Source organism: Mesoplodon bidens (genome assembly GCF_964165515.1).
Source record: "Mesoplodon bidens genome assembly, chromosome: 8".
NCBI lineage: Eukaryota > Metazoa > Chordata > Mammalia > Artiodactyla > Ziphiidae > Mesoplodon > Mesoplodon bidens.
Window position 1 is genome coordinate 87,206,871 of NC_138165.1, and position 144,179 is coordinate 87,351,049.

At 38.7% G+C, this 144,179-nt stretch overlaps 1 protein-coding gene across 3 annotated transcripts; it reads right to left on the reverse strand.

Moving 5' to 3' along the window:
* Positions 1–40,556: 40,556 nt before the first annotated feature.
* Positions 40,557–84,718, reverse strand: LANCL1 (LanC like glutathione S-transferase 1). Of its 3 annotated transcripts, none has more exons than XM_081242012.1 (10): positions 84,669–84,718; positions 84,260–84,356; positions 80,507–80,624; positions 59,788–59,995; positions 50,678–50,813; positions 49,982–50,128; positions 47,521–47,703; positions 45,440–45,616; positions 44,270–44,342; positions 40,557–43,659 (listed from the first exon to the last, which is right to left on the reverse strand). In XM_081242012.1, the coding sequence occupies exons 2-10, from the start codon at positions 84,338–84,340 to the stop codon at positions 43,583–43,585; spliced, it is 1,200 nt and encodes a 399-aa protein (XP_081098138.1). In that variant the 5' UTR covers positions 84,341–84,356; positions 84,669–84,718; the 3' UTR covers positions 40,557–43,582. The 3 variants fall into 3 exon arrangements, with proteins under 3 accessions (XP_081098138.1, XP_081098139.1, XP_081098140.1); XM_081242013.1 differs by lacking the exon at positions 84,669–84,718 and adding an exon at positions 84,591–84,655; XM_081242014.1 differs by lacking the exon at positions 84,669–84,718 and adding an exon at positions 84,626–84,647.
* Between the last annotated feature and the right edge of the window lie 59,461 nt (positions 84,719–144,179).

The window sequence follows — 144,179 nt, forward strand, 5'->3', positions numbered from 1 at the left end:
GTGGGATTGCTGGGTCATATGGTAGTTCTATTTGTAGTTTTGTAAGGAACCTTCATACTGTTCTCCACAGTGGCTGGACCAAATCACATTCCCACCAGCAGTGCAAGAGTGTTCCCTTTTCTCCACACCCTCTCCAGCATTTACTTTTTCTAGATTTTTTGATGATGGCCATTCTGACCGGTGTGTGATGATATCTCTTTGTAGTTTTGATTTGCATTTCTCTAATGATTAATGATGTTGAGCATTCTTTCATGTGTTTGTTGGCAATCTGTATACCTTCTTTGGAGAAATGTCTATTTAGGTCATATGCCCATTTTTGGATTGGGTTGTTTGTTTCTTTGTTATTGAGCTGCATGAGCTGCTTGTAAATTTTGGAGATTAATCCTTTGTCAGTTGCTTCATTTGCAAATATTTTCTCCCATTCTGAGGGTTGTCTTTTGGTCTTGTTTATGGTTTCCTTTGCTGTGCAAAAGCTTTGAAGTTTCATTAGGTCCCATTTATTTTTGTATTTCTGTTTTTATTTCCATTTCTCTAGGAGGTGGGTCAAAAAGGAACTTGCTGTGATTTATGTCATAGAGTGTTCTGCCTATGTTTTCCTCTAAGAGTTTGATAGTTTCTGGCCTTACATTTAGGTCTTTAATCCATTTTGAGCTTATTTTTGTGTATGGTGTTAGGGAGTGTTCTAATCTCATACTTTTACATGTAGCTGTCCAGTTTTCCCAGCACCACTTATTGAAGAGGCTGTCCTTTCTCCATTGTACATTCCTGTCGCCTTTATCAAAACTAAGGTGACCATATGTGCGTGGGTTTACACCTGGGCTTTCTATCCTGTTCCATTGATCTATATTTCTGTTTTCGTGCCAGTACCATACTGTCTTGATTACTGTAGCTGTGTAGTATAGTCTGAAGTCAGGGAGCCTTATTCCTCCAGCTCCGTTTTTTGTTCTCAAGATTGCTTTGGCTATTTGGGGCCTTTTGTGTTTCCATACAAATTGTGAAATTTTTTGTTCTAGTTCTGTGAAAAATGCCAGTGGTAGTTTGATAGGGATTGCATTGAATCTGTAGATTGCTTTGGGTAGTGTAGTCATTTTCACAATGTTGATTCTTCCAATCCAAGAACATGGTATATCTCTCCATCTATTTGTATCATCTTTAATTTCTTTCATCAGTGTCTTATAGTTTTCTGCATACAGGTCTTTTGTCTCCTTAAGTAGGTTTATTCCTAGATATTTTATTCCATTTGTTGCAATGGTAAATGGGAGTGTTTTCTTATTTTCACTTTCAGATTTTTCATTATTAGTGTATAGGAATGCCAGAGATTTCTGTGCATTAATTTTGTATCCTGCCACATTACCAAATTCATTGATTAGCTCTAGTAGTTTTCTAGTAGTTTTCTGGTAGCATCTTTAGGATTCTCTATGTATAGTATCATGTCATCTGCAAATAGTGACAGCTTTACTTCTTCTTTTCCGATTTGGATTCCTTTTATTTCCTTTTCTTCTCTGATTGCTGTGGCTAAAACTTCCAAAACTAGGTTGAATAAGAGTGGTGAGAGTGGGCAACCTTGTCTTGTTCCTGATCTTAGTGGAAATGGTTTACGTTTTTCACCATTGAGGACGATGTTGGCTGTGGATATGTCATATATGGCCTTTATTATGTTGAGGAAAGTTCCCTCTATGCCTACTTTCTGCAGGGTTTTTATCATAAATGGGTGTTGAATTTTGTCAAAAGCTTTCTCTCCATCTACTGAGATGATCATATGGTTTTTCTCCTTCAATTTGTTAATATGGTGTATCACGTTGACTGATTTGCATATATTGAAGAATCCTTGCATTCCTGGAATAAACCCCACTTGATCATGGTGTATGATCCTTTTAATGTGCTGTTGGATTCTGTTTGCTAGTATTTTGTTGAGGATATTTGCATGTGTGTTCATCAGTGATATTGGCCTGTATTTTTCTTTCTTGTGACATCTTTGGTTTTGGTATCAAGGTGATGGTGGCCTCGTAGAATGAGTTTGAGAGTGTTCCTCCCTCTGCTATATTTTGGAAGAGTTTGAGAAGTATAGGTGTTAGGTCTTCTCTAAATGTTTGATAGAATTTGCCTGTGAAGCCATCTCGTCCTGGGCTTTTGTTTGTTGGAAGATTTTTAATCACAGTTTCAATTTCAGTGCTTGTGATTGGTCTATTCATATTTTCTATTTCTTCCTGATTCAGTCTTTGCAGGTTGTGCATGTCTAAGAATTTGTCCATTTCTTCCAGGTTGTCCATTTTATTGGCATAGAGTTGCTTGTAGTAATCTTTCATGATCTTTTGTATTACTGCAGTGTAAGTTGTTACTTCTCCTTTTTCATTTCTAATTCTATTGATTTGAGTCTTCTCCCTTATTTTCTTTCTTTTTATTTTGGGGGGTGTATGTGGGCCTCTCACTGTTGTGGCCTCTCCCATTATGGAGCACAGGCTCCGGATGCACAGGCTCAGCGGCCATGGCTCACGGGCGCAGCCACTCCACGGCATGTGGGATCGTTCCGGACCGGGGCACGAACCCATGTCCCCTGCATCGGCAGGCGGACTGTCAACCACCGCGCCACCAGTGAAGCCCTCCCTTTTTTTCTTGATGAGTGTGGCTAATGGTTTATCAATTTTGTTTATCTTCTCAAAGAACCAGCTTTTAGTTTTATTGATCTTTGCTATCATTACCTTCATTTCTTTTACATTTATTTCTGATCTGATCTTTATGATTTCTTTCCTTCTGCTAACTTTCGGGAGTTTTTGTTCTTCTTTCTCTAATTGCTTTAGGTGTAAAGTTAGGTTGTTTATTCGAGATGTTTCCTGTTTCTTAAGGTAGGATTGTATTGCTATAAACTTCCATCTTAAAACTGCTTTTGTTGCATCCTATAGGTTTTGGGTCATCGTGTCTCCATTGTCATTTGATTCTAGGCATTTTTTGATTTCCTCTTTGATTTCTTCAGTGATCACTTCGTTATTAAGTAGTGTATTGTTTAGCCTCCATGTGTTTGTATTTTTTATAGATCTTTTCCTGTAATTGATATCTAGTCTCATAGTGTTGTGGTTGGAAAAGATACTTGATACAATTTCAATTTTCTTAAATTTACCAAGGCTTGATTTGTGACCCAAGATATGATCTATCCTGGAGAATGTTCCATGAGCACTTGAGAAAAATGTGTATTCTGTTGTTTTTGGATGGAATGTCCTATAAATATCAATTAAGTCCATCTTGTTTAATGTATCATTTAAAGCTTGTGTTTCCTTATTTATTTTCATTTTGGATGATCTGTCCATTTGTGACAGTGGGTTGTTAAAGTCCCCTACTATGAATGTGTTACTGTCGATTTCCCCTTTTATGTTTGTCAGTATTTGCCTAATGTATTGAGGTGCTCCTATGTTGGGTGCATAAATATTTACAATTGTTATATCTTCTTCTTGGATCGATCCCTTGATCATTATGTAGTGTCCTTCTTTGTCTCTTCTAATAGTCTTTATTTTAAAGTCTATTTTGTCTGATATGAGAATTGCTACTCCAGCTTTCTTTTGGTTTCCATTTGCATGGAATATCTTTTTCCATCCCCTCCCTTTCAGTCTGTATGTGTCCCTAGGTCTGAAGTGGGTCTCTTGTAGAGAGCATATATATGTGTCTTGTTTTTGTATCCATTCAGCCAGTCTGTGTCTTTTGGTGGGAGCACTTAATCCATTTACATTTAAGGTAATTATCGATATGTATGTTCCTATTCCCATTTTCTTAATTGTTTTGGGTTTGTTACTGTAGGTGTTTTCCTTCTCTTGTGTTTCTTGCCTAGAGAAGTTCCTTTAGCATTTGTTGTAAAGATGGTTTGGTGGTGCTGAACTCTCTCAGCTTTTGCTTGTCTGTAAAGGTTTTAATTTCTCCATCAAATCTGAATGAGATCCTTGATGGGTAGAGTAATCTTGGTTGTAGACTTTTCTCCTTCATCACTTGAAATATGTCCTGCCAGTCCATTCTGGCTTGCAGAGTTTCTGCTGAAAGATCAGCTGTTAACCTTATGGGGATTCCCTTGTGTGTTATTTGTTGTTTTTCCCTTGCTGTTTTTAATATGTTTTCTTTGTATGTAATCTTTGACAGTTTGATTAATATGTGTCTTGGTGTGTTTCTCCTTGGATTTATCCTGTATGGGACTCTCTGTGCTTCCTGGACTTGATTAACTATTTCCTTTCCTATATTAGGGAAGTTTTCAACTATAATCTCTTCAAATATTTTCTCAGTCCCTTTCTTTTTCTCTTCTTCTTCTGGGACCCCTATAATTCGAATGTTGGTGCGTTTAATGTTGTCCCAGAGGTCTCTGAGACTGTCCTCAGTTCTTTTCATTCTTTTTTCTTTATACTGCTCTGCCGTAGTTATTTCCACTCTTTTATCTTCTAGGTCACTTATCCTCAGTTATTCTGCTATTGATCCCTTCTAGAGTATTTTTATTTTCATTTATTGTGTTGTTCATCATTGCTTGTTTCCTCTTTAGTTCTTCTAGGTCCTTGTTAAATGTTTCTTGCGATTTGTCTATTCTATTTCCAAGATTTTGGATCATCTTTACTATCATTATTCTGAATTTTTTTTCAGGTAGACTGCCTATTTCCTCTTCATTTGTTAGGTCTGGTGGGTTTTTATCTTGCTTCTTCAGCTGCTGTGTGTTTTTCTGTCTTCTCATTTTGCTTATCTTACTGTGTTTGGGGTCTCCTTTTTGCAGGCTGCAGGTTCGTTGTTCCCATTTTTTTTTGGTGTCTGTCCCCAGTGGCTAAATTTGGTTCAGTGAGTTGTGTAGGCTTCCTGGTGGAGGGAACTGGTACCTGTGTTCTGGTGGATGAGGCTGGATCTTGTCTTTCTGGTGGGCAAGTCCACATCTGGTTGTGTGTTTTGGGATGTCTGTGGCTTTATTATGATTTTAAGCAGCCTCTCTGCTATTGGGTGCGGTTGTTTTCCTGTCTTGTTAGTTGTTTGGCATAGGGTGGCCAGCACTGTAGCTTGCTCTTCGTTGAGTGAAGCTGGGTGCTGGTGTTGAGATGGAGATCTCTGGGAGATTTTCGCCATTTGATATTATGTGGAGCTGGAAGGTCTCTTGTGGACCAGTGTCCTGAAGATGGCTCTCCCACATCAGAGGCACAGCACTGACTCCTGGCTGCAGCACCAAGAGCCTTTCATCCACACGGCTCAGAATAAAAGGGAGAAAAAGTAGAAAGAAAGAAGGAAAGAGGATAAGATAAAATAAAGTAAGATAAAATGAAATAAAGTTATTAAAAATAACTATTAAGAAAAAAATTTTTTGTAAGTAAAAAAAAAAAAAACAAACAAACAAAAAAAATGGACGGACAGAACCCTAGGACAAATGGTGAAAGCAAACCTATACAGACAAAATCTCACACAGAATCATACACATACACACTCAGAAAAAGAGGAAAAGTGGAACAAATAATATATCTTGCTCTCAAAGTCCACCTCCTCAATTTGGGATGATTCGTTGCCTATTCAGGTATTCCACCGATGCAGGGTACATCAAGTTGATTGTGGAGATTTAATCCACTGCTCCTGAGGCTGCTGGGAGAGATTTCCCTTTCTCTTCTTTGTTTGCACAGCTCCCAGGTTTCAGCTTTGGATTTGGCCCCGCCTCTGCATGTAGGTCGCTGGAGGGCAGGGCGTGTGTTCTTCGCTCAGACAGGACAGGGTTAAAGGATCCGCTGATTCGGGGGCTCTGGCTCACTCACGCCAGGGGAGGGAGGGGTACGGATGCGGGGCGAGCCTGCAGCTGCAGAGGCCGGCGGGACGTTGCACCAGCCTGAGGCTTGCCGTGTGTTCTCCTGGGAAAGTTGTCCCTTGATCACGGGACCCTGGCAGTGGCGGGCTGCACAGACTCCCGGGAGGGGAGGTGTAGATAGTGACCTGTGCTTGCGCACAGGCTTCTTGGTGGTGGCAGCAGCGGCCTTAGCGTCTCATGCCCGTCTCTGGGGTCCGCGCTGATAGCCGCGGCTCGCGCCTGTCTCTGGAGCTCCTTTAAGCAGCGCTCTGAATCCCCTCTCCTCGCGCACCAGGAAACAAAGAGGCAAGAAAAAGACTCTTGCCTCTTCGGCAGTTCCTTACCTTTTCCCGGACTCCCTCCCGGCTAGTCGTGGCGCACTAGCCCCTTCAGGCTGTGTTCACGCCGCCAGTCCTCTCCCTGCGATCCAACTGAAGCCTGAGCCTCAGCTCCCAGCCCCCGCCCGCCCCAGCGGGTGAGCAGACAAGCCTCTTGGGCTGGTGAGCGCTGGTCGGAACTTATCCTCCGTGCGGGAATCTCTCCACTTTGCCCTCCACAACCCTGTTGCTGTGCTCTCCTCTGTAGCTCTGAAGCTTCCCCCGTCCGCCACCCACAGTCTCCACCCACGAAGGGGCTTCCTAGTGTGTGGAAACCTTTCCTCCTTCATGGCTCCCTCCCACTGGTGCAGGTCCCGTTCCTATTCTTTGTCTCTGTTTATTCTTTTTTCTTTTGCCCTACCCAGGTACGTGGGGAGTTTCTTGCCTTTTGGGAGGTCTGAGGTCTTCTGCCAGTGTTCTGTAGGAGCTGTTCCACATGTAGATGTATTTCTGATGTATCTGTGGGGAAGAAGGTGATCTCCGCGTCTTACTCTTCCGCCATCTTCCCCCTCTCTCCACTTGTCAGAATCTTTTCCATGAAATCCTCGATGAAACCCTTTTATAGGAACATTTTTGCGAAAGCATCAGAGTGCACCCAGAACTGTCTGTAAATGACAAAAGACTTAAAAATGACCACGGTTAAAGATTTGATGAAAGTTCATAATAATGAAATTGACAAGGAAATTTAGTTATTTCTAAGATATACATTTTAAAGTAATAAGTAGAATTATGACTTATAACATTATACCAGAACATATAAAATTTTTAGAAATTTCATGTAATGTCTGAAACATTTATATTAACATATTTCCATACAAATAACTCAAAGAAAGTTTAGTATTAGTTGTTTTGTTTGTTTGTTTGTTTGTTTATACTGCAGGTTCTTGTTAGTCATCAGTTTTATACACATCACTGTGTACATGTCAATCCCAATCGCCCTCAGCACACCACCATGCCCACCCCACCGTGGTTTTCCCCCCTTGGTGTCCATATGTTTGTTCTTTACATCTGTGTCTCAACTTCTGCCCTGCAAACTGGCTCCTCTGTACCACTTTTCTAGGTTCCACATACATGCGTTAATATACGATATTTGTTTTTCTCTTTCTGACTTACTTCACTCTGTATGACAGTCTCTAGATCCGTCCACGTTTCAACAAATGACTCAGTTTCATTCCTTTTTATGGCTGAGTAATATTCCATTGTATATATGTACCACTCTTCTTTATCCATTCATCTGTCAATGGGCATTTAGTTTGCTTCCATGACCTGGCTTTTGTAAATAGTGCTACAATGAACATTGGGGGGTGCATGTGTCTTTTTGAATTATGTTTTTTTCTGGGTATATGCCCAGTAGTGGGATTGCTGGATCAGATGGTAATTCTATTCTTAGTTTTTTAAGGAACCTCCATACTGTTCTCCAAAATGGCTATATCAATTTACATTCCCACCAATAGTGCAAGAGGGTTCCCTTTTTTCTGCACCCTCTCCAGAATTTGTTGTTTGTAGATTTTCTGATGATGCCCATTCTAACTGGTGTGAGGTGGTACCTCATTGTAGTTTTGATTTGCATTTCTCTAATAATTAGTGATGTTGAGCAGGTTTTCATGTGCTTCTTGGCCATCTGTATGTCTTCTTTGCAGAAATGTCTATTTAGGCCTTCTGCCCATTTTTGGATTGGGTTGGTTGTTTCTTTAATATTGAGCTGCATGAGATATTTATATATTTTGAAGATTAATCCTTCCTCTGTTGATTCATTTGCAAGTATTTTCTCCCATTCAGAGGGTTGTCTTTTCGTCTTGTTTATGATTTCCTTTGCTGTGCCAAAACTTTGAAGTTTCATTAGGTCCCATTTGTTTATTTTTGTTTTTATTTCCATTACTCTAGGAGGTGGATCAAAAAAAGATCTTGCTGTCATTTATGTCAAAGAGTTTTTTTCCTATGTTTTCCTCTAAGAGTTTTGTAGTGTCCAGTCTTACATTTAGGTCTCGAATCCGTTTTGAGTTTATTTTTGTTTATGGTGTTAGGGAGTGTTCTAATTTCATTCTTTTATATGTAGCTGTCCACTTTTCCCAGCACCACTTATTGAAGAGACTGTCTTTTCTCCATTGTATATCTTTGCCTCCTTTGTCATAGATTAGTTGACTATAGGTGCATGGGTTTATCTCTGGGCTTTCTATCTTGTTCCATTGATCTATGTTTCTGTTTTTGTGCCAGTACCATATTGTCTTGATTACTGTGGCTTTGTAGCATTGTCTGCAGTCAGGGAGTCTGATTCCTCCAGCTCCGTTTTTTTCCCTCAAGACTGCTTTGGCTATTCGCGGTCTTTCATGCCTCCATGCAAATTTTAAGATGATTTCTTCTAGTTCTGTAAAAAATGCCATTGGTAATTTGATAGGGATTGCATTGAATCTCTAGATTGCTTTGGGTAGTATAGTCATTTTTGTAATATTCATTTTTCCAATCCAAGAACATGGTATATCTCTCCATGTGTTGGTATCATGTTTAATTTCTTTCATCAGTGTCTTATAGTTTTCTGCATACGGGTCTTTTGTCTCCTTAGGTAGGTTTATCCCTAGGTATTTTATTCTTTTTGTTGCAATGGTAAATGGGAGTGTTTCCATAACTTCTCTTTCAGATTTTTCATCATTAGTGTATAGGAATGCAAGAGATTTCTGTGCATTAATTTTGTATCCTGCAACTTTACCACATTCATTGATTAGCTCTAGTAGTTTTCTGGTGGCATCTTTAGGATTCTCTATGTATAGTATAATGTCATCTGCAAACAGTGACAGTTTTACTTCTTGTTTTCCAATTTGCATACCTTTTATTTCTTTTTCTTCTCTGATTGCCGTGGCTAGGACTTCCAAAAGTATGTTGAATAATAGTGGTGAGAGTGGACATCCTTGTCTCGTTCTTGATCTTAGAGGAAATGCATTTAATTTTTCACCATTGAGAATGATGTTTGCTGTGGGTTTGTCATATATGGCCTTTATTATGTGGAGGTAGTTTCCCTCTATGCCCACTTTCTGGAGAGGTTTTTGTCATAAATGGGTGTTGAATTTTGTCCAAAGCTTTTTCTGCATCTATTGAGATGATCATATGGTTTTTTTTTTTTTTTTTTTTTTTTTTTGCCGTTTGCGGGCCTCTCCCTGTTGTGGCCTCTCCCGTTGCAGAGCACAGGCTCTGGACGTGCAGGCTAGCAGCCATGGCTCATGGGCCTAGCCGCTGTGTGGCATGTGGGATCTTCCCAGACCAGGGCACGAGCCTGTGTTCCCTGCATCGGCAGGCGGGCTCTCAACCACTGTGCCACCAGGGAAGCCCAATCATATGGCTTTTATTCTTTAATTTGTTAATATGGGGTATCACATTGATTGATTTGCATATACTGAAGAATCCTTGCATCCCTGGGACAAATCCCACTTGATCTTTGTGTATGATCCTTTTAATGTGTTGTTGGATTCTGTTTGCTAGTATTTTGTTGAGGATTTTTGCATCTATATTAATCAGTGATATTGGTCTGTAATTTTCTTTTTTTGTAGTATCTTTGTCTGGTTTTGGTATCAGGGTGATGGTGGCCTCATAGAATGGGTTTGGGAGTGTATCTTCCTCTGCAGTTTCTTGGAAGAGTTTGAGAAGGATGGGTGTTAGCTCTTCTCTAAATGTTTGATAGAATTCACCCATGAAGCCATGTGGTCCTAGACTTTTGTTTGTTGGAAGATTTTTAATCACAGTTTCAAATTCATTACTTGTGATTGGTCTGTTCATATTTTTTGTTTCTTCTTGGTTCAGTCTTAGAAGGTTATAGTTTTCTAAGAATTTGTCCATGTCTTCCAGGTTGTCCGTTTTATTGGCATAGAGTTGCTTGTAGTAGTCTCTTAGGATGCTTTGTACTTCTGCAGTGTCTGTTGTAACTTCTCCTTTTTCATTTCTAATTTTATTGATTTGAGTCCTCTCCCTCTTTTTCTTGATGAGTCTGTCTAATGGTTTATCAATTTTGTTTATCTTCCCAAAGAACCAGCTTTTAGTTTTATTGATCTTTGCTATTGTTTTCTTTGTTTCTATTTCTTTTATTTCTGCTCTGATCTTTATGATTTCTTTCCTTCTGCTAACTTTGGGTTTATTTGTTCTTCTTTCTCTAGTTCCTTTAGGTGTAAGGTTAGATTGTTTACTTGAGATTTCTCTTGTTTCTTGAGGTAGGCTTTTATAGCTATAAACTTCCCTCTTAGAACTGCTTTTGCTGCATCCCATAGTTTTGGATCATCGTGTTTTCATTGTCATTTGTCTCTAGGTATGTTTTGATTTCCTCTTTGATATCTTCAGTGCTCTCTTGGTTATTTAGTAACGTATTGTTTAGCCTCCATGTGTTTGTGTTTTTTACGTTTTTTTCACTGTAATTCATTTCTAACCTCATAGCGTTGTGGTCAGAAAAGATGCTTGATATGATTTCAATTTTCTTAAATTTACTGAGGTTTGATTTGTGACCCAAGATGTGATCTATCCTGGAGAATGTTCCATGCACACTTGAGAAGAATGTGTAATCTGCTGTTTTTGGATGGACTGTCCTATAAATATCAATTAAATCTATCTGGTCAGTTGTGTCATTTAAAGCTTCTGTTTCCTTATTTATTTTCATTTTGGATGATCTGTCCATTGGTGTAAGTGAGGTTTTAATGTCCCCTACTATTATTATGTTACTGTCGATTTCCTCTTTAATAGCTGTTAGCAGTTGCCTTATGTATTGAGGTGCTCCTATGTTTGGTGTATATATATTTATAATTGTTATATCTTCTTCTTGGATTGATCCCTTGATCATTATGTAGTGTCCTTCCTTACCTCTTGTAACATTCTTTTTTTTAAAGTCTATTTTATCTGATATGAGTATAGCTACTCCAGCTGTCTTTTGATTTCCATCTGCATGGAATATCTTTTTCCATCCCCTCACTTTCAGTCTGTATGTGTCCCTAGGTCTGAAGTGGGTCTCTTGTAGACAGCAGATATATGGGTCTTGTTTTTGTATCCATTCAGTAAGCCTGTGTCTTTTGGTTGGAGCATTTAATCCTTTCACATTTAAGGTAATTATCAATATGTATGTTCCTATGTTCATTCTCCCAATTGTTTTGGGTTTGTTTTTGTAGGTCCTTTTCTTCTCTTGTGTTTCCCACTTAGAGAAGTTCCTTTAGCATTTGTTGTAAAGCTGGTTTGGTGGTGCTGAATTCTCTTGGCTTTTGCTTGTCTGTAAAGCTTTTGATTTCTCCATCGAATTCTGAATGAGATCCTTGCTGGGTAGAGTAATCTTGGTTGTAGTTTCTTCCCTTTCATCACTTTAAATATATCATGCCACTCCCTTCTGGCTTGTAATGTTTCTGCTGAGAAATCAGTTGTTAACCTTATGGGAGTTCCCTTGTATGTTATTTGTCATTTTTCCCTTTCTGCTTTCAATAATTTTTATTTGTCTTTAATTTTTGCCAATTTGATTACTATGTATCTCTGCATGCTTCTCCTTGGGTTTATCATGTATGGGACTCGCTGCGCTTCCAGGACTTGGGTGGCTATTTCCTTTCCCATGTTAGGGACATTTTCAACTATAATCTCTTCAAATATTTTCTCGGGTCCGTTCTCTCTCTTCTCCTTCTGGGACCCCTATAATGCTAATGTTTTTGCGTTTAATGTCCCAGAGGTCTCTTAGGCCGTCTTCATTTCTTTTCATTATTTTTTCTTTAGTCCGTTCTGCAACAGTGAATTCCACCATTCTGTCTTCCAGGTCACTTATCCGTTCTTCTGCCTCAGTTATTCTGCTATTGATTTCTTCTAGTGTAGTTTTCACTTCAGTTATTGTATTGTTCATCTCTGTTTGTTTGTTCTTTAATTCCTTTAGGTCTTTGTTAAACATTTCTTGCATATTCTCAATCTTTGCCTGCATTCTTTTTCTGAGGTCCTGGATCATCTTCACTATCATTATTCTGAATTCTTTTTCTAGAAGGTTGCCTATCTCCACTTCATTTAGTTGTTTTTCTGGGATTTTGTCTTGTTCCTTCATCTGGTATATAGTCCTCTGCCTTTTCATCTTGTCTGCCTTTCAGTGAATGTGGTTTTTGTTTCAGAGGTTGCAGGATTGTAGTTCTTCTTGCTTCTGCTGTTTGCCCTCTGGTGGATGAGGCTATCTAAGAGGCTTGATGGGAGGTACTGGTGGTGGGTAGAGCTGACTGTTGCTCTAGTGTTCAGAGCTCAGTAAAACTTTAATCCACTTGACTGTTGATGGGTGGGGCTGGGTTCCCTCCCTGTTGGTTGTTTGGCATGAGGCAACCCAACACTGGAGTCTACCTGGGCTCTTTGGTGGGGCTAATGACAGACTGTGGGAGGGCTCACGCCAAGGAGTACTTCCCAGATCTTCTGCTGCCAGTGTCCTTGTCCCCACAGTGAGCCATAGACCCCACCCCCCACCTCTACAGGAGACCCTCCAACACTAGCAGGTAGGTCTGGTTCAGTCTCCCCTGGGGTCACTGCTCCTTCCCCCTGAGTCCTGACTCGCACACTACTTTATGTGTGCCCTACAAGAGTGGAGTCTCTGTTTCCCCCAGTCCTGTCGAAGTCCTGCAATCAATTCCCACTAGGCTTCAAAGTCTGATTCTCTAGGAATTTCTCCTCCCATTGCCAGACCCCCAGGTTGGGAAGCCTGACTTGGGGCACAGAACCTTCACTCCAGTGGGTGGACTTCTGTGGTATAAGTGTTCTCCAGTCTGTGAGTCACCCACCCACTAGTTATGGAATTTGATTTTACTCTGATTGTACCCCTCCTACCATCTCATTGTGGCTTCCTCTTTGCCTTTGGATGTGGGGTATCTGTTTTGGTGAGTTCCAGTGTCTTCCTGTCGATGATTGTCCAGCAGCTAGTTGTGATTCTGGTGTTCTCACAAGAGGGAGTGGGAGCACGTCCTTCTACTCTGCCATCTTGGTTCCTTTCTCAGTATTTGTTGAATAAATAAATGAATAAACTCATTTTAGGTGATACAGTTTTCTTTTTACTGTACAGGGTTTTCCTGAGACAAGTGTCTTAGATGTTTTTCTCTCTTAGAGAGTATTAAAGTCCTTTAAATAGAAAAAGTAAAGAGAAACATTTATTACAGTTTTGGAGAAAGGAAGAAAGAGAGTTGGTCTTATTTTCTCTTTCCAACCCTGTGCTAGTCATCTATTGCTGCATCACAAACTACCCCAAAATGTAACAGCCTAAAGCAACAATAAACATTTATCTAGCATAGTTTCCATGGATCAGGAACTCAGGGCCAGGTGAAATGAGTGATCTGGCTCAGAGACTCTCATGAGGTTGTAATTAAGATGTCATTCAGGGCTGCAGTCATCTGCAAAGGGGCTGGTGGTCCATGCAGGTGGCTAGCTGGTAGGGGCTGGATGTTGACAGGAGGACTCAGTTCCCTGGTATGTAGGTTTTTCTGTATGGCTGAATGAGTGTTTTTCACAAAATGACTGCTGGCTTTCGGCAGAGCAAGTGATCCAAGACAGCAAACTGAAGTTGCAATGTCTTTCATGGCTTAGCCTCAGGTGTCACACACTTTTATTCTCAATATATTATTTGTTACTCATGTTAGTCTATTATTATTTGATATGGGAGGGGACTACATAAAGTGTGAATACCAGAAGGCAAGAATCACTGGAGGCCATTTTGGATGCTGTCTTCCTCAGATCCCTATGCGGTTGTGTTCTTGGGTTTCTGGGGTTTTTCATCCTATTTTTCTCCCTCAGTCAGCTAATAGCAACGTCGACCCTCTAATAAGGAGATACCTCAGGGCACAGAGATAACATAATAGACATCTGTATGCAAGAAAATAACATTGTTTGTGCTTACTAAAATCAATTTCTGTATGCACAGAGATCTCACTGTGCCTGCAGAAAGAAAAAATACATAGAAGGTTCTCCACTAATATAATTCTTTTGAATGAGAGACTGAAAAAACAAAGGGATCTGTTTTTTTCGCTCATGAACCTGAGGTCTGGTTTTGTGCTGTGACTTACATACACAGTTTCCAGCCTTCAGAAATACCATAAATTTTAATCAAAAAGAATTAAACCTGCTTTTAAACTTTTAATTTTCAGAGTCTGGGTAGATGCCCATCTGACTTGAAACCCATTCAACACAAACCAGACAATTTCACTTTCACTCATGAGCAGTTTTATCCTGTTCTTCTCTGGTTTTAAAAAAAAATTGCATTTTGTGGAGTTTTTCTGACCATTAAATGTAATGACTAATACACAGAATGCGTATTTTTAATCCTTTACCTACTTGCCTTAGTTATAATCAATCACCAAAACTCTTCTGTAAATGTTACCCCTATGGACCCGACTACTGTCTTTAAATTTACATCCTACTTATTTATAAAATGTTTTGGGGATTAAAAAAAATATCTACATTCCAATAATACCTACCCAAGTTATTTTTCCTTAGAAGGCTCAGAGACTATAAGATCCTTCTTTAGCAATGGAGCATCAAGTGACATTTTATATCATAAGAATACCATTTATTATGATTCTCATTTAAGTGATTTGGTGGCTAGGCTTTGCTAAAGATAATTTTAGAGCACTGCCAGAAAATTAAATTAGGAACTCTCATCCAGTGCTTGTGGGAGTATATATTTATGGGATAACTACTTGTAGATCAATTTAACAATATCTAGTGGAGTTGAAATTATATATTTTCTATGGACCAGTAATTCCAGTCCTGAGTATATACATTAGTAACACTCAACCACATAAGCGTGAAAATGTGCATGGCAACATTGTTAGAGTGAAAATTTGGAAAGTGTAAAAGGTAAAAGCACAAATGGATGACAACAGAAACCATTACAAATATGAAATATTGATATAATTCATACAACAAAATATACTACAGAAGCAAAAATCAATAAAATAGTACACACATCAACTTAAGTGAATCTCAGAAACATTACACTGAAAGATAAAAAGCAGGTTGTACAAGCATACATAGAATATGATTCCATTTATACAGCCTAAAACATGTAAACCAATATTATATTATTTATGGTCTAAACAGACAATAAAAATACAATAGTATTAATGAAAATTACAAACCTCAAATTTAATATAGAAATTTTCCTTCTAAGAAGGAGGGGAGGGTAAATAGGATCTGGGGTGGGTAGATAGAGGGATTTAATTGTAGTTGTAATGTTTTATTTCTTGAGCTAGATGGTAGGTGAATGAATTTTTGTTTTATTATTTGTATTTTGCAAAATAATTTATAATTTAAAATATTCAAGAAGTGCTGAAATATTCTGAGAACCATAAGCTTGGTTGATTAATGGTGAAAATTGAGATAGAGTTATAACAATGGTCAACATGTGTGCAAACAATATTTTATGTGATTTTTTGCATTGGAATTTCCATATTTTTATATATACCTCTGCTGCTGCCAATGTTGATTTCTCCTTTTGTCCAACTGATTACTTTTTGTAAAATCAAATATACCTCTTTCTCACTTTCATCTGTAAAAGTGTGTTGGTTGCATTAAGTTATTTTTGGCCTAATGTATAGTTCGGCTGTAATGCTTGGTTTAAGTATAAAAATTTGAGTATTAAAAATAAAGACCTTAAGAAATAAATCTACGTTCGTAAAAGGGAGAATTAGCCTCTTAAAATTTTTTAAACTGTTTGCCCCACATATTCTAAATAATCTTTAAAATATAAACATTTAACAATTATTTGTGCTTCTGCTCTTTCTGTTTGCCTTTCTAGGGTTGCAAGAGGGCTCAGGAAAAAAAGGGAGGAAACAATGAAGGAAGGGACACTCCAAAGGTGGCTAGCTTTTTTTTCTGTATGTGGTAGAGTTGCACTTCTGTCACCTGGCAAGTGCTCAGACTTTCAGGTTAACTTTCTGCAAGTGCTTTGGAAATTCCCTCATACAGTCTCTGAGCATTCTACCCTTAGTTGGAGAAATATGGGTTTTGACACGTGGCATTGGCTATCCTGGAATGGCTGTACTATTCTAAGTTCTAATAATCATATTTAAATCTCTATGATCTTAAAAAAAACAGCACCTCAGTATCACGAACTGAAATTTCCAGCATCCTAGCTGTCAGCAATATGGCAAACAAACAATCAAAACAAAAACCAAAACCCCACAAATGAAAAACCTAGGGAATAAGGAAAAACCTAGGGAATAAGGAAAAATAAATCCTGGAATGCAAAGACATAGTTGTCCCAAGTTTCATTAAACAGTTGGTTTTCAACCTTGACTGCACATTGGAATTACTTGGGGAGTTGTAAAAAAAACCACTGATGCTTGGTCTCTTTCCCAGAGATTATGATTTATGTAGTATGGATGCAGCCTGGGCAACAGGATTTTAAAGAACCTTCCAAGTGGTTCTAATGTAAAGTTTATGAACTACTGCATTAAATTAAATTTTTTTTCTCTATGAGAGGGCCTGAAAGTGTGATTCAAAACTTATTGACTCTCAATTCACATATATTACTAACCACCACTTAATCAGTTTATGCAAATTAAAGGTAACTTATTAAATGAATGCTATTAAGAGCCAGGCCCAATGCACACAGAAATTAGAGCTGGCAGCCAGGATGCACGTAAGGAGAAGTAATGTCCATTTTTCCCTCTTATGTGAGTGGAAGCAGAAACTTATTATTAGAGTCCCTGGGTGTTAAGCACCTGTGAAATGGTATCATGAGTACTTAGCAATGCTTTAGACATAGTGAGCATTGAATACGTATTCATTGAATAAACGGATGAATACATGAATAAAAGAAGGGAACTTTAAATACAAGGAATACTCAGTGAAGGCATCACGCTGGTGAGAACTAAAATTACCTAGCGATTCTATAACATTTCTGAAACAAAGTTGAAAGTCCCACATCTCTATTCTGTTTATTCCCTTGGCATTTGTTGAAAGGAACTGTATCTTTGTAATGTTGATTCTCTCTAATCCTAAACAGGATGGAGATTGCTGCTCATCTCAGTTCTGGTTTGAGTTCACCTATCATTCAGTTCTCTCCCAGGACACTAGAAAAGGGAAACTCTTCACAGCTGTCCCAAGATCAAGAGGCTCCCAAAATAAAATTAAACACTGAACATTCAAGGACATTTCCCGATGAGATATGCCTCTTTTTTTACTTTCTTAGCAGTACCTTAAGTATTGAAAAGAACATTTGATGAATGATCGTTCTGGGGCTTTTTAATTTCCTTACCAGCTCAAGAAGCCTGTTAGGCTTCCCACTCCCCCAGGCTTGTGCCTCTGCCCTCTGCACCAAACTGCTGTAAACTGGTTCATAGAAGATGGACTTTCGCTTTGAGACAGCGGCTAGCTCCCTTCCATCAATTCTGTTAAAGGGGCTTCATCTCAGGATATTTACACCACTTCAGGTTGAATTTAGTTCTCCTTAACCTTCCCAAAGGAGGCAGGAAAATACTGAAGTGCTTCCCTTAACCCTCTGCTAAATCAGTACTGCACTTGACTGGTTTCCACTTGACTCATTATGTTAGTATGAGAGAAAAAAAAATTTTCAACTAACATCGAAGAGGATTAGACCAAAAAGAAGTACCTAAGTTTGTCAGACTAATAAGGACAGAAAAAACAAACAAACCAGGAAATAATTTTGGTTGACTATTTTTGCCTTTTATATATGAGTCCTAATGTCCTGATTCCAGGTTGCTGTTTTCTTGGGGACTCCAATACAAAAGAGAAGAAAGGCATGGGAAGTGTTTGGGTTTATTTACTTTAACAATAGATTTGCTGCCAGTCATTTACCTTCGGGAAAGTCTTATTTTTTATGCTAAGCAAAAGTAAAAATTTTAACATGAAAACAATAGTGGGCAAAAGACTCCATAACTCAAGACTCTTTGGGTTGGTTAATGTAGGTTAATAAAAATTTTATCGCTTTTCTGTTTGTAAAACTAATACCTGCTCATTGTAAACCATTTAAATACTGCAGAAGTCCATAATTTAGAAAAGATAAATTTTCCATAATTCCACTCTAAGCAATAATGGTTTAGTATATATTTTTCGCATTTTTTCTATATATAGCCTAACATTAATAATAACATTTTTTTTATAAAAACAAGATTATATTTTACATATTGTTGTGCAACTTTTTTTGTTTTGTTTCACAATATATCCTAGTTATCTTTTCATCTGGGCTATGTTGTATTGCCAATTTTGGGTCACTTAATTCAAAAAATATGTGTCAAGTTTTCATGTCTCAACTGGATTCAAAACCTTATCCTCAGGCACATGCCTGAGAAGGGATTTTGTCATCATGATTGTTTATTTGCATTATAGAAATAATAGCCTAGCTCCATTTGGAAAGGTAGTACAAGCATTTACTGAACATGTACCGTATGTTATGTGTAGGGGTGATGCAAATGAATAAACTGTGTTCCCGTCTACTGCAGGTGACAGACGGGTAATTATTGTTTAAAGCCACTGAGTTTAGTTTCCCTAACAGTGGTCTAAGTAAGCTTTCTTGGTAGAATAGAGGAGGGAGAAACTAATTCTGACTGAGGGGAATGGTGAAAATTTGGGAAGGAAGTTTATTTTGCATTAGACCTCAAAGGTTGTATTGGATTTTGGAGAGTGGATAAGGAAAAGGCCTGGCGGGAACAGTGTGACCTAAAGCATTTAATCCTGAAGGACATGACTGAAGTGCTTCCCTTAACCCTCTGCTAAACAGTACTGCACTTGACTGGTTTTCACTTGACTCATTGTGTTAGTATGAGAGAAAAAATTGTTTTCAACTAACATCGAAGAGGATTAGACCAAAAAGAAGTACCTAAGTTTCAAGGAAATGTGAGAATAAAGTACATATGCAGAGGGAGGGGTAAAATATAAAGCTACAAAGACATCTCCAGACTAGATCATGGAGGTCCTTAAATGGAAGGCTAAGGCATCTGGCATTTGACAGAAAAGGAATTGTAGGTCCGCTGATGATCTCTGATCAGGTGGTTGACTACATCTTTCACACACAGCTCAGTTACAGAACTTTCCAGGTTGTGCTGTGATTGTTTGCTTATATGGTTTGTCACTATCTTCTACACACAAAAAATGAGCCCTTCTGGAACAAGAGATCATTTTTTATTCACCTTTATAGCCCCAATACCTGGTAAAGGGACTGTTGTATTAAGCATTCATAATTGTTAAATTGTTTTCTTAAAAAAATATTTATTTATTTATTTATTTGGCTGCACTGGGTCTTAGTTGTAGCACCCGGGCTCTTACTTGTGTCATGTGGGATCTGGTTCCCATGCTCAGAGTGAATTTCTGAGTTATGAGAGTGCCTTTATGTTAGAATATACTTATACTAGAAAATTATTTGTTGTTTATCTGAAATTCAGTCTTAACTAAGCACCCAGTATTTTTATTTGCTAAATCTTGTAACCCTACTCACATATAGCTAGCCTTCTCCAGTTAGTCCAGCTGATTATCTTCTTTTCCTTTCTTTTGCTTTTTCTTTAACACTTCTAGATGCAGCCTCTAACAGTTTAGATGTGCCAGGAGATACTGAGATTCACTGTGCAAATTTAAAGGGATGTTACTGAGACTTCTGCATTACTTGCCTGCCTTTAATGTTGTCAAACTCTAACCTTTTTTTTTTTTTAATGGATAACCACGTGTAAATATAAATGCCCTCTCAAGAAATTTTGGTTAACATAAGACCCATTGTGGACTTTGAGTTAACCCTATGCCTAATATAGCTGCCATGGGGCACACTGAAAAGGGATACCAATTGTCTGTTTACTGGTACTCATAATGAAAGTCTTTATTCTGTTTCCTTGCCTATAAAAATTATAAAGTATTTAATCCATATAAAAGTATAGGGACTTAAATTATACATATACTTCTGTATTTCACTTCATACATTCAAAATAGTTTTTGAGATTTATCCATACTGATACTTGTTGCTCTAATCAGTCGTTTTTCATGACTGTATAATATTTCACTGTACAAATACAACATAATTTATTTATCCATTCTCCTGTTGGTGCCATTTGAGCATTCTTGTATGTATGTCTTTGTGTACCTGCAAGAGTTTCTTTAAGGTATATAGAATGGACTTGCTAGTCCATAGGATACAGGTATTAACTTTGCTACATATTATTGGATTGATCTCCAAAGACAGAACTTAATTGTACATTCCTATCATATTTGAGAGTTCCTGGTGCTACAAGTTCTCACTAAAACTTGAAAAAAAATTAGGCTTTAAAAATATATGTTAATCTGAATGGAATAAATTAATATCCTTACTTTAATTAGCATTTTAATTATTAATGAGGTTGAGCATTGCTACTGATATGCTTATTGGCCATTTAGAGTTACCTGTTGTGAACTGCCTGTATATAACCTTTGCCCATTTTATGACTAGGTTTTTTGTCTTTTTCTTATTCATTTGAATGAGCTCTTTATTCTGAATACAAATAATTTTTATATGGTTTGTAAATATGCTCTCTCTCTCTCTCTAATATATCTGTTTATTTATATATTGTTATATACAGGTTTTAAATTTTAAAGTTGTCAATTTTATTAATCTTTTCTTTTAGGGCTTGTGCTTTTTGTTTAAGAAATCATTCTAAAGAAATTTTTTCCTAATCCAAGTTCTTTAAGGTATTTTCCCATATTGTCTTCCATATTTCTGTGCTTTTGAGTATGACGTAAAATAGTGACTTTTTTTAAACATAGGAATAATAAAATGTCTCAAGGCTATGTATTGAACAGTTCTTCTTTCCCCCTACTGGTTTGTAACACTTCCTATAAACAACATGTCCATATACCTGATAATCTGTTTCTGGAGTTTCTACTGTGCCCTTTTGGTCTATTTCTCTATGCCTGTGCTAAAATCTCAAGGGACAATCACTATAGTTGCACAATAACCATGCAATACAGAAGGATGATTTTCCCACTGAGTCCATTTTGGAGAAATATCATATTCAAGTATGTTGATGGTTATGTTTAAATTAAAATACATTTAGTGCTAATTGTATGATCAATAGAAGAAACCAAGCACCTCCTTATTTTCTCCAGTTCTCTCATTTTTATATTGTAAAGAACAAATTAGACTCTCAGCTATAAGATCTCTTTCTCTAAATTCAAGCTTTGCAAAGAGTTCTTAGCATGCTTGAAGTTCACTGTTGATGAACAGCTTGGAATCAGGCTATTAATATTCACAGAACAGGCCTGTGCTAAGTGACATGATTGTAAAATATTCTGGAAGCCAACCCTGTAGTGCTTTCTGGTGGCATTAAGTGTTTGCAATAAAATCCCATTAAAGAAGGGAAATTAGTGTCACTAGTATCAACTTTGTATATTTCATCTTCTCACTATAATTTTATTTAAAAATGAATCCAGTGTACATAAACCTTTCTGTCTTTAAAAGTTGATCACATTTTCTTTATTTAATTTTTTGCCTTTTTTTTTTACTACTTAGGAGTTTTACACCCACTGTTGGATAACTTTACATTAAAGATACTTACAAATATACTTCACTATGAATTTTAGCAATTAAGCAGTTTCTACTAGCTTCCCCCTAAGAAAGATGAACATTTAAGTATGCATTTACCTTCTCATTTCCTAGAATTTGTTGATGTAATCTGGAATTGTAGACTCAGAGTATTATTTTTTTGATTATGAATCTTCTTCAAAAACACTTTGATATTAACAATAATTATTTGCCTAATTCTAAAACTCATTTAAAATTTTGTCTTCCTCTTACTCAAATTATTTTTCATTATTGATCTATTTTAGTTTACTTTTTAAAACAGCTTTAACAGGCTTAACTGGTATACAAGAGACTGAATGTGTTTAAAGTGTACAATTTGTTTATATGGATATATCTACCTATATCTGTATCTGTGACACCATCACCTCAATCAATTTAATAAACATATCCATCACACCTAAGTTTCTTCATGCCCCCTCAAATCTTTATTAGGATTTGAATGGCTCATGTCCTTGAATGAAAATTTCAAAACAAGATTTCTAGCAATTTTACGTAACCATACAGCTTTAACATGTGGGTTATAGAAAGTTCATGGATCCCCATTCAAGGTAGACTCCAGTAACAACCTGGAGATTCAGGCAAGATCAGGATTCTTCCCACAGTTACTGCTCACTCTGCTTCTTTTCATTCCATTTCATCTTCTGATTGAGGGAATTTTAATGAAAACGTCAGGGACAGGAAAAAATTCAATTTTTTCTTCTGGTTGGCTTCCTCCATGACTGTGATAAATAGTGACCAGTGTTGCTTACCCACAGTTGCTATATTTCCCATGGAATTTACTCAGAATGTCATGTTTTTGGTGGGACTTCCCTCAGAGGTCATAAGTGTCACTCATATAGTAAAGAAATGCCTCAGATGTTTCCAGGTTTGGGTAAAGCTGTTGTCAAACTGGATTATGGGTGTCAGAACTTGGATAGACCTGGCAGAAATGTTTAATGAATACTTTTTGAATAAATAATACATGAGTTCCAATTAGAGGAGGGGAAGAGGGCTAAACCACATCCTAGGGTTTCCTACACTGAGAAAATGCCATCTCATGAGAAGTCCTCAATTCACCTTTGCTGCTTTCCTTGTTGATGGGTTTCTGATTTTAGTGTTTTCTTAATTAATTTCATAATGGTTTTATAGTCAACAGTTGCAGGGTTTTTCTTTAATTAAAATATAAATATCAGTTTATTTAGTAAATGTTGCAAATCAAATAAGTAACTCATAATAAGAATTAATATGTACCCAGAATGGTTTAAATGTTTTTAAAATTTAGTGCTCTTAGTAACTAAATTTAATGACAAACGTTTCTAAAAGTCTGAGGGTCTCTTTGAAATCATTAATACTTAACATTTTGCATGGAATTCTCTGGACGCGCATGTTTTCTTTTCAATTGGAGCTTTTGAGGCAGTGCAAAGTTCTCTTTGAAATTCAGAACGGTTGCATTTAATTGAGGCTATTGTAGAATATAATGGGGCTTAAGCTGGTATTTGTGTAATTAGTCCTGAAACACATCTTGTTGATTGTGTGAAGGATTCAAAGGGAAAGGGACAAAGCTTCAGCTATGGTATTAAAATGAACACCAGCAGAATATTTCTGAACTCTCTTCTCTTAGTCTTTTTATTCTCCATTCCCAGAGATTATGTGAACAATATTCTTTTCTCCTAAGCAGCTCAGAATAAAATGAATGGGGAAAAAGTCCAAGAAAATGATGCTGGGAAATGTTCATAGCAATAAGACATCTGGAACCAGGAAGGCTTTCCAACTAGAAATCTAGATGGCTCAAAAATATAATGTTTTATCTTAAGCACTCTTCAGTATGGAGGCTATTAAGTACCTGATCTCAGTGGAATATCTTTTGAAAGCTGATGTCACCTATTTTTTCATTGTTTTAACAAATGTAATGGTAATATAATTGTAGAATTTGTAACATTTTGTACTTGCCCTGGCAAGTTTGAGTATGAGTTTTATCAGCAGATATACCAGTTTATTTTTTTTTCTCTCTTCTTTCTTGTAACTCTTGCTCAGACAGATTTTAAACAGCAGAAACTATAAATATTTGACAGGAATGAGTGTCTAGGGTTTGTGTGGCACAGCTCTAGGCTGCAGATGCAAACTTGGGTCTTGATGATACTGCATGGCCACTCTTGCTAGAATACTGAGAAATGCTCCAAGCATACATACAACTTATTAGTCTCTAGGGATTTGATTCTGACTCCCTCTGAATCCCCGTGGTCTTTTACTTTGTCAGATCAGTGTGAGTTTTACTCAAGTAAAAAAAAGTACTCCTTTTACTCTTTTAAGATTTGATGCACGTGTAAAGGACCTGCTTCTATTTTCCTTTTGCCTAGGTCTTTATGAGGCTTTGTAGCTTACCTTTAATTGCTAGAGAAGGAGGTAAGGAAACATACAGAAAAACCAGAGCAATATCCTTAACTCCCCAAACAGAACTGGCCTGAACCTTAAGTTTTCCTTCATCTGGTTCTACCAGGCCTTGTCTGACATCCAAAGTGGGATGGGGGACACTTCCAGGCCCCATTTACCATACCAGTCGGCTGCAAGGGAGAGAGGGGAGAGATAGAAAGAACACCGTATAAAGGAGAATTCCAGGAGGAACACAGGTCTACTACAAAGTGTTTGCTCTAGTGCCTTTCCACTAAATCTTTATGATTTACGGGTTCATGTATATGTGTTTTATGACTCCATTTTGCCCAAGGCTTATATCTAAGCTTCTGCTCCTGGGGAGAAGGGTGGAGGAGGGGAGAATGGGATGTCAGTGTTGATCCTTGGAGGGTAACTTTTATTGCTGTTTCAACAGTCCAGGCTGTGTACTTGAATGTGTAATGCAGAACGCATATCAAGCATATTGTCTGTAATTTAATTTTAAATACTTTAAAACAGAGAATATGATATATATGTATATAGTTTATTTTAATATGTTCCCTAGGAGCAGGAATGCTCCTTACATCAGTGATTCGTTAGCATTCGAAACTCCAAAGAGTGTGGACTCCAAAGACAATAAGTCCTTCAAATGTTGCTCTCTGAATCCACATTAGAGAGTTCATTAACTTGCACGTGGGGAGTTAGAGATGCGTTTTCAGTGGTGAATTGAGTGGTGTTAAAGATATGTGGTTTGGGGCTTCCCTGGTGGCGCAGTGGTTGAGAGTCTGCCTGCCGATGCAGGGAACACAGGTTCGTGCCCCGGTCCGGGAAGATCCCACATGCCGCGGAGCGGCTGGGCCCGTGAGCCATGGCCGCTGAGCCTGCTCTTCCGGAGCCTGTGCTCCACGACGAGAGAGGCCACAACAGTGAGAGGCCCACGTACCAAAAAAAAAAAAAAGATATGTGGTTTGGCTGGAAATATAGAACAGGCATCTCTAGATTTATAAATATGGAAACATCAACAATTCCACACCCTTTGGAAGGTGCTCTACTCCAAGGACTGATTTTTTGCTGGTTCCTACAACTTAACCAGGAATTCAGTTGACGGCCCTGATCACCAAGTTGATGATCCTCTAGAGCATCACTGTATCTGCCTTGGGACACCGTTTTGTGCAAGGTGCTCATTTGTGTGTCTAAAGTCCAGTGAGCTGGACTTCACAAAGCTTCCCAGAACAGGCTGTATGCCTGTATGGATGTCTTTGTGACTGCTGATCAATTGATGCATGTATGAATGACAGAATTCTGTCTGAGATTTGCTTCTTAGATAATATTCCAACCTAGTAGCCAGGTTACCAGGAGATTTGGCTCTCACCTCTCTCTTTCACTGTTAGACTGATATCTACCGAAAGGACCAACCAATTGTGAAGCTTAAATTGGCTTTTGTTTTCCTAATTTTCTTTTTTATTGAGGAGCAATTTACTTAAAGTGCACAATAAATTTTTACTACCACCTAGATCACGTTATAGAATACTCTCAACATCCCAGAAGGCCTCCTTATGCCTCCTTGGAAAGCCATTTTGAATGATTTTCAGGTAAAGCTGATTTTCAAGATTTGTTGTCAAGTTTTCTATCTGGTCTCAAATCCTTTGAATTCAAAGGCTCATGAAACTGCTATAGAAGCAGGGATTGGTAATTTCTTGCCGTTACTCCAAGGAAGGTAGAAAAGAAGCAGAATGTGAAAGGCACAAACAGAAAGATAGTGGGATAAACATAGAAGAATAAGCACTGCTCAGCTTTTCTTTCTCCTCACTCCTTCCAGAAAGGATAAACAGCTGTCTGTCTGTTCCTTTAACATCATGCTCTAAAAGGAAGGAAGAAAGAAAGGAAGGAAGGAAGGAAGGAAGGAAGGAGGGAAGGGAGGAGGGAAGGAAGGAAGAAAGGAAGGAAGGAAGGAAGGAGGGAAGGGAGGAGGGAAGGAAGGAAAGAAGGAAGGAAGGAAGAAAAAAAGAAAGAAAATTCACGGAGTGCTCACCAGGAGCCTGGGGGCCAGGCATCATACATTATCTTGTGGAACACTTACAACTGCCCTATAAAATGGAAATCCATGTCATTGTCCCCATTTTGCGTTTGGGGAATCTGAAGTCCCAGAAATGTTAAGCAGTTTGTCCCAAATCACACAACTTGTAAGTATTGGAACCAGGACTGAAATCTTTTCTGCCATTATACCAATCTTCTGCTAGAAATGTAAATGCTATTCCAATGCCAATAGTTCATCTCTAAAATAAAAGATAGACTTATCATTGGTGAAATGACTTGACTGGCATAAAACTTTCTATAGTCAATAGCATGGGTTCACAGTTTATAGCTAACTAGGCAGATAGGAAGAGGGAGAAAACAAAACTAATGGCAATTAGTATTGTTTTCTTTTATTCCATATTCACCTGCTTGTATTTTATTTATTTATTTATTTATTTATTTATTTATTTATTTATTTATTTATTTAGGCTGTGTTGGGTCTTCATTGCTGCGCGCAGGCTTTCTCTAGTTGTGGCAAGCAGGGGCCACTCTTCGTTGCGGTGCGTGGGCTTCTCATTGCGGTGGCTTCTCTTGTTGCGGAGCACAGGTTCTAGGCACGTGAGCTTCAGTAGTTGCAACATGTGGGCTCAGTAGTTGTGGCACATGGGTTCAGTAGTTGTGGTTCCCAGGCTCTAGAGCGCAGGCTCAGTAGTTGTAGCGCAGGGGCCCACTTGCTCCGCGGCATGTGGGATCTTCTTGGACCAGAGCTTGAACCCATGTTCCCTGCATTGGCGGGCGGATTCTTAACCACTGTGCCACCAGGGAAGTCCCTATTTTCTTTATATATATTTGAGGGCAATATATGAACTTACAAAGAGAAGCTGTTTCATGTCAGCACTGAATCAACTATAACTATAGAAGAAGGTTCCTAGTAACCCCAGAACAATGTCATTTGCAGTTTTTTGTGATTTGGGGATTTTTCCTGCTATTAGGAATTCCAAGAGGTATCTACACAGGGAAGTAAAAGGAGAGAGCTGAACCAATTATCTGAAGATACAAATACATATTTATGTGGACTATATAAAATTGTAGTTTTTTGTAGGTCCAAACCAGTAGTTATCGTCAAAGTAATGTGATTCATCTGAATATTACTGCAGTGGAGGAAAAACTGTGATTTGTGTAGTAACTCTCTTCAAAGATGAAATTAGGTATTACTCTTAAACTCTAACCTTATACTCTCTCTATAAACAGAGCCAGAGTCAATTTGCCCAAACTTTACATCACAATCTTGAGAAACACCCTTTAACTCTAAAAATGCACCCAGTGTTCTCTCTCAAGAAGACTTCACAGTTTATTTTTGAAGGGTGATGATTTTAAGCATGTCCAAACAATGAGATGGCCTCTGTCATCTTGCAGAACAGCTGCACAATTGGTTTGCTGGACCCTGGATGTCCCTCAGGATGAGTATGGCATGTGGTGCTTCTACTTAAGGAAGCTTCTCTCAGTGATAAGGCAGTATGGGCTTCGCCAGTGAGAAAGTGCCAGGCCTTAAAATGGGAGCAAGGGGACTTAGGGACTAAAATAAAACTAAACCAAATGGTGGAAACACGCTCAACTCCTTAATTTATCTGATTAGAGCCAACAGGCGCCGCCGTGTAGAACATTTGCTCCCATCCCAAATGCCATTAAAGCAGCAGTGGAACTATTTCTAGGCTTGGCTTCAGATTGATGGGGGATGAACTAACAGTGGATTTGGTTTCAGCCTGGAGTCACTGTGAAATGGCGACAGACTGCAGTCACTGCAAAAGTCTGTGGGCATCAAGTGTTCCCTGGAGCACATACCTGCCTGGAGGAGATTCCGCAGCCCCTAAGGAACATTCCTCTTAACTCTAATCTCAACCCAACTCCAACTCCTACCCTATATTACTCTGCTTTATTCTCTTAATACAGCTGCATGGTTGCTTAGAGTTTTGCAAAGAGTTTGGTTACTAGGCTAGTTTGGTATACTAGGCTAGCTTAATATTTAATTGTCCTTTAAAATTGCACTATGTTGTGTAAAGGGTACAAAAAGGGGCAAAGCTATCTTTTACTATTCTGGGATAATAGTTACCAGTAAGAGGAAAAAGTAGAAGACTTTGTTCTAGGAAATGTATAGAAATCCTGACAACCCTCCTCTAACCTTCAAAGTACTAAAATCAGTACTTTGTACACCTCCACCCCCAATCAATCTGCCACTAGCTGTGTGTCCTTGAGTTGCCTAACCTCTTTGGGACTGACTGTTCACACATTTGCAAAAGGAAATGTTCAAAAATCTCTAAGGATTTTAAAAGTGCTAACATGCTATGAGTGTAAACGTAAAAGTACCTTTAAAGATTAAAGGTTTTGTATAGTGAATTGTTATTGTATAAAAATCTTTCCCAAATTAGTCCTTTCCAAGTCTGCTGTTAGGTGACTAATCACTATCATCAACTCCATTTTACAGAAGTGGGGGTTATTTTTCTAATAATTTAATTGAAATGTTTATTGAGCACCTGTGCTAGGTACAGAAGCTTATCCAGGTTTGTTGGAACTGGATTTTCTATAATTTGGGGGACCCACTTTACAAAAAGGCAATTATAAATACAAACTTAGGTGTGAAAGTGAATATTTATTTCGAGTGAGAAAAGAAATCATAACAAGTTACTGAAGCTTAGAGATTTAAGCCCCTTTCTTCTGAGCTCTCTATAGGCAATTTACCAGAACTGCTTACACAGAAATGCTTCTGAATGAAACCTGGCTTTCCCCCTGACCTAGATAGAACATTCAACAGCTCCCAGCCACTCTTAGTGCTCAATGGGGCCTGTGCCAGTGAGCAACTCTGAAGTTTAATCTTCATGAAGCTTCAAAATAAATCTGCCTCTAGTTCTTTAGGGAATGAAGAAACAAAGGGTAGAGTTCCCAGCCTCAAGATAATTGCAGTGGGTTGTAGCCATTAGACCTTCCAAGAAAAGAGCTATCTAGTGTTATTTGTCTAACTGGATCAGTTCCGCAGGTCAGTGAGAGGATTCAAATGATGGCAGTTATTTATTTTATTTAAAAATTTGATTTTGGGGCTTCCCTGGTGGCGCAGTGGTTGAGAGTCCGCCTGCCGATGCAGGGGACACGGGTTCATGTCCCGGTCCGGGAAGATCCCACATGCTGCGGAGCGGCTGGGCCCGTGAGCCATGGCCGCTGAGCCTGCGTGTCCGGAGCCTGTGCTCCACAATGGGAGAGGCCACAACAGTGAGAGGCCCACGTACCACAAAAAAAAAAAAAAAAAAAAAAAAAAAAAAAATTTGATTTTGAAATAAATTTAGACTTTTAGGAAGATTGTAAAAATAGTATGTAGAGCCCCCCATCTAGCCTTCATCCACCTTACCTTAATATTGAACCTTACAATATACAGTTATTAACACCAGGAAATTAACACTCTTACAATACTATTAACTAAAGTACAGACTTTCCTTAAAATTTACCTATTTTTCACCAAATTTTCACCGCTAGTCTGTTTCTGTTTTAGGATGCAGTTCAGGATCCCACACATTTAGTTGTCCTGTCCCTTTAGTCTCTTCCTATTTGTGACAGTCCCTCAGTCTCTCCTTTACTTTCATGACCTTGACACTTTTGAAGAGTACTGCTCAGGTATTTTGTAGAATGTTCTCAATTTGTGTTGTCTGATGTTTTCTCATAATAAGATTGAGGTTATATATATACTTTTGGCAAGAATACTACAAAAGTGATGTGCTTCTGGGTCATCATCCAATACAGGCATACCTCATTTTATTGTGCTTTCGCTTTATTGTGATTTGCAGATATCGAATTTTTTACAAATTGAAGGTTTGTGTCAACCCTGCATCAAGTCTATTGGTGCCATTTTTCCAACAGCATTTGCTCACTTCTATTGGTAATCCTCATAATATTTCACACTTTTAAGTTTTATTATTATCATTGTTATGGTGATCTGTGGTCAGTGAACTTTGATGTTACTACTATGACTTGCTGAAGGCTCAGATGGTGGTTAGCATTTTTCAGCAATAAAGTGTTTTTTAATTAAGGTACGTACATTGTTTTTTTAGACACAATGCTACTGCACTTAATAGACTAGAGTATGGTGTAAACATAACTTTTATATGCACTGGAACACCAAAAAAGTCGTGTGATTTGCTTTATTGTGATATTCGCCTTATTGCAGTGGCCTGGAACCAAACCCAAAATATCTCCGAGTTATACCTGTACTATTATTTTCTTGCTAAATTGTTTCAGCATGTGGCCCTTAGGAGCTGCGGCTCCTGTCATGTCAACATTCCTCAACCTTTTTTCAAGCGTTTCTTGCTTTGTGGCACCAAAAGACGTTCCAGGCTCCTCTTGTATTTCCCCTCCCCCGACCCTGGAATCAGTCACTTCCACAAGAAGCCCAATATCAGGTTTTTTTGATTAGTATGTTCTTCTTTTTGTTCTTAAAGTCCTGGGTCTTGGATAGGCTGTTTCCTAAAGCAGCGCAAATATATGCATTATCAATCACTAAGAGTGGGCCTATGTATTCCTTTTCTAAGCTGTAATTGTAAAAGAACCTGGAATGTGACTTCTGACCACACTATCAAAAGCCAGTGTGCTAGTCTCCACAGGGACTTCCTAACAAGACTCTTAAGGCAGTTACTAAAAAAAAATAGGTCATCCTTTACATTTTCCTTCCCTCATCTCCCATGTCCAGCTGGCTGCCACCCATCATTCTCACAAGTCCATCCCTTCTGCTCCACCTCACTGCTGCTTCTTGGGTCCTGGTCCTTCCCTGGGGCTTTCCTGGGAGCCTCCTCATGACCTTCCTGCCTCCAGCCTTTCCTTTCTACCACTCATCTTCCATGTGGAGCATAAAGCATCTTTCCATTGGCAAATCCAGCCTTTTCTTTCACTATGCTGAAGATAAAAGAGGATGGTTTTTCTGAAACTTTCACTGGTGATATGGCCCCCTAATATTGATGGCAGTGGTTTTCAAACTTTAGTGTAAATCAGAATCAGCTGGAGGGCTTGTTAAACTACAGATTGATAGGTTCCACTCCCTAGATTTCAGAGTTAGTCGGCCTGTGATGGGGTCCGAGAATGTGCACTTCCAACAGATTCCCAGGTGATGCTGGTGATGCCGGTTCAGATAACCACTGGCCAACAAAATAATATCCAAGCTGCGAACAAGAAACCCAAGACCCTTTCACAGTTACATCCTTGGACTTACCTCCCACCTCACCCTTTCCTTAAACATGCCGTTCCTTTTCACATCTTTGCATGGCCCCTGAAGATCCTAATCCCCCTGCCTGGTGTGCCCATGCTTCCTTGTCTTCCATAATTCTCCACATTTTGCGACAACTATCCTGGCTTCCCTTTCTGCAGTTGTCTTTATTCCTCCAGCCTCAGAAGGACTGTCTCTCTTCTGCAGTCTGATGGTACTTGATAATATTTACTGTGAGAATTACAACTTAGTGTTGGATTTGGTTGTTTACTCATTTTTTTTTTTTTGCAGTACGCGGGCCTCTCACTTTTGTGGCCTCTCCCGTTGCGGAGCACAGGCTCCGGACGCGCAGGCTCAGCGGCCATGGCTCATGGGCCCAGCCGCTCCGTGGCACGTGGGATCTTCCCGGACCGGGGCACGAGCCTGTGTCCCCTGCATCGGCAGGCAGACTCTCAACCACTGTGCCACCAGGGCAGCCCTGTTTACTCATTTGATTCTCCCAGTAGTTTATGAGTTCTCTAAAGGCAGGACAGTGCCAAAGTCAGCTCTTACTCTCTAGCACTCAGCTCTCACAGCATTAGCATAGACTAGGCAGTGAATAAATGTTGTTGAATGAAACACGACCTTTTCGAGGATGGTATTATGCTGTTTACAATAAAGAAGGTGATAAAGAGTTTATAAGAACACTTCAAGATTTATTGCTGCTACATTACAGGTGAAAAGGGTATTGTAAATAAGAGAGTACCCTAAGATATAGAATTAGCTAAATGACTTAGGCTCTGATCAGTTCTTTAAAACAGGTAATGAGAATCAGTCTAGGCTGGGCTACATGGCACGGAGTGAAACAGAGATTTGGCAGTTCTTCTGTGATCAAGACGGGTAATTTAGCCTTCATATCTGACCATGCTGTTAATTAGCTAAGAAATTGCCAATCCCGCTTTGCGTCCTGTTTTTGCTGTCAACACGTGCCAGTGAGCACCCCTTAGTCCTCTTAACTGCATCATAACCCATCTACTTAACTATAGAAACAGAGTTCTTAACCAACCCTTGGTGGTCGTTAAATAGATTTGGTGGTCTAAAAACATGGATGGAAAACAATCACATATTAATTTTCACTAAGTTCTAGGTGAAATTACGCATTTCCCTCAGTTGTTAATGTAGGCAACAAACACAGTTGTGTTTGCACTACCTGAGGCTTTATCATTGATAGTAATCACCCGTATTTTTATATGACATGATAGCAGCTATTTCTATTCATCAGTGCTTTAATATTACATTAGTTTTTAGATGAATCACCAGATTTTGTTATTAGATGTCCTAATAAAGAAGCACATGTACTACATCCCATTTAAAATGACTTTGTTATCTGTATTTCAATGTAGTTGATTTCCTTTGTAATCCTACATATCAAAATATTATTTACATATTTAAAACAAAACACCTATGTATTTTATTTTGTATATTTAAAATGTTATTCTGAGAAGGAATCCATAGCTTTCAACAGACTGTGAAAGGTGTCCATGACACCAGAAAGGTTAATGCCCCCATTGTAGAAGGTAAGGTTAGGATTGAATTCTGTTGACATTTACTTTGCAGCATCAATTTGGTAGGAGAATTTTTAAAGAGCAGCAAAAAAATATTCAAGTACACTCTGGATGCTCACGTTTCCATTCAAGGGCTTCATAAAAGAATAGAACGGTTAATGAGTTGTAGCGGAACGTTTTCTTCTATTAGTGTGTACAAACTGCAAGTGAAACATTCTTTGATTTCTTGGGCCAATTGCTCACAGTGCAGTAACAGTTAGATTAATTTCTAATATGTCTCATCTCATTATAGACTTGTGTTATCGTCTCTTTCAATTTAAATTGAGCTTCAGGGAAGATTAAATGCTTAGGTATTTATTCCAGTTTGTGTAAATTTTCTGGACCCATACAAATTAAACTTCCTCTGTCTAAATGACCCTAATCATTCTAATTTAACTAGATAGAGCTTATTTCCTTTTGACAGAGCTTGTCATGTTGAATCTTATCCATGGAGATGAACGGCATGCCAAATAGGTAATAAGTATTCCAGATGTTGCCTTGTCACTTTCCAGCAAAGTTATTAACAAAAGTCAGTTGCTTCCTGCCTTTCTTTATCCTCTAATATTGCTGAGAATATAAACTTCCTTTCTCCCCATTAAGATATGGTAATTTAAAAGTACAGTAACTAGGCTGCTGCAGAGGAAGTTGATTTTTATAAAATTACCTATCTGTCGTGCATGGTACATTAGGGACTCTTAGGGCAATTTGAGGCTTGGTGGGACTGTGGGTGGGAGAGACTAAAGGGGGTTATGAAGAAAATCGTGACAGAGCTCTGAGTTTGACTGTGTGTGTGTGTGTGTGTGTGTGTGTGTATGCGTATTGGAGGGGACTGAGCATCAAGAAATCCATTTCATTTACTTCTGGCTGAGAATAAGCCAATAAAATAGGAATAGCTACCATAACATCCAGTGGATTAGAATGGACCTGTCCTAGTTAAAGTGAGGCAGGCTGCCTGAAGGACTCTCGCTCCACCTTCTCCTAATACCTCTGCCCCATCCCTGTGGCAGCCCTGACAGACATCTAAGTAATGACCACCAAAGAAGTCCTTCGTCAGGATTTCATGTATCTGCCCTCAAGGCACTGAAAGGAAGGTGTGGTTGGAGCGGGGAGAGAAGAACACTAGAGGCTGGAAGGGGATAGGAGCCTGGAAAGAGAGAGGCCAAAAGATAGAAGGCCTGATTCCCAGCCACAATGCTAGTTAGAGATAGGCCTTCTAAGGCTCACTCGAAAGATCTTTCTTAGGTATAAACAAATACAAATGATAATTATAATAATTTTTCAGTGTCATGGCTTCATCAGTCTCTTTTGGGTTTGATGAATTTTAAGTGAATTTTCCTTCAATTAAAAAAACTACAATACTTCTGGCTCCCTTTTACCTTGCCCTCTCTCCTTTTAAGTAAAGTCATGGAAAGACCTTTATATTTCTTAAAGTATAAGAGTATGGCTTAATATTGCTCTCAAGAAAGAAGAGTGATCCACATAACTAGTGAAGTGAAATAAAGTCTGACCTTTAGAGTCTCAACCAGCACCATAACCCACATTTATATAATCTTAAATATAGAGCCTTGCACTCTCTTCGTGTCTCATGATTTTGGCTCTGGTTAACAATAACTTAGGGGCTTCCCTGGTGGCGCAGTGGTTGAGAGTCCACCTGCCGATGCAGGGGACACGGGTTCGTGCCCTGGTCTGGGAAGATCCCACATGCCTCGGAGCGGCTGGGCCCGTGAGCCATGGCCGCTGAGCCTGTGCGTCCGGAGCCTGTGCTCCGCAGCAGGAGAGGCCACAACAGTGAGAGGCGCGCGTACCTCAAAACAAACAAACAAAAAAAACCCACAAAAAAACCCAATAACTTAATGTCCAATTTAAACTGCTTTGAACTTTGAAGTAGAAGAAATTTACCATTAAGGCCATGTTTGTTTTAAAGTTAATACTTGCAGCATTTCCAAGATGCCTGAAATACTGTGTGGATTTTTTGACGTAGACACCATTTCCTCAAATGTCAACAAAAAAAATCCTATTCTGGCTGCAAGTATTTTCTCCCTCCCATCATCTCCATTAATTTTTTTTTTTTTTTTTTTTTTTTTTTTTTTTTTGTGGTAGGCGGGCCTCTCACTGTTGTGGCCTCTCCCCTTGCAGAGCACAGGCTCCGGATGCGCAGGCTCAGCAGCCATGGCTCACGGGCCTAGCCGCTCTGCGGCATGTGGGATCTTCCCAGACCGGGGCACGAACCCGTGTCCCCTGCATCGGCAGGCGGACTCTCAACCACTGCGCCACCAGGGAAGCCCCTCCATTAATTTTTTAAGTTCATTAACAGTTGAAATTATTAAACTGAGCTCTACTGACATCTGCTGGACAAAATCTTGTTTTTCATTATATTACAGCTCATTAATACTCAGGTTTTACTAACTAGACTGTTAACTATTAAATCAATCTAGCAAAGCTGTACTAAACAAAACAGAAAACAGAACTAAGTTAAACATAAGATCATTAATCAGCATGTAATAAACCTAAGAAAAGGCTTCTAAGTCCATTTCTCCTGCTGGTCGAGCCATATTCAGTTTGATAAACACGCACTTTCTGAGTGCCCTCTATGTGTCACCTTCTTTATATGCACAGTGGGTTCAGTACTTGGACAGGGCCCTTTGGAAGGAGTGGAGGGTCTGGTGGGGGAAGACATATATCTAAACAGGTTATTTCAGAAAGTATTCTATCCAGAGTGCTTCCTTTCTCAGCAGCAAGACAATCATGGGGTACCCATTGTTCCAAGAACATCTTTGTGGAGGGAATCAACCAGAGCAGTATCATTTTGCCCATTAGGTAATAACACAGTGCCTTGGGCCTAGGTATTTTTCATGGGCCTACAGTAGTTGTGTGTGTTCTAAAATACAAGAAAATAGAAAATTGAAACCACTAATTTTTTTTTAACATCTTTATTGGAGTATAATTGCTTTACAATGGTGTGTTAGTTTCTGCTTTATAACAAAGTGAATCAGTTATACATATGTTCCCATATCTCTTACCTCTTGCATCTCCCTCCCTTCAACCCTCCGTATCCCACCCCTCTAGGTGGTCACAAAGCACCAAAACCACTAAATTTTAAATTAAATGTCTACAGTATAATGTTAACCTCATTATTTTTAAATTTAATTTTTCTCAAACTTGACTGTGATTACAATCACCTGGGGTTGTTAAAGCAGATTGCTTTCTATACCAGCACATCTGACTTAGTTGGTCTTTGCTGGGTCCTAGAATTTGCATTTCTAACAAGTTCCAGGTAATGCTATTTAACATTGCTGGGCCAGAGACTGCACTTTGGAAACCAACAGTCTGAGAATGTTAATTCACGTTTTTTGACTTGAGCACCCTGGTAGTTAGTAACATCATTAACTGAATTAGGGAACTCAGCAGAAGGGTCAACTTGAAGAAATGACAGGTAGAAAGATGATAAATTTGGCTTTTTCAAGGAAACGGAAGAAAAGACCATCAAAGCCAGACCTACAGAGGTTCTTTTAACACATTTCAATAATGTGTGAATGAAACTAATTTTTAACTGGGCAGGTGAGAACTGGTGAAAGATAAAACATGCTGTCCAGTCACTGAAATAAGTGGTAGAAAATGCATTGGTTATGTGAGTCATCTAATCTTGGATCAATTCCTAGTAAAGAACATGCAGGGAATACGATTATGTGAACAAGAGTATCTGACCAGGCTCACTTGTATAAGCCTTTCAGTTTAGGAGTTGAGGATTAATGGGTTTTTCCTATTTCTAATGATGTTTCTAAGCTTCCTGGTTGAGCCCTGTTCTTATGCACTGAAGTATCCCCGTATAGATGACCTCTGCGGCACCACAGACCCATCACTTTATGAAATTCTCATTTAGGAAACATGGCAAATGACAGATGATGGCAAGTAAGGGTAAATGACACCTCTGGTGTACATTTACTACTCAGAACATGCTAAGAAAAAGAATTGGAGAAAGGAATGTGATTGATCTGCTTTTGTATTCAAACACCTTTAACAATTGGCTGGCTAATCATGGCTCCTTCTAAATTCTAAAAAGGGCCGAAGGGTCTAATTTTCCTCATACAAGCATTGATTCCAGATGACTCAAAGTAATTATTTAGTCCAGATTATCTTCCACATGATTCTCATATCACCAGAAGCTTATGACTCTTTGGATTGAAAGATTCCAAATCCTTGGCAATTTTTCCATTAAAATTATAAACACATACTTGTTCCAAGTCCATTTCTTTCACTTGCTACAGTCACCATCACAGAATATTGATCACCTCAAGACCGTACTCTTTGCCTTGACATTATTTGGAATCATGTCACATCAGAAATCAGACTCCAGTCATTCCAGCTCTTTCATGCTCTTGCTACCAGTGCATGTGCTGTTTTGATCACAAACGTCCATTCTCTCAACTCATCAGCCAACTCCTGAATTTACTTCCTTCTTCTCTACTGAGTCGGGATTTCATGATGCATTATCTAGTCCCGTGGCACTCAGAGGCTCTATGGCCAGCAGCATGGGCATCGTCTGGGAGCTTGTTAGAAATGCAGACTCCTAGGCCCCATCACACTGTCATTTTAGAATCATTTTAACAAGATTCCCAATGATTTGTATGCATAGATGGTGGTGAAGCCCTGACCGCAGTGTTTCTTTAAACAAGTTTACGTGACTCTCACACACTATCTTCCCCCTTTGATTACTCACTAAAAGCCAGTCCTGATGAGGTTCGAATCTCACTGAAATCACTTGTTTATATTTATCTCCCGATTTCAGCAGTCTTTTGTTTGAGTCTTTTGTTGAAAGCATGCATCACCTTATCTTCCTAATCCTTAGCTAAATGACAGTACCTATCATATTCTGGCAGTACAACTAACATTGTTTGGATTAAAGTTCTTCAAGTTAATTGCTACGTAGGTCATGAACCATTTACTAAGGTGCTATCGCAGATGGATGAACTATCTCTTCAAAAATATTTGCATTTTACGTTTGGTAGTGTATATATGTCCATGCCTCTCTCTCGCTTTGTCAGCAGCTGCATAGCACAGGGAGATCAGCTCAGTGCTTTGTGACCACCTAGAGGGGTGGGATAGGGAGGGTGGGAGGGAGGGAGATGCAAGAGGGAAGAGATATGGGAACATATGTATATGTATAACTGATTCACTTTGTTATAAAGCAGAAACTAACACACCATTGTAAAGCAATTATACTCCAGTAAAGATGTTAAAAAAAAAACTACAAAAAAAATAATAAAAATAAAGTGATTTCCAAGAGGGTGGTAAATAAGACAGCTACGTTTATGCTCCAAAATTAGCAATAAAGCATAATACAATTGTAAAAAAAAAATTGCATCTTTACAGGGTTCCTAAAGGAAAGCGATTTAACCTAAATCATTAACTAACCTAATGCTGGGAGTTTTTGAGAAGTCGTTCAACTAAGCACAAGTAATTTTGGGGGCAGGTGACTTTTTGTTCTCACATTTCCCTCCACCTTGCTCATCACCAAGGTGGTCCACATGAAAGAACTCCTGAGTGCTTCTGCACTGCCTGAGTGGCTTTTAAGTGTCTTCTCTCTGAAGGAGTACTGAACTCCAGTATCTACAAATACAGCCAGAAAACATGGGTCACAGGAGAGACTTGGATGTACTTGAAGTTTGTGGAACAAGGGAAAGACTAGCTGGGGAGTTAACAGGAATATTAGAAAACATTTCCTTGTAATTGCTTGTCTCTTTACCTGTCTTCTTCACCAGACTCTGAGCTGTATCTTACGCACACAGAATCCCCTGCCAGGCGTCTTGCATGCAACATACACGTTCATTGAATTTGGGGGATAAAATGGTTTTAAAGCATTGCTCATGGCATTATTAAACAAAATGGCATGTCTGCAGCATATAAACAGTGCCAGCAGTTTGGATTATAATACCAGCAAGGGGGTGATGTTAATTCCTGAATGCCAAATCCTCAGAGAACAATCAATATTAACCACCAACTTTCACCGTGAGCCGTATCAGGGTTTTTCTGGTTACAAATACCTTTCTTAATATCCCAGCTCCATTAGAGAAGAGACATTAGGTAACTGTGACACTACTTTATCAACTGATTTATCAAGAGTCCTGCCTTTCCCTGCATAATGACTAAGTGCCCCACAGAACGTTAGCTGCAGATTTAAGGTCACCATGGTTGTAATTGGCATGTGGAGGAAGAGTTAACATAATGTAGAAATGTGAAATTAAACTGGTTGACTATCAGCGGCAGTCCTGCTACCATCCATTCATCTGTCCTCGTTATTGCACCTCTTGGCTTATTGTGTTTGCTGCTTGCTTCCATTACTCACAGAACCGTCAGGTAAGTCCCAGAGGATGCGCTAGCACACGGCTTCTAGAAAATAGTGTTTGGAAAGCTTACATAATGGGACCAGTGAAGCCAACATGCTCTCCACTGTAAAAAAGCCCAGTGTTCTCTTGCTTGTTAGTTGACCCTCAGCTTCAGAAGTAAGAGGGCAAATTTGAATGGGAAACACAATGCGAAAGCAAATTATCAGGGGACTGACTTGTAGATTTTTCTCACTTTGATGCTTATGAGAGTAGAGCATACATGAGTCTTTTAATGACACTGAATCCACAGTGGGAACTGTCTTGGGAAAGAAGAAATGACACAACAATTATTATTCTATTCAGAGAGTATGAGAAGCAGGGAGGCAAAGGCCTTTTCTAATGCAAAGTTTAGGAAAAACTAAATTACTATAGGTGAGTCGCAGGAGATGAATTACTTCTTCAAGTTTTGTTTGCTCATGAGGTTACAACTGTGGTGCAACTTAAAGTGCCTGTCATTATTTTTCTTCTGGTAGGAAGATGAGCCAGGGAATGGTAAACCTGAGAACAGAGCTAGCTGTCCTTACCAATTGAAATGTAATCTTGTGGAGAGTTAGGGGGAATGCTGCAAGCATCACTTTGGAGTGTCTGGGTGGCCTCTACAGAGCACTGTCCTCTCCACACCCCCTTGCCCACATCTAAAGATGTGATGCCATCATCTATACCTTTACTCAAAGGAGCAAAATAACTGTGCATTTATCCTTAGTACTGTGAGTCATTCAAACAATAGACAAGGGGAATGAAAGGCATTTTAATCATATGTACCAGGGGACAAAATGTAATATGGGGATGGAAACAAGTATTTTATAATTCGGCGAATTTTGGTGTGCTAAGTGACACTAAATAGCTGTGTCATGAAAAGAAGTAGTACAGTCATGCCAGGTGATTCAGCAGAACTCATTTCCAACATCTGCACATACACTTTATAATTATGCCCCATTTAATCTCCCCCTCTAGTCAAAGTTCCTTTCAGAACTGGTCAGCAGGGAAATCGATTTCTAGAATGAGACCTTTAGTTACTAACCTCAGAGTGGATTCTCATATGTATGAGCTGGTTGATATACTGCTTTGCTTGAAGCCTAGTAGATTCTTCCTAATTCTATAATGATCAGATTTTTAAATATTTTCCTCTAATAAATTTTTACCTTCATGAAGTACTTCAAACCTTGTTTGACCCAACAATGAAGAAAAAGTCAGGGACAAACCCTAGGGAATGAGTGCATAAAGAAAAAGCCATTGAAGAAATATGTTTCTTAAGTTTAAACCAAAGCAAACAAGAAGCACATGACAATATATAATAGTCCTAATAAAATTTTATTGAGAACCAGTTAAGTCAAATCCTTTACGGAACACAGAAATACATACAATTCCAGCCCTTTCCAATAAATGGCAACATAACATTGGCGTAGGATCCCTGAATATCCCACTTTGTTTTGTACCTGTAGGAGAGAAACAGTTCTTCTACAGCTTAACAATACAGAAGTAGGGTGCTCTGACCTATTTAGGGGGAGCAGCGGTGAAGTCAGAATTGAGTATGGATAACAAAAGATTATAGATGAGTTCAAGTAGCCAAAGGAGTAGATGAATTAATGTTTACTCTTCACGTTTTGTATTTCAAACTCAGTCAAGAGGAGGCAGGGCATTATAAGATTAGACACCAATTAACCTGAGGACTTATGAGCAAAGTATACCTCTCAAGTTATGCGGGAAAGTTGTAATAAGAGAGAAAATGGCCGCTTTTACCTAAAACTCTACCTACCGTGAAGGCTTTTGATGCCAAATAATTGGAAGTGACATCAAAGATGAAAGAGGGTCAAATGACTCTAAGGATTAAAGACTGATTTCTTGATGGGACCAACAGGATTGATGTAAATAACTGATCGTGACAGTTCACAGAAACACACGACAGGATAAATGAATACTGCTTGACAAGGTTTTAAGGTTTCACTACCTAGTCTTTACATGGAGATAAAAGATACTTCTGAGTTTTCTGGGAAGCAGTTTTGCGCAGTTTTTCTTCTTGTTTTGTTTTCTAACAAAAAGAAAAATATCTGAGGGAAAAATGATGTAACAGAAATAGAACTGAAATGATGCCTCTTCCTTTCAAAACTAAGAAACTAGTGTAAAAGTTTCAGTTTCTACAATGGTGTTAGGGTATTAGTCTGAGTTTTATAGCCTTTGCCTGAGTTTAAAATCCTATCAAACGTTCTGAGCTCTTAAACATAAATAAAACAAACAATGGCACAAATATAAAATCCTGCCAGTTTAATAACTTAAAAAGCTAAAGAAAAAAATGAAAACTGAATTGTGTTTGCACTGATAAATTTGTTAAGGGATGGCAGTAGCTAAACAGCAATCCAAATAGGAATAAGAATCTTATTCAAAATGTTCTTCTCCCTGCCTTGATGTCTTCCTGGGGTTAAATTAATTAAGCTGTTTGTTTGTGAAGCACTGTGATCAGTCTCCTCTGGTTAAGAGAAAGTGTTTTGTTCTTTTTCCCTTGGTTAGTAACTACAGTAGCTAAAAGTGCAGGTACAGTTTAGTAAGACATTTAACTAAACCAAACGGGGTCTATTCTTTCAAGCTGGACACCCATCCAAAGGCAGATTAGCTTTCCTGTGGACGCTGACACTGTTCATGTGAAATGTTCACGAGAAAGGCACGGCTTGCACACAGCTTGCCAGCAGCACTTCAAAATCTGAGAGGCACAGGGTTGTCCCTGACTAGCATGAATCACAGAGGAATAAGCTAATCCTGGGAACTGAGCAGCGGGCTGTGTTTTAGATCCTACTGTCAGTAGCCTTTAAAGGTCAGGCAATTGCCAATAATATTAGCTATTTTGGTGCTAAATGGAAAATAATAGGGGATTGCTATCCACAGGAACCAACATATACTCAGTGGGGATATGGTTCAAAGTTCCAATAAAAATAGCATGTTTTTGTGACCGAGAAAGCTGTGAAATAGGCACATTAAAAATTCTTAGAGCCTGTTTTCTTAAAAGCTGCAAAATGTTTCAAAATCAGTCAAAATACATAGAAAAGACAAAACAAGCCTGGGAAAGTCAGCAATGGAAGGAGGAGGAATGGGAGCTGATGAGTCAAAACAATTTGTACAGAATTTGAAGCACCAGGGATCCTTCACCTACCATATCAGTACCCGATCCTGAGGGCTCAGAAATGGATGAGTGTTAAAGCCTAGGCTATGCAAAGAGACAAAAGCCATTTGTTCTAAGAATAGTCACTGGACAATACCTTCTCAGGAACCAGCATTTCTATGGAAAGCTTAGCGATTTTGCAATATAGCAGCCCTCTCCCCCTTTTTAAACAAGTAGAATGCTCTACTATTTAGTGAAAAGATCAACATCTAGTTAGATAGGAAGGAAAATACCTTATGGCTTGTACCAAGCAGCCAACGCTTTATAAAGCATAGTCATTGCAAAGTAAGTAAAACACAAATCAAAATTTAGAAGGTCAGTCAGAAAGGGTGGACTCAAATCCTAGGTCATAATATACTTACACACAGAAATCTCATTTCCCGATCTTACACTAATTCCAAAGAAGAAACAAATATACATAAGTAGTTCCAAAACATACTAGCTTATTTGGAGAAAACAAACTTTTTGTTAGCTTATCTTGAAATAACTTTCAAATCAGAATTTTCATATAACAACTATCATATTTCAGAAGTTTTCGATAAAGATGTTGGATTATAGAGCCTGGATGCTCTACTAACAAAAAGAGGCAAATTTGAAAGTATGTTTATCTCTAGCTTAAATAAGCATTGTGAATTTGAAAAAGGGTGTTTAGGTCCCTAGCCCAGTTGGCAACTCTTGCAATTTCTGTCCTGGAATCATATAGTTATATTTTTGTCCCCTTTCATAATCAACCACTTACAGAAAAGTAAAGTCATAAAACTGTCATAAAAAAATACTAAAGAGAAGAGGTGGAGGTCAATATCCAGCTATAAGCATGTATTTATCTACATTTAGTTTTTTTTAAACATTTTTAGAACTGTAACAGATGGTTATATTCATAAACTTTAGTAAGAATACGACTGCCTCCAAGTTCTGAAATATATGCATATATGCCCTCAAAATACTGTACATATCACCTGTCCTCCCTTTAGGATAAACTGAAGTTAATTTATATTTCCCTGGGTATTTTAAAATAAAAGTAAATAATAAAAAGGAACTGAATTAAAGACATATTCTGAAAAAAAAATCAGCTGAATCAGGTACACAGTTTGACTCTATTGTTGCTTTAGCCCAGGTATGACACACAGAAAGGCTCATGCAGTGAGTTGCACTGGGGGGACTTTGCTCTTACAGTTCAAATGCAGGAAACCTGGCTTTCGTGGGCACTAGGAGGTCAGCCAAGAAATAAATCGTTCCAGCCATTCCTGAAGGAAAAGAAAGGGGCACAAGTTATTACACCAAATGACGATGTATTATAGACTGGCTTCATTTTGTAGCATAAACAACATTATGATATTAATTTAAATGATTTAAATGAAGTGGGCACCTGTTGATGTATGTTGCAGCTCATTAGACAAGATCACGAGTGAGAGGCTCAGCCTCTTCACCCAGGTGGAAGCCAGGAGGGAGAGCGGAGCCAGACAAGTTCAAGGCACGGCCCTGCCATTTACCGTATGTGAGCTCCTTCACTGTGGCCCCATTTACCTGTCTGAGCCTCAGGAACCTCATCTGTGATACGAGGAAAATAATGTATATTTTTGCTGCGATGATTCATGATAACATCTGCAAAATGCCCAGCATGTGCCTGGCTCCATAAACAGTAGTCACCATAATAACTACTACTATTGGGTCCATGGTGGTCTGTGTGCTAACTGATTTTTAATACTGAGTTATTGTATTAGGAAATAAAGAAGCAGTTTAAGAAATAACTATGAAATTAATTTGTTGACAAAACTCAAATTAAGAAACATTAATTACCAAGCAGAGAAGCAGATGCTGATATTATAAGGCAAATAAGTAACATGTGAACAATACCTTCAAAGAGGGAGAAGGGGGTGTCTGGTGTTCTGCATCCGTGTTCTCCATAATCCAAGCACCATTCAGCAAACTGAAAATGAGACCAAGTTAAATTACTGAACTGATTTCTAGAGACCCCTAAAAGTTGACAGAGATTGTCTCTAACATTTACTCTGAAAAGTCAAAAACTATCTTCAAGGCAGAGAAAGGGGCTGATGCAGAGAAATGGATGGTCTAAAAGAGAGTACGAATGAAGCATGGGAGGAATTTAATGAGCTGTCTGAGCCTCATCTCCAAGGTTATCAAAGAAGAAAGAAAGGAACAAAACCACCTTACATCTCCCAGCACTCTCCCAACCCCACCACAAATGCTGCTGAGTAGATTTATGTCCTTTAAAAAAAAAAAAAAAAGCTAATTCAACTGAATAGCTTTTTAAATTTTTATTTTATTTTTTAATTAAAACATTTTTTCTTCCACAGCAAAACATTTAATGACACATGGGTAGTCCAAAGTTCTAAATAACTAACTAAGGCAGTCCTGTTTATAGAACTGCCCCACCAATGCCCTCTTCTCTCATTTTCTTTTCTTTTCCTTTTTTAAAAAAATTTATTGGAGTATGGTTGCTTTACAATGTCGTGTTAGCCTCCACTGCACAACGAAATGTATCAGCCATACACATACAGACATTCCCTCCCTTTTGGACTTCCCTCCGATTTAGGTTACTACAGTGCATTAGGTGAGTTCCCTGTGCTATACAGCATGTTCCCATCAGTTGTCTATTTTATGCATAGTATCAATAATGTATATGTGTCAATCCCAGTCTCCCAATTCCTCCCACCCCACCCCTTCCCCCCTTGGTACCCATACATTTATTCTCTATGTCTGTGTCTCTGTTTCTGCCTTGCAAATACGATCATCTGTACCATTTTTCTAGATTCCACATATATGCGTTATTATATGATATTTGCTTTTCTCTTTCTGACTTACTTCACTCTGTATGACACTCTCTAGGTCCATCCACATCTCTACAAATGACCAACTGAATAGCTTTTGAAGGTTCTTCTTAAACTGTGTTTGTTCTATAGACTTATGGTTTAAAAAAATAAATGAATTAAATCAGATTAACTAGAGACACTTCTACAGCCTCCTGGGCAAAGGTGTGTTCTGTTCGGCGGTTCTGACTCCTACCTTACAGGCCCTGTACAGGTACTTCGCATCCTGCGTGAGGTTGTACAGTGACAGGAAGGCGTAGGCATTCCCTGCAGCGCCGTGGCACAGCCCGTACCCCTTCTTCAGCAAGCCATACTGCCAGATCACATCAGCACACTGATAGGCATCATTGAGATACCGTTCCTCTTTGAACACCTGCAGAGTCAAGGGACATAGTTTTATTACAAGGGATAGAAAAGAAACCTCCACTGACCTTCCTTCCTGATAGGAGAGAAAGGGAGACAGGATAAGGGAGGAGACAGGGAGTTGCCTCGGCAAGAAAGGGTAGGAATTCAGAGACAGAGAGATGTGTTATATCGGTGGGGACAAATTACAAGAATTCACTAGCTTTTTTTTTGTTTTTAAATACATAACTGGGCACGACCTTGTCTGCATGGTGTAAGTTTTATATGTATGTATGTTTGTGTATGGGGGTGTTATTGGTGAAGTTGCCTTATTTACTTGCAACTTGCTGTTATCATTAGTCAATTTCCAAAGAATAAACACTGTCTTTTCTGTAACAATGATACCCTTCACTACTAGAAAGTTTCTTTATACACTGGAGAAGAAACTGTTTATCAAATTGATTACAAAAACTGATTTGATTATAAAACACTATACTTTTCAGAAAAATAGAAATACATCTTTACAATCTATTGTGGCCTCCTATATCTTGATCAAAGGTTTAAAAATATTACTATTATTATTATTATTATTTTTGGCCACACTGCATGGCTTGTGGGATCTTAGTTCCCTCACCAGGGATGGAACCTGTGCCCCCTAGAGTGGAAGCATGGAGTCCCAACCACTGGACTGCCTGGGAATTCCTGACATTTTTAATATCTCATTGCAGTACAGAAGTAGAATAAGACAGTTTTAAAAGTTTGTGCATCATATTTAACTTCCTGAAGGCAAAATTTGATATACTAAACGCTTATTTAGACCATGAGATGCCAGTCCCTATTTAGAGTCTATAGATTTGTAATTGGTAGAACGGGCACCAATGAACATAGATATCTTGGTTTACTTCCATTTTTTTCCCCTCAAAGAAAAAACTTTTCTTCTTTGATTATGGCTCTGTCATAGCATGCTTTTTAGAAGTGATATTTGGATTTTTTAAATTATGGTAAAATACATATATAAAAGTTACCATCTTAATCATTTAAAGTGGACCATTCAGTGGTATTAATTACATTCCCAATGTTGTATAACCATCACCATTATCTATTTCCAAAACTTTTTCAACATTCCAAACAGAAACTTCGTACCCATTAAGCAATAAGTCTCACCCTCCCAGCCCCTAGTAACTTTTATTCTACTCTCTATGAATTTGCCTATTCTAGATACCTCATATTAACCATCACACCATATAAGTGGAATCCTCCAGTATTTGTCCTTTTGGATCTGGCTTACTTCGCTTGGCATAATGTTTACAAGGTTCATGCATGTTGTAGTATGGATCAGAAGTTAATTCTTTTTTATGGCTAAATAATATTCCATTGTATGTATACACCATATTTTGTCCATCCATTCATCTGTTGATGGACACTTGGATTGTTTCTACTTTGGCTACTGTGAATAATGCTGCTGTGGAACACTGGTGTACAAGTATCTGTTTGAAACCTTGTTTTTACTTCTTTTGGGTATATATACCTAGGAGTGGAATTGCTGGATCATATGTTAATTGCGTTTCATTTTTTGAGGAACCGCCAAACTGCTTTCTACAGTAGCTTTACCATTTTACATTCCCACCAACAATGCCCAAGGAGATTCTTTCTATTTTTAATTGAGCTCCTGGGATATTTATCTTGGCTCTGCCACTGATGCTAATCTTGGCTACTCTACCTGTCCGTGAAGCAGCCCCCTGTTCTATGAAATAATGTGTGCTGTGGTACAGATGGATACTGTGAAAATGAATTATAATCCATACAGCAAAGTGATTTTAGGTCCAACAGTTGGTTTGTCTATATATTGTTCAAGAATTATACAGAAAACTAATTTTAAATTATAGAATTTTATGTTTTCCAATTTATTTCTAAAAATGAGAAAACTCACAGTACCTTATAGGCCTGAATGAGCATGTAGATGACCCCAGGAGAACCGTGGCACCAGTGGACCAGCAGATCCCGAGCATCGTCCACACAAGGAGGGTAATTGCCGGAAGGGAATTTCAGCTGGCAGACATAGTCTACACTGGGCTTGACCAAACTATGTAACTTCCCATGGCTCACCTGAAGGCTGGGCTAAAAACAAGAAAGGGAATTATCAGTTCTGCGGAAACAAACAGATCTTACTAAGGCTCAGGGATGAGTTAAATAAGAAGGAAAACATGACCAAAATGAACTGAAAGTCATTAAGAGGTTCTGGATTCCATCCAATTTTTTCACCTACTGGTCCAAACTAAAATTAGGCTATCCGTTAATACTTGGAGCCTTATGTACGTATTATTTTTCGATATTTATTGTTATCTATACACATATAAATAATTTTCCAAAGCCAATGCTTAAGAACGTGAGTGTATGAGAAGTTTCCTAAGGTTTTAATGCACTTTAAAGACCACAAAGAGATGCATTAGGCAAACCAGGCACAACTTGCATTTAGAGAAGAGATAGGTGATATTTCCAATAGGAGAGGATGCTAACAAGTTGGGAGACCTGGGATCTAGATCCCGAATTGGTGTGACTCTAGATTAAGCCTTTCTGCAAAAGATTTGGGACTGATACTTATGAAGGGTTATTTTGATATAACAATGTATGGATTTATAGGACTCGTTGCCATATGGCATATGAGCCTTCATTTTTGATACAATTTTTAGTTTCTCCTTTTGGTCCTGGTCTGAATTCAATGCACCTCACACTTCTTTAAACACCAAATTCAGTCTTGTCTTTGCCAGGCAGGGGGTGAGCACCTGGAATGAGAGGGAGGCAGTGCTGTGAAGCACAGGCAGAGGCAGCAGGGAACGAGGAGATACCAGCCATAAGGCGCTCACAGGTACTGAACACGCAACGAAGTCCTTTAGGGCACATTTAGATTTCACTTTACCCAAAGAATATTGTTCAAGCTCAGTTTAAAATGCTAGAGTTGAATGACTGGATTCTCCTCAAACTTGCAGAAGTTATCCAAAATGGCCTAAAAATAATGTTTTATGTTGAGACATAGGCATCTACCAGAATGCACTTTTTGGATTAAAAATTAAATCATTTCAAACAGATAATTATGTGCAAATGGAAAATTCAATACTTGGGTTTCCAGGTTTCTTACTACAACCAACACATGGAGGCAGAGGGTTAAGACACCTGATGATCTGCTTCAAAGAAAGGTCATGAGGCCATCCAGTCATTAACATGTATGATTCTAATTCACCTTGAAACTTCAAGGTTTTTCTTCTTCCCCGAAAACTTTCAAGAATCTATATTTACTTCTGGAAATAGAGAGCCAACGAGGGAGTGTGCCAGAAAAGTAAAGGAATTTAAGTCTGAATTGTCAAAACCCCTAATTATAAAACTCTGAATTGAGAAGTGCAGAATAAATACAAGAGTTGGTCTCCTACTGCCACTAACATTCAAAGAGTGACTCTGCATTGAAAAGCAATAATAACCTTGTTTTTCAGCTTTGTTGCCCTTGTTTAGTTATAGGGAGAGGATAGGTCTGATGTTGATTTTGCATTATTATAACCAGCTACTCAACCAGCTATTGGTATTTATATCCAACCACTCTTGTAGAACATATCAATGAAACACTTTTCTTTATGCCACATTGTACTTTGGGAAGTTGAGGGGGGCACCTTTACCGTCATTAAAAATTCAATATTCTTTTACCATCAAGTCTTATTCTTACACAAAGTGCCGATTTCTCCTTAAGGAGAGTTAAACAAGCCCCTAGAAATGATGCTCTCATGAGAAGCCCTCTTCTGACCTCCCTTTCCAGGTTATGCTTGATGCAGTAAACTCTATTTGCCCTTAGTCTATTTGGCTTTGGCTGATATCCCCCAATAGTTTTAGATCCGAAGAACCATTGAGCATGGCATATTCAGCTATGTCAGGTAAGTTACACAAAATCCACTGAAAAGGCTCCTTAGTTTTGCTCTCTAACTGAGCTTTAGGCAGCATATTCTCCTTTGTTTTCTACTGATTTTGTTCTTACTCCTGAAATTTGTTTCAATGGGTTGTGCCTTATAGTGTGGAATAATACTAATTCAAGGCATCTGCTGAAAGAGAAGAGCAGAGCAGAAGGCACTTCATCGAAAAGAATAGGTCAAAACACTTCAGTCTGCACAAGCGGCATGAGGTGGGCAAGTGTGCTCACCTACGAATCAATCATCTCAAAGCACAGTGGCTTTTATGTTTACACACTTTAAATGCACTTTCACAAGCACTGTCCCTGTTTACCTAGGCCAGGTGATTACCAGGACAGTGATGCAGTGGTTGGCAAAATGAAAAATTAGAGCGGGAGCACCTGTCTTCTCACCCTAGATAGTACAGTCAGGAATCACATGCTAACTCCATCATCATCCCCTCTTACCTGCATCAGGTAGTAATAAATTCCTGCCAGGCCATGAGCGGCCCCCACGTAATATTCTTGGTACCATTCATACAACAGTGGAGTCTTTGCTGTGAAGTTTCTCTTTCTAGCTAGGTCTTCTCCAGAGGTTAAGACTGTTTCACAAATCTGCAGGGAGAAATCGATCGAAATAAGGAAAGAATCAGAATGGCGCCAAGGAACTTTTTTGCTAAGAGGTACTGGAGAACGTGGCAAATTCGACACCACCTGATGGCCATGGAGGGGCACAGTTTGATTCTGTACTCAGAGAAGCATGTGGGATTATTCTGCCTAAAAGAGGGAGAGTCTGGAAGATTTTGAACTCTTTCTACTACAGCTCACAAGAATTCACCTGTCAAAGGGAAGCAAAACTCCTTCAGATACGAGAGGAACACCTGCACCTTGGAGGTGAAATCTGGCCCTTATTTTCCTCTGAATGGCCTCTAAACTCTCAAATGGAGCAGCTGGACTTCTTAGTCCAAGTCACTCTCTATACAGTTTCCAACAGCACTCCAAGTGAAGCTGCTGGTTCTCTGATCATGCCTGACCTTCAGAGGTTAAGATATACCTTACCTTCCAGCTACCTGGGATGTGCCAACCAGGGAAACAAAACCAATAGTTTAGGCAGGTGGTAGGTGGAATCCTAAAAAGACTCCAAAAAGCACAAAAACGTGGTACCTGCTGAATATGGCTTTGAGGAATCTTTTCCACTCCAAAGTTCTTGTTCACAAAGAGAAGAGCACAGATGTAGCCCATTCGTCCATAGAGCATTTCATTTGGAGTGTGGGGATCAATCTTATGTAGGTGAATTAGCCTGGGAATAAAAATACATGCTTAAGATAATGTAAAAGGGACCAGGTAGAGATATATACTTAAAAAATTATATGTTTAAAACAACACACACAAATATATATATATATATATAGTTTTATATATACACATATATGGAATTATTTATATTATTTTAAGTATATAATAATAAAATATATAAAATATAAATATTTAAATATACTTATATTATAACCTATATATTGTTATACTTTAAATACTAAGAGGGCTGGGCCAGACCACAAAGGGTAATAATCAGGGTTCAAAGATGAACCATCAACTACATTTCTTTTCTTCAGCTCACAATGGAACTGACAAATAAGAAGTCCAAAGAATGAAGGAATACATGAGTGTGGCTGGGACCACCTGCAGCCTCCCTAGCCCCTCATGGCAGCATGCTCTGAGACCACCAGTTGGGGTCAGAGAAGCCAAGGACTACTGGCTATTATAACATTCAGTCTGAGGAAAGGACTAAGTCAACACTCAAAGGGCCTATTTCCATAAAATGAAATGCCTGCTGCACCCCAGTTATCTCCTTGCTTGATTTATTTCTTAAATGTGTCATCTGGCCTAGCTGAAGTGTTTGTATAGCAGCCTGAGTTACCACAAACGGTAGCACATGCCGACAGCACAAAGGGATCAGTCAGTCTCCCAGCTCCTACTCCTTCTCTTTAGAAATAACCATGATTACCAGTATCTTGTATATTCCTAGAACTATTGTATGCACATATAAGAGTACATATACTTATTTATAAACATATTTCCCCAAGTGTTTTGTGGCTTTGTTATTGAACAATACATCTTGACAACCATTCCTTATCATCACATACAGAGTGATCTCATTCTTTATCACAGTTGTACAGTATTCCACTGAATGAATGTATTATAATTTATTAGCTCCCTATTGATAGACTCAGTTCAGCTTCTCAAAAAACTCAAAAAAAAAAGTTGTTTTCGGTTCTGGTTCCAGGTCAGGTGGAGTAAGCATATGCCAACCTGCCTCTCCCAGTCAGTATATGTAGCTCCAAAACCTAGAGAGAATGTGTGAAGCTGCTACTGAGAGCCCTGAAAACTAAACAGTAGTCGGCAGAATGGGGATGACCAGAACCTGAAGTACTGCCAAATCCGTGGTGAGTTTACCACATTTTCCCCTCTGGTATTTCCCTGGCCTGAACTCAGTGCCGCCTGAAACCTGGAAGTGGGCATCAAAGTGCTGACAGAGACAGTCCCGGAAAGAGCCCTTTAGTTTTATCTCAAGAAAGACCAGGAAGGGGAACTCTTAATATCAGAGAGAGTGGGTAAAACACCTCATTTTTCTTTATTTTCATTTTTCTGTTCTTTCACTCCCTAGGCCACAAGCAATCTCATGGTGGCAGCAGAAGCCAAGGCAATAGGAGCCAAAACTCTGAGGGGGGGACCTGTCCTCACTGACTGGAGGGGCTGTGGTCCCAGGGGTGAGGGGGTGAGGGGGTGAGGGAAGGCCCATTGCCTCACTTCTCCTTCTAGCATCCCCATCACTTGACCCCCAAGATGCAGGCACATTCGTGGGAAGTGTGTGCCTGAGTAGGATAACCAAAGCCTCAGATTTCTTTCCAGAGAACCAACAAGGGAAGTACCAGGGAACCAGAAAGTAGGTGGAGCTCACAGAGGGATAAGAGCTCAGGGATGCAACTGTACTTGTAGTCTGAACTCTGAGAATGAACCTTTTTTTTTTTTTTTTTTGGTGGTGGGGGCAGGAAATATGATAGGTAGGGAAAATGTCCTTGCTATTCTACATTTTTCATCACATTTTCATCACATTTTTCATCACATACATTTTTCATGAAATTTTGAAAGCACACCCCAATTATCCTTAAATTATTCTATAAATTCAATGTGAGACCATTTAAATTATTAAAACAATTTAATTTTTTGTGAAACTGGACAAAATGATATTGGTATACTAAAAAAGTATGGGGGGTAGAGTCAGGGAATTTCTGGAGAAGAGTAGTAATGAGAGGACATTAGCCTTACCAAAAAAATGACCTTGTCACCGGGTAGCTTATGACACTAAACATGCTATTTAATCTCTATACTTTTAATTTCTCATCTATAAAATGAATGGTCCCTTCTGATTTAAAAACGTATTTTTAAAGTAGTTACGTATAAACAATGCCTGTGTATGTATATTATTTAACTTTATATACTAAGAATGGTTAATAAGCATTTGAAGTATCAGAAATCATATCCCTGGAGTGATTGGTTATATTTGAAGTATTCTAGTAAGGAATCAACATTCAGAGAGACTTGGCACTTCAAATAACTTTATCAAAATTTACACCATAGGGCTTCCCTGGTGGCGCAGTGGTTGAGAGTCCGCCTGCCGATGCAGGGGACACGGGTTCGTGCCCCTATCCCGGAAGATCCCACATGCCGTGGAGCGGCTGGGCCCGCGAGCCATGGCCGCGGAGCCTGTGTGTCCGGAGCCTGTGCTCCGCAACGGGAGAGGCCACAGCAGTGAGAGGCCCGCGTACAGAAAAAAAAAAAAAAAAAAAAAAAAATTTACACCAGAGGATTTGATAATAAGTGTAGTAAAGAATGTTAGAAAATGGATTTCATTGGTGGAATGAGTGGTGAAGATGGGTGGGACATCTGGGAGATGGTACGGGCTCTAGCACCGTTTGATGAGTAAGATCTAAGAAGGGTCAAAGGATGACGTGGCTTTCTCTGAGCCACAAGAACAGGGCAGAGGACTAATCGTGTGTGTGTGTGTGTGTGTGTGTGTGTGTGTCTTCTTCCTAATAAATGTTTGTACATTTCGTAGAGTTTGGTTAACTGCTTGTGCCTTCATTTACTCAGTGGTAAGGTGATAGCTGAGAGGGTATATAGCCCCTACCTCTAATCTCTGGAGGCAACCAGTATCTACAACCAAGAAAACAAAAACTGCTACCACCAGGCTATACATCAGTAGGTAGAGAGTCCTAACTCTGAAAGGAAGATACTTGTGAAAGAGAAAACAATCCTCTCCCAACCCCTCCCTCCCCACTTCCACAAGCCTGTGGTGGGCGGGGAATACTTAGGCTTAAAAATGAAGAAGACATGTTTAAATAAGCAGAATGAGATGATTTTAGTGAGTAAAAAGGTCTGACAGTTATGAAACAATGACTGAGGAAAAGTTATGAAAGCATCCTTAAGGGAACTTATTCCCCAACAGGAGAGAGGGGTTTGAAAAAGCTTGGCTGGTTGCAGTTACTGACAAAGTTAAATCTGTCCATATTATACCTCAACAAATGGAGGCATCTCAATCAAATTGGTTAAATATGCAAATGTTGGCTCATGCATTTTTCTCTATTACAAACACAGGCATTTAACTCACAGTGGAACAGTGGTTATGTTAGGAATAGGGACACAGTGGTCAGAGGTTGCTTTCAATTTTCTTGTAATACCTTGATGGACTTTTTTCCCCCCAGTGCCAACAGAGTTATCTGGGTGGTTATGGACCATTTTTTTCTACTTCAATACCACACACACACACACACACACACACACACAATACCCCTAATATTTTTAAATAACTTAAAAACATTTATTAACAAAAATTCTATTTTTTTCTCACACCAGAACTGGCAGCTCAGTAATGTTGAGAACTTAATAAAATCTGTTATTAGATACAAACTCAACTGTTGTAGTAAACAGAACGAACATCTCAGAGTCTTCATAAGAATTTATTATTATTAATATAAATGTATCAAACTGTATAGAATTTAGAGATAGAAAAGCACTCTTGATTTTTGTAAAGGGTATTGAAAGAACTATTCAAAGAGGGAAATGACTATCAATTTTTTAAACAAATACTGCTCTATGGGAGTTACTAAAAACAATTATTGCATATTGCATTAACTCCAATGATGTCTTCACCTAAATAAAATGTGTTTGAACCACTGAATTAGAAAACACCATTCCTTTATTTGCCAATGCTATGACCTTCATTACCACTAGGTGGCGATATAAATTAGCATACCAATTATTTTGCAACCAAACACATTTGCATCTAGGAAGTTGATGGCAAGTACCTTTCAAACACTCGAAAATAAAGTATTGTTCAGTGCACCTCATTATAATAATACTTAAGAAGGAAGTATTCCATTTTTTTCTGGATTTAAATTCAATTCATTAAAACTGATTAGTTGCATGTATCTAACCCAGTGTTCATAGTGCACTATTTACAATACCCAAGACATGGAAGCAAACAAGCAACCTAAGAGTCCAGTGACAGATGAATGGATAAAGAAGATGTGGTATATATATATACAATGGAATACTACTTAGCCATAAAAAAGAATGAAATAATGCCATTTGCAGCAACATGGCTGGACCTAGAGATGATTATTATAAATGAAGTAAGTCAGGGAGAGAAGGACAAATATCATATGATATCACTTATATATGGAATTTAAAAAATGATAAAATGAACTTATTTACAAAACAGAAACAGTTTCACAGACAGAGAAAACAAACTTATGGTTACCAAAGGGGAAAGGGTGGGGGGAGGGATTAATTAGGAGTTTGGGATTAAAATATACACCCTACTATATATAAAATAGATAATCAACAAGGACCTACTGTGTAGCACAGGGAACTGTACTCAATATCTTATAATAACCTATAATAGAAAAGATTCTTAAAAAGAATATATATATACTATATATATAACTGAATCATTTTATTGTACACCTGAAACACAATATTGTAAATCAACCGTATTTCAATAAAAGTTAAAAACAAAGTCAGAAAGAGAAAGACAAAGGAAAAAAACTGTTGGTACGTTCCCTAAAAAAATAAAAAATAAAACTTATTAGTTGGATCTGACAATTACTAAAAGCAGGACTTTAAATCCATGTTTTACATGCAAATGACAGCATTTATCAATCAAATGGTTATTTTATATGTTTTCAGAAACCCTCAAACCCATATCATTGCAGCTCCATTTATTTGTTTTGCTATGTTGATATTAATAGCAACTGATCTTTAGAAGAGGCAAGTCACTGAAGGAAGAAAAAAGACATATAAAAGCAGGATAATTCTGTTCCACTCCTACCAATATTTCCCCAGGGTGTTACTGGAGAGTTTTTGCCTTTTGTCATCAAAAGTTTGTAATTTTAAAAAGAAGTCCTTTTCTTACTCATCACACTACAAAAGAGACAGGGTATAACATTTTCTGACCAGAAAGCCAAAGTGCTTCATCACTGTAAGTGCTGGCCCCAAAGCACGCTATATGCTATAGTCACTTAACTGGGCACAAAACAGGCAATGCTCTTTATTTGTGTAGTGACACCAACTATCTCTGTATAGAAGGAAGGGAGAAAACAGACAGTATAAACCAAGCAGTAGGAAGAACTAGTGCTATTTATTATCTTCCCCAACACTTGCTTCAGACAACTGTGGACAATTTGGACATGAACGCACACACGTGCACACACACTCCCTTTGGGGAGTCACAGACCCCTCCAAGAAAAGTGTAATAAATGTTCTCTCCATGTTGAATACAATTTGGGGGTTTTCTATATACCTCTGGAAGCCCTAAGATTCTCAAAATTCCAAAGCGAAGAACCCCTACCTTAGGGAAACTGATTTCTTTGGATTTCAGTTTGTCTAAGGATTAGACTTTCATTAATCCCAAAGGTCCTTTTGGTTTCTAAAACTCAAGATTATGATTCTGAAAGACCACTATATTAAGCAGATACAGGAATGGTAAGCTGAAATACTCTGCTGGCAGTAGAGCACAACACAGACACCACATGGAGAATATGAGTGTCTGTGATATAAAAGGGCTGTGTGATGTGAGGAAAAAGGTGAGGTAAAAAGTAAAACAAGTAAGTAGGTTTTTGTTTTTTTTTTTTTCCCTTTTGCGGTACGCGGGCCTGTCACTGCTGTGGCCTCTCCCGTTGCAGAGCACAGACTCCGGACGCGCAGGCTCAGCGGCCATGGCTCATGGGCTCAGCCGCTCCACGGCATGTGGGATCCTCCCAGACCAGGGCACGAACCCGTGTCCCCCGCACCGGCAGGCGGACTCCCAACCACTGCGCCACCAGGGAAGCCCACTAGGTTTATTAAATAATTGATGACATCAAGTAATGTTGGATTTCCTGAAGCTGAACTGAAAAGACTTAGAATTTTTTCCCTTAAAAGGGAGGAGATGTGAAAGTAATTTACAAATAATTCTTTTTTTCTTTCTGGTCTGCCATGAACTCTAGAAATCTAAAAAATTAAATCTGCATCCACAAACAGGCTATTTCCTATCATATATCCACATTTTATATTTTTAACCTTAGCAAGTCTATAAATAAAATACTGTTGAAATGTAATAAAACAAAGATATAAATAACAAAAACACCTTTAATACCAAGGTATCAAAAAAAAAAGAAATTTTAGTTTACTCTCTTAAGAGTGTTTTATAATAAACCAGTATAAATATATGGTATTGTTCCCCAAAGAGTGTTAGAACCACAGGCCTGAAGATGTCCTGAGGAAAAAGGGCTGCCTACATGACAAGCGTGGCAAATTCTGTTCCCTAGAGTCCCCTGGGTTTCCCCCAAATATAAAAGCTACTGAACACTCTGAGCAGTCAGTAAAGGCACATATGTAACTTTGTTTAATTAGTGGTCCTCACTGTGTCTGAATACACAACTCTTGTTTTCATTTAATACCTATTAACATTCTTCACATACCAAACTATTACTATTTGGCTATACATATTTTGAGAGAGGCCGGCATTATATATAGACTATAAAGGCCACTATTTATTTTTATGAAAGTTAAGGGTGATTCATTGAATGAGACTTGCTTGTGAACCTCTAAAGCAGAGGGATCCTCACCAAATAAAATCAGAAATGATAATGCTATTCTAACAGTAATTTATAAGAATGAATAGTGCGAATCAAAAACCATGGTCAACTCAGAGATGATCACTAATTAAAATGTTGCCAGGCCCACTTAAAAAATGGGCTAAACTTTAACAGACACTTTACCAAAGAAGATATACAAATGGCAAATAAGTATATGAAAAGATGCCCCGAGACATATGTCATCAGAGAAATGCAAATTAAGCTAACAATGAGATACGAGTACACATCTATTAAAATGGCCAAAATCTGGAACACTGACAACACCAAATGCTGGCAAAGATGTGGAGCAACAGGAACTCTCATTCACTGCTGGTGGGAATGCAAAATAGTACAGCCACTTTTGAAGACAGTTTATAAGTTTCTCCTAAAACTAAACATAGTCTTACCATACAATCCAGCAATCATGGTCCTTGGTATTTACCAGAAAGAGCTGGAAACTTATGTCCACACAAAAACCTGCAAATGGATGTTTTTAACAGCTTTGTTTATAATTGCCGAAACTTGGAAGAAACTAAGGTGTCCTTCAGTAGGTGAACGAATACATAAACTGTGGTACATCCAGACAATGGAATATTATTCAGCTCTAAAAAAAAAATGAGCTATCAAGCCATGAAAAGACATGGAAAAATCTAAATGCATATTACTAAGTGAAAGAAGCCAATCTGAAAAGGCTACATATTATACGATTCCAACTCTGTGACATTCTGGAAAAGGCAAAACTGTGGAGACAGTAAAAAGACCAATAGTTGCCAGGGGTTAGGAAGAAGAGAGGAGGGATTAATAGGCAGAGCGAAGATTTTTAGGGCAGTGAAACTACTCTGTATGATACTATAATGTTGGATACATGTCATTACACATTTATCCAAACCCATGAAATGTACAATGCCAAGAGTGAACTACAGACTTTGGGTGATTATGATCTGTGAATGCAGGTTTATCGATTGCAGCAAGTGTACTCTGGTGGAGGATGTTGATAACAGGGGAGGCTATGCATGTGTGGGTCAGGGGGTGTATGGGAAATCTCTGTACCTTCCTCTCAATTCTGCTGTGAATTGAAAACTGCTCTAAAAAGTCAAGTCTATTAAACAACAAACCAAAGAAACCTCTGCTGTAATTGCAACTATCTGCGTGTTAGCATACTTATGGGGAGCCTAACAGCACGGCATGAAGAGTTGCATGGCAGCCAGATTTCTTAGTAGAATTCTGAAAGTGTTCAATACACTCTACTAAAGCAAAAACTGTAGTTTATTTGTATAAAAGTTTCATAATTCTTCATGATTCACAAAATTCTAGTGGGTTGCCCTGATTTACATTAAAATTGAAAATCTGGATTTGCATGTCATTTGCCTGTAAGCAAAGCAGTTTTGACTCTGTGTTCCCTTCAGAGGCCTCTCCAAGCCCACTGCAGCACGTGTACCATGTTTCTTCAGATTATTGATTCTGGATAGCACCTTGGATTAGTAATCACATGATTAGGCTTTTGATCTCATTTATGCTAAGGAACTGATGTTTGATCTGGAACATGTCAGTGTGATTATATCTTTTTTAAAAAATTTTTAAAATTTATTTAATTTATTTATGTTTTGGCTGCGTTGGGTATTCCTTGCTGCATGTGGGCTTTCTCTAGTTGTGGCGAGTGGGGACTACTCTTGGTTGCAGTGCGCGGGCTTCTCATTGCGGTGGCTTCTCTTGTTGCGGAGCACGGGCTCTAGGGTGTGCGGGCTTCAGTAGTTGTGGCATGCAGGCTCTAGAGCGCAGGCTTAGTAGTTGTGGTGCACGGGCTTAGTTGCTCTGCGGCATGTGGGATCTTCCCGGACCAGGGCTCAAACCCGTGTCCCCTGCCTTGGCAGGCGAATTCTTAACCACTGCGCCACCAGGGAAGCCCAGTGTCATTATACCTTGCAATAAAATAAGGATTATAATGGTTGTTTCTTAACTACAACTCAGGAATAATGTGATTGATCAAATGACAGCAGTAAGATGTACTGCTGAGAGAAAAGTAAATTCAATAAAGTGTTCTTTTGCTAACACACACAGAATTAAGGCATAATGTATAATTCTCAGAAACATCATTACCGGGTGATGCAGTCTTCTGCCCGCTTCTCATTGTTCATCTTGTGATGCACCACAGCAGCCACTGCCAGGGGACCCCCATCCCCACAAAGGAAGGTGATGGAATGCTTGGTCAAACAGTTCAGACTTTGCTTTACATAGCCATGTGCCATCTGTAGGTAGGTAGGGTCCCCAAACACATCATAGAGGTGTAAGTAAAGCACAGCAATACCTGAAAAGCAAAAAGAAAATCATGTACAGATGAGGAAAGAGCAGTTGACTGTATTATTTTGGTGTACTGTCTACTCAGCAGTGTTGATTTTTGATAAGCTATAACAAATACGTAAAGTATCTGGAAGTTCAGATGACCTCAGTCTAGACTCAGCTTTATTACTAAGTAGCTCTAAGAACAGTAGGCAGACACTTCCTTGTTCTCAGTTTCCTCATCATTACAACTCTAAATTAAAATAGGAACTCTAAGAACTCTAAACCTAAAGTTTAATATTAATCCTTGTTGCACTCTGGTTATTGTGCTTATGTATTCTTTTTGATGGTTAAAATCATAGGTAATCAACCTTTGGTAAATAGGTTAAAAAAACCTATTTATTTTACAAATAATAATTTACTTAAACAAGAAATGTTTGTTCTTAAGAGCTAAAGAGATTCAAAGACTAGGGAATGAAAAACTAGATTTTTTCTTTATATAGAAGATCATTTTTTGCATGAGAAGACAGGTAGAGTAACCAAATCCTCTATCCCAGTATGGTTCCAGGCAGGGGATTATAAGAAAACCATTAAGTTATTTGAGATCTAAGAAAATATATTCAGTTTCCCAGTTTTGTTTTTTTTTTCACTGTCAAGGACCCAGCCACTTTAGGAACTATACTAGAAAAGCTGCCAATGCCTTTTGCTTTGGGCTTTACTTGATTTGCTTCTTATCCTACTCTTGAAGCCTGCTATATGTAATTGAGGCCTTGTCTGCATGTCCTCATTCCAAATGCCTGTCACAGTAGATAGAGCCTTTCCTCTGAAGCTGACTAGTCTCAGGGCAGACTCAAAGATGTGGGGTAGGGAGCCTGCCTGCCTGCAGCATTTCCAGAAACTCATTTCTCCCCTTAAAGTGCATTTTCCATCTCATTTACCATTTTTAGAAGACACAGAACCTCTGTTTAAATCTAAATTAACAGAGCCAATCTCTTTATGGATTTCAATGCAGTAAAAATGCAGTTTGCAAAATTAATTTTCACTGTACTGAGGACAATTTTAAACTTAGATAGTTTTCTTATCTTGCATGGGTAATTTCCAAAGCTTTGTGCTACAGACAATTCAATTTCACATGTATATTAAGGCCAAATATTCATTTTCTGCCAAAGTTAATAACCTTGTCTACTCTTTCAAAGTGACTTGGTGTTAGTAATTCTACAAGCTGCTGATCAGATGTACCAATACTTAAGCTTTGTAGACATAAGTGTACAAAACCTGTACGTGGGTAAGAAAAAAAATTCTCCTTTTCACAAATGATCAATGTCAAGAGCTTCTTCTAGAATTAGGTCCTTAATAGGCTTCATCTCCATCCATACCAGGCATCTGCAGGCAATCCATTTAAATTGTTACCCTTTCATTTTGCCCTCCTGTTCCCATCACTGCCTGTACTCCTCTAATTAAGTTATGTAGGGACCGAGGCCAGATAATGACATGACTGAGATCTGAGAAAATAAAAAGTGATTAAATACAAGCCCAGTGATGGTTTTCCTTTCCAGACCTTTGTCTCTTATTATCAACAATTCCTCTTGGCCTAAACATTTAACAAACAAAACCCATTAAGGTGTGTAATTTTAAGGTTTGATGCATTTCTCATGAAAAACAGGTAATCATTTCTCAAGTCTCACAGTATTTCATTTAGATGAAAAATTTTTTTTTTTCTTTTTGATCAGCAGACAATTAGCTTTCCATCACCTCAGGTTCTGTTTCTCTCTGTCTTTTCATTCTGGGCCTCTGTGTCTGCATATTTTGATTAAGCAATCTTCTGTAGGTTGCAGTTTACAGTGCCTACCTTCTTCCCTGCTACAAGACACTAAAGGATGAAAAGGGTTTGAAGTGAGGAGTGCTGCTGCCAATCAGAAAAATCCTCCTGGACAACCTTATTACAAATCAGTCTAGGTCAGGAAAATAAGACAAAATGCCTAAGTCAAAGACATTTAATGCCTCATCAATATTTTATACCCCAGGTGGCCTAATTTAATAATAGAAAAAATGGGGGACTTGCCTGTGACCAAGTATCTTGAACTTGATTCTTATGATCTTCTAACCTTTGACAATATTCACGCATATAACAACACCTTTGCATAAATACTGAAGGCTGAGCGATAATTGGCAAGGTGGGAAATAAAAACACAACTTCAAGGGCTCTGCAGGGTAAACTCATCCAGTCCTTATGTGTACTCACAACCCTGGCCTCAGTCCATGCTTTTAAAAACTCTTTTCAAAATGTACTTTTTATCAAAATAAATTTGTTCTTCATGGAAGAAGTCAAACAGTACTATAAGGCTTAATATGCATTTGCAGTCTCCTGCCCCAATCTACTCCTGTCTCCCAGAAGCAACCACTTTCAATCATTTTATCTATTTCCTCTAATATCTGCCTCCATATTTCTAATAATATGCTATGTACTTTCTCTTGATTTTTCTTTATCAGTTATTTTTGATTCACACTCCACTCTGGAAGATAAGGATTTAGCTCTTATAATAGACACTGCTAAGTGGTCCCCCCAAATCTATCTCCCTCTTCTCTAAACAATACTGCCCTGGATTTTAGCTAGGCACATGGCGGCCCAGAACAGTCTCCTTTGCAGATGGGTATGGCCATGTGCATGGGTAAGTTCTGACCAATAAGACATAGTGGGAATAATGGGGGTAAATTCAGAAAATGTTCTTGAAGGGAGGGGACCTGCCATTTCTTCCTTCCTGGCTGGAATGCAGATGTGATGGTGTAGCTGGAGCAGCCATTTTAGACCATGAAGTGGCAGCTCTGTGATGAGGACGGTAAAGCATCAAGATCAAAGAAGCTTAGAACCCGAAGGACTGTGAAGCTGCCACACACCGATTGCTTTACACAAGACAGAAATTCTGTTGTGTTAAAGCGACTGTTATTTTAGGTGCATTCCCCTTATGCTAGTAAGCCTACTCCTAAAGAATACAGCTCTCTTCAAAGCTGGGGAGGTAGGCTGAAGGTAGACCACATAGGGTCTTATAAACCAGCTCAGGATTTTGGGTTTTATTTGAAAAGCACCATTCAAGAGCATAATTAAATCATGTTTTTAAAAGTTCACCGTAATTGAACTGTAGGGTTTGGAAAAGAGTATATGGCACAGTGGATGCAGGAGGAGCAATTTCAGGGGGATAGTTCAGGAGCACAAGTGAGAGATAAGAGTAGCTGCAGCAAAGATGACGTGAGACTGAACTGGAAAGATACTTGTCTTGGAAGGTAAAAGTCAACAGAACCTGGTGGGGAACGACTGAGAGGGAAATATCAAGATGACTCCCAGATGCCTAACTTCAACAGCTAGATGGACAATGGTGCCATCCTCTGAGATGGCAAACACCTCTAGGGGAGGGCCAGGTTTGGGGGGGAAGATTACAGTTGTATCCATTCATAAACTCATCTCCAAATACGATTCCAGTCCCTAAAGGACATTTAATATAATGAGAAAGAATGTTTCTTACTGGCTTCTAGGATGACAACCATCAAAACTGGTCATGAGGCTCAATACAGGATGATGAACGGAGTTTAAACTTTTTAATGTTTTTTTTCTTTAATCACAGAATATGTTACTTAATCAAGAATATTCTTGGGCTTAGATTTGAGCAGCAGATAAAATGTCCTTCTATACTGTTTGCTAAGCAAAAGGTAGACTAATCAAGATTTGCTTCCTCTTCTACCCCTTTCACCTCTTCTTCTAGACCAGAAAATATTGAAATGAGATTTAAAATTGATTGAATTTAATTGTAAAAACATGCTCTGAGTTGTTTTAGACTTTAGAATTATTTTGTTAAAAAAATGGAAGACCACCCTACCTTTTTATGAATCTGGATGAAGTTTGACATTTTCATTGATATAAAATTTAAGTTAAATATTCTTCTCTGTTTTAGCTGGTCCACTCCATGATAATGACTGTCACAAAGCCATGAAAACTAATGCTTTTTGGTCTTAATTTTACTATCTTGTTAGATTTGCTCATATATATGACTTAAACATTCTGACATATTTAAAAAAGAAAATAATCCACCTGAAGAGAGATACGCTGAGAAATCAGTAAAGCAAAATCGAATCCATTATTTTCCCATTAATTCTCAAGTCATTAAAGGTGACTTTACAATAAATATTTAGGATAATATCCTAATTCTGTTAAGTAATGAGTACTTTCCTTCAGGAACAAGAGATTATTCCTACTCTGGATGATGTCTTACTTTATTTCCCAGAGGGTACAGGAAAGTTGTTATAGGGATATCATCTCTATTTTACATGCAAAACTAGACAAATTTAAGTAATATCAGTAAAGTACCATTTAGAATTAAGCATGTGAAGTCAGTAATTGTTTTAGAAATGGTATGTTAATTCCGTAGTTATTCAGAGCCTTGGAAGCTGACTTGGTGGAGAAGGAACAGACAAGTGGGCAGAGTATCCGCTCTATCCCAGGGGAAAAAAAAAACACCATCAGGAAGTAGTTATGGGTGGGGTGTGGACTGAAAGGGGAGCTTCATTTGTGGGAAGCCCGAAATGGAGCAAATGCAGAGAGTACTCCCAGCACGTGGAATTATCTGAGCAAATCCACGTGGACAAGAAGACTAGAGGATGACCTGATTAGTAAGGCTGGACTCCTTGGGGGTTCAAATTATTAAAAACTAGACACAAATTTAGATCTGAGGTTAATCTACTGTCAGTTTATGTAGAGGAGGAGTATTCAAAAACAGCATTTTTCAAAGATAAGTTTGGCTAATATGTGTTAGTCCAGGTCCTCTAAGATGGGACTGAATATATAGGACTTTATTAGGGACATACATAACATGAAGAGTACTGCAGGGCACCATACCAGCAATTGCATTCTTTGGCTTGGAAGTGACCTCTTCTGGTCCAGGGGTTCCACCTGGAGCCCCTGGAACAGAAGAGGTGGCCTCATCTAACTACAATGAAGTTGAGAGGTCTAATCCTCCCGGGACCCCAGAAGGAGAGGGACAACCTGATATGGACGAGCACTAGAAGTGTCTAACACAGGGCCTGGCAGGGAGGTGGCAGAAAGAGGGAGCCAAACCTTGGACAGGTTAGGTTTGAGATGTTTATTCACATCCAAGTGAAATTGTCAAGTAGGCAGCTGGATATATGAGTCTGAGTTCGGGGAAGAGAGGCTGGACAAATGTCCTCCAAAAAATAAGAAAAGAACCTACTTATCTCCTGTGATCTCAGAGGCCGGTAGAAACCCAGCTATCTATTACTTTGACCTTATAACTCCTGGAGCCTGTTTGGATGCTCAGAACTGCAGTGTCCAATGTGACAGATTCTAACCATAAGTATCTATAGAAACTTAAGTTAGTTAAAGGTAAACAAATTTAAAATTCAGTTTCTCAGTCACACTAGCCGCATTTCAAGTGCTCGATAGCCACATGTGGCTAGCGGCTGTTGTATGGACAGGAAAGAAATTATCCATCACAGCAGAATGGTCTAAGGACAGCACTGTTTTGAACACCAGGGACAGAGGTCATTCTTCATAAGAAGTTCAGGATGTCCGGCACTGCCTCACAGCTCATCCTATAAATATCTTGGTTTTGAAATGTTGAAAACTAATTTACTTGAAAGACAAAAACAAATAAAACTTTGCTGTAACACAAGAATATGTCCTGGCTTTCAGTATGGAAGCTCTGAACCAGATTTTTTCTATTCTGTTTCCTTCTGTAGCTACAACTCTGGGAAGGGAGGGTAAACTGTTTAGGGACACTTCTAAATCTGCAGTTTCCTTACTCAGCTACTTATCCCCAGTAGTACTATAAATGTAGCCAGCTGTTGAGAAGTAATTAATACTAAGCCTTTGGATTTCTGAGGGATCATTAGTCCTATTCATCTTGACCAATCAAGACCTCGATGCATCTCAAATGTCTATGGAGATGATACAAATCTCCACAGATGTATGAAGCTCTCAAAGCACTTCTCTGTAATTCTGCATTTTAGAGATTATTCCTTAACATTATTCACTTATTTTACCACCAGCCTACACTGATGTAAAAACCTTTGCCATGGTACTTCAGATCTGCAAGTTATTTCCTTGTAGGTTAGGTGCTTTTGAAGACTCTCTTCATGTACTCTGGTGGGAAAAATCATGTTCAGATTACGGGTACTGCTGGAGCCACTAGAGATGTTCAGCTAATGCCCAAGAATGGGTCTTAATAGTTTTGAGTGATACGGAGACAAGAACTTCCTATAGGCGGGGGCATGGGTTGTTCCAACCTAAGTTTCAAATAAATTATTCCCTAGTTGAAACTTTAAAGGCTCATCAATTACTTAATTTTTTTTCCTTTCAGGTGAGTGGAAATATAAGAAATGAAAGTTTTCTCTGATTAACCCCATACATCATGATCACCTGCTTTTTAAGCAGGTTGGTACTTTCCAATGTGCTATTCTGTAACTGTCTAAATTTTGTTTGTGTTTTGAGTGTGTGTGTTGAGTGTGTGTTTCCATTTCTTCAACTAAATGACAGGGTCTTCAGGGCAGGATTCCCATTCCTAGTCACTGTAGTTACTCTCCACAAAGCCTGGGTGTAAACACTACACTGACTAGTGCACCCAGTCAGTCTTCAGATTAAAGCCGGGCACAGTGCTGGCTTTCCAAATACTCCAGTACTTTTAATACAGGTAATGTGGGGAGGAAACTAGTTGTGACTCCACACCCTTAATTTAATAATATTGGCCCAAACAAAGAAGTGGAAATGTAAATTAAGAAAGGCAAATGAGCATTCTGAAGATGTGTCTTCTTTTCTCTGTTATCTATTTCCAGAGCTAAATAGGAAAAGAGATTAAAATTTTAAAAACGGAGATATATACTTTCCTCCTTCCTTCCCTCAGTGCCCTACAGTGTACTGCTTTGTAACTGTCAAATTAGGAAGAGCTTCTATTCAGACTACCATAATAGGTGATAACTCCTTCAGCATAGTAGTCATTAAGAAGCACAGGTTCAGGAATCACTGCCTGGGATTGAAGCCTAGCTCTGCCACTTCCCAGCTGTGTGATCTTACCCCACTTACTAAACCTTTCTGTGCCTGAGCATCTTTATCTATAAAATGAAAATAACAGTAGCTGCTCCACAGTTACTGTAAGTCATTCTGATCAGTACAATAGTCCCTAGCACATAGTAACTACTCAATAAATGTCCAAACCCCATTGGACTGTGAATCTCCATGAGTGTTGAATGAGTCACTTTTTCTCATCACTGATGCCTGATCTAAAGGGACAGAAAGTACAGAGGGAACCATATTCTTCCTCTTCCCATTTCCTGCCTCCTCCTCCCTCACGGGCTCCTCAGACTGGGGAGGACTAGCAAAGTGTTCCCTATATATGTACCATCTTGAGCTTTCTGGGAGTCTTCCCACATCAGGCGCTCTCTCTTCTCAATACTGTTTCTCATGTCATAATCCATTCTTTGGCTGTCCAGATGTTCTTTGAGTCTAGGGAGGTAAATTCAAATCGGATGCAAGAAGAAGGAAGCCCACTTTATGTCCAGGTCTAAACAGTATGCTCTTTATTCAGCTTTACTGCGTGTAAAGTGAATATTATGAGCCCTGTCTCATTTCTGAGTTCATGTTCAATTGCATCAGAGGTTGAAGGGAAAGAGATGTGACTGACTCTTTTACATCCTAAAGGACATGAAATGAGTTGGATTCCCAGCCTTTCCCCATTCCACCTAGTTATGTTTGTTATTATTTTTAGTTTGCTTAGATGGTAGCTAGAGTAGTAACAGGAGGCTACTCTCCATTCATTCATTCATTTGTTCATTCAACAAATATTTATTAAGCACCAACTATGGACCTGGCATTGTATTAACTGCTGAAGTTAATGGAATGAAAATGACAAGACCTGGCCTCAGTCTCCTGGTGCCGTCCGTAAAAATCAAATGCTTAGATGTGTCTTCTTTCTTTACCTCCTCCTACTTCTGATCCGTCTACAAACACTCTCATCCTGCTCTGTGCTTCACCCAAGCACACTGGTGATATCGAAACCCTCCAGCTGTTTCAAGCTTGTGTCTGAGCCGTTTAAGATTACTGAAGCACAATGATATCAGCACCATATAAAGTGCAGGCACAAAGAAAGCAGGTGACATTCTTGGTGCTTTCATCTGCCTAGCAGTCACTGTGAAGGGCTCTAATAGACCCGGTGTAGATCCACGCCACTGATGCCTTCTGTTTGTCCTAACAGTTTAGTGCTTCTCATGAAGGCGAAGGACACTTGGTCAGGGCTCAAATTAGACAATGAAATGCTGGTTCTGATGAAGAGCTACTTATAAGAATATCAAATTGCAAAGAAAATACACCTGGCCAGTGCAATTCCTTTCAAACAAGTCTGGTATCTGCAGAAACTAAGACCCACATGCTAAAGCTGTAGCTCAGAGGCTATACATTTGGCAGATCAGAGGAACAGCATCTTGAAACACTTTAATAACTTGCATTTAGAGCGTGAGTTAATATTACTCTAGGGATTATGCTGCATATCCTCTTATTTAAAATGTTATCTAATACTTGAAAAGAGGAAATATATGCCAATCTTAGCCTCATTAACTTTGTGAGTTGGTTATAGAAGATTGGGTCATGTCTTCTAGAACTAAAGTTCCTAGAGTCCTGTGTATATTTTTAAGTGTGAGCTGATCATCATTTCTCTTGGGAATTATCATAGTTAAGAGTGGGAAAAATGCAATTAAATGAGGGCTAGCACTTTCCCTCATTCTCTCTTAAAGATACTAGTGAGATCAGCCATTCCTTGGGTTTACTTAAATTTCCTACTTTGTTATCTGTGAGGGAAGCAATCTTTCCTACTAAATGCTTACTTCAAACACGAGAATACTTCATCTGCTCATTTAATCCTTTATAACAGCAATTCCTCAACAGTGTTTGATGTTTTCCATTTTATAAAGCACTTTAAAATCTTCTCCACCCTAGAACAGATATACTTCAAACAAAACCCAGGTAGCAGGGGGCATCATGCTCTCTGGTGAGTCCCCAGAGATCCCTGGACACCATCTACCATCACTTAATAGCTGGCCTTTAAATTTGATCTTAAGGGGCTTCCATGCCTGCTATTTTTCTACACTGTTTGCTATATGCACAGGCATAAAGAACCAAATGGTTTCCCTTAGCCCCCAAACTGGGATCACGCAGCAAAGAATTATTGAAAATCTACCAGGATAGGATTAAGGCTAAAAAATAACAACTCAATGCTTACTGCTGGTGTATGTCATACATCAATATCATGATGCACTGCACTTCAGTATATTAAATTTTATAAAGGAGGATTTCGGTGAAAAGAACTGAGGCTGTTCATTTTAAATATCGCTTATAAACAGTTGCAAGAGCTACTGATTGCTTTCAGACTAGGGGTAATATTTTACTCAAGAGGATCCTCAACATGCCTTTTCAAATACAAGCAATTATGAGGAAAAGCTTCTGTTTTGGCCGAGTTAATTTTCTATCCTGAAACCACACTGAATATATTAATTCAGGATTAGGAAGGGGAAAAACAGATTCTATGGAACAATGCTGGAGATTACACTTTTCTAGCTGCCAATGCCCATAAATCTTTCTAGGGTTTCCTCTATGTCCAGTCCCAAACAACTTTTTCCAGTAGACATTTTAATAGTAATTACTGTTGCCTGTCTAACAAGCCATGTTTCCCTCTAGCTTTCCAAATTCCTGTCATGTTAGAGCAGGGCTTACTCTGATTTTTTTTTCCTAAACCACTTAAAACTGACTAGTCATTAGCCATTTCTAAAAAGTTTGTACAGCATGAGTATCATCCTGTAGGTATCACTCAAATTATTCCATCTTACAGCTTATGTGTAGATCTTCTTCACTTATAAAACACATGGAGTAAACCAGAATGTAGGAGTGGAAAGTAAACAACACACATACACACACACACTCACTCTCATGGGGTAAAGAGCAGGGCTCTTAAGCCAGGCTTGCTGCCTCGAGTCTTATCTTTGGCACTTACTAGCTGTGTAACCTTGAAAAAGGTACTCAGCTTCACTTTGCTTCAGTTATCTCATCTGTGAAATCAGGATGTGAATAGTATCCACACCACAGAGTTGTCTTGAGATGTAGATGTGTTATTTAATGCAAAGCACTTACATCAGTGCCTGGCATTAACATTAGTTACTGGCATACATGCGCACACACTCTAGCTCCCGTCATTCAAATGTCAATCCTGTTAACTTTTTATTAACAAGAATCATGTTTTAATCTTTACTCCTGTCTTTCCACAGTCAAATGATCACAAAACTGCATACTGATGATCCTCATGCCTTTAGGAACCAAAATTCATTCAATCAATGTATTTTATTATTAAAGTATTGAATTCTTGTTTTTTGAACATTAACGTATAGTAATAATTTGTTAACTCTCAATTACTAACTGAAAAATTGATTATTCATGACACTGCATTCCTGAATAAGTAACAGAGAGGATTTACGGTAATAACTGCTTCATTTGCCAATATGAGACAGCTGTGGGGTTTTAAAAATTCTTCCATCCTTTCCTTCCTAAGGGTCAAGGCATTTTACCTCTGCTGTGAATAAAAAAAAAGGTAAAAGACAAGAATACAGCTTATAAAACTGCACTATGACAACCCACATGTATAAATAAATATGCAGGCTTTGGAGAAGATGATGTCTGAATCCTATTAAAAGCTTATGTTAACCACTCTCATCACTGTATTATATCCTGTGCTTCATTTAAAAATAAAAGCCAACATAATTTCAGCTGTAAAACAGTTTGTGAAATGAATGTTAACTTTCTAAAGCAATGATTTGCTTCTTTTAAATTTCAACTTAAACTTGTATGTATCACCCTTACCAATAAAGCATTATAATGTTTTCTAAAGCACATACAACACACAGAGGTGCTCTAGCAGACATTCCAATAAGTACCCTGTCACTAATTATCTCAATTTTTGATGGAAAAAAAAAAAACAGAAAATGGGAAAAAATGACATGAGTCCAGTTTTTCAGTTTGAAGTACATATGTAACATTAAAAACATATGGGTGCTTCTTCTCTTCACTAAAACTCTTTCAAAATCAAGTGAGTAACTGAGACAAATCTAGGCATAGCATGAATGAGGTACGATGAAGTTGGGCAGCCTAGCTCTGTAGTTTTCTTTAGAGTCATGAACCAGAAACACAGACACATTATTATGGGGTGTACTATGGATTGATACATGTTTCAAACACATTAAGGACTTTGAACTATAATCCTGCAGCCCGTGGAACAAAAACCACATTCACAGAAACACAGACAAGATGACAAGGCAGACGTCTATGTACCAGATGAAGGAACAAGATAAAACCCCAGAAAAACAACTAAATGAAGTGGAGATAGGCAACCTTCCAGAAAAAGAATTCAGAATAATAATAGTGAAGATGATCCAGGACCTCGGAAAAAGAATGGAGGCAAAGATCGAGAAGATGCAAGAAATGTGTAACAAAGACCAAGAAGAATTAAAGAACAGAGATGAACAATACAATAACTGAAATGAAAAATACACTAGAAGGAATCAATAGCAGAATAACTGAGGCAGAAGAATGGAAAAGAGACCTGGAAGACAAAATAGTGGAATTCACTGCTGGGGAACAGAATAAAGAAAAAAGAATGAAAAGAAATGAAGACAGCCTAAAAGACCTCTGGGACAACATCAAACGCAACAACATTCACATTATAAGGGTCCCAGAAGGAGAAAAGAGAGAGAAAGGACCCGAGAAAATATTTGAACAGATTATAGTCGGAAACTTCCCTAACATGGGAAAGGAAATAGCCACCCAAGTCCAGTAAGCACAGAGAGTCCCATACAGGATAAACCCAAGCAGAAACATGCCGAGACACATAGTAATCAAAGTGGCAAAAATTAAAGACAAAGAAAAATTATTCAAAGCAGCAAGGGAAAAACGAAAAATAACACAAGGGAACTCCCATGAGTTTAACAGCTGCTTTCTCAGCAGAAACGCTACAAGCCAGAAGGGAGTGGCATGATATACTTAAAGTGATGAAAGGGAAGAACCTACAACCAAGATTACTCTACCCAGCAAGGATCTCATTCAGATTCCATGGAGAAATCAAAAGCTTTACAGACAAGCAAAAGCTAAGAGAATTCAGCACCACCAAACCAGATCTACAACAAATGCTAAAGGAACTTCTCTAAGTGGGAAACACAAGAGAAGAAAACGATCTACAAAAACAAACCAAAAACAATTCAGAAAATGGTCATAGGAACATACATATCGATAATTACCTTAAACGTGAATGGATTAAATGCTCCAACCAAAAGACACAGGCTTCCTGAATGGATATGAAAACAAGACCCATATATATGCTGTCTACAAGAGACCCACTTCAGACCTAGGGACACATACAGACTGAAAGTGAGGGGATGGAAAAAGATATTCCATGCAAATGGAAATCAAAAGAAAGCTGGAGTAGCTATACTCATATCAGATAAATAGACTTTAAAATAAAGAATGTTACAAGAGACAAGGAAGGACACTACATAATGATCAAGGGATCAATCCAAGAAGAAAATATAACAATTATAAATATATATGCACCCAACATAGGAGCATCTCAATACATAAGGCAACTGCTAACAGCTCTAAAAGAGGAAATCGACAGTCACACAATAATAGTGGGGGACTTTAACACCTCACTTACACCAATGGACAGATCATCCAAAATGAAAATACATAAGGAAACAGAAGCTTTAAATGACACAATAGACCAGATAGATTTAATTGATATTTACAGGATATTCCATCTGAGAACAGCAGATTACACTTTCAAGTGCACATGGAATGTTCTCCAGGATAGATCACATCTTGGGTCACAAATCAAGCCTCAGTAAATTTAAGAAAATTGAAATCATATTAAGCATCTTTTCTGACCACAACGCTATGAGATTAGAAATGAATGACAAGGAAAAAAATGTAAAAAACACAAATACATGGAGGCTAAACAATACGTTACTAAACAACCAAGAGATCACTGAAGAAATCAAAGAGGAAATCAAAAAATACCTAGAGACAAATGACAATGAAAACACGATGATCCAAAACCTATGGGATGCAGCAAAAGCAGTTCTAAGAGGGAAGTTTATAGCTATAAAAGCCTACCTCAAGAAACAAGAAAAATCTCAAGTAAACAATCTAAACTTACACCAAAAGGAACTAGAGAAAGAACAAACAAAACCCAAAGTTAGCAGAAGGAAAGAATTCATAAAGATCAGAGCAGAAAGAAATGAAATAGAAACAAAGAAAACAATAGCAAAGATCAATAAAACTAAAAGCTGGTTCTTTGAGAAGATAAACAAAATTGATAAACCATCAGCCAGACTCATCAAGAAAAAGAGGGAGAGGACTCAAATCAATATAATTAGAAATGAAAAAGGGGAAGTTAACAACAGACACCCAGAAATACAAAGCATCCTAAGAGACTACTACAAGCAACTCTATGCCAATAAAATGGACAACCTGTAAGAAATGGACACATTCTTAGAAAGGTATAACCTTCCAAGACTGAACCAGGAAGAACCAGAAAATATGAACAGACCAATCACAAGTAATGAAACTGAAACTGTGATTAAAAATCTTCCAACAAATAAAAGTCCAGGACCAGATGGCTTCACAGGTGAATTCTATCAAACATTTAGAGAAGAGCTAACACCTATCCTTCTCAAACTCTTCCAAAAAATTGCAGGGGAAGGAACACTCCCAAACTCATTCTGTGAGGCCACCATCACCCTGATACCAAAACCAGACAACGATACTACAAAAAAAGAAAATTACAGACCAATATCACTGATGAATATAGATGCAAAAATCCTCAACAAAATACTAGCAAACAGAATCCAACAGCACATTAAAAGGATCATATGCATTGATCAAGTGGGATTTGTTCCTGGGATGCAAGGATTCTTCAATATACGCAAATCAGTCAATGTGATACACCATATTAAGAAACTAAAGAAGAAAAACCATATGATCATCTCAACAGATAAAGAAAAAGATTTTGACAAAAGTCAACACACATTTGATAAAAACTCTCCAGAAAGTGGGCATAGAGGGAACCTACCTCAACATAATAAAGGCCATATACAACAAACCCACAGCAAACATCATTCTCAATGGTGAAAAACTGAAAGCATTTCCTCTAAGATCAGGAACGAGACAAGGATGTCCACTTTCACCACTATTATTCAACATAGTTTTGGAAGTCCTAGCCACAGCAATCAGAGAAGAAAAAGAAATAAAAGGAATACAAATTGGAAAAGAAGAAGTAAAACTGTCACTGTTTGCAGATGACATGATACTATACATAGAGAATGCTAAAAGTGCCACCGAAAACTACTAGAGCTAATCAATGAATTTGGTCAAGTTGAAGATACAAAAGTAATGCACAGAAATCTCTTGCATTCCTATAAACTCATGATGAAAATTCTGAAAGAGAACTTAAGGAAACACTCCCATTTACCATTGCAACAAAAAGCGTAAAATACCTAGGAAAAACCTATCTAGGGAGGTAAAAACCTGTATGCAGAAAACTCTAAGACACTAATGAAAGAAATTAAAGATGATACCAACAGATGGAGAGATATACCACGTTCTTGGATTGGAAGAATCAATATTGTGAAAATGACTATACTACCCAAAGCAATCTACAGATTCAATGCAATCCCGATCAAATTACCAATGGCATTTTTTATAGAACTAGAACAAATCATCTTAAAATTTGTATGGAGACACAAAAGACCCCGAATAGCCAAAGCAGTCTTGAGGGAACAAAATGGAGCTGGATGAATCAGACTCCCTGACTTCAGACTATATTACAAAGCTGCAGTAATCAAGACAATATGGTACTGGAACAAAAACAGAAACATAGATCAATGGAACAAGATAGAAAGCCCAGAGGTAAACCCACACACCTATGGTCAACTAATCTATGACAAAGGAGGCAAAGATATACAATGGAGAAAAGACAGTTTCTTCAATAAGTGGTGCTTGGAAAACTGGGCAGCTACATGTAAAAGAATGAAATTAGAACACTCCCTAACACCATACACAAAAATAAACTCAAAATGGATTCGAGACCTAAGTGTAAGACTGGACACTTTAAAACTCTTTGAGGAAAACATAGGAAGAACACTCTGACATAAATCACAGCAAGATCTTTTTTGATCCACCTCCTAGAGTAATGGAAATAAAAACAAAACAAAAAAAACAAATGAGATCTAATGAAACTTCAAAGCTTTTGCACAACAAAGGAAACCATAAACAAGACGAAAAGACAACCCTCAGAATGGGAGAAAATATTTGCAAATGAATCAACAGACAAAGGATTAATCTCCAAAATATATAAACAGCTCATGCAGCTCAATATTAAAGAAACAACCAACCCAATCCAAAAATGGGCAGAAGACCTAAATAGACATTTCTCCAAAGAAGACATACAGATGGCCAAGAAGCACATGAAAAGCTGCTCAACATCACTAATTATTAGAGAAATGCAATTCAAAACTACAATGAGGTATCACCTCACACCAGTTAGAATGGGCATCATCAGAAAATCTACAAACAACAAATGCTGGAGAGGGTGTGGAGAAAAGGGAATCCTCTTGCACTGTTGGTGGGAATGTAAATTGATATAGCCACTATGGAGAACAGCATGGAAGTTCCTTAAAAACGTAAAAATAGAATTACCATATGATCCAGCAATCCCACTACTGGGCATATACCCAGAGAAAACCATAATTCAAAAAGACACATGCACCCTAATGTTCACTGCAGCACTATTTACTATAGCCAGGTCATGGAAGCAACCTAAATGCCCATCAACAGATGAATGGATAAAGAAGTTGTGGTACATACATACAATGGAATATTACCCAGCCAGAAAAAGGAATGAAATTGAGTCATTTGTTGAGTCGTGGATGGACCTAGAGACTGTCATACAGAGTGAAGTAAGTCAGAAAGGGAGAAGCAAATATCGTATATTAATGCATGTATATGGAACCTAGAAAAATGGTGCAGATGAACCGGTTTGCAGGGCAGAAGTTGAGACACAGATGTAGGGAACAAACGTATGGACACCAAGGGGGGAAAACCACGGTGGGGTGTGGATGGTGGTGTGCTGAATTGGGCGATTGAGATTGACATGTATACACTGATGTGCATAAAACTGATGACTAATAAGAACCTGCAGTATAAAAAAAAAAAACAACTAATACTAAACTTTCTTTGGGTTATTGTATGGAAATATGTTAATATAAGTGTTTCAGATATTATATGAAATTTCTAAAAATCTTATATGTTCTGGTATAATGTTATAAGTCATAATTCTAGTTATTACTTTAAAATGTATATCTCAGAAATAACCAAAAAAAAAACCCAAAACCAAATTAAGGACTTTATATCCCTGAAAGAAGCAAACAAGACTTGAGAGGAAGCAGAAAGGGGAGGCAGAGAGCTCTTTAATGAAGCTGAGAAAACAATAATGTTTCCCAGTATCAAATTTAGAAACTGTTGTAGCCCCTTTCTAAATTGAAATTACACTTGGCTCTTCAAAAATTATTTATGATTTGGCATTTCTATAACACTTCCTTTCTATGGCAGGCTTTATGAAAAGACTATTACTGCAATAAGCAAATGAACTTAAAAATGAACAAGAAATTTTCAATCAAAATCAAATATCAATTTCCCTAGAAATATAGAGCAGACATAATATTTTTTTATTTTTATTTTTTTATTTTTTTGCGATATGCGGGCCTCTCACTGTTGTGGCCTCTCCTATTGGGGAGCACAGGCTCCGGACCCGCAGGCTGAGCGGCCATGGCTCACGGGCCCAGCCGCCCCACGGCATGTGGGATCTTCCTGGACTGAGGCACGAACCCGTGTCCCCTGCATCAGCAGGCGGACTCTCAACCACTGCGCCACCAGGGAAGCCCGAGCAGACATAATATTGCTTAGCAAATTTCAAATATTTATAGACATTGGTAAATTTATCCTTATAAAAATTTCCCCGAAGTGGGCAGAAGCTAGAGATCCTTTTGCAGACGAAAAAATTGTGTCTTGCTGTCTAAATACTCTGTGCAAACACAGGAACAAAAAAGGATCATTTTTTTTTGTTATACAGGACTTACAGCAGAGATTGCTAGGTCTTACCCCCAAATCCATGCTCCTCTTTCCTTTAGTAACACAACCTCAGGTAACAGACTACATTCACCATCCTTTCCTGCTAAGGGGTACCAATATGTGACTATGCTCCAGCCAATGCAAATAAAGTAGAATTGAAATGCTGAGTGGGACTTCCAGGAAGTCTTTTTAAAGGGAAGAAATGCGGCCTTGAAAAGCCGATGTAATGGCTGGATATTCAGTCGCTATTTGGAGGAGGGTTAGAAGCTAGTGGCTGAGGGATGATGTAGCAGAAAGGAGCCTGGGTTCCTTTTGACATCCTGAGGCCATCATAGCAGCCCTGGACCCCCTCCCTCTGGCTTTCTTTTACATTAGAGAAAAAACAAAACAAAACAAAAACTTCTATCTTATTTAAGTCACTGCAATTTTGATTATTTTGGTTATATGCAACTGAACCCAATCCTATTCCAAAACCAAGCCTATCTAAATCAGCACAAATATGAGACCATACTTCCACTGGGGAATGAAACTTAACAAAATAAGATGGCAATTTAAGGTTCTAGTTGTTACAATCATGTAGTTTCTCAAATAAACTATGTGTTGTATGCAAAAGCTTTCATTGCATACTGACAACAAATGCTTAATAAACATGAATGCTGAAGAAGAAAATAAAGTTTTAAAGGATTTCTACAATTAGTATTTCCCAAAGTAATATTATTTTGGACAAGTTAATAACAAGAGCAAATAAGTTAATATTTATAGAAATATGACCCTAAATTTGGTGAACAAAGTTAAAAATATATAATCCCCTTTTCCTCAAAAATATTACTTTTTGAAAGATAACGAAGGGACTTCCCTGGTGGCGCAGAGGTTAAGGATCCACCTGCCAATGCAGGGGACACGGGTTCGAGCCCTAGTCCGGGAAGATCCCACTTGCCGCGGAGCAACTAAGCCTGTGTGCCACAACTACTGAGCCCGCATGCCACAACTACTGAAGCCTGTGGGCCTAAAGCCCGTGCTCCGCAACAAGAGAAGCCACCGCAATGAGAAGCCTACACACTACAACGAAGAGTAGCTCCTGCTCTCCGCAACCAGAGAAAGCCCAGGCGCAGCAACGAAGACCCAATGTGGCCAAAAATAAATAACTAATTAATTAAAAAAAAAAAAAAGATAATGAGGCACAAAAAGTAACATACAAAGCCACACATAATTATGTAAACACTGCTTTGAGACATAACACCAAGTATTTTTATTGTGTTAAGATGTTTGTGAATGTATTTTTGGTCATAAAATAGCAGTTATGAATAGATGATACTTGATAAGACATAATATAATGGGAGGAAAAGGTATTACGATTTTCTGCGGTTGAATCAGCTTTAGTTTCTCATGCAACTCAGAGTTTTATGCTATTCAGATGGAACACTGCACAGGAAAGCATTTTACTTATCAAAACACTGGAGGACGCTCCATTTTACGTGGGAACAATGGCTTTTTAACAGTGCTTGATGGGGAGACATTAGGAACCTTGCCTTGAAAGCCATTAGCAAATTTATCTAGAAAATTTTATGCTACATCATAAACTAACCAGCAACTGAAGACATCGTAAACTGCTTAATATGCCAATTGCCCCTATGAGGTGCTTTCAGGAGACGGCAATGAGTGTCATGGATACTGAAGCATAAAAAGTTGAAGGACATGGGCAATTCAAAGAAAATGATGCCAGAAAACGCCATAGTGCCAAAAAAATGTAAACAAACTTGCATCTTACTTTGGAGTAACATTTATTTTTTCTATTTTCAAGTAAATTTTAACTTTGTTTCTCAACTAGCCCTGCCAAGAGAGGAGCTTTTCCTTACACTGCCAAACTATCAATTCAAACTTGAAATCAATCACCACTTCTTTTTCTCCTAAAGCAAGGTACCTTATAATATATAATAAATAATATAAGCCCACCTGAAGCGGGTGAGTTAGAGATTTAAGTCATTCGTTTAACAATCAGTTATGGAATTAAATCTAGCCATCTGTCTCAGTTGTCCTGTTTTGTTCAAATCCTCATAATTTAAAATAAAGAACAGTAATGCTCATTAATGAGATTCATCTACCAATTACTGCACAGTTGGAAACAGCAGCTACTCAATAAATGACAGCTGTTGCTATAATGTCTCTTGAAGCAAAATACTTTCATTTTATTCTCACCTTAACATTTCTTGTGTTAAGCTTCTAAAATCTACAAAAATCATAAAACTAAACTATAAAAGGGAGGGTCCAACACTATTTAGTCTATTCCTTTTATTTTATAAAATACTGACCTTAAACATCCCTGAGAGATTATCATTTTACTGATTTTATCTGCCTTCCCCATCCTCGTAAGAAAGAAGTCACTTGCCATAACTGAGAGGATTGCTAAGAGACTGCTATTAGTAAATTCCTCTCAGAAAAGCTCTCAAAGTATGCTCTAAGGATGACCATCTACATCAAGACCACTGAGGCTTGCAAACTGCAGATTCCTGGCCTGTTCAAGACTACTGAAGCAGAATCTTGCTGTGAAGCCCAGGAACCTGCATGTTTATGATAAGCATCATTGCCTTAAAATCAAATCCAAACTCCTTAAGGTGAAAACCTATTCCTCCTTGTCTGCTTTTCAGAGTAACTGGGAAACCCTAAGTCTCTAAATTGTGCTTTCTTCAAGATTAGAAAGCTGTCTATCTCTATTAGTAAGCTAGCTACAGTTATTCAGCTTTCCTTCTTTGGTTTCTCTCACTCTCACTTTTTTGACATTTATGTACTATTTCCTCCCAAACTTTCTCAACCTCTCAATGACCAGTAAAACAGTGAACGTATACCAACCAGCAACAACTATACTGGAGGATTAGTTCGCGGAATCTATACTCTACCCTGAGTTCCTGTATGGATCCCTGTCATGTGGTAACGTTAACAAAAAAAAAGACAATTCTGGACATGTTTTATTTTCCATGGGCAAAGTCCTCTGTTTCATGCACTGCATTTTGGGAATCTTCCCAACTCTTCCCACTGAAATTCCATCTCTGAATTAACTACGTAATGCTGAACATCAATTTTTCTCCCAAGTATGGCAGCCATCCAAATTTGTGTCAGGTGTGAATTACAGGAATATGCTTACCCTGCCCTAAATTCTGAGCCCTGTTAAAGATCCAGAAGATACCCAGGTTAGGCTGAGAGCACAGCATTCTCCCCAGAAGCAATTACTCCTATGCAGACGCAGGAAGCATTTAAGGGTGCAGCATTCAGCCAGACAGCTCTCTTCTACCACGCTTATGCCAGTTCACAGTCAGCACTTCATACCTGCCCAGCCAGTGTAAACAGTGCTATCCCGAGGGTCTGCTGACTTTAGGCCTCTCTCCATTCGCTGAAGAAGCTCTCGAATCTTATTGTTCAGGCGTTGTGAGAACTCAGTAGTCAGCTGTAGGTATTAAAGGGAAAACAAATATCAAAAAATATGGGGCACTGGGTGTCCTGGACTATAGGCTATTAAAAATAGGAGGGTACTTCATTTCCACTTAAGCTACAATTTTTTTGCCTAAGAGAACTGGACAATTACTTTATTCTTAAACAAGAACAAATTAACAAAACTTAAAAGTACTACTGTGTTTTCTTACTCAAGTTGGGAAATAGTTTTGATGTAACTTAAATGTTTTACATAAAATTTTTAGTTAAATACTAAAAAAGGCTGCCAGTGATAAACTGGATCATAGTAATTTCCACCTACTAAGAATCATCTATTATTTAAACCAACATTTTTTATTATAATAAAAGTCATTTTATTAAACTAAGCACAAATCAGAAAATGTTTGCTGTTTTCAAGCCACTAGAGTTTTAGTATTCAAGCAGCAGCAATGTTAATACCCTAAAGAAACATTCTGATTGCTTCTGTTATTTGAAAAATGAGGATAAACATTTATAAAATATCCATTTATAAAAAATGTATAAACATTAAAAAAAATGTATAAGTAGCATAAGAAAAGCAAAATAAATTCACAGATATCAGGAGCCTTCAGCAGAGTGGAAAGAACATCAGACCAAGTATCAAAAACCCAGGCCCAGGGGCTTCCCTGGTGGCGCAGTGGTTGAGAGTCTGCCTGCCGATGCAGGGGACACGAGTTCGTGCCCCGGTCCGGGAGGATCCCACATGCCGCGGAGCGGCTGGGCCCGTGAGCCATGGCCGCTGAGCCTGCGCGTCCGGACCCTGTGCTCCGCAATGGGAGGGGCCGCAGCGGTGGGAGGCCCGCGTACCGCAAAAAAACAAACAAACAAACAAACAAAAAAACCCAGGCCCAGCACAGTGCCCAGAAGGCTTGGGGCCTCATAAGTACTGCTCAGTGAATGAGCCCGGCTACATCCTTATCCACTATTAGCTGAGTGACCATGCTCAACCCATAACTCCTTTATGCTTCAGTTGCCTCTGTAAAGTCAGGATAATAATACCTGTCCCACGAATTTCAAAAGATGCATTGAGGATCAAATGAGATTGTGTCATGTCTTTTGCATTCAGGGATGTAAATGTTGATATTTTTACTATTTTAAGCAGTCCAATGGTCTATAAAATGTAGTAATTTGGATATAGATTGAAAGCACACTGAGGCTGGGATGTGGGGTTAGTGACATCCATATAAAGGCCCACAGATGTGGCACAAACGGTGAGGCATACCGAATAATTATGTTATTTGTTGTAAAAGTAACTGAAAAATATTTTGAAAGTTCTGTATACACTGAATCACTAAGTGTCTTAAAAGAGCATTTTAATGTATCCTTCAATATTTTTAGGAATCTGCTGTGATTCCCAGACTTGGATTTCACAAAGCAGTAAAACTGTGAAACAATGTTGGGGAACATTACAAGGATACAGACGTTTCATCACACAAGGACTGTAAAAACAAACCTAACTACTACCTGTTAGCATCATAACCTCATTTTTTAAAAAGGGCATTTAAAAACCGAAAAAAGTAGAAAAAAAGGTGGTATCAGAATTATTAATAATAATAAAAGACATTAAGGTTTACTGATACTCTGAAGAGTATCTCTGATAAGGCAAATCAGACGATTAACCATACCTGGGTTATTTATTCTAGGCACCACTATGATCCATTATTTCACTATCTGAAGAAGAAACCAGTGTTTGATGGACACACTCCCTTTATTTAACAATGTCTGCCAAGGGGTTAAGATTTCAACAAGCCTTAAAAATACATTTTGTAAGGTAAAATATACTTCAGTATTGATATAAAAGGTCTATAAATCTCAACTAGATAGAAGAGTGCATCTACATAAGAACACGTCATATTCTGTTCATAGATCATGGATAACTTATCACCTTGCCGGGCCTTACTGTAAGCAGCCAAGAATAATGAGAATGCCTCAGCCTCAAGAAGGGAAGTCACTTTCTATTTGGCACATAATTGCATTTAAGAAAAGTGAGCTGCCTAAGAATACTGATTGCTTGTAGCAGACCACAAAATTATTCAAACCTAGGAATAATTTGAAGAGTGTAAAAACGCTTTTTTCTGATAGATGCCAGGAAATAGAGCAGTTCCTTATTGAAATCTTTGCGTTAACAAATTAAGGATGACAGATCTTCAGGGTCCGATCCTTGATGTTCAACATTAAACAATTTTAAAACTGGTAGGTTAATTTCTTTCTGGGATGGGTCCAAAAACCATGTGTTAGGCAATAAATTACACTATTATTTTGGGGCCAGGGTTCAAATTTATGAACATTTTTTTTCTCCCTTAGAAACAGAGTTAAATTTATAAAAAGCATTTACTTTATAAACAGCCTAAATAGTGAGATACATTTTGTTGAAGGCTGCTGTCATTAGGATCCATCCTCAAGTGTTCTCTTTGCCAAGTAAGCATGAAGCAGCAGGTCTTCCTCCAACAAGACAAGACAAATGCTTCAGCTTCAGGATCTGCAGAGCTGGGCAGAATGCAAGTCCAAATAGCCAAAAGGAAGCCATCTGACTTCAAGGTAATGATTACTGGCTTTGTTTAGGGAGTTCAATTCTGGTCTTAAAAGAATCAGGTTGATTCTAGCTCCATACACACTTTGGCAGCCTTCTATCTTACAGCTCTTCTCCATCTCTTTCATTCCTCCTACCTGCATTACTCAGTCAAGTTAATTTATAATGACAAATGTTTTAAGGAAAGAACCAGCAGAATTACTGAAAGTTCACTTGGCAGATATGAAATCTCTAAGGCCCTTACATCACATGCAAAATGCTTTTCATATGGCTGATAAGCTTAGAAGAAATAAACTGGTAAAATTTAAAAAAAAAATGTGTGCACATTTAAAGATATCACTCTTCCAACCTAACTCACTCTTAGGATTTCTCAACTAGGTATTCTTAAAAAGAACCGTATTCCCTCTTAACAATTCTATGCAGAGGCATAAGAAAACACAGGCTTCTGGTATCTCACATCCAGGTTCTCTTTCTTACACTGACTTGTGAGGTGCTCACCAGTTAAATTGACCAGTTTTATGTATTTATTTACTTTCCAGTTGTGGGGATGTCCTGGGAAGAGTGGAAATGATACAAAGATTTCAGGACTATGTTCCAAATTTCTCTTAGCACTTTCAGTTTAAAGATGTCTTCACCACATTCTGGTTGACTCTCGTCCTTACCCTGTCCGTACTCCTGTTCAATCATAAAACAGTAACACGGCACCCATGAAATACCATCAGGATTTCTCACCTCTCTTCAAAGAGCAAACCAAAAGTGATCAAAAAATGCAAGATTACACAGAAAATTGCAGAGCCGCGAACTTTTATAATTTAAATATCAATGTTTGAGACTGTTTCAATTATTAATTATTGTTGATAATATTAACAGTGACTCCTTACAGAAGTTCAACATGTTAGAGCTCAAATTGTATATTTTCACATATACTTTATATATTGAAAATATATTTTGTATGTTTATAGTGAAACTCTTATTATATATTTTTAAAAAAGGATGCTCATCCCTTTCTTTCAGGCAAAACTGAACTTTCCAAACACTCGGGGCTGGAGGTAGGGATGCAGGCAGATATTTCCCAAACTCACCCTCCCAGCAGAATCAAAGTAGCCTTCGGCCAGGGATTTGTTATAATCGGAATAAGGATTCGGAAAGGCCCTTTGCGCCATGATGCCAGAAACGAGCCTGCAGAACAGGGGAAAAAGAAAATGTACGTTGAGATACGGCCCTCGGCCGAGTTGCAAAGGCGGCGGCCAGCACCCCGGCAACACCTTCCTTCCAGTTCCCGGACCACTGCGTGGTCCTGGCGGTCCGAGCGGACCCCGGGCCCACCGCGGCCCAGCCGCTAGGGCGTGGCACCTCCGCAAGAAGGCTGCCAGGGCCCCGAACCCACAGCGATGAATGGGAACCGTTCCGCACCCCACGTTCGCACTCTCGAGATTCAGAATAACTACCAGTCCAGGGTCCCTAAGCCCTGCACGGTCTCGGGCCACTCACCCTGCAGCCTCCGGACAAAAACAGAAGTGATACTTTCACGGCCCACTTCCTGCCAGCTGGACCAATCAGAGCCTTCGCCACTCCGGAGGCCCGCCCCCTTCTCATTTTCACTTGTTAAAGAGACAGAAGTGTGGTTTCCAAAGGATGATACAGGGTGATACAATTCTTGGAGGGCTGGAGTGGGAACATAGCTTAGAATAATGCTCAGCTGTACCCAATATTTCCTACCTTTCTTCTCTTTTAAATTTTCTAAAAAAGCAGTTAAGTAATCTAATATTAGTCCAGATGATTCATAAGAATTCAATTCAATTTTTTTTTTTTAATCTGGAGGAGAAGAAAAGACTGCTTTGAGATCTGAATATATTCATAGTCCTACCGCTAGAACTGAATAAAATTGGGGAGGATTATGTTTCTCCAGAGACTTGTCAAACTTTTTCTTTCATTTCTTAAAAAACAAACAAACGAAACAAAACACCACCACTACCATCAGCAACAACAGTGACAAAAACCTTTGAAAATAATCCATGATAATTTAACCTCAAAGGCTCTCGGTGGATGTGAGTGGGCAAGGGCAAGGTATCAAATAGCAATTGCCAAAACTTTAAGGAAAATAACATGAAAACACAAATCACAGCTCTTAAGAACGTTAAGCTCCTCCTTAGTCTAAATTAGACTATAATACTGTATACCCAAGCCCTTTAAAAAGATAACAACGTCCAATAGAGCAGGATAACCAAAGCAATCAATTTCAGTGTTTAACAGTCTCTAGTATTTGAAAAGTTTTGCTTTCATTTAAATTTAAATCCCACCTGGTACACATTAGGCCCATTCTGTTGCTCAGAGAATTTTGAAGTTCTGTTAAGTGGTCAGAAAGAGTCAAGTTCTCTTTCTTTCCTTCTCTCTTGCTTCAAGGAAGGACCCTAGCCCCAAACCTCTTGTTGAAGCTCAATCCCTACCCCAACCCCACCTTGGCCCAAGCTTGTCCCTCTGTGGCTGCCATCCCAAAGTCTCCTTCTGACCCTGCTCTGGCTCAATTTGTTCTTTTGAACTGCTGCCCTCCTAGGATACTTTTTAGCTCCTTCACCAAATTCATGAAGGTTTAGTGGAAGCCCTCAGTGCATCTTAAGTTGGACACGCTTCCTATTTTAATAGATGGGTATGTGGAGGAGAAACTCATAAGAGAGAAAAGGATGAGTGAGAGGCATTTTTAATTATTTTTCTTTAATTATTAAAGGCTTACTATCAGTTTATGCTATTCACAATCTTTGAGCAATTAAAATCAGAGTGATACTGGAAGGGATGCTTCTTTGTTGTGGAAGCTGTCCTGTTCATTGTGTGTGTTTAGCAGCATCCCTGGCTCCTGCCCACTAGATGCCAGTAGCACCTTGCCCCCCTAAGTGGTGACAACTAAAAATGTTTCCATACATTGCCAAATACCAAATATCCCTGGGAGGAGAAAGGGACAAAATTGACTCTGGTTGTGAACCACTGAGATACATGGAAGACCATATTCTATCTCAATTTTTCCCTTAATTCCCATTTCCCACCCATTCCTCTCCTCCAGGAGGCAAACACCACAATATGTATAATTCACATAATCTTTGGAAAATATGTCATGGGTTGTATAGGTATGCATTTTTAATAAGTGGAGTAGTGCTATAAATAACTTGTGTTTTATATCTATTTGTGTTGCTCTATGTACACTTGGTTGTTTTAGATAATTGCATACTTAATATTTTCATAGTATGTCTCCACCTCATTTTACTTATCCTTTCCCCCAAGGATGGGCATTGTTTCTAACTTCCACATCACAAATAATACAGCCAGGAATATCCAAGTACATGTTCTAAGAAGGATCTGGATGTGACTGTATCTGAGATATATACCAGAAGTGGATTGCTGGATCACAGGACATCCTCATATTTAATTTCCCCAGTACTGTTAGATTGCTTTCCAGAACTACTAGACAAGTTTATATTCTCTCCAATAATACCTAATAGTTTCTGTCATTCCCATGTCCTCTCCAGTACTTGATATTATCTAGTGTTCTATTTTTTGCAATTCTAATGGACAACATGGAATCTCATTGTTAAGCTTTAAGTACTTTTGTAGCTAATAGTGTTGAGTTTTTCTTCATATACTCATTAGATATCTGACCTTTCCCTAAGATTTACCTACTCATATATTTTAACCATTTTTGTTTTGGGATTATATTATTTTCTTGTTGATTTGTAGCAGTTTTTTTGTTTTTGTTTTTTTGGAGGGAGAGGATATTCTAGCTATTAATCTCCTTTGGCTTTAGATGTTGTACATATCTTCTCATCTGTTAACTTTTTCTAAGGTAACCCTCGTTGAACCACAATTCTTCATTTTGTTGAAGGAAAACCCATCCAATTTTAACATTGCAATTTATGGATTTAGCTTCATGTTCAAAAAGTCTTTATCCATTCCTAGGCTACAAAGATGACTTACATTTTGTTTTATTAGGTTTTTACTTTTTATGTTTAGGTCTTTATCTGGAGTTCGCTTATGAATATAGTGTAAGACATGTATCCACACTTATTTTGGAAGGGTATAGAGTTGTTTTGAAAGTTCAGATATAGTCAAAGCATGATAAGTCCTCTCTCTGTTAATCAGAAAAACCCAAAGATTTGAAAGACTGGAAATCATATAGATTTCATTTCTTTCGTTCATTTTGTTTTGTTTTGCTTTAGAAGCAACCCAAAGAACTTCTCCTTGGTTCTGACTCAGAAGAAAAGTGATTGACACTGACATACTTGTATTAGCCTTCTAGGGCAGCCATAACAAAGTTCCACCAGATTGGGTGGCTTAAACAACAGAAATTATTGTCTCACAATTCTGAGGTTGGAAATCCAAGATAAGGTGCCGGCAGTCTTGATCTCTTCTGAAGCCTTTCTCCTTTGCTTGCACATGGTTGTCTTCTCCTGTATCATAACATGGTCTTCTCTTTGTATGTGTCTGCTACCTAATCTCTTCTTATAAGGACACCAGTCATATTGGATTAGGGCCTACCCTACTGACCTCATTTCACTGTAATTAGCTCCTTGAAAAACCTACATCTTCAAATTTAGCCATGTGCTGAGGTACTGGGAGTTGGGTTTCAACAAATGAATTTTCAGGAACACAGTGCAGCCCATAATAGTGCTTATGTTTTCATGTATGGCTGTGGTGTCTGCACACATTTGTGGCTAATATAAGTTTGATTGTTGATTATTTTTCAAGGACCATTCCACTTTTGATAAATTTAGAATTTTTTTGAAAAGCATTCTAATGTTCTTTCCCTTAATTTGTGAATCTGTTTTGTGTGAACTCTTAGGAAACAGTCATTGTATTATTGCCTTTAAAAAAGAATACCTCTAGAAATCTGGGAAGGTTTATATTAAACTAAGAAAACATGTACCATCTGTGAGCTCCTTAGTTCTCTTCTAAGACCTTAATTTCAAAATGCTATAATGTGTATTAGGATGAAGGCTAAGTTACAGTTATAAAGAGGCTCAAAAACACGATCACTGACATAAATAGAAATTTATTTTTCTCTTACTCGAACATAACTTTGCTCCATGCAGCCATTCATGATCACAGGTTACTTCCATCTTGTTGTTTTTCCCTCCATTAGTGCACTATCCTCGTCTGCAAGATCCATGCTGGTCCTAGGCGTGTTTCTTCCAGCTTGTAGGAAGGTCAGGAAAATACAGAGAGGTACACATCTGATGCCTTCAACCTCAGAGCAGGAAGTGGAATCCATCACTTCCAACATTATTCCATTGGTAAGAATCCAGCACATGGCCACCTCCAGCTGCCTGGGAGGCTGTGGAATGAAGTGCCCAGCTATAATGAAAGAAAGGGAAGACTCACTGTGGTGGACAGTTACTGGTCTCTAATGCAGAATGGTAGCTCTAGTAACTGATACTGTGTCTCCCATCAAAGGGGCAACATGCTTAAATTTCTGTGGTGTTCCCTTTTCCTCTGACTTCCTAGCAACCACATCATCTCTGTTTCCTCCTGCATATTCCCTTGAACTTTCTGGGTCATTGACTTAAGGTAGAAGATAGATTGTAAGACTCCATATTCTTTCTTTTTTCTCAAAAATTCTCCCCTCTCAAAACAAAACAAAATGAAATGCATGCACAAAATCAGGCATATGGCTATGACTTTTTTTCACTTTTCTCTTAAGTATTACATCTTTGTGGAGAGTACCCTATTTCCGTTTCAGCTCAAAGAAGTATAAAGCAAGCATTATCTAAGTTTGAGCTTAATATTGCCACGCTATTGGTTTAACATCCATCTGGGGCTGTGTAATATTGAAGCAATTTTCTATTTCATTTACAGTACAGAATTCATGGATTGACAGGAGCTATTGCCAGTGGAGGAAGCAAGAACCTAAACAGATGTACAACACATGCACCATGGTACAGTTTTAATTTCCCAGAGACAGTATTTCCTAAGGTACTGATAACATTTCCTCCCTCCCTTGTCAGGACTGTTATTAGTGTGCTGACAGATTCCTTTCTCTAAATGTACCTGCTGGGTGAGAGCCTCTATTATGTGAGACAGGTGCACTGGGGTTTTCTTGGGATATTAAGGACTGTGAGTACAGAAAGTTGGTAAAAAGTGTACAAACATTTAAACTGTCTTTTCCTCTCTACACTTAACATTTGAGAAGGGATCTTGATCAACAGTGTTAGTCCATGTCTTTACCAGCAAAATAAAAAAGAGGCTTCACCCTTTATTGCTGAACATATGTACCTGTACTAGTTGTTAAAATTATGCAGCTCCCCATTTCTCTACATGCTTTAGCTGCATAATGAAGGTAGCAATGGAAAGTGTCCCTAAGCAGAGCAACCTTCTCATGACAATGAATCATTAATCAGGCGGATTACGTTTGCTTCCTTCACCGCTCAACCATACAGAACCCACTCATGGAATGAGATGATTTATTATCAAGGCCTTGCAAAATATTTCCCTGTTTCAAGGTGTTCTTTTGGCATATCTGGCAGTCCTATTTCCTGGTAGGGGGAAGTAACCAACAGAGAGAATTATGGCCCATATAGTCCTTCTTTTAAGCTTCAGAATTGCCTCACAGCAGATATTTTTCAATCATTTAAAAGAGAAACTTTAAAATTTCCTGACTTGCCTGGTAGCCACGTTATTTGTACCTCGTTTTTCCTTTCTATTTGCCATAAGAGGAGAGAGTTCAAATGGATCGGGGAGTAACTACATGAGTAGATTAGTTTATAACCTAGAGTCTGTCATACAGAGTGAAGTAAGTCAGAAAGAGAAAGATATCGTATATTAATGCATATATGTAGAATCTAGAAAAATGGTACAGATGCACTGATTTGCAGGGCAGGAATAGAAACACAGACATAGAGAATGGACCATGTGGACACAGGCGGGGGAAGGGGAGGGTGGGATGAATTGGGAGATTAGGTTTGACATAAGTACAGTACCATGTGTAAAATGGATAGCTAGTGGGAACCTGCTGGATAGAACAGGGAGCTCAGCTCGGTGCTCTGTGATGACCTAGGTGGGGGGGGGAAGGGAGGAGGAGGGAGGTCCAAGAGGGAGGGGATATTTGTATACATATAGCTGATTCACTTCATTGTACAGCAGAAACTAACACACCATTGTAAAGCAATTATACTCTAATAAAAATGTTAAAAAAAAAGAAAAAAAACAAACACAAAATGTGGGAGGAACTGCTACTTCAGGGCACTATGAACTTTGCTATGCCACTTACAGACTTAGAAGGAAACTTCAAGAATTCAGCTGGTTCACTCTCCTACTGCCACATGAGATTATCTAGAACTGACCACATTGCTGGCCAGCCAGTGGCTTTGGTACAGAGGAGAGGGCCTGCAGACCCAGGGAGGAGCTGGCTCCTTTGCCATCCTCATCCTCTGGGTTGAACCTCAAAGCCTGGATCCAGAGCTGCTCTTGGAGGTGGCTGAGAAAGCCAGGAGCAAATTCTCAGGCTGATTTCCTTACCCCTGAGAGATAGGACTTGGAGTCTAAGGAGTTATACAGAACTTTCCCCCCAGGTAATTGCAAGTTCTAGAGCAATCAATGTATTGTGTCACCTTGGAACTTATTAAAAATACAGATTTTCTAACTTCACTGCCAGAGATTTTGATTCAGGAGTTTGGGGTTGAATCTGCGTTTTTAAAAAAAGTTCTCCGTAGGATTCTCTTGCAGACTAAAATTTGAAAAATGCTGGAGAGAGAGAGTGAGAGAGAGAGAGAGAGAGAGGGAGAGAATATAAAAACTATGGTGCTAAAAAGTAGACTGAACTTTTGTGAATTATCATACTCTCCAATTTATATTTGATGCATCATAGCCCTTAAATATTTCCTGGGACTACTGTTAAAAACCAAAAAACAACCGCCAGCCCCCAGAAAAAAAGAAGAGAAAGGAAAAAGAAATGTTAGTTCACTCTAAGCTAATACAACCTGCACTTACAGGCAGCTATTTCACCCTAGATCCTTCCAGAAAAGGAGCATTCATAACTTCTTTTGACAGCCAATTAGTGTTTTTAACATCCTTATATTTCCAGGAGTTCTGTCTTAGATCTAACCTACATATCTCTCAAACAGAAGTTTAACATCTTTTGAGCAAGGTGGAGAACAACTGGTCAGGACAAGTCTTTTTGAAACTTTAGCTTGATTTTCTTCAGGCAGGATAATTGCATTTTACACCTTTTCATCATGGGGCTATCTAAGAACTCTTTATTATTTTTTTAATTGTTTTAAATTTTTAATTTTTTCATCAAACCCATCTATGTAATAATTGTGTTTTATGCCTTCCATAATCACATCACAACATTAGATCATAAGTTACATGTGTGGATCTTTACTGAATTGTTATGTCTTGTTGTTTACCCCTCAGGGCAAAAGCTTCAAGATTAGATATGATGACTAGTAGGTGTGGGGCAGCACTGGCTCCACTCTTGATGACCCTAGTGGTATATCTACCCACCTTACCCTGGATCATCTATGGAGATTTTCCCATCATTGCTGGTCCTGTTCTCCTTTTGCTACCTGAAACCAGAAATCTGCCTTTGCCTGACACGATCCACAATGTGGAAAATAAGTGAGTAAACCTTCTAACCATCCCCTGGGAGGGACTGTGTGCTTTGGATCTTTGGGTAAGAAATACAAAACACCTAGTGGTTCCCAGATCACTGGGAAGGCTGAGCCTTGCCTGGGATACTTCCGTCTTGGGCCGCTGCCTTCATGAGTGGCAAGGTCATTTCTATCCATTGTGAGTTCCAGTCTAGACTGCAGAAATCCCCTCTGCCCTGTTCTCATTGATAGTTTAGTGATGAAGGGATGATAATTAGCTCTGTTGTGACAGCACATCCTACCTGCCTTCATGGTGGTATTTCATGATCCTCAAATCCATAAGAGCCTGGGATATAAAAGGGAAACAAATGAAATGGCCAGTGAAGGAATAATGTTAGGAAGATCCCATAGAGTTAAAGATTCTCTTTGAAAATATAATAAAGAAATAAATCTTATGTATGTGCCTGTAAGATTCAGGCAATTTTGCTGCCATAAGTAATGGAAAGATTGAGGATAGGGAAAATAAGAAACTGATAAGATATTTTAAAGTAAGAAAAATGGTATATTCGTGATCTAGGGATCCCATAATAAAGTTCCACAAACTGAATGACTTAAACAACAGAAATGTATTGTCTCACAGTTATATAGGCTGGCAGTCTGAGCTTAAGTTGTTTGCAGGACCATGCTCCCTCTGAAGGCTCTAGGGAAAGGTCTGTTCCAGGTTTCTCCTGGCTTCTGGTAGTTCCTTGGCTTGTGGCAGCATAATTCCAGTCTTCACATGGCATCTCCCTGGCCTGCCTCTGTGTCCAAATTTTCCCTTTGTTAAATGACACCAGTCATGTTGGATTAGGGGCCCACCCTATTCCAGTATGACCTGATCATAATTAATTATATCCACAACAACAAATGTTTCTAAGTACAGCAATCTCATATTCTGAGGTACTGAGAGTTAAGACTTCTACATATGAGTTTTGTGAAGGACACAGGTCAACGTGTAACAAGTGGAGAGTTCCCTTAAGATTTTCAATCCACCTCTTGACTTTCCAAAGGTGTCATTCGCAAGAGGTCTAAAGAGACCAACTGACAATTGGCAACTTCCAAACTGCTTTCTGGGGTCTGCAGAGTCAGCAGAGCTTTTTCCAGCCTAAGTGTCAATCCCATGGATTTTATTGGATTGTAAGAAGCTGATGGTTAGAGGATCAGTTTGTACTTGTGCATGGAGGGCACCCAAATTTATTTTTATTTTTTCTTTTTTTTAACGTTTGTTTTTATTTGCTAATTGGCTGGTTGAATAGTTGTTTCTGTTTTGTTTTTCCAGCAAAAATTCTCAAGAAAAGTAAGTGAAAAAGATTTCTACATGAAAGTGACAAAATTTTAATGAGATTTTACGAGCTGACTGGTGAGGAAAAGAAAAATATGAAGAAAAAAATGGGAGCTTTCCTTTATATCTACAAACTAGCAAGGAAATATACAAAATATACAAACTAGCAAGAAAATATACTGGAAAATGGAATCTCATTTATAATTAGTGATTATTTATAATCATTTGTAATTAGTGATGTTGAGAATCTTTTCATGCATCGGTTGTCCATCTTGATGACTTCTTTGAAAAAATGTCTGTTTTTCACCTCTGCCCATTTTTTTTTTACCTTTAGTTTCTTTTTATTTATTTATTTTACTGTTTTTCTTTAATAAAACCCCAAATCATCAAGCCGAGAACCAGGCAGATAGTGCTGAGGGGACCAGGAGGTTGCTGTCACTCATAAACCTGCCAGAGCATTTGGTGTTGTTGACAGGGCTACAAAAAGGCCAAGAAGGACAGATTGGTCCACAGCCCCTTCCTAATAACAACATCTACTGTATACAGGGCCTTTAGCGTGTGCTGGGAAGTTTACTTGAGATATTTGCTTTGATACTCGGAACAGTCTTGCGAGTAGTCACTACTATTAACATCCTGCTTTTGCAGGTAAGGAAACCAAGAGTTACAAAGTTAAGACACTTTTCCAAGGTGGCCCTAGACCTTCCAACTGGAGAGCCAGCATGCTCACACATTATCCCCCTCCTTCAACCCAGACAGCTCCAGCCCTCAGTGCCTCTGTCCCTGCCCCCCGCTGACATTAGGGCCCCAGTGCTGCCTGTCAGTTACTCAGACCCTCTCATAACCCCCACCATTCCTTGTAAATTCCTATTTATTCTTCCTGCTCCAAATCTGTGTTTCTCTCACTCTGAATATTAAGAGTTCAAATAACCTGACGCAGATGTATGTGTGGGAGGTAAAATTTTACACTTGCCTGCAAAAATCACCTATTATCTGTTTCCATATATTTGGTTTATACACAAGTTTGGGCCTGCCTGGATGTATAAGGGCTGGGCCTCTAACATGCCTCCAAATTATACTCTCTGATTCATTTGTTGGTTTTTTTGTTCATTATTCATCCTTTTACTTTTCAAATAGGTATTTCAAGTAGATGTTTGTGGAACGTCTATTGTGTTCTAGGTTTTGGGAATACAAAGCTAAAGGGTGTTGTGTTTGATCTAAAGAATCTCAGTCTAGTAAGAAGATGAACAAGTAAATAGATGAGTACACCCTACATAAAAGTTATGCTATAAGATGTGCAGGAAACTGTGGGAAATCATAGCAGGAGCACCTAACCCAACCTGGGGGAGCCTGGAAGGTTTCCTCACAGGTGACACCTGAGATGAGTCTAGAAGGAAGTGTAGCAGTGAGCTAAATAAAAGTGAGCAGGGGTGATCATTCTGTACTAGAATGATTTCATTTTCTAGATTATATATATATGAAATTATATGGTATGTACTCTGCCTTCTTTTCACCTGGCATAATTATTTTGAGATTTATCCATATTGAATATATCGATATCCTTTTTATTGTTCAGTTTTATTCTATTCTGTGGATATACCACAATTTGCTTCTTCATTCATCTCTTCATAAACATTTGGGTTATCTCCAATTATTGGCTATGTACAAATAAAAGTGCTAGAAGCATGTACAAGTCTTTGTAAGGGTATACGCTTTTGCTTCTCTTGGGTAAAAACCTAAGAATGGAATGGCTGGGTAGTATGTAAAGTGTATGTTTGACGTTAAGAAATGAATGAACTGTTCACCAAAGTGGCTGTACCATTTCTCATTCCCACCATCAGTGTATGAGAGTTCCAGTTCCTTCACATATTCATTGACACACGGTGTGTTCAGTCCTTTAATTTTAGCCGTCCTAGTGGATTTGCAGTAGTATCTCATTATACTTTTAGTTTTCATTCTTCCAGTTACTAACACTGTTAAACATCTTTTCATATGCTTACTTGCAAACCATATGTCTATTTTGGTGATGTGTCTGTTCAGTTCCTTTGCCCCTCTTTTTATTAGGGTGTTTATTTTCTTAGTAGCTTTGAAAGTTCTTTATATATTCTGTACACAAGTCCTTTATCAGATATGTGATTTGCAGATGTTTTATCTCAGGCTGTGTCTTGTGTTCTCATTTTCTTAACACTGTCTTTGAAGAGCATCTAATGACTGGGGTCATTTGGGGGAGTATAAGTGCCCAGAACCCTTGCTTCAATCTGGGATGACTCTGAAGGGACATCTTAGATCCAGAGCACCCCATGGGATGGGCGAGGGCTTCTATTGTGACTACATTATGGGTCAGCTTCTCCGTCTGCAATCTGCCTTCTGTCTTCTTCACAGCTCTTATTCCAAAGGATACTCTACAATAACCTCTTACATGCAAGTTTCTCTCTGAGTCACTTTCCAGGAACCACGCCTAAAGCAGGGCCTGTGACTCTTTTTGCTTGCTCTAAATCCTTACTCTCTAACTGAATCCTACCCTATACACACAAAAAAATGTACACTGAAGCACATCTTTGTTTGTCCCTAGTTAAAATTTCTGGAAATCAAGTTTAACTCAAGAATATACATAACCTTCTTCTACCCTCTTTTTTTCCTTAAAGAAGCTGTACGTTACTTTCTCAGAAGGATCTACTGAACCACATGCCACTCCACTTGTCTTTCATGTGGCTCTAGGTGTAGTGCCTCAACCTCCAAACCTCCTTCCTGCTAGCCTATTGTCACCTTTCTGACCTTAGCCATTTAGATATTCAGCAGAGGGATATGCATTCTTGTGTCTTACAACTAGCTGTACAAATCATGCATGGACCCTAATATACAACAGATTCAATCTGAGTCATTGGAATTTTGTGGCAGCTCCATAATTTGTACGTGGGAGTGGCTCAGGCAGCTGTCTCATGGGGTGGAACACAGAATGGGGTTGTCTGAACCTGCATTTGCAAAAAACTTTACCTAAGAAAGAAGAAGAGTCTATTGTGTGTATGAAGGAATGAACGATGAAGAAGTTGATGGAAATTATATTAATGTTCCTCCAAGCCACCTCTTGGCACTGGCATTCTTTGAATGACTTGCTGTCTTTATGTTTATCTTAGGTGTTGTTTAGGACATTGAGATGCACCACCCCACCTTCCCACCCCCTTTTTAAAAGCAAAGTCTGGTTTCTCTTTTTTTGTTTTCTTTTCCCCACAGTTTGTATTTCCTCATTCAAGTGTTTGGCGAGTAAATTTACCTTTACACGTGTCTGTGCTCCCAGTCATACATATCAATTTGTAAAAAGCCAAATAGAGAACAGTTTAGCACCAGTGAAATGTCAGGAAAATGCCCAGAAGGCACCAATGCAATACTGGAGTTTCAAATTTTGAGAATGGAATTAGGCCATTAAATCAGTTTTCGTGCCTGTGTCAGGGACCATAGGGATATGTCCTAGTTCTTTAAAAAAAAAAAAGGAGCAACTGAAACTCACTCAGTATAACTCATGGGTCCTTACAGGGGACCTCTGGGAAACCTTTGGACTTGAAACTAAGTGAATCTACATTGAACTGGCCTTTTTCTTTATTAAATATCTGATTTGCTCGACAACCTTTTACTTTGGCTTGCTTGCATTATTCGTTTTTGGCTGCACAAGTTGGCTATTCTCCAAGGTTGAAAGAGAAGAAAGAAAAAGAAAAGAAAAAATTGGGGCTAAATCATACTGTTTGTTAGACCACAGTAGAACCTTTCCTTTCGTGTTGGAGGAAAAGACACACCTCCTCTGGTTTAGATGGGAGAGGAACTAGTTTTCAATACAAAGAGTTATTATAATGTCTCCAGTGCCATAGTGGAAGCAAAAACATCCTTTCTATTTGAAAAGTGAGGAAGGATGGCAACATATGTCTGGGTCCATCATCCTCATTCAGACCCTTACCATAAAAACCCTGCCTCTGATTGCAGGCTGAATTGCTCATGACCACATTTCTTTTCCAGGGCTTGACAAATTGTGCTTTTTCTAACAGTCTTATTAGCATGCTGCCTGTTCCTTCTATCCACTCCTGCTGCCCTGCTCTGGTAGTGATTGTTTTGTGTGTATAGGTACTATTGCCCTCAGAGATTAAGGGTGCATTGTGAGCAGAAATAAACCAACGGATCTATTAGTGACTGTACAAATTCTACCCACCTTTCGGACAATAACTGAAAGATCTCTTCTTGGGAAAGTAAAGTTTCCTTTGGGAATTGGGAGTTAAAACTTGTGTTTACAACTGTGCCTACATCCCCTTTCCCACTCCTTCATCCCTTTTACTTTTTTATTTATAATTGCAATTAATAGCCAGAAAAATCATGGAAAGTTTAATTATTTATGTTCTATAGAAAAAAAAAGGTGAAAAAATTTGCCCAAGTACGTTTACTGAGATTTTCCTAGCAAATCTAGAAGAAATCTTAGTGGACTGCAGGTTCACACTTTTCATGTATATCCCTCTAATCCTTACTTTCATACAAATCTAGGAAATTAAAGATGCAACAGATTATTAAGAAATATTGCTATTTTTTCATTAGAGAGCTTGGTAAGAAACTTAAATAATAACATTTGACCAATTGTGTGGTCTAGAGTGCAAATTTATAGAATGATGGGAAAGTTTGGAGGAGGCCTGGATCCGTGCAAGCAGCCCTAGAAGAAAATCTTTAGTTTGATTTACCTTTTAGGACTGAAGAATATTTATTCCAGGATTTAAAAGGAAAGGGCTCCTCCTTTCCCTGTTTGCACCCAGGGTTGGTTTGACTTGAGGGGTGAGGTATTCAACTGCTGTTGACTTTGCTTTGAATTTCTGGCTACAGAACTTTCAGAGGACAGAGTACATCTCTTGTTGGGTGCAGTATAGGTGAGTGTGTGTCGGCACTGGTTCACTCTCGGGGTATCTCAGGAATGAACACTTTTCTTCCTGCACATGGACTCCACACCAGTGGAGCGACCCAGAAAGAAGGCTGCTTCACTTCACGTGTGAGCAGGAGAGAAACTTCCCTTCCCTGGCACACTTATCTGCTAGCGCTTTGATATTTCCAATGTGGAGGTCATAGGAGCAAGTAAATAAATGTTAGATAAGGAGCAACCAAAGATGTGGAAATCTAGCTTAAGTCAAACATCATAAAGTGTCGAGACAGAGCTGTAAACCAATCACAGAACCTTGGTCATATTTTCTTTTCCTTATGCTATCCTAAGAGTGAAAGAGAGGAAGGAAGGAAAGGGAAGGGAGAAAGGAAGATAGCAAGAAAGGAAGAAGAAGGAGAAAGAGAGAAAGAAAGTTTAACTTTATATATAGCCTTGCTTCAGTTAGAGAGTGGTTCAGCTGTTATCAGCATTCTCTGGGTTGTTATCAGCACATAACTGTGTTATCAGCACATAACAGTCTTATCAGCATTGTTCTGCTCTGAAAAGCATTTAGGAAATCTCTTAGAACTGGAGCCTTATTGCTAGCAGTAATATTCTCAGAGATATATATAGACTTACCTCTGACCCACAAACTGTCCCCAGTATAGATTATAATTATGCATAAACCCTTCTCTCCTTTCCTGTGCAGCCATGATGGGTTGTAAAAAATAATCTTGCACCTAATACATGCATATGACTTTAATAAGTAAACGGAGAATTACGTCCTAAGTGATTGTACAATAGCATTTTTATTGCAGAATTGAAAAATTTTAAATGATGCATGTTAACATCTGAATTTGCCACTGCAACTTGAACTCCTCTTCTGCTTGTGGAGTTAGGTGCACTGTTTCTACAGAGATTGGGTTTCAGTACTTGTGGAAGGTAGTGGGGATTAGGGCATTTACTGGCCTAATTAATGGTGACAGGGTATATCAAAAGTGAGAAGAAAGGCTCTCTTTCAGTGGTGAGCCATGGCTATAATCAACAAAAGCTGGATTTCTTGGAAAATTAAAAGTGGGATAGTCCAATTCTTGTACCATCAAACTATCATCTAAAATGCGGGCCACACAATACATGTGTGCCCAGTGAACTTCTTGGTCTGTTAATGTAATTCTTAAAAAGCTCAGTTTATATTTTTTCCTGTGTGTCTGAAATAGCAATATAATCCACAGAGCCCAACTTGAGATTCCAGTTATATTTCTACCTCAAGAGTCTGTGGTCTCAGAGGAGTCCCTTAAAACTCCTTGGTCGCTGGATTGCTCATCTATAGGATGCAGAATATTGTGGGGCAAAGTTGGAAACCCCACTTGAGGGCTGTGGTGCTCTGGACTGGTACACCTTACAGTGCTTCCAGAGAGCTATTTCTAGAGGCGATTAGTTGGTTTATAAACAAATTCTTTTGATGTGAAGGTTTAAATTGTGTATTGGCAGCAATTGTTTGAATAATTGACTTGAATGAGTTTAATTGGTTATAAGAGAGTGTTTTGTTTCTTCGGATGATGTAATTACTGCCTGTGTTGAGTTCCTGCAGGAATGATTTAAATGTTGGATGTATTTGAATTGCATCGGTTGTACAAGTGTGCATTTGATATCTGCAGGTTTATTTAGTTCCCCTTGGTGTTCTGAGTGTCCTGTGACAGTAGGCAGTTACCATCTCGCCACCACCATTAAGACACCAGGTATCCACCAATTCCCTCATAAAAAGAGATGTGGGATCACCTCTAGCAGATCTAACAGCTCTGGGGAGTTGTGGATGGCTCACTCCTAAGAGGAATCTTCTGCGCTGGGGGGCCTTTTCCTCTTGGAGGACCGGGCCTTCCCTCAAGCCTATTAACCTGAGGAATAGTCATGTCATTCTACTCAGTTCTTCCTCCTTAACTTAGCAGGGGCTTCAGTGGAGATTTAACGGTGGTAGTAGCAGAGCTGGTGACAGTGCAACGGAGCCATTGGCAGCAACCAACACTATGGTATCAGGAGTTGCTGGTAATGAAGAACCTTGTGGTAGGACTGAAGCCAACAAAGTTGACTGCTACAAATTTAGGTTGAAGCCAACCCAACATGCCAATTGACAAGAGTTAGGCTTCACTATCCTTCCAGAATTCTTTTTCTGTGCTATAGCACGTTATGATTGTAGAACATTCATCATCTGGAATTCTCAAAATATGTCATAAGCAATAGCAGCATTTGATGGCTAGAGAACCTTTAGACATAGTTATATAGTTTAATGACCTACAGCTTTTTGCTTTGTACACATAGAGAAGTAGAAGTTCCAAAAGGTTAAATTAATTGATGTAGTCCTCTAGCAAGTCACTATAGAATTCAGAAATAGGATAACTACCATGAATGGGTAGTGGACAATTTCTTTTCTTTTATAAGAAATGCAAGGAAGAGCACTTCATATCATCGAACTTTGGTCATCTGCAAAAAAATAACTTTAATGTGATATTTGGAATGGAGCACAGAGGTTATCTTCCTTCTTTACCCCACCATGAAGCCAAGAGGGCTAGCCCAGAGGGTAGCAAAGAATCTAGTAGAGAATATTTTGTTTCTTGTCTGCCTTGCTGATATGAATTTTAGGATTACACACTTGGGATACATAGTAAGAGTACACAAAAATCTAATTACAATGAAAGGAGAGGTTTATTTCAGGGGTTCTTAAATTTTTTTGTGTTGTGACTGCTTTGGCAGTCTGGTGAAGCTTGTCACTCCTCAGAATAATTTTGAAATGCACTATATAAAATACAAAGGCTTCAAGGAAAACACATCACACTGAAATAGTTATCAAAATCATTTAAAAATTGTCATAGAGTAATATGTGTGCTTCTTATTTATGCATTAAGTAACAGAATTTAATGGCTGGCCTAGTAATCATCATAAATCCAAGGTCGTGACATATACAGTATTTCAGTATATCTGTAAAGACTGTAACAAAAAATAGAAATATCAGTATATTCTATCTATAACAAAGTTACATGTACTGCTGATACTACGGTGGTTTGGTACCTGCATATATATATATTTTTTTTTTTGGTGGTACGCGGGCCTCTCACCATTGCAGCCTCTCCCGTTGCGGAGGCTCCGGCCGCGCAGGCTCAGGGGCCATGGCTCATGGGCCCAGCCGCTCTGCGGCACGTGGGATCTTCCCAGACCGGGGCACGAACCCGTGTCCCCTGCATTGGCAGGCAGACTCCCAACCACTGCGCCACCAGGGAAGCCCCCTGCATTTATATTTGAATGAAACAGTAAATTTCAGTTAGATGTTAGTGAAAATAAATGATGTCATTTAATTTAAGAAATTCAAGTTCATGGATCCTTTGATTTCCATCCCTGGGCCCTTCTCTGGGGGTGAAAATGAAGAACCTCTGGGTTTCCAAGTCATCTTTTTTCACCTGCTTCTCTGGGATGGTGTTCAAATAGGGATTCCCGATAAGTTTTCAAATAGGGGGCATACTGGTGGCTTCATTGGAGGAGAACTGAGTGGAGTTAGCAGAGGATTGCAGTAAGAGCATAGGCTAGATGAATCCTAGATCGAATTATAAAGTAATAAGGTTTTTTTTTTCTGCCCGTTCACTGTTCTTTCTACATAATCTTCCTCCAATTCAGGTGCTCCTTGCTTCTGAGTGATATGAACCATTCAGTTAGACGTAATTGTTAGTGGCAGTGCTTTAGCTTTTACACGGACATATTAAGTACGTATATTTACATATGGTCTACAAGGAGAAGGCACTATTTATTCCAGAGGAATCCAGTGCCAGTGATGGATTTTTGGATTCTTTGGCACCTGGGGATGTGGGTAAAGGGATATTTTTGGCTGTTACTGATACCTTTCAGTCGCTTCCTGCTTGACTATTTCTCTCGCCTACTCATAAGCCAAGCACACTTTGGCAAACAGAAGGAAGTAGTTCTTTTGCAGTTTGCTCTTGAATCTACTTATGCTGGCAGTAACATTTCCCTAGGGGCAGGCAAATACTTCTTCTAGTTGAACGTCTCATTTGCAGTGCTGTCATTTGAGGTGATAGTCATTTGTAGTTTGTAGAGGAATGATTTCATTCCTATGAGTGAACAGGTGGGTTAATAAAGCTGTCTGAGGCTGTAACCTGGTTTACCAGCTATTTTCAGGGCATCATGGTGTCATGACCCTGAATTTTGAACCACCTATAGTCTATTAGATTAAAAGCACCATGAAAACCAGGGTTAAACCTCATGTAAACCAGGCCCATATCAACACGGTAGAGAGATAAGCTTCACCTCTAGGCTTTAAGAGGTAAAGGTGGTGTGGTGTATGTTGCTGTCATGTAGCACAGAGAAAATATTTAAGCTCTGACAATACATTAACTTCATAAAAGAGAACTAAAATGAGTTTTGTGCTATTTTATTCTAAATGTGTTTTCTTTATTGCCTAACTTCTCTAACTATAAAATGACTTTGGCATCTTAAAAGAAATGATCACATAAGTGCAAGCACATTTTTTAAAGAATTGACGCTTTATGAGCCTTAGATGAAGGCATTCTTTTAAATTTGTTGTTTTAATTATGTTCTCAAGCTCTCCTACTTTTTGTAGTGAGCTTGGTTTTGTTTTATGGTTCGCTGCAGTATGCACTGAGACTTGTTTTGAAGCCGTGTAAGAGGGAAGATAAGGAAGACAGTGGGGGCAAGCCGCCGTTCTGCTGGACCTCTGCTAGGCTCAACTGTCAAGAGTGTACACTGCAGGCACCATTGATGCTGAATAGCATAAGGCAGAGGTTTTCAGTCCTGGCCGCATGTTAGAATAATGTGAGGAGCTTTTAAAACATACCAATTAAGTCAGAACCCCTGGTGGTGGGGCTCTGTCTTTGGTAGGTATTAAAACACGCCAGGCGATTCTAATGTGCAGCCATAGTTGAGAATTATCGGTAAAATGGATGTGAATATCAGTCTGCGAACGGGAATCAGCAAGAAACTGAACTCAAACTAGTTTTTATTCCTAACCTCAAGTTCGCTATTAACCTCCATCTTTCTTATGGTTTACTTAATCACCCCCCGATAGTTCAAAGTTGTTACATAATGCAAAATTTGGGGGATCAGAGGTGCCTCTTTATTTGTAGGTAATCTGCCCTCTGAGGTTACCATTGTGTGTCCACCCTCCCATTAGGATGGCACTTGGGGTCTAGTGGTGTAGGACGCTTGGAGCACTTGTGTCTTTCTGTGTTGTGCTTCATGAAGTCACCAGGACTAGGGCTAAGGGGGAGCCACAAAATTCAGTTACCACACAAGTCATAGTTTAATGCAAAATTCATAAATTCTAAATTAATGCAAAAAATTCACAATGAACAATATCAAAATTTTAAAGAAAGATAGGATCTGTATATCCTTCATCATCAAGCATTCTTTTTGTGGGAAATACAGCCTCTCTAGCAACACAGGATTTTCTTCCTGCCTTCTAGTTGAAGAAATCTCATTTAATCCAAGGAAACTCCTTTTGCCATCACGATTGCATATTTGATCTCTTCAGGAGTATTTCCTCTTATCCCTATCCCCAAAATGGGCTTAGACTTATGGAAGCAAAATATATGAAGAAAGGTATTTAGTGGACAACTGTGAATTTTCTTCCATTTGCCACACCTCTCTCTGTCACTGAGCAGTGAATTTACTACCTAAGGTATGTGTGAGTGTGTGTGTGTAGTTTGTGTGTGTGTACATGTGTATATGGGGGAATAGGGTACCATAAGTTAATTTTCCTTTCTTTCTTCCTTCCTCCTTCCCTCCCTCTCTCTCTCTCTCTCTTTCTTTCTTTCTTTCTTTCTTTTTCTTTCTTTCTTTCTTTTCTTTCTTTCTTTCTTCTTTCAGGCTATTTGATGGGGAACACCAAACATTTATTTTTCAAAACCTCAGATCCTTGTCACCAAAATACCCTGTCTCTGATACCGAGTATTTCTTTGAGTATGTCTTATATGGGTTCCTCACCAAAAATTTCAACCAAGAAGGGCACTGCCAATGCACTAGAAGTGTCTGTGGCATCTGCTGCCCCCTTAGATGCTATGATGTACATGAGAGAATACTCAACTTTCCTGCTCCACATTTTAGTATTTGAAGAATTAAAAAACCTGTGTATGTCTCTGTCTCCAGGGCAGTTTGGGGAAACAAGTCCTCCATCCATCTCTCAGAAGAACTTTGTGGTTCCTGCCTCTGTTCCCCAGGTGTTTGTGAATAAAATGTTCCTCCTCCTCTGGCCACATGGGAATTAAGAGCCACACAGGAGTTAACTCAGGCAAACTGAGTCCTCTCAAGGAGCCCCTGGGCAGGAATGTCCAAATATCAGAAGCTCATCTATCTCGGCTTTAAGTTTCACTCTTCTCATTCTCATGCACTCCACCTCCACCTCCTCCATAAAACTTAACTCTAACTCAGGATATATCCAGAAACCTTTCGGGTTTCACCAGCTCAACTGTCATGGTCCTGGTCCCAGTCAGCATGATCTTCCCGCTGGATAACTGCAGTAGCTTCCTAACTGGTTGTGGGCAGAAGCTGCTAATGCTTATGTAGGTGCATATTCTTCCTTTCTTGGTTGGCACAGCACTTGTCAAATTGGCATCCAGGGAGAGCTCTATGACTGGTTCTCATCATGGGTATGAAACTAGATGTGGCCAGCCTCCTCAGGTGGAGGAGTGTGTGCCCTCCCCGCACTCTTTCTCTTTCCAGATTCTCCAGCTAAATGCAGAGAAGAACACTGAGGACCTGGGGGAGAGCTGGACGACAAGATGGAAAAGACCCTGAATTACTATATGGATCAGAATCATCATGTGAGTAAAAAATAAGCCTATTGTGCTGATAGATGGTTGACTCCATGCCTTGTATTCTCAGCAACACCATTCCTGACCACCCCATTTAATTAATGTAATTTATTTATTTTTTATTTTGTTTACTTGGTTATCTTTTTTTAACATTTTTATTGGAGTATAATTGCTTTACAATGGTGTGTTAGTTTCTGCTTTATAACAAAGTGAGTCAGCTATATATATATATATATATATATATATATATATATATATATATATATCTCCCCATATCTCCTCCCTCTTGCATCTCCCTCCCACCCTCCCTATCCCACCCCTCTAGGTAGGCAAAAAGCACCGAGCTGATCTCCCTGTGCTATGTGGCTGCTTCCCACTAGCTATCTGTTTTACATTTGGTAGTGTATATATGTCCATGCCACTCTCTCACTTCGTCCCAGCTTACCCTTCCCTCTCCCCATATCCTCAAGTCCATTCTCTATGTCTGCATCTTTATTCCTGTCCTGCCCCCAGGTTCTTCAGAACCATTTTTTTTTTTTTTAGATTCCATATATATGTGTTAGCATACGGTTTTTGTTTTTCTCTTTCTGACTTACTTCACTCTGTATGACAGACTCTAGGTCCATCCACCTCACTACAAATAACTCAATTTTGTTTCTATTTATGGGTAAGTAATATCCCATCGTATATATGAGCCACATCTTCTTTATCCATTCATCTGCTGATGGACACATAGGTTGCTTCCATGACCTGGCTATTGTAAATACAGCTGCAATGAACGTTGTGGTACATGACTCTTTTTGAATTATGGTTTTCTCAGGTTATATGCCCAGTAGTGGGATTGTTGGGTCATATGGTAGTTCTATTTTTAATTTTTTAAGGAACTTCCATACCGTTCTCCATAGTGGCTGTATCAATTTACATTCCCACCAACAGTGCAAGAGTGTTCATTTTTCTCCACACCCTCTCCAGCATTTATTCTTTGTAGATTTTTTGATGATGGCCATTCTGACTGGTGTGAGGTGATACCCCATTGTAGTTTTGCATTTCTCTAATGATAATTGACGTTGAGCATCCTTTCATGGTTTGTTGGCAATCTGTATATCTTCTTTGGAGAAATGTCTATTTAGGTCTTCTGCCCATTTTTTATTGGGTTGTTTGTTTTTTTGATATTGAGCTGCATAAGCTACTTGTAAATTTTGGAGATTAACCCTTTGTCAGTTGCTTCATTTGCAAATATTTTCTCCCATTCTGAGGGTTGTCTTTTTGTCTTGTTTATGGTTTCCCTTGCTGTGCAAAAGCTTTTAAGTTTCCTTATGTCCCATTTGTTTATTTTTCTTTTTCTTTCCATTTCTCTAGGTGGTGGGTCCAAAAGGATCTTACTGTGATTTATGTCATAGAGTTTCTGCCTATGTTTTCCTCTAAGAGCTTGATAGTGTCTGGCCTTACAATTAGGTCTTTAATCCATTTTGAGTTTATTTTTGTGTATGGTGTTAGGGAGTGTTCTAATTTCATTCTTTTACATGTAGCTGTTCGGTTTTTGCAGCACTACTTATTGAAGAGGCTGTCTTTTCTCCATTGTATATTCTTCCCTCCTTTATCAAAAATAAGGTGACCATATGTGCATGGGTTTATCTCTGGGCTTTCTATCCTGTTCCATTGATCTATAGTTCTGTTTTGGGGCCAGTTCCATACAGTGTTGATTACTGTAGGTTTGTAGTATAGTCTGAAGTCCGGGAGCCTGATTCCTCCCACTCCGTTTTTCTTTCTCAAGATTGCTTTGGCTATTCGGGGTCTTTTGTGTTTCCATACAAACTGTGAAATTTTTTGTTCTAGTTCTGTGAAAAATGCCATTGGTAGTTTGATAGGGATTGCATTGAATCTGTAGATTACTTTGGGTAGTAGAGTCATTTTCACAATGTTGATTCTTCTAATCCAAGAACATGGTATATCTCTCCATCTGTTTGTATCATCTTTAATTTCTTCCATCAGTGTCTTATAGTTTTCTGCATACAGGTCTTTTGTCTCCTTAGGTAGATTTATTCCTAGTTATTTTATTCTTCTTGTTGCAATGGTAAATGGGAGTGTTTTCTTAATTTCTCTTTCAGATATTTTTATCATTAGTGCATAGGAATGCAAGAGATTTCTGTGCATTAATTTTGTATCCTGCTACTTTACCAAATTCATTGATTAGCTCTAGTAGTTTTCTGGTAGCATCTTTAGGATTCTCTATGTATAGTATCATGTCATCTGCAAACAGTGACAGTTTTACTTCTTTTCCGATTTGCATACCTTTTATTTCTTTTACTTTTCTGATTGCTGTGGCTAAAACTTCCAAAACTATGTTGAATAATAGTGGAGAAAGTGGACAACCTTATTTTGTTCCTTATCTTAGAGGAAATGGTTTCAGTTTTTCACCATTGAGAACGATGTTGGCTGTGGGTTGGTCATATGTGGCCTTTATTATGTTGAGGTAAGTTCCCTCTATGCCTACTTTCTGGAGTGTTTTTATCATAAATGGGTGTTGAATTTTGTCAAAAGCTTTTTCTGAATCTATTGAGATGATCATATGGTTTTCCGCCTTCAATTTGTTAATATGGTTTATCACATTGATTGATTTGCACATATTGAAGAATCCTTGCATCCCTGGCATAAACCCCACTTGATCATGGTGTATGATCCTTTTAATGTGCTGTTGGATTCTGTTTGCTAGTATTTTGTTGAGGATTTTTGCATCTATGTTCATCAGTTGTGTTGGCCTGTAGTTTTCTTTCTTTGTGACATCTTTTGTTTTGATATAGGGGTGATTGTGGCCTCGTAGAATAATTTGGGGAGCATTCCTCCCTCTTCTATATTTTGGAAGAGTTTGAGAAGGATAGGTGTTAGCTCTTGTCTAAATGTTTGATAGAATTCACCTGTGGAGCCATCTGGTCCTGGGCTTTTGTTTGTTGGAAGATTTTTAATCACAGTCTCAATTTCAGTGCTTGTGTTTAGTCTGTTTATATTCTCTATTTCTTCCTGGTTCAGTCTTGGAAGGTTGTGTTTTTCTATGAATTTGTCCATTTCTTCCAGGTTGTCCATTTTATTGGCATAGAGTTGCTTGTAGTAATCTCTCATGATCTTTTGTATTTCTGCAGTGTCAGTTGTTACTTCTCCTTTTTCATTTCTAATTCTATTAATTTGAGTCTTCTCCTTCTTTTCCTTGATGAATCTGGCTAATGGTTTATCAATTTTGTTTATCTTCTCAAAGAACCAGCTTTATTTTTATTGAACTTTGCTATTGTTTTCTTCATTTCTTTTTCATTTATTTCTGATCTGATCTTTATGATTTATTTCCTTCTGCTAACTTTGGGTTTTTTTTTGTTTTCTTTCTATAATTGCTTTAGGTGTAAGGTTATTTATTTGAGATGTTTCTTATTTGTTGAGGTAGGATTGTATTGTTACAAACTTCCCTCATATAACTGTTTCTGCTGCATCCCATAGGTTCAGGTAGACTGCCTATTTCCTCTTCATTTGTTTGCTCTGGTGTGTTTTTACCTTGCTCCTTCATCTGCTGTGTGTTTCTCTGTCTTCCCATTTTGCTTAACTTACTGTGTTTGTTGTGTCCTTTTCGCAGGCTGCAGGTTCATAGTTCCTGTTGTTTTTAGTGTCTGTCCCCAGTGGCTAAGGTTGGTTCAGTGGGTTGTTTAGGCTTCCTGGTGGAGGGGTCTGTTGCCTGTGTTCTGGTGGATGAGGCTGGATCTTGTCTTTTTCGTGGGCAAGACTGCATCCAGTGGTGTGTTTTGGGGTGTCTGTGATCTTACTATGATTTTAGGCATCCTCTCTGCTAATAGGTGGGGTTGTGGTCCTGTCTTGCTAGTTGTTTTGTATAGGGTGTCCAGCACTGTAGCTTGTTGGTTGTTGAGTGGAGCTGGGTCTAGTGTTGAGGTGGAGGTCTCTGGGAGAGCTTTTGCCTTTTGATATTACGTTGAGGTCTCTGGTGGACCAATGTCCTGAACTCGGCTCTCCCAATTCAGAGACACAGGCCTGACACACGGCTCAGGAGAAAAGGGAGAAATAAAGAATAAAATAAAATAAAGTAAAATAAAATAAAAAGTTATTAAAATAAAAAATACTAAAAATAAAAAGTGTAAAAAGTAATTAAAAAAAAAGAAAGAAGAGAGCAGGAAACCAAAAAACAAATCCACCAATGATAACAAGCACTAAAAAATATACAAAAAAAAAAAAAACCAAAACGGACAGAGAGAACCCTAGGACAAATGGTAAAAGATAGGCTATACAGACAAAATCACACAAAGAAGCATAAACATACACACACAATAAAGAGAAAAAGGGGAAAAAATATATCTATATATAAAAAAAAGGAAGAGAGAATCCAAATCAATAAACAAATCTACCAATGATAATAAACTCTAATTACTAAACTAAGAGAAACATAAGACCAGAAAAAAATTAGATGCAGAAAGCAAACCCCAAGTCTACAGTTGCTCCCAAATTCCACTGCCTCAATTTTGGGGTGACTTGTCTATTCAGGTATTCCAGAGATGCAGGGTACATCAAGTTGATTGTGGAGATTTAATCCACTGCTCCTGAGGCTGCTGGGAGAGATTTCCCTTTCTCTTCTTTGTTCACACAGCTCCTGGGGTTCGGCTTTGGATTTGGCCCCGCCTCTGCATGTAGGTCACTTGAGGGCGTCTGTTCTTAGCTCAGACAGGACGGGGTTAAAGGAACAGCTGATTCGGGGGCTCTGGCTCACTCAGGCCGGGTGGAGGGATGGGTACAGATGTGGGGCGAGCCTGCACCCACAGAGGCCGGCGTGACATTGCACTAGCCTGAAGCCGCCGTGTGTTGTCCCAGGGAAGTTGTCCCTGGATCACGGGACCCTGACAGTGGCGGGCTGCACAGGCTCCCGGGAGGGGAGGTGTGGATAGTGACCTGTGCTCGCACACAGGCTTCTTGGTGGCTGCAGCAGCAGCCTTAGCCTCCCATGCCCGTCTCTGGGGTCCGCACTGATAGCTGTGGCTCGCACCCATCTGTGGAGCTCGTTTAGGTGGTGCTCTGAATCCCCTCTCCTCACGCACCCCAAAACAATTGTTTCTTGCCTCTTAGGCAGTTCCAGACTTTTTCCCAGACTCCCTGCCGGCTAGCTGTGGTGCACAACCACCCTTCAGGCTGTGTTCACGCAGCCAACCCCAGTCCTCTCCCTAGAATCTGACCTCCGAAGCTCAAGCCTCAGCTCCCAGCCCCCACCCGCCCTGGCGGGTGAGCAGACAAGCCTCTTGGGCTGGTGAGTGCTGGTCGGCACCGATCCTCTTTGCGGGAATCTCTCTGCTTTGCCCTCTGAACCCTTGTTGCTGCGCTCTCCTCTATGGCTCTGAAGCTTCCCCCCCGCCCACCCCCATCTCTGCCTGTGAAGGGGCTTCCTAGTGTGTGGAAACTTTTCCTCCTTCACAGCTCCCTCCCGGAGGTGCATGTCCTGTCCCTATTCTTTTGTCTCTCTTTTTTCTTCTGCCCTACCCAGGCACATGGGGAGTTTTTTGCCTTTTGGGAAGTCTGAGGTCTTCCTCCAGCGTTCGGTAGTTGTTTTGTAGAAGTTATTCCACCTGCAGATGTATTTTTCATGTATTTGTGGGGAGGAAGTTTATCTCCACGTCTTACTCCTCCACCATCTTGAAGGTCTCTCTTCCCATTTAATTTAATGCTTAACTCCTATCCTTCTTCTCTCCTCTATTTTTCTTCCTAGCACTTATCACCATCTAATACTACGTTATTGATTTACTTTTTTTTCCGTTAAAGAATATGGAACAACTGGTCTGTTTTTATCAGATAGTGAAGGGGAATCTTTTTAACTGATCAATCTCCTCCCCACTCTTTTTAAAAATTAGCTCTAATAAGCTCAGTAGAATTTGTGTAAGATCTGATTAAGGGGCTGTGTATTAACTCTTCCTGATTTTGTCTTATTATTTAGCCTTCATTACCTTTCATTCTGATTTAAAAAATACTGTTTTATATCTACTTTTGTTCCAAATCTTTTTTGAAGTGGAGCAAGTTGTAGATGAGGAATTTATCTTTATACTTGTAAATACCAGCAAAGTTTGTGCACCTAGAAGTTGTTAAAAAGAAGTTTAATAAATGTAATTAAGTGGTTTAATGGTTTAAAAAAAAACTCACATTCTATTTATTTTGGGAGGTTTACACTTTTTATTATAAAGAACACCTTTCCAAATGAATGCAATGTTAATTTATATCAGCAGGTGTTGATTCGGTTTGAACATTTTGGGGGCATATTTCAGGACAGGGGAGAGAAAAAATAAAAGAGCAAAGCCTAGTCCACTCTAGAAGGAAGTAATTGTTTCAGGCTGGATAGTGCTTCTTGCCTCCCCTTTGCCCCGACCCTTCAACCTCCGTAGTCTCATGACATTCATGTTGGTCTAATGAGACCTCACAATTTGACTGAGGGCCTCGATTCCCAACTCAGCTCCTCCAGCAACCTAATGACGAAGGGAAATTCTTTCCTCCTTTCCACACTTCAAAAGAAGGAGGGGTTGGATTAGTTCAGTGGTTCTCAAGGCTGGATTCAGTTTAAGTGACCTGAAAAGCTTTTTAAAATACCCATTCCCTAGGCTATACTCCTAGAAATTCTGACTCATTTTATTTGAACAAAATGAATTGCTTTATTTAAAAATTATTTTTTATTGCAATTCACATTTGGGCATGAGAACCAAAGACTAATATACATTTTTTAACATCTTTATTGGAGTATAATTGCTTTACAATGGTGTGTTAGTTTCTGCTTTATAACAAAGTGAATCAGTTATACATATACATATGTTCCCATATCTCTTCCCTCTTGCATCTCCCTCCCTCCCACCCTCCCTATCCCACCCCTCTAGGTGGTCACAAACCACCGAGCTGATCTCCCTGTGCTATGCGGCTGCTTCCCACTAGCTGCCTATTTTATGTTTGGTAGTGTATATATGTCCATGACATTCTCTCACTTTCTCCCAGCTTACCCTTCCGCCTCCCCATATCCTCAAGTCCGTTCTCTAGGAGGTCTGTGTCTTTATTCCTGTCTTGCCGCTAGGTTCTTCATGACTGTTTATTTTTTTCTTAGATTCCATATATATGTGTTAGCATATGGTATTTGTTTTTCTATTTCTGACTTACTTCACTCTGTATGACAGACTCTAGGTCCATCCACCTAACTTCAAATAACTCAATTTCATTTCTTTTTATGGCTGAGTAATATTCCATTGTATATATGTGCCACATCTTCTTTATCCATTCATCTGTTGATGGACACATAGGTTGCTTCCATGACCTGTCTATTGTAAATAGAGCTGCAATGAACATTGTGGTACATGACTCTTGTTGAATTATGGTTTTCTCAGGGTGTATGCCCAGTAGTGGGATTGCTGGGTCGTATGGTAGCTCTATTTTTAGTTTTTTAGGGAACCTCCATACTGTTCTCCATAGTGGCTGTATCAATTTACATTCCCACCAACAGTGCAGGAGGGTTCCCTTTTCTCCACACCCTCTCCAGCATCTGTTGTTTGTAGATTTTTTGATGATGGCCATTCTGACTGGTGTGAGATGATATCTCATTGTAGTTTTGATTTGCATTTCTTTAATAATTAATGATGTTGAGCATTCTTTCATGTGTTTGTTGGCAATCTGTATACCTTCTTTGGAGAAATGTCTATTTAGGTCTTCTACCCATTTTGGGGTTGGGTTTTTTGTTTTTTTTGATATTGAGCTGCATGAGCTGCCTGTAAATTTTGGAGATTAATCCTTTGTCAGTGCCTTCATTTGCAAGTATCTTCTCCCATTCTGAGGGTTGTCTTTTTGTCTTTTTTATGGTTTCCTTGACTGTACAAGAACTTTTAAGTTTCATTATGTCCCATTTGTTTATTTTTGTTTTTATTTCCATTTCTCTAGGAGGCAGGTCAAAAAGGATCTTGCTGTGATTTATGTCATAGAATGTTCTGCCTATGTTTTCCTCTAAGAGTTTATAGTGTCTGGCCTCACATTTAGGTCTTTCATCCATTTTGAGTTTATTTTTGTATATGATGTTAGGGAGTGTTCTAGTTTCATTCTTTTACATGTAGCTGTCCAGTTTTCCCAGCACCACTTATTGAAGAGGCTGTCTTTTCTCCATTCTATATTCTTGCCTCCTTTATCAAAAATAAGGTGACCATATGTGCATGAGTTTATCTTTGGGCTTTCTCTCCTGTTCCATTCATCTCTTTCTGTTTTTGTGCCAGTACCATACTGCCTTGTTTACTGTAGCTTTGTAGTGTAGTGTGAAGTCAGGGAGCCTGGTTCCTCCAGCTCTGTTTTTCTTTCTCAAGATTGCTTTGGCTATTCGGGGTCTTTTGTGTTTCCATACAAATTGTGAAATTTTTTGTTCTAATTCTGTGAAAAATGCCAGTGGTAGTTTGATAGGGATTGCATTGAATCTGTAGATTGCTTTGGGTAGTAGAGTCATTTTCACAATGTTGATTCTTCCAATCCAAGAACGTGGTATATCTCTCCATCTATTTGTATCATCTTTAATTTCTTTCATCAGCCAAACACTAATATACTTTTATAAAGCTCTCCATATGTTCTTTTGTGCAGCCAGAGCGTAGACCATCGGTCTTGCTAATGTCCCTCCCAGCGTTGACGTCTTGTGACTGGGTGGATAATTTAGGTCTTTCTAATTCTATGGAAAATAAAGTCAGAATCACTAGTGATTTCCTGTGATAACTTCTTGGAGGTTATTTTACATGCTGCCACTAGATGGTACTGGCAACTCCTGGGATGGAGGAGATTCTATCTATTTGGGCTTTTTCCCTGTGTAATGTACTTGAGACACCTAGCTTAGGAAGCTTTGTGGGGACTTGACAATTTAGTTCCTTTCCCTGAGCCAGAGGCCCAGAAGTGCAGCTGTTTTTCTTGACAAGCTGATAGAGAGAGACTCATTAAATAAACCTTCTATCGTCTGAAGGGAGAAAGTGAACCCCTGCATAGATATTAGCTCACATTTTTTCTTATTATTTCCAGCAGGTGTATGCTCCTTCCTTGTTCTCTGTATTCTTCTCTCTCTTTTTCTGTCAATGGCCTCTCTTTTCCTTTTTTTCTCTTTTTTCTTGGTTTCTACCTCTAACCCCTATGTATAATTTGGTTATATAACTAATGAGAGAATACATTTTATTTTGCTACCTTTGTGGTTGATAAAAATTTCAGGAATCTGAAAATGATTTAGACCCAGCATTCTTAGAAGGGTGAACGTATTCAGGTTACAATGGGGGAAATTCTTATTCAGGGTACTTCTTTTGTAACAGCTGTGGCAGCACTAGCCAAATCTAGGAAGAAAGGAAGAATTTTACGTGCCCTATCAGAGAAAAACAGTCAAAATCCTCTTCTTTTTACAGCACAATTCGGGTGAGGGCCAAAGCTCTGGGTGTACATATAAGTAGGGGTTTTGTACAATAATAGGGTGTGCTTCTCCAATGCTTTTCATCCCAAGATCTCAAAGCGCACTTGCTGCTTTATTCTGTATAGTTGCCTGTTTTCCCTGGGCTGTCAAAATAGGAAGATGTGCTGTGATTTTTTTTTCCCCCAAAGAGATTGCATTCCTTCCCCGGCTTTGTTCCAGCCCAGCTGCTTGTTGTTCAGGGAGATGCTGTGCTGTTGGTGCCAATATACCACTGAGCTTTCTTCTTCCCTGAGTGACATATACTGATGGGTCACTGCCTGGAACAGTGGAGCAAAGCATGGTGTGTGTCCACCTGTGAAGAACTCTTGTTGTTTACTATTCTCTTATTTCCTTCTGGCAGCATCAGATACCAATCTTCATTAAAAAAACAAAACAAAACAACCAACCAACAAACCAAAAAAAAAAAAAACACCAAACAGTGCTAAAAACAAAGAATACTTTAAAAATCCTTTCTTTAAATTACTAGTTAATGTTTATTGAATGCTTACTCTATGCCAGGTACTGTTTTAAACACTTGACATATAACCTATCATTTAATCCTCACATCAATGTCATGATCTAGGGTCTATTATTATTGCCAATTTACAGATAAGGAAACTGAGTAAAAGCAGGGGTAAAGAAATTGCTCAATGCCACACAGCTGATACATAGATGATCCAAACTCTGAGCCCAGGCAACGTGACACCAGAGGTTATGGTCACTTAACCCTACATGTAGACTCTGAAGGGTTGGGTATTAGAGTCCCACAGAAATAAAGGATAGGTTCTCCAATTGAATAGTCATTAGGAAAGGGTGTATTTCCTATTAACATAACTATATTTTCTTTGGTGTAAGATTGAATAGAGGCTCCAAACCCAGTCTTTCCCCATTCTGGAGGAACTAAGTGCATTCTGGTATTCCCACTTCTTATTGGTTGGTCAATCAAAAGGGTGGAAACTTCTTTGTTAATTGTGATTGGCATCATTCAGTGTGTCTACACAATCTTAAGTAAGTTTGAGAAACAAGGAACTGGGAAGGTGATCCTTGTTTGGTTTTTGCTGACTGACTTTTGCATTACCTGAGAGGGGGCAGAGATAGGGACAATATATATAAAACTCTAACAGATGGCATTTGGAAGCTTTCCCTGCTAGCCATACACTAACTGCTTTAGGTCAGAAGAAGTCAAGAGGAGAGACACAACCACAGCCTAGGAGAGTGCATTCTTAGTGTAATTCATGTGATTTGGGGCATGAAGAGAGCAGACAGTAGTACTTCTCTGAATGAGTGACTTTTGGGGGCATATAATAGTATTATGAATGGAGAATCTAGAAGGAAGAAACTCATAATCTTTGGGGTTTTGAAATCCCTTCAATCAACATATCATGAAGAAACTAGCTACTAAAAAGAGGAAAAGAGCACAGTCCCTGCTATAGAATAATAATGGTCTCAATAGAAGAATCCAAGAGTCAGCATCACTGTGCAGACATCCAAGAGAGCTGATAGAGACTCAGTATTCAAGGACTATCATGACTCCATAAGCAAAGATCGAGGCTTAGAAATAAGCTTACGTCACACTGCTAGTTCAGCCACATGGGACAAGGGCAATATGGTGCATGTCTAGAACAACATGAAAAGGCTTTTAGAGAGGCTGTTACCTGAGCCACACTGATTGAGGGTCAATACCAATTCCTTAGTTAGAAAGGACTAGACAAAACTCAAAAGTGACTGACACTTTTACTGTTTGGGGCATATGTTTTTCATTTATATGTTGTAGTTTTGATGCTTCTCAACAAACTTATTCATGTCAGTATAATTCTCTAGTTAAAAAATTTCTCTCAGTTTTGTTCTGTGTGAGTCACTGCATCATGAATTATACTGTTTCCGATTCACAATCAATTGTCCCCTGACCACCCTAATCAAAACTAAACTCACCATCTTTCCTCTAGGCCTCTTAATTTTCCATATTTCAGAGAATGACAAAACCAGTTACCTTGTTGCTCAAACCCAAAATGTGGTTGGTAGCTTCTTACGCTACTCTCACCCCTTCATCCAATCAATCTACAAGTCCTGTAGTTTCCATCTCTTAATGCCTCTTGAATCTATCTTCTTTTCCTCTTTAAGTGCCTTTAAGTTCAAAATCTCATCGCTTCTCATTTGTATTATTGGTCTTTGTTTTTCCTCTTTGACCACATTCCTATGTATCCTTCTCTTTGGTTTAATGACTTTAAAAAAATGCATATCTGATCATGTTACTTCTCTGCTTAAACTCCTTCAGCAGTTCCATAGAGCTTTCAGCATAAAGTAAACTCTTCCTTAGTACATGGAGCCCTTGAAGATTTGAACCCTGGCCCCCTCACTACCTTTATACCCCCGCCTCACCCTTGCATGCAGTTTGTCAGATAAGTTTCTATGGCACATCTGTCTTCACACATGCTTTCCCTCTATCAACGCCTACTTTTCCCTCAGAAGTCAGCTCATGGCTCGTCCTCCAGAAAGTCTTTAAATGATAGACCTCATCTGTACAGTTAAGACTTCAATTTTTCTTTGTTCCTCCAATATTTTTCATTCTTTTCTTTATCATTTCCTTGGTGTCAGGCTTTTCTTCTTTTTTTCAGTTACTTATTAAAATATTAACTTCCTTTCTTTCTACTATTCTTTTATTGATCTCTCTCTTCTTTACCTTTATGCATAGATTAATGTATACTAAGTTTTGGTCTACTCTTTTCTGTGTCCTTACTTTATTTCTGTACATATTTGCCCTATAATCTTTTGTGAAAAAGGAACTATTTTACAAAGAAATTTTTAGTCCTGCTTTATCAATGACATTAGCCTAGGGAAAACCCAGGAAGAAACACATTGAACTTTTCTACCTAATTCCTTTAAATTAGCCTTCTTACTGTAATAATACTGTTCCCAGCAGTTAAAGGTTTGTCTGTGTCAAACATTAATACAGTTTATTGTTGTATAATCTTCAAAGAGAGTCTTAAGGTCTACAAACCTTAAGAGTAGAGCGAGGATGGGTCAGAAGTCCAGGGTGCACTCGTGTGTGACTTATGGCATGGTAAAGGTTTCCATTTGTCAGTGATAAGACGGGTAGGCCAAGAGCAGCCCCTTTCATAAATTTGGTCTGGGTCAAATCCAGTTCATAGATATTCAACCAACAAAAGTATGAGTTGCAATTTTTTGTGGCCTTGAACTGCCCCACCTCGGATCCTGGGAAATCAATGTGGCTTTGTTCAGCAGAGACTGCCTGAAAGGACCATAAATCAGGAGCTTCCATACAAAACTTTTATTGTCAAAGTAACGGCAAAGAAAAATGATAGCAGTTATTACACTTGCACAGTTTAGCCTTTTTTCTTTCTCATTGATGTTTCTTTCTAATCTTCTTTCCTTTTTTTAAAAATCTGACTGATAAGAGCATGTAGATTTTGAATTTTTTCTAGAGGACTGTGTGATACAAAACAGCACATAGTTCAGAGGGATGTCTTAAATAATTTTATTTGTTGAAACTCATTCTGCCTGTGCTGCATTTTGAACTGGTCCACCAAGTGATTATCCAAAATGAGAGTTTTTCAGTTTTGATAATTGCAAGCCTTCTTTTGCAATTTTGTATCATAATTAGATATCAGACTCAGAACATTATACATGCTATCCATGGGATTTGTTCATTTGCCACTATACAAAGTGATTAGTAACTTCATATGGTTGTGCTGTGATAGTTTAATCACCATCAATGAGTTTCTGTGTACTCGTGACACCCTGACAAGTTGATATGTTGAGATCTGTTGTGTCTTACAAGTAATTGGCCACTAAGGATTGTTAAGATACCCAAGATTGTGAATGATTTTGTTTTATAATTAGATTGGATTCACAGTGATTCTTTTTTTTTAATTAGTCTCTGCTTTACAACAAAGTGAATCAGTCATACATATACATCTGTTCCCACATCCCCTCCCTTCTGCGTCTCCCTCCCTCCCACCCTCCCCATCCCACCCCTCCAGGTGGCCACAAAGCACCGAGCCGATCCCCCCGCGCCATGCGGCCACCCCCCAACATCCATCCACCCCACTCCCGGCAGTGTATACACGTCCATGCCTCTCCCCCGCCCCGTCACAGCCCCCCGCCATATCCCCAAGCCCACCCACAGTAGGTCTGTGTCTTTATTCCTGTTTTACCCCTAGGTTCTTCATGACATTTTTTTTCTTAAATTCCATATATATGTGTTAGCATACGGTATTTGTCTTTCTCTTTCTCACTTACTTCACTCTGTATGACAGACTCTAGGTCTATCCACCTCATTACAAATAGCTCAGTTTCGTTTTCTTTTTATGGCTGAGTAATATTCCATTGTATATATGTGCCACATCTTCTTTATCCATTCATCCGATGATGGACATTTGGATTGTTTCCATCTCCGGGCTTTTGTGAATAGAACTGTAATGAACATTTTGGTACATGTCTCTTTTTGAATTATGGTTTTCTCAGGGTATATGCCTAGTAGTGGGATTGCTGGGTCATATGGTAGTTCTATTTTTAGTATTTTAAGGAACCTCCATACTGTTCTCCATAGTGGCTGTACCAATTCACATTCCCACCAGCAGTGCAAGAGTGTTCCCTTTTCTCCACACCCTCTCCAGCATTTATTGTTTCTAGATTTCTTGATGATGGCCATTCTGACTGGTGTGAGATGATATCTCATTGTAGTTTTGATTTGCATTTCTCTAATGATGAATGATGTTGAGCATTCTTTCATGTGTTTGTTGGCAGTCTGTATATCTTCTTTGGAGAAATACCTATTTAAGTCTTCTGCCCATTTTTGGATTGGGTTGTTTGTTTTTTTGCTATTGAGCTGCATGAGCTGCTTATAAATTTTGGAGATTAATCCTTTGTCAGTTGCTTCATTTGCAAATATTTTCTCCCATTCTGAGCGTTGTCTTTTGGTCTTGTTTATGGTTTCCTTTGCTGTGCAAAAGCTTTGAAGTTTTATGAGGTCCCATTTGTTTATCTTTGTTTTTATTTCCATTTCTCTAGGAGGTGGGTCCAAAAGGATCTTGCTGTGATTTATGTGATAGAGTGTTCTGCCTATGTTTTCCTCTAAGTGTTTGATAGTGTCTGGCCTTACATTTAGGTCTTTAATCCATTTTGAGCTTATTTTTGTGTATGGTGTTAGGGAATGATCTAATCTCATACTTTTACATGTCCCTGTCCAGTTTTCCCAGCACCACTTATTGAAGAGGTTGTCCTTTCTCCACTGTACATTCCTGCCTCCTTTATCAAAGATAAGGTGACCATATGTCCGTGGGTTTATCTCTGGGCTTTCTATCCTGTTCCATTGATCTATCTTTCTGTTTTTGTGCCAGTACCACACTGTCTTGATTACTGTAGCTTTGTAGTATAGTCTGAAGTCAGGGAGCCTGATTCCTCCAGCTCCGTTTTTCGTTCTCAAGATTGCTTTGGCTATTTGGTGTCTTTTGTTTTTCCAAACAACTTTTGAAATTTTTTGTTCTAGTTCTGTGAAAAATGCCAGTGGTAGTTTGATAGGGATTGCATTGAATCTGTAGATTGCTTTGGGTAGTAGAGTCATTTTCACAATATTGATTCTTCCAATCCAGGAGCATGGTATATCTCTCCATCTATTTGTATCATCTTTAATTTCTTTCATCAGTGTCTTATAATTTTCTGCATACAGGTCTTTTGTCTCCTTAGGTAGGTTTATTCCTAGATATTTTATTCTTTTTGTTGCAGTGGCAAATGGGAGTCTTTTCTTGATTTCACTTTCAGATTTTTCATCATTAGTGTATAGGAATGCCAGAGATTTCTGTGCATTAATTTTGTATCCTGCTACTTTACCAAATTCATTGATTAGCTCTAGTAGTTTTCTGGTAGCATCTTTAGGATTCTCTATGTATAGTATCATGTCATCTGCAAACAGTGACAGCTCTACTTCTTCTTTTCCCATTTGGATTCCTTTTATTTCCTTTTCTTCTCTGATTGCTGTGGCTAAAACTTCCAAAATTACGTTGAATAAGAGTGGTGAGAGTGGGCAACCTTGTCTTGTTCCTGATCTTAGTGGAAATGGTTTCAGTTTTTCACCATTGTGGACAATGTTGGCTGTGGGTTTGTCATATATGGCCTTTATTATGTTGAGGAAAGTTCCCTCTATGCCTACTTTCTGCAGGGTTTTTATCATAAATGGGTGTTGTATTTTGTGGAAAACTTTCTCTGCATCTATTGAGACGATCATATGGTTTTTCTTCTTCAGTTTGTTAATATGGTGTATCACATTGATTGATTTGCTTATATTGAAGAATCCTTGCATTCCTGGAATAAACCCCACTCCATCATGGTGTATGATCCTTTTAATGTGCTGTTGGATTCTGTTTGCCAGTATTTTGTTGAGGATTTTGCATCTATGTTCATCAGTGATATTGGCCTGTAGTTTTCATTCTTTGTGACATCCTTGCCTGGTTTTGGTATCAAGGTGATGGTGGCCTCGTAGAATGAGTTTGGGAGTGTTCCTCCCTCTGCTATATTTTGGAAGAGTTTGAGAAGGATAGGTGTTAGCTCTTCTCTAAATGTTTGATAGAATTCGCCTGTGAAGCCATCTGGTCCTGGGCTTTTGTTTATTGGAAGATTTTTAATCACAGTTTCAATTTCAGTGCTTGTGATTGGTCTATTCATATTTTCTATTTCTTCCTGATTCAGTCTTGGCAGGTTGTGCATTTCTAAGAATTTGTCCATTTCTTCCAGGTTGTCCATTTTATTGGCATAGAGTTTCTTGTAGTAATCTCTCATGATCTTTTGTATTTCTGCAGTGTCAGTTGTTACTTCTCCTTTTTCATTTCTAATTCTATTGATTTGAGTCTTCTCCCTTTTTTTCTTGATGAGTCTGGCTAATGGTTTATCAATTTTGTTTATCTTCTCAAAGAGCCAGCTTTTAGTTTTATTGATCTTTGCTATCGTTTCCTTCATTTCTTTTTCATTTATTTCTGATCTGATCTTTATGATTTCTTTCCTTCTGCTAACTTTGGGGGTTTTTTGTTCTTCTTTCTCTAATTGCTTTAGGTGCAGGGTCAGGTTGTTTACTCGAGATGTTTCCTGTTTCTTAAGGTGGGATTGTACTGCTATAAACTTCCCTCTTAGAACTGCTTTTGCTGCGTCCCATAGGTTTTGGGTCGTCGTGTCTCCATTGTCATTTGTTTCTAGGTATTTTTTTATTTCCTCTTTGATTTCTTCAGTGATCACTTCATTATGGAGTAGTGTATTATTTAGCCTCCATGTGTTTGTATTTTTTACAAATCTTTTCCTGTAATTGATGTGTAGTCTCATAGCATTGTGGTCAGAAAATATACTTGATACAATTTCAGTTTTCTTAAATTTACCAAGGCTTGATCTGTGACCCAAGATATGATCTATCCTGGAGAATGTTCCATGAGCACTTGAGAAAAATGTGTATTCTGTTCTTTTTGGATGGAATGTCCTATAAATATCAGGTAAGTCCATCTTGTTTAATGTGTCATTTAAAGCTTGTGTTTCCTTATTTATTTTCATTTTGGATAATCTGTCCATTGGTGAAAGTGGGGTGTTAAAGTCCCCTACTATGAGTGTGTTACTGTCGATTTCCCCTTTTATGGCTGTTAATATTTGCCTTATGTATTGAGGTGCTCCTATGTTGGGGCATAAATATTTACAATTGTTATATCTTCTTCTTGGATCAGTCCCTTGATCATTATGTAGTGTCCTTCTTTGTCTCTTCTAATAGTCTTTATTTTAAAGTCTATTTTGTCTGATATAAGAATTGCAACTCCAGCTTTCTTTTGATTTCCATTTGCATGGAATATCTTTTTCCATCCCCTTACTTTCAATCTGTATGTGTCTCTAGGTCTGAAGTGGGTCTCTTGTAGACAACATATATATGGGTCTTGTTTTTGTATCCATTCAGCCAATCTGTGTCTTTTGGTGGGAGCATTTAGTCCATTTACATTGAAGGTAATTATTGATATGTATGTTCCTATTCCCATTTCCTTAATTGTTTTGGGTTCCTTATTGTAGGTATTTTCCTTCTGTTGTGTTTCTTGCCTAGAGAAGTTCCTTTAGCATTTGTTGTAAAGCTGGTTTGGTGGTGCTGAACTCTCTCAGCTTTTGCTTGTCTGTAAAGTTTTAATATCTCCATCAAATCTGAATGAGATCCTTGCTGGGTAGAGTAATCTTGGTTGCAGGTTTTTCTCCTTCATCACTTTAATTATGTCCTGCCACTCCCTTCTGGCTTGTAGAGGTTCTGCTGAGAGATCAGCTGTTATCCTGATGGGAATTCCCTTGTGTGTTATTTGTTGTTTTTCCCTTGCTGCTTTTAATATGATTTCTTTGTGTTTATTTTTTGACAGTTTGATTAATATGTGTCTTGGCATATTTCTCCTTGGATTTATTCTGTATGGGACTCTCTGTGCCTCCTGGACTTGATTAACTATTTCCTTTCCTATATTTGGGAAGTTTTCAACTATAATCTCTTCAAATATTTTCTCATTCCCTTTCTTTTTCTCTTCTTCTTCTGGAACCCCTATAATTCGAATGTTGGTGCATTTAATGTTTTCCCAGACGTCTCTGAGACTGTCCTCTGTTCTTTTCATTCTTTTTTCTTTATTTTGCTCTGCAGCAGTTATTTCCACTATTTTATCTTCCACCTCACTTATCCGTTCTTCTGCCTCAGTTATTCTGGTATTGATCCCATCTAGAGTATTTTTCATTTCATTTATTGTGTTTTTAATCGATGCTTGATTCATCTTTAGTTCTTCTAGGTCCTTGTTAAATGTTTCTTGCATTTTGTCTATTCTATTTCCAGGATTTTGGATCATAGAAATAGAATCTTGGATCAGCTTTACTATCATTATTCTGAATTCTTTTTCAGGTAGACTGCCTATTACCTCTTCATTTGTTAGGTCTGGTAGGTTTTTATCTTGCTCCTTCACCTGCTGTGTGTTTTTCTGTGTTCTCATTTTGCTTATCTTCCTGTGTTTGGGGTCTCCTTTTTGCAGGCTGCAGATTCGTAGTTCCCGTTGTTTTTGGTGTCTGTCCCCAGTGGCTAAGGTTGTTTCAGTAGGTTGTGTAGGCTTCCTGGTGGGGGGGACTAGTGCCTGTGTTCTGGTGGTTGAGGCTCGATCTTGTCTTTCTGGCGGACAGGTCCACGTCTGGTGGTGTGTTTTGGGGTGCCTGTGGCCTTTTTATGTTTTTAGGCAGCCTCTCTGCTAATGGGTGGGTTTGTGTTCCTGTCTTGCTAGTTGCTTGGCATAGGGTGACCAGCACTGTAGCTTGCTGGTCATTGACTGAAGCTGGGTGCTGGTGTTGAGATGGAGATCTCTGGGAGATTTTCGCTGCTTGATATTATGTGGAGCTGGGAGGTCTCTTGTGGACCCGTGTCCTGAAGTTGGCTCTCCCACTTCAGAGGCACAGCACTGACTCCTGGCTGCAGCACCAAGAGCCTTTCATCTACCTGGCTCAGAATAAAAGGGAGAAAAAGTAGAAAGAAAGAATTAGTAGAAGAAAGAAAGAGAGAGAAAGGAAGAAGGAAAGAAAGGAAGGAGGGAAGGAAGGAAGGAAGAAGGAAAGGAGGGAGGGAGGGAGGAAGGATGGAAAGAAAGAAAGGATGGAGGGAGGGAGGGAGGAAGGGAAGAAAAAGAAAGAGTGAAAGGAAGAAAGGACAGAGGGAGGGAGGAAGGAAAGAAAGAAAGAGAGAAAGACAGACAGGAGGGAGGGAGGGAGGAAAGAAAGAAAGAAAGAAAGAAAGAAAGAGGCGGCGGGAGGGAGGGAGGAAGGGAAGGTAGGAAAAAAGAAAGAGAGAAGATAAAGTAAAATAGAATAAAGTATAAAATATAGTAGCATTATTAAAAATAAAAAAGTAATTATTGAAAGGAAAACAAAAACAAAAACAAAAACAAAAACGGATGGATTGAACCCTGGGACCTATGGTGGAAGCAAAGCTATACAGAGAAAATCTCACACAGAAGCATACACATACACATTCACAAAAAGAGAACAGGGGGAAAAAATCTAAAATCTTGCTCTCAAAGTCCACCTCCTCAATTTGGGATAATTCGTTGTAAAAAGAGGAAAAGGGGAAAAAGACTGAAATCTTGCTCTCAAAGTCTACCTCCTTAATTTGGGATAATTCATTGTAAAAAGAGGAAAAGGGGAAAAAATCTTAAATCTTGTCCTCAAAGTCCACTTCCTCAATTTGGGTTGATTCGCTGTCCATTCATGCACTCCACAGACGCAGGGCACATCAAGCGGACCGTGGAGCTTTAATCTGCTGCCTCCAAGGCTGCACAGAGAGATTTCCCTGTCTCTTCTCTGCTCTCACAGCTCCCAGGTCTCAGCCTTGGACCTGGCCCCGCCTCTGTGCGTAGGTCGCCGGAGGGCGTCCGTTCTTTGCTCAGACAGGACGGGTTTAAAGGAGCCGCTGATTCGGGGGCTCTGCCTCACTCAAGCTGAGGGAAGGGTGGGGCACGCAGTGTGGGGCGGGCCTGCGGCGGCAGAGGCCGGCGTGACGTTGCACCAGCCCAAGGTGCTCCGTGCGCTTTCCCGGGGAAGCTGTCCCTGGGTCCCGGGACCCCGGCAGTGGCAGGCTGCACAGGCTCCCCGGAAGGGGGGGTGGACAGTGACCTGCGCTCGCACACAGGCCTTGTGGTGGCGGCAGCAGCAGCCCCAGCGTCCCACGCCCGTCTCCGGGGTCCGCGCCTTCAGCCGCGGCTCACGCCCGTCTCTGGAGCTTCTCCAAGTAGTGCTCCCAATGCCCTCTCCTCGCGCACCAGGAAACAAAAGGGAAGAAAAAGTCTCTTGCCTCTTCGGCAGCTCCGGACTTCCCGGACTCCCTCCGGGCCAGCCGCGGAACACCAACCCCTTCAGGCTCTCTTCCTGCCGCCAGCCCCGGTCCTCTCCCTGTGCTCGAACCGAAACCCGATTCCCGAGCCTCAGCTCCCAGCCCCGCCTGCCCTGGCGGCTGAGCAGACAAGCCTCTCGGGCTGGTGAGTGCCTGAGGGCACCGATCCTCTGTGAGGGAATCTCTCCGCTTTGCCCTCCGCACCCCTGTTGCTGCGCTCCCCTCGGCTACTCCGAAGCTTTCCCCCTCCGCCACCCACAGTCTCCGCCCGCGAAGGGGCTTGTAGTGTGTGGAAACCTTTCCTCCTTCACGGCTCCCTTCCACTGGTGCAGGTCCCGTCCCTATCCTTTTGTCTGTTTATTCTTTTTTCTTTTGCCCTACCCAGGTATGTGGGGAGTTTCTTGCCTTTTGGGGGGTCTGAGGTCTTCTGTCAGCGTTCAGTAGGTGTTCTGTAGGAGTTGCTCCACGTGTAGATGAATTTCTGATGTATCTGTGGGGAGGAAGGTGATCTCCGCATCTTACTCTTCCGCCATCTTCCTCCGGATCTCCCACAGTGATTCTTATAATGATGCTATTACTGCCACTTTTTTTAGTGGAAGAAATAGTAGTGCTAGAGCCATTTGTCCTAGGTTTGTTTTTTTTTTTTTTTTTTTTTTGCGGTACACGGGCCTCTCACTGTTGTGGCCTCTCCTGTTGCAGAGCATAGGCTCCAGATGCGCAGGCTCAGCGGCCATGGCTCACGGTTCCAGCCGCTCCGCGGCATGTGGGATCTTCCTGGACCGGGGCACAAACCCTTGTCCCCTGCATTGGCAGGCGGACTGTCAACCACTCGCCACCAGGGAAACCCCAGACATTGTGATTTTCATCTCGATAAGTCGATTTCTGTTTTTTAAAAATATCTCTCATGTCTCTACTTAACTATTTGAACATATGAAATATAGTTATGATAATTGTTTTAATTTCTTTACTGCTAATTCTAATACCTATGTGAGTCCTGGGTCAATTTTAGTTGATTCATTTTTTTTCTCCACATTATGAGTCATATTTTCATGCCTCTTAGTATGCCTGGTGATTTTTGATTGGATAGCCGACATTGTAATTTTACCTTATTGGGTTCAGGAGATCTTATAATTCCTATAAATATTCCTGAGCTTTGTTCTAGAACACAGCTAAGGTACTTGGTAACAGTTTGATACTTTTGGCTCTTGCTCTTATGATTTCTTAGGTGGAACCAGACCTGTGTTTAGTTTAGGGCTAATTATCCCCTCCCCTCCGAACCCCATTAAAGCAAGACCCTTATGACACTACCCAATGCACTGTGAATTCTGAATTTTTTTGGTCTGGCTATTATTCTCTCTGATCTTTTCAGGTTGTTCTTTTCCTGGCCTTAGGTAATTTCTTTGCATGCCCATGCTGAGTACTAGAGAGAGACCCTTTGTAGAGCTCCAAAGTTCTCTCTTTGTATGTCTCACTCCTCTCTGACACTCCATACTGAGAACTATTGCTGTATTTATCTCCCCAGACTCAGCTTCATGTCCTTAGAGACAGGGAGTCCACTGGACTCCCTAAACCAAAACCTGAAAAGACTTCAAGACAGTAAGCTAAGGCAATCACAGGGCTCATTTTTATCCAGTCTGTCTGAGACCCCCTGATCTGGACTGCTTTTTTCCTTAATCGTGAAAGAGTTGTTTCATATATACTGTTTGTTTTTGATTGTTTCACGTGGAAGGGTGTATCTAGTTCCTCTTACTCCATCTTAACGAAAAAAGAAAGTCTTCAAAGGGAATTTTAGTTATAATTATTTTTGAATTTTATTTTATTTTATTTAATGCAGCAGGTTCTTATTAGTTACCCATTTTATACATATATTAGTGTATATATGTCAATCCCAAACTCCCAGTTCATCCGCCCACCCCCCAACTTTCCCCCCTTGGTGTTCATATGTTTATTCTCTACATTTGTATCTCTAATTCTGTCTTGCAAACTGGTTTATCTGTACCATTTTTCTAGATTCCACATATATGTGTTAATATATGATATTTGTTTTTCTCTCTCTGACTTATTTCACTCTGTATGACAGTCTCTAGGTCCATCCACATCTCTACAAATGACTCAAATTCATTGCTTTTTGTGGCTGAGTAATATTCCACTGTATATATGTACCACATCTTCTTTATCCATCCATCTGTTGATGGGCATTTAGGTTGCTTCCATGACCTGGCTATTGTAAATAGAGCTGCAATGAACATTGGGGTGCATGTGTCATTTTGAATTATAGTTATCTCTGGGTATATGCACAGTAGTGAAATTGCTGGGTCATATGGTAATTCTATTTTTAGTTTTTTAAGGAACTTCCCTACTGGCTGTATCAATAGTGGCTGTATCAATTTACATTCCTACCAACAGTGCAGGAGGGTTCCCTTTTCTGCACACCCTCTCCAGCATTTATAGTTTGTAGATTTTCTGATGATGGCCATTCTGACCAGTGTGAGGTGATACCTCATTGTAGTTTTGATTTGCATTTCTCTAATAATTAGTGATGTTGAGCATCCTTTCATGTGTTTGCTAGCAAGCTGTATATCTTCTTTGGAGAAATGTCTATATAGGTCTTCTGCCCATTTTTGGATTGGGTTGTTTGTTTTTTTGATATTGCGATGCATTAGCTGTTTATATATTTTGGAGATTAATCCTTTGTCAGTTGATTCATTTGCAAATATTTTCTCCCATTTTGAGGGTTGTTTTTTCGTCTGGTTTATGGTTTCCTTTGCTGTGCAAAAGCTTTTAAGTTTCATTAGGTCCCAGTTGTTTTTGTTTTTATTTCCACTACTCTAGGAGGTGGGTCGAAAAAGATCTTGCTGTGATTTATGTCATAGAGTTTCTGCCTATGTTTTCCTCTAAGAGTTTTACAGTGTCTGGCCTTACATTTAGGTCTTTAAACCATTTTGAGTTTATTTTTGTGTATGGTGTTAGGGAGTGTTCTAGTCTCATTCTTTTACATGTAGCTGTATGCTTTTCCCAGCACCATATATTTTCTCCAGTGACTGTCTTTTATCCATTGTATATCCTTGCCTCCTTTGTCATAGATTAGTTGACCATAGGTACATGGGTTTATCTCTGGGCTTGCTATCCTGTTCCATTCATCTATATTTCTGTTTTGGTGCCAGTACTATATTATTTTGATGATGGTACCTTTGTAGTATAATCTGATGTCAGTGAGTCTGATTCCTCCAGATCTGTTTTTTTCCCTCAGGATTGCTTTGACTATGTGGGGTCTTTTGTGTCTCCATAAAAATTAAAAATTTCTTTGTCCTAGTTCTATAAAAAATGCCATTGGTAATTTGGTAGGGATTGTATTGAATCTGTAGATTGCATTGGGTAGTATAGTCATTTTCACAATATTGATTCTTCCAATCCAAGATCATGGTATATTTCTCCATCTGTTTGTGTCATCTTTGATTTCTTTCATTCTGTGTCTTACAGTTTTCTGAGTACAGGTCTTTTACCTCCTTAGGTAGGTTTAATCCTAGGTACTTTATTCTTTTTGTTGCAATGATGAATGGGGTTGTTTCTTTAATTTCTCTTTCTGGTCTTTCATTGTCAGTGTATAGGAATGCAAGAGATTTCTGTGTGTTAATTTTGTATTTTGCAATTTTACCAGATTCTTTGATTAGCTCTAGTAGTTTTCTGGTGGCATGTTTAGGATTTTCTATGTATAGTATCATGTCATCTGCAAACAGTGACAGTTATACTTCTTTTCCAATTTGTATTCCTTTTATTTCTTTTTCACCTCTGACGGCTGTGGCTAGGACTTCCAGAACTATGTTGAATGATAGTGGTGAGAGTGGACATCCTTGTCATGTTCCTGATGTTAGAGGAAATCATTTCAGTTTTTCACCATTGGGAATGCTGTTTGCTGTGGGTTTGCTGTATACAACCATTGCTATGTTGAGGAAACTACTCCCTCCATGCCCACTTTCTGGAGAGTTTTTATCATAAATGGGTGTTGAATTTTGTCAAAAGCTTTTTCTGCATCTATTGAGATGATCATATGGTTTTATTCTGCAGTTTGTTAATATGGTGTATCACATTGATTGATTTGCATATATTGAAGAATCCTTGCATTCCTGGGATACATCCCACTTGATAATAGTGTATGATCCTTTTAATGTGTTGTTGGATTCTGTTTGCTAGCATTTGTTGAGGATTTTTTGCATCTATGTTCATCAGTGATATTTGTCTGTAATTTTCTTTTTTTATAGTGTCTTTGTCTGGTTTTGGTATCAGGGTGATGGTGGCCTCGTAGAATGAGTTGGGGAGTTTTCCTTCTTCTGCAATTTTTTGGAAGAGATTGAGAAGGATGGGTGTTAGCTCTTCTCTAAATGTTTGATAGAATTCACGTGTGAAGCCATCGGGTCCTGGACTTTTGTTTGTTGGAAGATTTTTAATCACAGTCTCAATTTCATTACTTGTGATTGGTCTGTGCATATTTTCTATTTCTTCCTGGTTCAGTCTTGGAATGTTATACCTTTCTAAGAATTTGTCCATGTATTCCAGATTGTCCAGTTTATTGGCACAGAACTGCTTGTAGTAGATTCTTTTTTTTAAATGTTTATATATTTATTTTCTTATTAGTCATCCATTTTATTCACATCAGTGGATACATGTCAATCCCAATCTCCCAGTTCATCACACCACAACCCCCAACCCACGCCGCATTCCCCGCTTGGTGTCCATACGTTTGTTCTCTACTTCTGTGTCTCAATTTCTGCTCTGCAAACTGGTTCATCTGTACCATTTTCAAGGTTCACATATATGCGTTAATATACGATATTTGTTTTTCTCTTTATGACTTACTCCACTCTGTATGACAGTCTCTAGATGCATCCACGTATCTACAAATGACCCAGTTTCGTTCCTTTTTATGGCTGAGTAATATTCCATTGTATATATGTACCACATCTTCTTTATCCATTCGTCTCTTGATGGGCCTTTAGGCTGCTTCCATGACCTGGCTATTGTAAATTGTGCTGCAGTGAATATTGGGGTTCATGTATCTGTTTTTTTTTTTTTTTTTTTTTCCGATACGCGGGCCTCTCACTGTTTTGGCCTCTCCCGTTGCAGAGCACAGGCTCTGGATGCGCAGACTCAGTGGCCATGGTTCACGGGCTAGCCGCTTCGCGGCATGGAGGATCTTCCCGGACCAGGGCACGAACCCATGTCCTCTGCATTGGCAGGTGGACTCTCAACCACTGAGCCACCAGGGAAGCCTGCATGTGTCTTTTTGAATTATAGTTTTCTCTGGGTATAGGCTCAGTAGTGGGATTGCTGGATCATATGTTAATTCTATTTTTAGTTCTTTAAGGAATAACCATACTGTTCTCCATAGTGGTTGTATCTATTTACATTCCCACCAACAGTGCAAGAGGGTTCCCTTTTCTCCGCACCCTCTCCAGCATTTGTTGTTTCTAGATTTTCTGATGATGCCCATTCTAACTGGTGTGAGGTGATACCTCATTGTAGTTTTTTTTTTTTTTTTTTTTTTTTTTTTTTTCTTTTTGCGGTATGCGGGCCTCTCACTGTTGTGGCCTCTCCCGTTGCGGAGCACAGGCTCCGGATGCGCAGGCCCAGCGGCCATGGCTCACGGGCCCAGCCGCTCCGCGGCATATGGGATCCTCCCAGACCGGGGCACGAACCCGTATCCCCTGCATCGGCAGGCGGACTCTCAACCACTGCGCCACCAGGGAGGCCCACTCATTGTAGTTTTGATTTGCATTTCTCTAATAATTAGTGATGTTGAGCAGCTTTTCATGTGCTTCTTGGCCATCTGTATGTCTTCTTTGGAGAAATGTCTATTTAGGTCTTCTGCCCATTTTTTGATTGGGTTGTTTTGTTTTTTTTAATACTGAACTGTTTATATACTTTGGAGGTAAATCCTTTGTCTGATGATTCATTTGCAAATATTTTCTCCCATTCTGAGGGTTGTCTTTTCGTCTTGTTTATAGTTTCCTTCATTGTTCAAAAACTTTAAAGTTTCATTAGGTCCCATTTGTTTGTTTTTGTTTTTATTTCTGTTACTCTAAGAGGTGGATCAAAAAATATCTTGCTGTGATTTATGTCAAAGAGTGTTCTTCTTATGTTTTCCTCTAAGACTTTTATAGTGTTCTGTCTTATATTTAGGCCTCTAATCCATTTTGAGTTTATTTAGGTTGCTTCCATGACCTGGCTATAGTAAATAGTGCTGCAGTGAACATTAGGGTGCATGTGTCTTTTTGAATTATGGTTTTCTCTGGGTATATGCCCAGTAGTGGGATTGCTGGATCATATGGTAATTCTATTTTTACGTTTTTAAGGAACCTCCATGCTGTTCTCCATAGTGGCTATATCAATTTACATTCCCACCAACAGTGCAAGAGGATTCCCTTTTCTCCACACCCTCTCCAGCATTTGTTGTTTGTAGATTTTCTGATGATGCCCATTCTAACTGGTGTGAGGTGATACCTCATTGTAGTTTTGAATTGCATTTCTCTAATAATTAGTGATGTTGAGCAGCTTTTCATGTGCTTCTTGGCCATCTGTATGTCTTCTTTGGAGAAATGTCTATTTAGGTCTTCTGCCCATTTTTGGATTGGGTTGGTTGTTTCTTTAATATTGAGCTGCATGAGCTGTTTATATATTTTGGAGATTAATCCTTTGTCTGTTGATTCATTTGCAAATATTTTCTCCCATTCTGAGGGTTGTCTTTTCGTCTTGTTTATGGTTTCCTTTGTTGGGCAAAAGCTTTGAAGTTTCATTAGATCTCATTTGTTTTTTTTGTTTTGTTTTTATTTCCATTACTCTAGGAGGTGGATCAAAAAAGATCTTGCTGTGATTTATGTCAGAGTGTTCTTCCTATGTTTTCCTCAAAGAGTTTTAAAGTGTCCAGTCTTACACTTAGGTCTCGAATCCATTTTGAGTTTATTTTTGTGTATGGTGTTAGGGAGTGTTCTAATTTCATTCTTTTACATGTAGCTGCCCAGTTTTCCAAGCACCACTTATTGAAGAGACTGTCTTTTCTCCATTGTATATCTTTGCCTACTTTGTCATAGATTAGTTGACCATAGGTGTGTGGGTTTACCTCTGGGCTTTCTATCTTGTTCCATTGATCTATGTTTCTGTTTTTGTTCCAGTACCATATTGTCTTGATTACTGCAGCTTTGTAATATAGTCTGAAGTCAGGGAGTCTGATTCATCCAGCTCCATTTTGTTCCCTCAAGACTGCTTTGGCTATTCGGGGTCTTTTGTGTCTCCATACAAATTTTAAGATGATTTGTTCTAGTTCTATAAAAAATGCCATTGGTAATTTGATCGGGATTGCATTGAATCTGTAGATTGCTTTGGGTAGTATAGTCATTTTCACAATATTGATTCTTCCAATCCAAGAACGTGGTATATCTCTCCATCTGTTGGTATCATCTTTAATTTCTTTCATTAGTGTCTTAGAGTTTTCTGCATACAGGTTTTTACCTCCCTAGATAGGTTTTTCCTAGGTATTTTACGCTTTTTGTTGCAATGGTAAATGGGAGTGTTTCCTTAAGTTCTCTTTCAGAATTTTCATCATGAGTTTATAGGAATGCAAGAGATTTCTGTGCATTACTTTTGTATCTTCAACTTGACCAAATTCATTGATTAGCTCTAGTAGTTTTCAGTGGCACTTTTAGCATTCTCTATGTATAGTATCATGTCATCTGCAAACAGTGACAATTTTACTTCTTCCCTTCCAATTTGTATTGCTTTTATTCCTTTTTCTTCTGTGACTGCCGTGGCTAAGACTTCCAAAACTATGTTGAATAATAGTGGTGAGAGTGTAGATCCTTGTCTATTCCTGATCTTAGAGGAAATGCTTTCAGTTTTTCACCATTGAGAATGATGTTTTGTGGGGGTTTGTAATATATGGTCTGTATTATGTTGAGGTAGGTTCCCTCTGTGCCCACTTTCTGGAGAGTTTTTATCATATGGGTGTTGAATTTTGTCAGAAGCTTTTTCTTTGTCTATTGAGATGATCATATGGTTTTTATTCTTCAATTTGTTAATTAGGTGCATCACATTTATTGATTTGCATATATTGAAGAATCCTTGCATCCCTGGCTTAAATCCCACTTGATCAATGTGTATGATCCTTTTAATGTATTGTTGGATTCTGTTTGCTAGTATTTTGTTGAGGATATTTGTATCTACATTCATCAGCAATATTGGTCTGTAATTTTTGTTTTTTATAGTAGCTTTTTCTGGTTTTGTTATCAGGGTGATGGTGGCCTCATAGAATGAGTTCGTGAGTTTTCCTTCCTCTGAAATTTTTTGGAAGAGATTGAGAAGGATGGGTGTTAGCTCTTCTCTAAATGTTTGATAGAATTCACGTGTGAAGGCATCTGGTCCTGGAATTTCGTTTGTTGGAAGATTTTTAATCACAGTTTCAATTTCATTACTTGTGATTGGGCTGTTCATATTTTCTATTTCTTCCTGGTTCTGTCTTGGAATGTTATACCTTTCTATGAATTAGTCCATTTCTTCCAGGTTGTCCATTTTATTGATATAAAGTTGCTTGTACTGGTCTCTTAGGATGCTTTGTATTTGAGGTGCCTGTTGTAACTTCTCCTTTTTTATTTCTAATTTTATTGATCTGAGTTCTTTTCCTCTTTTACTTGATGAGTCTGGCTAATGGTTTATCAATTTTGTTTATCTTCTCAAAGAACTAGCTTGTAGTTTTATTGATCTTTGCTATTGTTTTCATTTCATTTCTTTCTTCTCTGATCTTTATGATTTCTTTCCTTCTGCTAACTATGGGTTTTATTTCTTCTACATTTTCTAGTTCCTTTAGGTGTAAGGTTAGATGATTTATTTGAAATTTTTCTTGTTTCTTTAGGTAGGCTTGTATAGCTATAAACTTCCCTCTTTATCTTCTTTTGTTGCATCCTATAGGTTTTGGATGGTCGTGTTTTCATTGTCATTTGTCCCCAGGTATTTTCTGATTTCCTCTGATATCTTTAGTGATCTCTCGGTTGTTTAGTAAAATATTATTTAACCTCCATGTGTTTGTGTTTTTCATGTTTTTTTTCCCTGTAATTGATTTCCAGTGTCACATCTTTGTGGTCAGAAAAGATGCTTGGTAAGATTTCAAGTTTCTGAAATTTACTGAGGCTTGATTTGTGACCCAGGATGTGATCTATCCTGGAGAATGTTCTGTGTGCACTTGATAGAAAGTGTAATCTGCTGTTTGTGGATGGAGTGTCTTATAAATATCAATTCAATCTATCTGGTCTGTTGTGTCATTTAAAACTTGTGTTTCCTTATTAATTTTCTGTTTGGGTGATCTGTCCATTGGTGTAAGTAAGGTGTTAAAGTCCCCCACTATTACTGTGTTACTGTCGATTTCCTCTTTTTTAGCTGTTAGCAGTTGACTTATGTAACGAGGTGCTCCTATGTTAGGTGCATATATATTTATAATTGTTATATCTTCTTCTTCGATTGATCCCTTGATCATTACATTCCTTGTCTCTTGTAACATTCTTTATGTTAAAATCTATTTTATCTGTTATGAGTATTGGTTCTCCAGGTTTCTTTTCATTTCCATTTTCATGGAATATCTTTTTCCATCCCCTAACTTTCAGTCTGTATGTGTCCTTACGTCTGAGGTGGGTCTCTTGTAGATAGTATATACATGGGTCTTGTTTTTGTACCATTCAGTGTGCCTGTGTCTTTGGTTGGAGCATTTAATCCATTCACATTTAAGGTAATTATATGTATGTTCCTATTACCATTTTCTTAATTTTGGGGGGTTTGTTTTTTGTAGGTCCTTTTCTTCTCTTGTGTTTCCCACTTAGAGAAGTTCCTTTAGCATTTGTTGTAGAGCTGGTTTGGTGGTGCTGAATTCTCCTAGCTTTTGCTTGTCTGTAACGCTTTTGATTTCTCCATCGAATCTGACAGAGATCCTTACTGGGTAGAGTAATCTTGGTTGTATGTTCTTCCCTTTCATCACTTTAAGTATATCATTCCATTGCCTTCTGGCTTGTAGAGTTTCTTCTGAGAAATCAACTGTTAAACTTATGGGAGTTCCCTTGTTATTTGTCATTTTTCTCACTGCTTTCAATAATTTTTCCTTGTGTTTAATTTTTGCCCATTTGACTATTATGTGTCTCAGCATGTTTCTCCTTGGGTTTTTCCTGTATGGGACTCTCTGTGCTTACTGGACTTGGGTCGCTATTTCCTTTCCCATGTTAGGGAATTTTTCAACTGTAATCTCTTCAGGTATTTTCTCGGGACTTTTTTCTCTCTCTTCTCCTTCTCAGACCGCTATAATTAAAATGTTGTTGCATTTATTGTTGTCCTAGAGGTCTCTTAGGCTGTCTTCATTTCTTTTCATCCTTTTTTCTTTATTCTGTTCTGCAGCAGTCAATTCCACCATCTGTCTTCCAGGTCCCTTATCCATTCTTCTGCCTCAGTTATTCTGCTATTGATTCCTTCTTGTGTATTTTACCTTTCCGTTATTGTATTGTTCATCTCTGTTTGTTTATTCTTTAATTTTTCTTGTTGTTTGTTTTTTAATTTTTCTAGGTCTTTGTTAAACATTTCTTGCAACTTCTCCTTATTTGCCTCCATTCTTTTTCTGAGCTCCTAGATCATCTTCACTGTCATTATTCTGAATTCTTTTCCTGGAAAATTGCCTATCTCCATTTCATTTAGTTGTTTCTCTGGGCTTTTACCTTGTTCCTTCATCTGGTACATAGCCCTCTGCCTTTTCATCTTGTCTATATTTCTGTGAATGTGGTTTTTGTTCCACAGCCTGCAGGATTGCATTTCTTCTTGCTTCTGCTGTCTGCTCTCTGGTGGATGAGGCTATCTAAGAGACTTGTGGAAATTTCGTGATGGGAGGGATTGGTGGATGGTAGAGCTGGCTGTTGCTCTCTGTAGTAGACTCTTATGATGCTTTTTATTTCTGCAGTGTCCATTGTAACTTGTCCTTTTTCTTTCTAATTTTATTGATTTGAGTCCTCTCCCTCTTTTCCTTAATGAGTCTCACTAAAGGTTTATCAATTTTTTTTTATCTTCTCAAAGAACCAGCTTTTAGTTTTATTGATCTTTGCTATGGTTTTCTTTGTTTCTATTTCATTGATTTATGCTCTGATCTTTAGGATTTCTTTCTTTCTACTAACTTTGGGTTTTGCTTGTTCTTTTTTCTCTAGTTCCTTTAGATTTAAGCTTAGGTTGTTTATTTGAGATTTTTCTTGTTTTTTGAGGTAGGATTATATTGCTGTAAACTTCCCTCTTAGAGCTGCTTTTGCTTCATCCCATAGCTTTTGGTTCATCGTGTTTTCATTGTCATTTGTCTCTAGGTATTTTTTTGATTTAATCTTTGATTTCTTCAGTGATCTCTTGGTTATTTAATAATGTATTGTTTAGCCTTCATGTGTTTGTGTTTTTTATGTTTTTGTCCCTGTAATTGATTTCTAATCTCATAATGTTGTGGTCAGAAAAGATGCTTCATATGATTTCAATTTTCTTAAATTCACTAAGGCTTGGTTTTTGACCCAAGGTGTGATCTACCCTGGAGAATGTTCCATGTGCACTTGAGAAGAAAGTATAATCTGCTGTTTTCAGATGTACTGTCCTATAAATATCAAGGAAATCTATTTGGTCTATTGTGTCATTTAAAGCTTGTGTTTCCTTATTAGTTTTCTGTCTGGATGATCTGTCCATTGGTGTAAGTGAGGTTTTAAAGTCCCCCAGTATTAGTGTGTTAATGTCGATTTCCTCTTTTATAGCTGTTAGCAGTTGACTTATGTATTGAGGTGCTCCTATGTTGGGTGCATATATATGTGTAATTGTTATATCTTCTTCTTGAATTGATTCCTTCATCATTATGCCATGTCCTTCCTTGTCTTTCACAACATTCTTTAAACTCTATTTTGTCTGATATGAGTATTGCTACTCCAGCTTTGTTTTGATTTTCATTTTCATGGAATATCTTCTTCCATCCTCTCACTTTCAGTCTGTTTGTGTCCCTAGGTCTGAAGTGGGTCTCTTGTAGATAGTATATATATGGGTCTTGTTTTTGTATCCATTCAGTGTGCCTGTGTCTTTTGGTTGGAGCATTAATGCATTCACATTTAAGGTAATTATCTATATGTGTGTTCCTATTACCATTTTCTTAATTGTTTTGCATTTGTTTTTGTAGGTCCTTTTCTTCTCTTTTCTTTCCTGCCTAGAGAAGTTCCTTTAGCATTTGTTGTAAAGTTGGTTTGGTGGTGCTGAATATTCTCTGCTTTTGCTTGTCTGTAAAGCTTTTGACTTCTCTGTCAAATGTGAATGAGCTCCTTTCCGTGTAGAGTAGTCTTGGCTGTAGGTTTTTCACTTTCATCACTTTAATTATATCATGCCACTCTTCATGATCACTGTAATGCAAATGTTTGTGCTTTTAATGTTGTCCCAGAGGTCTCTTAGGCTGTCTTCATTTCTTTTCATTCTTTTTTCTTTATTCTGTTCGGTGGCAGTGAATTCCACCATTCTGCCTTCCAGGTCTCTTATCCATTCTTCTGCCTCAGTTATTCTGCTATTGATTTCTTCTAGTGTATTTTACCTTTCAGTTATTGTATTGTTCATGTCTGTTTGTTTGTTCTTTAATTCCTTAGGTGTTTTTTAAATATTTCTTGCATCTTCTCGTTCTTTGCCTCCATTCTTTATCAAGGTCCTGAATCATCTTCACTATCATTATTCTGCACTCTTTTTCTGGAAGTTTGCCTATCTCCACTTCATTTAGTTGTTTTTCTGGGGTTTTATCTTGTTCCTTCATCTGGGACATAGTCCTCTGCCTTTTCATTTTGTCTATCTTTCTGTGAATGTGGTTTTCATTCCACATGCTGCAGGACTGTAGTTCTTCTTGCTTGTTCTGGCTGCCTTCTGGTTGATGAGGCTATCTAAATGCTTGTGCCAGCTTCCTGATGGGAGGGATTGGTGGTGGGTAGAGCTGAGTGTTTCTCTGGTGTGCAGAGCTCAGTAAAATTTTAATCTGGCTTTCTGCTGGTGTGTGAGGCTGAGTTCCCTCCCTGTTGGTTGTTTGGCCTGTGGTGACCCAGAATTGGAATCTATAGACTCTTTGTGGGGCTAATGATGGACTCCTGAATGGCTCATGCCAAGGAGTACTTCCCAGAACTTCTGCTGTCAGTGTCCATGTCCCCGCAGTGAGCCACAGCCACCCACTGCCTTTGAAGGAGTCCCGCTAACACTAGCAGGTAGATATGGTTCAGTCTCCCATGGGGTCACTGTTCCTTTCCCCTGGGTCCTTATATGAACACTACTTTGTGTATGCCCTCCAAGAGTGGAGTCTCTGTTTCTTCCAGTCCTGTCAAAGTCCTGCAATCCTTTACCGCTAGCCTTCAAAGTCTGATTCTCTGGGAAATCCCCCTCCCGTTGCTGAATCCCCAGGTTGGGAAGCCTGACGTGGGGCTCAGAACCTTCACTTCAGTGGGTGGACATCTGTGGTATAATTGTTCTCCAATTTGTGAGTCACCCACCCAGTGGTTATGGGATTTGATTTTATTGTGATTGTGCCCCTCATACCATCTCACTGTAGTTTCTCCTTTGTCTTTCGATGTAGCGTATCATTTTTGGTGAGTTCCAGTGTCTTCCTCTCAATGATTGTTCAGCAGTTCTATAAGTTATAATTTAATTTCCTTAAAGTTCACCATTTTAAATGGTGTACAATCATCATCAATATTTATTTTTAGAACTTTTCCATCACTTCAAAGAGATATCGTATCCATTTGCAATCAATCATCTTTGTTTCCACCACCAGTGCAGAAAACTACTAATCTTTATTCTGTCTCAAAGTATTACCTTTTCTGGATGTTTACATAATGGAATTAGACAATATTTGCATTGGTTTCCTTTAGTTAAAATGAGGGGTTTGAGGCATAGCCATGTAATAGCATTTATCAGTAGTTTGTTCTTTTTTTTTCTTTTTTTAATTAATTAATTAATGTATTTATTTATGGCTGTGTTGGGTCTTCGTTTCTGTGCGAGGGCGTTCTCTAGTTGCGGCGAGCGGGGGCCACACTTCATCGCAGTGCACGGGCCTCTCTTGTCGTGGAGCATAGGCTCCAGATGCGCAGGGTCAGTAGTTGTGGCTCCCGGGCCCAGTTGCTCCGCGGCGTGTCGGATCTTCCCAGGCCAGGGCTCGAACCCGTGTCCCCTGCACTGGCAGGCAGATTCTCAACCACTGCACCACCAGGGAAGCCCAGTTTGTTCTTTTTTAATGACTGAATAGTATATCCTTGGATGGATATAGCACATCTTATTTATTCAGTTAACGGACACTTGGATTGTCTCCACTTTTATGCTATTGTGAATAATGTTTCTATGACTATCAACATGTTTTTGTGTGGGTAAATGTTTTCGTTTCATTTTTCCTGAGTTTATATTTAGGAGGGTTATTGTTGAGTCTTATACTAAATTTGTCTTTAAGTGTCTAAGAAATCAGTAAAATGATTTCAAAGCCACTGTACTATTGCACATTCCCACAGGCAATATGTGAAGTTTCTAGTTTCTCTGCATTTACTTTTTTTTTAACATCTTTATTGGAGTATAATTGCTTTACAATGGTGTGTTAGTTTCCACTTTATAACAAAGTGAATCAGCTATACATATACATATATCCCCATATCACATCTCTCTTGCATCTCCCGCCCACCCTCCATATCCCACCCCTCTAGGTGGTCATAAACCACCGAGCTGATCTCCCTGTGCTATGCAGCTGCTTCCCACTAGCTATTTATTTTATATTTGATAGTGTATATATGTCCATGCCACTCTCTCACTTCGTCCCAGCTTACCCTTCCCACTCACGATGTCCTCAAGTCTATTCTCTATGTCTGCATCTTTATTCCTGCCCTGCCCCTAGGTTCTTCAGAACTAATTTTTCTCTTCTTTTTTTTAGATTCCATATTTATGTGTTAGCATACAGTATTTGTTTTTCCTTTTCTGACTTACTTCATTCTGTATGACAGACTCAAGGTCCATCCTCCTAACTACAAATAACTCAATTTCGTTTCTATTAAAGGCTGAGTAATATTCCATTGTATATATGTGCCACATCTTCTTTATCCATTCATCTGTCGATGGACACTTAGGTGGCTTCCATGTCCTGGCTCTTGTAAATAGAGCTGCAAGGAACATTGCAGTACATGATTCTTTTTGAATTATGGTTTTCTCAGGGTTTATGCCCAGTAGTGGGATTGTTGGGTCGTATGGTAGTTCTATTTTTAGTTTTTTAAGGAACCTCCATACTGTTCTCCATAGTGGCTGTATCAATATACATTCCCACCAACAGTGTAAAGGGTTCCTTTACTCCATACCCTCTCCAGCATTTATTGTTTGTAGATTTTTTGATGATGGCCATTCTGACTGGTGTGAGGTGATACTTCATTGTAGTTTTGATTTGCATTTCTCTAATGATTAGTGATGTTGAGCATTCTTTCATGTGTTTGTTGGCAATCTGTGTATCTTCTTTGGAGAAATGTCTGTTTAGGTCTTCAGCCCTTTTTTGGATTGGGTTGTGTGTTTTTTTGACATTGAGCTGAATGACCTGCTTGTAAATTTTGGAGATTAATCCTTTGTCAGTTGCTTCATTTGCAAATGTTTTCTTCCATTCTGAGGGTTGTCTTTTCGTCTTGTTCATGGTTTCCTTTGCAAAAGATTTTAAGTTTCATTATGTCCCATTTGTTTATTTATGCTTTTATTCCCATTTCTCTAGGAGGTGGGTCAAAAAGGATCTTGCTGTGATTTATGTCATAGAGTGTTCTGCCTATGTTTTCCTCTGAGGGTTTTATCGTGTCTGGCCTTACATTTAGGTCTTTAATACATTTTCAGTTTATTTTTGTGTATGGTGTTAGGGAGTGGTTCTACTTTCATTCTTTTACATGTATCTGTCCAGTTTTCCCAACACCACTTCTTGAAGAGGCTGTCTTTTCTCCATTCTATATTCTTGCCTCCATTATCAAAAATAAAGTGACCATACGTGCATGGGTTTATCTCTGGGCTTCCTATCCTGTTCCATTGATCTATATTTCTGTTTTTATGCCAGTACCATACTGTCTTCATTACTGTAGCTTTGTAGTATAGTATGAAGTCTGGGAGCCAGATTCCTCCAGCTCTGTTTTTCTTTCTGAAGTTTGCTTTGGCTATTCAGGGTCTTTTGATTCTCCATACAAATTGTGAACTTTTTTGTTCTAGTTCTATGAAAAATGCCATTGGTAATTTGACAGGGATTGCATTGAATCTGTAGATTGCTTTGCATAGTATAGTCATTTTCACAATGTTGATTTTTCCAATCCAAGAACATGATATATCTCCCCATTTGTTTGTATCATCTTTAATTTCTTTCATCAGCGTCTTATACTTTTCTGCATACAGCTTTTGTCTCCTTAGGTAGGTTTACTCCTAGGTGTTTTATTTTTTATTTTTTTGGTACAATGGTAAATGGGAGTGTTTCCTTAATTTCACTTTCAGATTTTCATCATTAGTGTATAGGAATGCAAGAGATTTCTGTGCATTAATTTTGTCTCTTGTTACTTTACCAAATTCGTTGATTAGCTCCAGTAGTTTTCTGGTAGCATCTTTAGGATTCTCTATGTATACTAGTATGTCATCTGCAAACAGTGACAACTTTACTTCTTCTTTTCTGATTTGTATTCTTTTATTTCTTTTTCTTCTCTGATTGCTGTGGCTAAAACTTCCAAAGCTATGTTGAATAATATTGGTGAGAGTGGAAAGAATTGTCATGTTGCTGATCTTAGAGGAAATGTTTTCAGCTTCTCACCACTTAGTTGGTGAAGTTGGCTGTGGGTTTGTCGTATATGGCCTTTATTATGTTGAGGTAAGTTCCCTCTATGCCTACTTTCTGGAGGGTTTTCATCATAAATGGGTGTTGAATTTTGTTGAAATCTTTTTCTGCATCTTTTGAGATGATCATATGGTTTTTTCTCCTTCAGATTGTTAATATGTTTTATCACATTGATTGATTTGCATATATTGAAGAATCCTTATATTCCTGGGATAAACCCCACTTGATCATAATGTATGATCCTTTTAATGTGTTGTTGGATTTTGTTGGCTAGGATTTTGTTGAGGATTTTTGCATCTATGTTCATCAGTGATATTGGCCTGTAGTTTTCTTTCTTCATGACATCTTTGTCTGGTTTTGGTGTCAGGATGATGGTGGCCTCCTAGAATGAGTTTGGGAGTGTTCCTCTCTCTGCTATGTTTTGGAAGAGTTTGAGAAGAATAGGTGTTAGCTATTCTCTAAATGTTTGATAGATTTCACCTGTCAAGCCATCCAGTCCTGGACTTTTGTGTGTTGGAAGATTTTTAGTCACAGTCTCAATTTCATTGCTTGTGGTTGGCCTGTTTATGTTTCCTATTTCTTCCTGGTTCAGTCTGTCAAGATTGTGCTTTTCTAAGAATTTTTCCATTTCTTCCAGGTTGTCCATTTTATTGGCATATAGTTGCTTGTAGTAATCTCTCATGATCCTTTGTATTTCTGCAGTGTCAGCTGTTACTTCTTATTTATTTCTATTTCTATTGATATGAGTTTTCTCCATTGTTTTTCTTAATGAGTCTCGCTAATAGATTATCAATTTTGTTTATCTTCTCAGAGAAGCAGCTTCTAGTTTTATTGATCTTTGCTATTGTTTCCTTCTTTTCCTTTTCATTTATTTCTGATCTGATCTTTATGATTTCTCTTCTTCTGCTAACTTTGAGGGTTTTTTGGTTTTATTTCTCTAATTGCTTTAGGTGTAAGGTTAGTTTGCTTATTTGAGATTTTTTTTGAGGTAGGATTGTATTGCTATAATCTTCCCTCTTAGAACTGCTTTTGCTGCATCCCATAGGTTTTGGGTCATCGTTTTTTCATTGTCATGTGTTTCCAGGTATTTTTTTATTTCCTCTTTGATTTCTTCCGTGATCTCTTCATTATTTAGTAGTGTATTGTTTAGCCTACATGAATTTGTATTTTTTACAGATAATGTTCTGTAATTGGTATCTAGTTTCATAGCATTATCGTCAGAAGAGATAGTTGATATGAGGTATTTTCTTAAATTTACCAAGACATGTTTATTGACCCAAGATATGATCTATCCTGAGAATGTTCAATGGCTCTTGAGGAGAAAGTATATTATGTTGTTTTTCAATGGAATATCCTGTAAATATCAAGTCCATCTTGTTTAATGTATCATTTAAAACTTTTGTTTCCGTATTTATTTTCATTTTTGTTCATCTGTCCATTGGTGAATGTGGGGTGTTAAAGTCCCCTACTATGATTGTGTTACTGTCAATTTCCCCTTTTATGGCTGTTAGGATTTGCCTTATGTATTGAAGTGCTCCTATGTTGGATGCATAAATATTTACAATTGTTATTTGTTCTTCTTGGATTGATCCCTTGATCAGTATGTAATATCCTTCTTTGTCTCTTGTAATAGTCTTTATTTTTAAGTCTATTTTGTCTGATACGAGTATTGCTACTCCAGCTTTTGTTTGATTTCCATTTGCATAGAGTATCTTTTTCAATTGCCTCACTTTCAGTGTGTATGTCTCCTTAGGTTTGAATTTGGTCTCTTATAGACAGCATATATATGGGTCTTGTTTTTGTATCCATTCAGCCAGTGTACATCTTTTGGTTGGAGCATTGAATCCATTTACATTTAAGATAGCTATCAATATGTATGTTCCTATTACTATTTTCTTAATTGTTTTGGGTTTGTTATTGTAGATCTTTTCCTTCTCTTGTGTTTCCTGCCTAGAGAAGTTACTTTAATATTTGTTGTGAAGCTGGTTCAGTGGTGCTGAATTCTCTTAGCTTTTACTTGTTTATAAAGGTTTTAATTTCTCCTTTGAATCTGAATGTGGTCCTGGTAGAGTAATCTTGGTTGTAGGTTTTTCCCTTTCATCACTTTAAATATGTCCTGCCACTCCCTTCTGGCTTGCAGAGTTTCTGCTGAAAGATCAGCTGTTAACCTTATGGGGATTACCTTGTATATTATTT

Coding starts and splice junctions, on each gene's coding strand:
- LANCL1 (XM_081242012.1), bottom strand. CDS start 84,340: ATGGCGCAAAGGGCCTTTCCGAATCCTTATTCCGATTATAACAAATCC. Junction 50,814..59,787: donor GCAGAAGACTGCATCACCCG/GTAATGATGTTT, acceptor TTTTATTCCCAG/GCTAATTCACCTACATAAGA. Junction 47,704..49,981: donor TTTATTACTACCTGATGCAG/GTAAGAGGGGAT, acceptor TCTTGTTTTTAG/CCCAGCCTTCAGGTGAGCCA.